At 40.8% G+C, this 121,896-nt stretch overlaps 3 protein-coding genes and 1 pseudogene across 5 annotated transcripts; 1 reads left to right on the top strand and 3 right to left on the bottom strand.

The window, feature by feature from the left end:
* Positions 1-33,341: 33,341 nt before the first annotated feature.
* VGLL1 (vestigial like family member 1) lies at positions 33,342-56,155 on the bottom strand. Of its 2 annotated transcripts, XM_036305205.1 has the most exons (5): positions 56,072-56,155; positions 48,897-49,097; positions 44,133-44,552; positions 42,193-42,249; positions 33,342-34,636 (listed from the first exon to the last, which is right to left on the bottom strand). In XM_036305205.1, the coding sequence occupies exons 2-5, from the start codon at positions 49,078-49,080 to the stop codon at positions 34,593-34,595; spliced, it is 705 nt and encodes a 234-aa protein (XP_036161098.1). In that variant the 5' UTR covers positions 49,081-49,097; positions 56,072-56,155; the 3' UTR covers positions 33,342-34,592. The 2 variants fall into 2 exon arrangements, with proteins under 2 accessions (XP_036161098.1, XP_036161097.1); XM_036305204.1 differs by lacking the exon at positions 33,342-34,636 and having other exon boundaries at positions 42,092-42,249.
* Positions 40,144-40,583, top strand: LOC118654054 (annotated as a pseudogene).
* Positions 56,156-71,239: 15,084 nt separating the features above from the next.
* Positions 71,240-87,530, bottom strand: HTATSF1 (HIV-1 Tat specific factor 1). Of its 2 annotated transcripts, none has more exons than XM_036305079.1 (10): positions 87,351-87,521; positions 86,958-87,183; positions 83,492-83,672; positions 82,078-82,125; positions 81,223-81,377; positions 79,712-79,875; positions 78,000-78,099; positions 75,170-75,259; positions 74,137-74,274; positions 71,240-73,350 (listed from the first exon to the last, which is right to left on the bottom strand). In XM_036305079.1, the coding sequence occupies exons 2-10, from the start codon at positions 87,126-87,128 to the stop codon at positions 72,256-72,258; spliced, it is 2,142 nt and encodes a 713-aa protein (XP_036160972.1). In that variant the 5' UTR covers positions 87,129-87,183; positions 87,351-87,521; the 3' UTR covers positions 71,240-72,255. The 2 variants fall into 2 exon arrangements, with proteins under 2 accessions (XP_036160972.1, XP_036160973.1); XM_036305080.1 differs by having other exon boundaries at positions 72,256-73,350; positions 87,411-87,530.
* A 6,852-nt stretch (positions 87,531-94,382) lies between these two features.
* Positions 94,383-98,876, bottom strand: BRS3 (bombesin receptor subtype 3). Its single transcript, XM_036303966.1, has 3 exons — positions 98,443-98,876; positions 96,540-96,891; positions 94,383-94,933 (listed from the first exon to the last, which is right to left on the bottom strand). Exons 1-3 carry the CDS (start codon positions 98,874-98,876, stop codon positions 94,520-94,522), a joined length of 1,200 nt encoding a protein of 399 aa, XP_036159859.1. The 3' UTR covers positions 94,383-94,519.
* Positions 98,877-121,896: the final 23,020 nt, after the last annotated feature.

Raw genomic sequence — 121,896 nt, forward strand, 5'->3', positions numbered from 1 at the left:
ATAGTATTTCCATTATACAGATACAGTAGCTGTAGGTAATCTCAAAAGCATTGATAGTAATACCAGTGAAAGTCAGAACAATAATTAGAAATCAATAAGCTTAGAGTTGGTATTACCTTTGTTTTAACTATATTTGTATTTAATTGCAAGTTTATATAATTTAACTTTTAATAACAGTGTGTTTAATAATTGTTTTGCAAAATTTCTGAAATTTATCAGTTCTCATGAGCCAGTAGGAGCTGACTCCAGCACATCACTGTCTCTCTGATTAGACTATGAGCTCCTTGTACACAAAATAATATATACTGATTTAAGAGTAACTCTCTGGCCCTAACTGGTTTGGCTCAGTGGATAGAGCGTTGGCCTGTGAACTGAAGGGTCCCAGGTTCGATTCCGGTCAAGGGCATGTACCTTGGTTGCGGGCACATCCCCAGTGGGGGGTGTGCAGGAGGCAGCTGATCGATGTTTCTAACTCTCTATCCCTCTCCCTTCCTCTCTGTAAAAAATCAATAAAATATATTTTTAAAAAAGAGTAACTCTGTTGTTACTCATTGTACCTCCAGCACCTAGCATAGAGAAGTCACTCACAAATGTTCACTAGTGGCAACCAGGCAAATCCATCCTTTTGTCTTCTCAATACCACTTGGACTTAGAAAAGGGCCATTTTACCATTTGCAACAGCATGGATGGACTGGACCTGGAGATTATTATACTAAGTGAAATAAGCCAGTGAGAAAAACATAAATACCATATAATCTCACTTATATATGTAATCTAATGAACAAAATAAACTGACAAACAAAATAGAAACAGAGTCATGGATACATGGAACAGACTGACAGCTGTCAGAGGGGAGGAGGGTTGGGGGACTGGATGAAAGAAGGTGTAGGGATTAACAAAAACATATATACATAACACATAGACACAGACAACCGTGTGGTGATAGCCAGAGGAAAAGAGGAATAGGGGTAGTTGGAGATGGGCAAAGTGGTGGGAAATGGGGATGGAAAGAGACTTTGTTTTGGGTTGTGGGCACACAATGCAGTGTGCAAATGATCTTTTGTTGAGTTGTGCCCTTGAAACCTGTATGATTTTCTAAACCAATGTCAGCGCAATAAATTCATCTTTAAAAGATAAGTTAAGAGAGAGCTCAGTGTGCTGTTTAACCACAAAGGCCACTTGGCAAACTCTCTAGAGGAAGCCAACCAACCTCAGCTAAGAACAAGGTCAGATCTTTGTTATATATAGCACCTTATGACCAACTTCCTATACACTAAACTAATGTGCCACTCCCTGCTGAGAAAATTGAACAAGGCTCTGCAAGTGTTTTATCCTTTCTTTGAAGGGGCTAGCTCCAGCTTTCTTACTAAGGAAGTAAGCAAGTACAGGTCTGCTCTTAATGCCAAATTCACACCAAATCCCAATGAACAAAAGAGAACTTTTGCCTATCCGAACCTCAGACACCAATTTAATTATTTCAAAACCCATTAGAGTTCACCAAATTTCAACCCAAAAGAAGAATTTAGACATTTTCCTAAGGTTTCTTTTAATGGTTTTGAGAGCACCAGGCTGGCCACCAGCAGGACAGAACCACAGCAATAGTCACAGTGTGTTTAAAGTCAAATCCTAATTGTAGTAAGTAAGCCTACATTTCAGCCACTAGAAGTGAACTTTTTGTAATTATAGCAATAGTTTACATGCAATGAGTGCTTTCTACCTCTGTGCCAAGCACCATGTGAGGCCGTTCTAATGGCTTAATTAATGACACCTCAACATAAAAGCCCTCAACTGGTTGTACTCTCAAATTGTCAGTACAGTGGGGTCTTGACTTACAAGTGTCCCGACTAACGAGTTTTTTGAGATACCAGCTGTCTCTCGGCCGATTTTTTGCATTGAGTTGACAGAGTAATTTGAGTTAATGAGCTCCTTAATGAGCTCGGTCTCAGAACAAATTACACTCGTAAATCAAGGCCCCACTGTATATTGAAGCTGTTGCTAATCCAGTAAGATCAGACTTTGATTGGGATCAAAAGGTTCTGCACTACAAATTGGTAGTTGCAGAAGCCACAGAGATGTAGATTACAGCATAGATTAATAATCTATATATATAAAAGCCTAAGCGACTGTTCGACCATTCAACTGGTAGCTATGATGCGCACTGACCACCAGGAGTCAGGCGCTCAATGCACAGGCATGGAAACATGGAACAGACTGATGAATCTCAGAGGGAAGAGGGGAGAGGGGTGGGCAGAAAGAGATTAACCAAAGATCTTATATGCATAGTAGAGGCCTGGTGCACAGATTCGTGCACTGGTGGGGTCCCTCAGCCTGGCCTGCGGGGATTGGGCTGAATCCGTGCATCGGGCCTCTAACATCCCTCAAGGGGTCCCGGATTGTGAGAGGGTGCAGGCCAGGCTGAGGGACCTCACCAGTGCACAAATCTGTGCACCAGGCCTCTAGTATCATGATAAATATCTATAGAGCCAGGTGGGTACTTGAAGCAGCAGGGGAACCACTCTATAAAGTATATAGCTTTCCTAACCACTTTGCTGTACATCTGAAACTAATACAGAATGATATTGAATCTAAACTGTAATTGAAAAATTAAAAAAATAATAAAAATTATGCTGTGAGTCTCTAATAAATCAGTTAGAGGAAAAGTCTTTCAGAGACTATTTACTTTGTTGCCAAGATGGTGCTATTCAAACTGGCAGGAGATATGGCTTCCTCAATAAGAGTGCTCAAGCAAATCACTCCATTGAGAAGCATAGCAGGAAGAGATCCCATGGGCTCAGCTTTGTGCCTCTCTAACATCCGTTCAGAGAGTTGAAATCCATTGCCTTTTCAGGGCAGTGGGTGACACTACCCACGTTCCCCTACAGATCTTCAACAGGTTGACATTTCAAGTCATTTGAATAAATCAAAGTGACAAAGGTGCATTAAGTTGCTGAGTTGGGAAGATGATCATAGAGAACTGAAAAAGACATTTTCATTTTCTTGCTGATAAGCAAAATAAGTAAATTTTGAAAAGGAAGTGGGATGCTTTGTGGGAGGAACCTTCTCAAGGAGAGAGCTGCAGTGGTACCTCTGTGTTGGCCAGTAATGAACCCTAAAAACCCAATATGTAGAATCCACACTTTCTCTTAAAACAAGGGAGCTCTGGTTTGGTAAACCCTGACTTTGGAATAAAAACTCAGTGTCACATTGAAAATTGGATCCAGTTTCCTTTAAGTGAATCTTGAGCCTTGGTCCACCATGGCTGTTGATCTTTATCTTTTCCTACAATGGGAAAAAGTCATTTTTCTACCACTGTTGGATAGTGGATGAAAAGGAGCCACATGCTAACCTGACTAGCTCAGGGAAGGCCTGCATGGTGGCCTTGCAAACTCAGAGACCTAAAGTAATCACAAAGGATGGTCTAAAATTAAACTTTTAAAACCAAAAGCAGTTTGTGGTGGATAGTCATGTCCTAGGCTGGTATCTTCCCTGACAAAGGTCAATCTTTACCTTAACTAAGCCTGTCAATTGTCTTTTTGCATCTACGATAACATATCGTTGGGCTTTCAAAGTAATTTTCCTTTTTCCAGACCCCTCAAAGAACATCCACCACTCTGCAGAGACCACAAGTCCCCCTCATTGTCATTGAGTTAATTGTTGACTGTTAACTATCCAATACCCACTTATATAAATGAAGTATATGTCTATCCAATCCCAGAGGTATCCCTGCTTTGCTTTCTCCTACCCCCCCCCAATCTATTGCCAATGGATTTCATGTAACTTACATATATCTCCTCTCTTGATTGTAAAGTATAAAATAAGGTGCAAAACTGCCATTCTCTGGAGCATTATCTCAATCCTTGGAGACTTTGCTTCCTGGCAATTGTCAAGTTTGGCTCAAATAAACTCACAAAAATTCTTCATAGGTTTGAATGTTTCTTACAGTGACAAGACACGGGCTTAGAGAGGTGCTCTTCTAGCTATTTGTATGCAGAAACAGCCTAACACTGTTTTCAAGCTACTTTGTTCAAAACGAGTTTGAGTAAAAACAAAAAGCAAGCAAGCAAACAAACCAAAACCCTAAATTGTTCTGCAATTTGGGTCAGAAGTTGAAAAACACAATTGCGAGGCCTCATTGGGAAGGAAGATCTTTTTTATGCTAATCAAGTACTAATTATAAAATCGGTGATAGCAGGCACTGTGAGGAACTAAAAAGGAGGGGGTGGGGTTGTGCTACTTCATAGTTTAGTCACCCTTGATTGGAAAGTGGGCGTTTAGAATTTGGCACCAAACCCCAGCAACTCACTCTGTAGTGTGGGTTTCTCTCACTTTGAGTTTTCAGTTTGGACACAGAAAGAGCAAGCCAAAAATTAAAGCCAGAAGGGGTGATTTTTAAAAGGCCAAGTTGCAAAGAAGAGTGGGCTTCAGGATCCTTTGCAAATACAGGTGGAATAATAGGAATAAACTCTCAAAGGCCTGGGGGAAGGAAACTCATAGAGGTGGTCAGCTATCATTCCAAAATAATGCCCTTAGAGTAGCCTCTAAGATCCTGGGCATAAATGGAAGTCCTGATTGGGGGGGACTAAAACCATTGTAAGACCATACCAAGTCATAGCATTGCCAATGTCAACTGCCCAGAATCAAGTCAGGGGAAGTGTATTTGGTGTCTAGGAAGTAAACCTAAGGTAAGTGGTCTCAATTGTACCTGCATATTAGAATCATCTGCAGAGATTTAAAAACTCTTAATGTCCAGGAGATGCTCCAAATGGATGAAATAAAAATCTCTGGGAAAGAAATCAGTATTTTATAATATGTTTATTTAAATAAGTAAATTTTCTGATTGATTGATTGATTTACTTACTTATAGGTATCAGTATTTTTAACTCCCTAGGTATTTTCAATGTACTAGTATAGCCAAGGTTGAGTGAAAATCATGAATTAAACAACAATAAAGCATTGCTAAAATAACAAAATATTCTAATGTTTATATAGTCTTGTGTTTTTCCAAATGGTGCATTCTTTTATAGCTGGCATGCAATATAGACAATTAGTGTTAGTGTTGGTATTTCATTTTATTTAATTAACTTTTTATTACATAAGTTTCACATGTACAACATTATTAATTTGACCTTTTATACACCCCCCAAAAGTCTAGTTATTATCCATTACTATAGAGTTGACTCCTTTTATCCATTTTGCCCACCCCTAATTCCCTTCTCCTCTGGTAACCACTGATTTGTTTGTTCTCTGTATCTATGAGTTAGTTTTGTTTTATTTTGTTTGTTTGTGTTATTTTTATTCCATATATGTTAGGATCATATGGTATTTGTCTTTTCAGTCTGATTTATTTCATTTGGCATTATATCTTCAACATCCATCCATATTGTCGCACATGGGAAGATTTTCTCTTTTTCATGGCTGAGTAGTATTCCATTTTATATGTGGTATCTCATTTTAGTACTGAAATAAATATATGCAAAGTGAATACCTAATCATGAAGCCAACTCTGTGACCTGACATTAAGCAGACAGTAGGCTGGCAAGGCTGACAACGTTCTCAGAGATATGGGCTCCTGAGAGCTTGTGGTCTTGGCACTTGGTGTGGTTGGCCAATCAGTTGCTCTCATATAATCAAGGTGGAGCCAAAGTATGAGAGCCAGGCAGGTATATAGAGATTGGTCAGAGCAGGCAGGGTTTATTTGATACTGAAGTTTGAGACAGTGTGGAGAGGCATGAAACATGGAAGCCCCAGAGATGGGATAGAGCATTGGAACGGGCTCAGAGAGAGCGAGAGTGCTTCACTTTTTGCCACACTAGTCTTTATTCAGGTGCAGACAGTGGCTTCCCTTCTCTTTGGCAGGTTTTTTGAAGTTTCAGGAGAGGGATCTGCTAAGGCCGTGGTCACAAACTGCAGCTCGCGAGCCACATGCGGCTCTTTGGACCCTTGAGTGTGGCTCTTCCTAAGCCTTACGAGTACCTTAATTAAGTTAATAACAATGTACCTACCTATATAGTTTAAGTTTAAAAAATTTGGCTCTCAAAAGAAATTTCAGTCGTTGTACTGTTGATATTTGGTTCTGTTGACTAATGAGTTTGCCGACCACTGTTGCTAAGGCATCTGCTTCATGGTCAGTCCTAGTTTTATGTTCAGTGTGTTCTAGTCAAGAGCCACTTGTCTGGTTGAGGACAGTTCTGAAGTTCCTGGGAGTTTCCTGGCTAGGGAAGCTGTTGCTGGTATGGTGAGACTGGTTATGCCAGGCCCTTTCTCCATGGTTGAAGTCATTATCTATTCTGGCCCAGTTGCCTTCATGGTCTGGCTGTTAAGATGTCAACCAATAAATATTGTATTGTTGAGGATATTCATTAATTTATTCACCCAACTACTCTTTATAGAGTGCATATAAGTTTCAGGTGCTGATGAGAGATGAATGAATCAGCTAAGCAGAGGGTGGGGGTGGGAGAGAAGATGATTCCAATAAGGTTCAAGGCGTACACAGAGCAAGAGAAACCTTGTATAAGAAGAGTTCCTAGAGGTGTTGAATCTTTTTATTAAATTTTATTCTATTTCCATCATTTATCCCCCTTATACCCTCTCCCACCTCTATCTATACCCCTCCCTACATAGTCACCACACTGTTGTCTGTGTCCATGAATTCTTTCTCTTAATTTTCCTTTATTGTTCAATCCCCTAACACCTCCAGCCTCTCTCCCCTCCTGGCAGAGAGCTGTTCTCTATGAGTCTGTCTCTATTTTGCTTGTTAGTTCGGTTTGTTCATTAGATTCCAGATATGAGTAAAATCATGTCTTTCTCTGACTGGCTTATTTCACTTAGCACAATGTTCACCCGAAACACTAATTTGAAAGAACATATGCACCCTATGTTCATTGCCGTGTTATTTACAATAGCCAAGATTTGGAAACAGCCCATCAGTTGATGAGTGGATAAAATAGCTATGGTACATTTACATGATGGATACTACTTTGCCATAAAAAGAAGAAAATTTTACCCTTTGTGACAACATGGATGGACCTGGGGATACTGAATCTTAAAGAATGAGTAGAAGCTCCCTAGGGGAAGAGACCTGGGAAGGATGATCCAGGCAGAAGAGACAGGGAAGAAAAAACATGTTTCTGCTGGATACCATGTGCAGATCAGTGTGGCTGGCTTATTTAGTGTGAAGAAGGGAGGGACAAGAGATGCAGATAAAGAGGTATAAGGGGGCTGATGATGGACCTCTGGGCCATTAAGAAGCTTAAACTGTATCCTAGGAGCAATAGGAAGCCACTAAAAAGCAGTGTTTCTCCATTTTGGCTCCATATTGAAATCACCTGGAAAGATTTAACACTATTGATTCCTGGATCCCACCCCAGAGATTCTGACCTTGGATGCAACCTGGGCATCAGGATATTTTAAATCTGTCTTGGTGATTCTACTGCGCAGCCACGGTTGAGAGCCATTGCATTAAAGCAGCGGTTCTCAACCTGTGGGTCGCAACCCCTTTGGTGGTCGAACGACCCTTTCACAGGGGTCGCCTAAGACCATCCTGCATATCAGATATTTACATTATGATTCTTAACAGTAGCAGCATTACAGTTATGAAGTAGCAACAAAAAATAATTTTATGGTTGGGTCACAACATGAGGAACTGTATTTAAAGGGCCAGAAGGTTGAGAACCACTGCATTAAAGGATTTCAAGCAGAACTATGATGTTGTCAGATGCCTGTTTTAGAAATCTCTTTCTGACAACAGATAGAGGAGCAGTTAGAGGCAAGAGCCAATTTAGAGATTATTGCAATATTCCAAATGAGAGATGACATAGGATTGACCGAAACAGTACTAGTAGGACTGGAGAGCAAGGGACAGTTTTGAGAGATGCTTAGTATGTTAAATTGGCAAGGCTTGGGTGATTGATTAAATGTGTAAACTAAGGAAAAGGGAGGAATCAAGAATGACTCCAAAAGAATTTGGACCATCATACATTACTGGTGGGGTTGTAAAATGGCATATTAATTTTGGAAAATAGTTTAGCAGTTCCTCAAAAGCTTAAGCATAGATCACCATATGACCCAGAAATTCTGCTTGTAGAGAACTGAAAACATATGCTGCACAAAAACTTACATACGGATGTTCATGGCAACTTAATTTATAAAAACCAAAATTGGAAACAACCAAAATGTCCCTCAACTTATAAATGGATAAATAAAATGATACATTTATACAATGGAATATTATTCAAACATAAAAAAAATGAAGTTCTAATATATGCTACAACATGGACAAACCTTGCAAACATTAGGCTAAGTGAAAGAAGCCAGTCACAAAAGACCACATATTGTATGATGCCATTTATATGAAATACCCAGAATAGGCAAAATCTACAGAGGGTGAAAATAGATTAGTTGTTTTCAGGGGTAGGAGGGGTAACTGCTAATGGATATGAGATATCTTTTCGGGGGTAATTGAATGCTCTAAAACTAGATTGTGGTGCTGGTTGCACAACTCTGTGAATTTACTAAAAAGCACTAGATTGTACACTTTAAAAGGATGAATATTGAATTATATCTCAATAAATAAAGAATGACTTTCAAGTTCTTACTTTGGCTGGCTGGGTTAATGATGGTGTCATTTAAACAGTGCAGAGAAGTCAGGTGGCAGAACACATTTAAGAGGTACTAGTGTCTGTGGGATCTTGGGTACCAATGTCAAATAGACATGTGGATAATGAGTCTCAAGCTCTTGAGAGAGGTCTTGGTGGAAGATGGAGATTTTGGAGCAATCAATTTGGTCATCAATGCTAATTGATGTTGTGAGAAAGAATGCAATCACTTAGGAAGAGAGTGTAGTATATAAAGGCTGTAGGCAAAGGAAGATCCCTGGAGAATACAAACATTTAGGAGATGGTAGAAAAGAAGAGTTCATGAAGGAGCCAAAAGAGGACACTGAGAAGAGTTGAGGAGATGCAGCAAAGTGGGAAAAGAAATTTCATGGGATCCCAGATAGATAGAAGATCCAGTTCAAATACTATTATATAATTCTTTGTCCACATTCTCAGTACCAGCTCATACTGACCTTGTTTTGCAGATATGGATAAGATGAATTTTGTCCAGTGATAAATTCTCTATAATTTTTAAATTCTCTTTAACAAGGTAACTTTTTCAATAAAAACATTTTAAACCATATTTTTATTGATTTCAGATAGGAAGTGAGAGGGAGAGAAAGAAAGAGATAGAAACATCAATGATGAAAGAACCGTTGATCTGCTGCCTCCTGCACTCCCCACACTGGGGATTGAGCCCGCAACCTAGGCATGTGCCCTGACTGGGAATTGCACCATGACTTCTTGGTTCATAGGTCGACACTCAACCACTGAGCCATGCTGGCTGGGCTCAATAAAAACACTTTTTAATTCTTTTGTTTTCCTTCTGCTACAAAATTCACTTATTTTCAGCCAGATAAAGTTTTCCAACTGCGTACATGGATAAGTATTGTAAGTTCCTTCTTTGATAAATGTCCTGTTAACAAGAATCATTTCTAATTGTTAAAATGCATACCAAACATCTCATCTCTTAAAATTCGACTTAATTAATTTGCCCTGGCCAGTTTGGCTCAGTGGATAGACCATCAGCCTGCGGACTGAAGGGTCCCAGGTTCGATTCAGGTCAAGGGCACATGCCTGGGTTGCAGGCTTGATCCCCAGTGTGGGACGTGCAGGAGGCAGCCGATCGATGATTCTCTCTCTTCATTGATGTTTTTATTTCTCTCTCTCTCTCCCTTCCTCTATGAAATCAATAAAAATATCTTTTAAAAAATACGGCTTAATTAAACTGCTAATGTATAAGCTATAATTCTGGTCATTGACATGAGTGGCATGTGATTTTTCACTGATGAGTCCAGAGCAATATTGACATATTACCTCTCAATGACTTTGTGTTTAACATGAACATTTTAAAATTCTATTTTACAAGTCCTGATCCCTCTGGCAGTTTCCCTCTCAGCCCTGTGCCGAAAGACAGAGGTCACCTCTCTAGGGCAGACTTTGTTCCTCTACACTTGGTAGCACCATTATTTTTACAGGTACTCTTAGAGACAAGAGGAAGAGGTATTGTCCCTGGAAGACTGAAAAATGAGCTATTAGAGTGGGCTTTTCACACATTGCCAAAGTTGTCTGCCTCATGTGTTGAGAGTGATATTAAGAGCTAATGTTTATTAAGTGTTTACTATTTTACTGACATAAGCATTTACTCATTTAGTCCTCATAATAACCTTATAAATTAAGTACTGTTATTATTCCCATTTAAAAGATGGGGAACATGAAGCAAAGAGAAATAATTTGCCAGCCACTGTCTATAGAGAGTGGTTGGACTCTAGGAGCACTTGGCCTTAACCATTACTCTACTTACATCTCAGTAAGCAGCACAGAGCCGTGTGGTACAACAGTCATGGGAATGGATTTGAAGTCAGACAGTCAAGTCCAAGCTCTGCAACCTAACAGCCAGCTCTATATCATATAGCAACTCATGCAACCCATCTGAGCCTCAGTTTCCTAATCTAAATAATGGGGAAATTAATATTTGTTTTGCATATCTCACAGGTTTGTTGTGATGACCAAATGAGATGTGTACTAACTGAATATTTAAAACACCAAGCTCTGTACAAATGCAAGTAGGTGGCATTATTGTTTTCCCAGAACCTCACTTGGAAGTTGACACAGAGTAAGAGCTCAGTACTGCTGATTGAAGGAACACACATATCCTGTTCCTTGCTCTATTGTGGACACTAACTGCACTTTATTATAATTCTCTGTCTGGGAATCTGTCTTCCCCATCATATTGCATTTGTCAAGAACACCGACCAGAACTTGTCCCCTCTGTCTCCACGCACCTCGTTCAGTACCTGACATTGGAAGGGCACTTGATATGTGCTACTAGTTTGTGGTAGTAATAATGGTAGTAGCAATAGGAGGAGGAACCCCAGCGGGAGCATTTTGAATGAGCCACTTTTTCAGTGACTATAGCACCAGCCTACGGCCAGCAGAGAGCGGCAGAGACTCCCCACCCCCTACCCCAAGCATAGACCTGTCTCCATGCACGCCCTTGTATCCGGACCAGGTTTCCTTTTATCTCTAATCTTGCACAGCATTTGGCCTCTCTCCAAAGAAGTGGAAATCATGCTCAGTTTGACTAAAATGTTTCCCCGAACCTAAGCAGTTTGCAAATTTTGGCCTGAAACTAGGGCAACAGGAGCAGTTTTAGTCACCAAGGCCATTCCCAATGTTAATTAAGCTGAAGCATCCATGAGGTTGAAACTCCCCAGGGAAGGACGGCACTTACCAGTTCCATCACACAAAGCTCAATGAATTTGACAAATGGTCCTATCAAATTTGGAAAGAATTCCTGGCTTTAGAAGATTGAGAACTGGAGGCTTCTTTATTTTTTAAGTAGTGCTTTTAAAGGTCCTTTAGAACTGCCTATCTACATATTATTCTGATGTTCTACAATTACGTAGAAAATCAAATGAAAGTCCCACAAGTCCAGGTTTGGAATCATTCAAGTGATTAAATAGATGGTAATTATTTTAGCTAGCAATGGGAAGAAGGGCCCAGTATATTGGTAGAGTGGCCTATCTGCTTGTACTGATGGACCAACCTTATTTTTTTCATTTGACACCAAATAGCTGCTGAAACTAATGGCCTCTTAAGAGAAGGCAAAGCTTTATATTTATATATATGGCTTTTACAAGGTTCCATTTTAATACCCCTTAATTACTCTACAGCAGTTGAGTATAGAGGTTAAGAGTATGGAGTCAGACAAAATCAGGCTTGAATCTTGGCTCTACAATTTACCAGCTGCAGGGGCTGAGCCACTGCTCCAAGCTTTAATTTTCTGATCTATAAAATAGCAACACAAATCCTTTCCTTGAAGGGTTATTGTGAAGATTCAATGAGTTGATGCATCTAAAGCACTAAGCCAAGAGCCTGCCACACGATGAGTACTCAGTAAATCATAGCCCTTATTACTCAAATATTGTAAGAATTCTAAAAACACAAGCAATTATGAATTCATCTTGAGCATAGTCAATGGCAATGATAAGATGTTCAAAACAAGCCCTGTTAAAGAAATAAGGCTTTAGAGAAAGCATGTCAAACTCGTGGCCGGCCATGAGTTTGACATGCTTGCTTTAGAAGGCTAAGGTAATTGCCCAGTTAGTCAGAAAATACTAGAGATTGACTTTAAGCCCTGTCTGAATCCAAAGGCCCTTCTTCTAGTCATAAGAACTAAGCCTCCCCTGTCAACTTTTTCTGGAGGGACAATCTATTCTTCCCTCCAGCCTTAGATCACTCAGAGTCCTAGTGTAAGAAAATGCCTTGTGCCCCCTTGAAGGTCTGTCACCAAGCCCACTGCTCTAACTGAGGCTGGTTCCCAGGAAGCCAAGTTATTTGTCTAAGTTCACAGATTTGGCTGAGCAAGGAAACCTGGAGAAAGAGTGGCAAATATAGTATTCCATAGCTTTGTATTTCTTGAACATAGAGTATAATTAATATTCTATACATTCAATCATTCATAAACATGGCACTGGGGTGCAGTGATGATCAGGGCAGACATAGCTCACAGTCTAGTGCAGGGGTGGGCAAACTTTTTGACTCGAGGGCCACAATGGGTTCTTAAACTGGACCGGAGGGCCGGAACAAAAGCATGGATGGAGTGTTTGTGTGAACTAATATAAATTCAAAGTAAACATCATTACATAAAAGGGTACGGTCTTTTTTTTCAATAGTTTTATTCATTTCAAACGGGCCAGATCCGGCCCGCGGGCCGTAGTTTGCCCACAGCTGTTGGGAAAGACAGACAAGGAAATAGTCCATTGGGATCAACACGTGTGACCAAGCACTATGATAGGGGAAGCCCAGGGAGCCATGGGAGTTCAGAAGAAGGCAGCTAACCCTGCCTTGGGTAGAGATCCAGGAATGAACTGTACAGTTTACTTGTTATATTTGTTGGCCAAAAGTAATATCAATTTAATGAATGAGATGTCCCTGTGCCAGGCACTGTAGTAGGCAGAGATGGGTATTGCCCTTCTGAAAGTTGGCTCTTTCCTTTAAGAAGTGGGTGGCAATGATGCTTTTTTTTTTGGTTTATTTAGAATTATCAACTTCAGGTAATAAGTAGCAATAACTAAGTCTGAAGAACTCATTGGTGGGATTTTTGCCTGGTTAAAACATCTGTTGATTGTTCTTTTTGTGTCACAAAATGGTGTTGGTTCATGAGCAAGAAACTGTACCCGAATTTCTGGAATCTTTTGGCATGGTTATATGTTATGATATTAGCTAATGGAGTCTTGAAAGACTTACCTTCAACTTTTTTTTTTTAAGAAGAATTTTTATTTATTTATTTTTTTAATATATATTTTATTGATTTTTGTACAGAGAGGAAGGGAAAGGGATAGAGAGTTAGAAACATCGATGAGAGAGAAATATTGATCAGCTGCCTCCTGCACACCCCCCACTGGAGATGTGCCCGCAACCAAGGTACATGCCCTTGACCAGAATCGAACCTGGGACCCTTCAGTCCGCAGGCCGATGCTCTATCCACTGAGCCAAACCGGTTAGGGCATACCTTCAACTTTTGAGGATGAAATCAATCTCAATGTCAGTGATATGAGCAGACATGTTAACTGCTGGGGTCCAACCCCAGCAGGTCCAGGGGTCCCCAAAGGTGTGGACGGAGTCGGCGAAGAAGGAATGACACGGAGACAGCGTTCAGTTGATCAGCAGCCTAGCCAGGATCTCTAGCCAGGATCTCCAGCCAAGTTCTGGTCTGGATCTCCAGCGAAGTTCTGCTTAGGATCTCCAGCCAGGTTCTGTGTCCATGTTCTCTTGCTAGGTTCTCCAGGTTCTCCAGCCAGGTTCTGTAGCCATGTTCCCTCGCTAGGTTCTTCAGCCAGGTTCTGTCCAGGTTCTCCAGCCAGGTTCAGTCACCAGGTTCTAGACAGGTTCTCTTGCCAATTTCTGTAGTCAGGTTCAGTCCAGGATCTTTTGCCATGTTTTCTCCAGCGAAGTTCTTCTGTCTCTAGGTTCTGTGTAGGTTCTGTCTTCTAAGTTCTGTGTGTAGGTTCTGTCTTCTAAGTTCTGTGTTCTGTTGTCTTGTTACAACTGTATTTATACCAGTTGATTCCAATCCTATCAATCTCTATTCCAAAGGTTAGGGCGTTTCTTATCTCCATTCCAGGGAGTAAAGATTATGTAGCTTAAGCATGATTGTTCATAGTTAAAGTGATTAATTACCCGCCTGGCACTTAGTTAAGAGGTTTTATTCCCTCCCTAACTTCAGGGGAAAATCCCTACCTGGGGAAACAACCTTTCTCAGAGACCTTGGTTAAAACACATAGTGCCAAGAAGGTGAGCAAACATATTAACAACAGTATGCCATATATGCCAGGTCCTTTGAAACAGCAAGGATGGACCGGCTTCCGGCAGTTAACACTGAAGTTTGTCCCACCTACCATGGTGTAGAGCACTTGGGTAGGATGTATTAAATTGCTTTGATAGGAAGTTGACACAAAATTCTACCTAAGCTTCTTGGGAAATGTTTAAATGGTGTGGTTATTATTAATTCCAGAATGTTCCTTCATGGTACCTCTTAAGTATACAGTTTCCTACACTCTTACAGTGGTATGGAAGGCATTGCTAGTTCTTTCTGATACATCCTCTGTTTACTTGTTTTCATGTACTTTTTTTGCTATTTCTGCCCATGTGCCTACTGAAAGTTCCATCCTGGAGCTTCCAACCTTGCATTTCCTCTTAAGACTTTGAGTCTATAGTAGGATCCTGGCCTTATGAACCTTAAAGATAAGAAAACAGTCATGATGTTGATTTCTCAATGAAAGACAACAGTGCTCCCTAGTAGGTCTTTGTGGATCATTTGGAAAAAACAACAATAATTAGCTCAAACTGTGACTGTGATTCTGAATTTCTACTCTGGGTGGAGTTCGGCCATACTACTTGGTAGGTTATCTAAAAAGTGTTGTCAGAGGAAATTCTTTCAACCTTCTGGGAATTTTGCCCTTTGCTAATGAATTTAAAATGTCCTGGAGTAACTCTGCAAAGCTTACCCCCTTTGGAAGGCTTTAATGGACACCTTGCCCAGAATGACTGTACTGAATCAGACTTTTCAGCTCTGGGCCATAAAAGTTATCCCAATTTGCACTTCTTCCAGTTGTCTTAAATTCTCTGTTGTTCTTTGAGCAAGTCAAAGAATATCCTTTGTAACAGGAGGACTTCAGTAATTCAGTCCTCATTGACTGAGATCACCTGTCTCTTTCAGCTCTCTACTAACTTTGGAGTCAGTCCAATTAGGACTAGAGTTGAGACTTCACTACTTCCTAGCTGTGTGACCCTAGACAAGTGACTTAACCCCTTTGAGCCTCCATTTATCATTGGTAAAATGAAAATAACAATAGTACCTCCTATATAGTGTTACTGTGAAGGTTAATGAGATAACACATGTAAAGTGATTTAGGGTGACTAACTATCCTGGTTTGCCTGGGAATGAGGGGTTTCATGGGACACTGGACTTCCAGTGCTAAAACCAGGGCAGTCCTGGTTGGTTAGTCACCCCATATGAGTATGAAGTAGGTGTTTTCTTTCCTTGTTTTATCACTAAATAGCCACCATCTCCAGGTTAAGGGACTCTTTCTCGACAAATATCTCATCTACAACCTCTGTCTGATCCAGGCAACCTGCTCTAAGTACATGAAAGTCAGGAATTGAGAGCCTCAAACTGTAAAGTGCTATAGTTGTTTAAATTATTATTATTACTCTTATTATGTATAACTAGAGGCCTGGTGCACAAAATTCGTGCGGGGGCGGGGGGAGGTCCCTCAGCCTGGCCTGCATTCTCTCCAATCTGGGATCCCTCTCACAATCCAGAACCACTGGCTCCTAAGCGCTCACCTGCCTGCCTGCCTGATGCCCCTCACTGCTCCCCTGCCAGCCTGATGGCCCTAACTGCTCTCCCCTCCTGGCCCGATCCCCCTAATTGCCTATCTGCACTCCCCTCCTGGCCTAAACTCCCTAACGGCCCATCTGCTCTCCCTTTCTCTCCCTGCCTTCAGACCCTGGTGAAGGAGTGCTGAGAGCTCTCTGCCAAGGCCCCACCCCCATCCTGACTCCCCACTCCAGGCTGGGCAGCACTGTGGACCTGTGCACACCTCTCCTGGGGAGGCTGCTGCAGTCCATCCTGACAACCCCCTCTGGGCCAGGCAGCATGGCATGCCTGCATGTGCCTCCTCCGGTGGAGGGGGGGCTGCTGTGGCCTGTCCTGATGCCCCCCTCTAAGCTGGGTGGCACGGCAGGCCTGTGCACACTTCCACCGGGGCAGGGGGCCACCCCTGGCAGCAGCCTCATGTCCGGGTGGTGCAAGTCCCTGCCCTCGTCCCCGCCTACCAGCTCCTGTGCACTGCAGCCTGTTGAAAGGTCATACCTGGGTCACCGTTAGGACCAATTAGCATATTACCTCTTTATATATATATACTAGAGGCCCGGTGCACAAAAATTTGTGCACTCGGGGGGAAAGGGGGGGTTCCTCAGCCTGGCCTGTGCCCCCTTGCAGTCTGGGACCCCTCGGGAGATAACGCCCTGCTGGCTTAGGCCCACTCCCGGGTGGCAGAGGGCAGGCCCAATCCCTAGGTGCAGCCCCTGGTCGGGTTCAGAGCAGGGCCGATTGGGGAGTTGGGGCACCGCCCCCTGTCATGCACAGAGCAGGGCGGATTGGGAGGTTGCGACGCCACCCCCTGTCACGCACAGAGCAGGGCCCATCGGGGGGGTTGGGAAGCTCCCCCCTCTCACACACAGAGCAGGGCCGATCAGGGGGTTGAGGAGCTCCCCCCTGTCACTCACAGAGTAGGGCCAATAGGGGAGTTGGGGCACCGCCCCCTGTCACACACAGAGCAGGGCGGATCAGGGGGTTGGGCACTGCCCTCTATCACCCACAGAGCAGGGCCGATCAGGGGGTTGGGGTGCCGCCACTCTCACACTCAGGGCAGGGCCGATGGGGAGGTTATGGCTCTACCCCGTCACACACAGAGCAGGGCCCGTGGGGGACGGGGGGGTTGGGCGCCACACCCTGTCACACACAGAGCAGGGCCAATCAGGGGGTTGGGGAGCTCCCCCATATCAGGCACAGAGCAGGGCTGATCAGGAGGTTGGGGCACCTTCCCCTGTCACAAACAGAGCAGGGCTGATCAGGAGGTTGGGGCACCTTCCCCTGTCACAAACAGAGCAGGGCGGATAGGGAGGTTGTGGCCCCGCCCACTGTCACACACAGAGCCACAGGACGATCAGGGGGTTTGGGCGCTGCCCCCTGTCATGCTGATCCCGGTGCCAGGAGGCCTCTCGGCTCCGCTGATCCTGGTGCTGGGAGGCATATTACCCTTTTACTATATAGGATAGAGGCGTGGTGCAGGGGTGGGGCTGGCTGGTTTGCCCTGAAGGGTGTCCTGGATCAGGGTGGGGGTCCCCACTGGGGTGCCTGGCCAGCCTGGGTGAGGGGCTGAGGGCTGTTTTCAGGCTCGCGGGTGACTGAAGCTCCCAACTGCTCCTTTTATTCTTGTTTTTTTTTTTTTTTTTTTAATTCTGGGCCAGCTTTAGCTCTGGCTCCAGCTCTGAGGCCTCTGCTGCTGAAAACAGGTATATGGTTTGTTTTGGTTCTATAATCGAAACAATGTATAACTCCAGCTCTGAGATCCCGGCTCGCTGAAAGCAGGTTTCTGGGGTTTTGTTTAGCTTCTATATTTATTACAATGTTTCAAACTGCAGGCTCAGAGGCCAGCAAGGCAGGCAGGGAACATTGGTTTCCTCCGTCACTGAAGCAAGTAAGCCTCATGTTCGCTCCAAGCTGCCTGGCTGCCGGCTACCATCTTGGCTGGCAGTTAATTTGCATATCGCCCTGATTAGCCAATGGGAAGGGTAGTGGACGTATGCTAATTACCATGTTTCTCTTTTATTAGATAGGACTAGAATCCCATTGCACAAAGATTCGTGCAATAGGCCTTCCTTCCCTTGGCTGCCGACACCAATTTTCCTCCAGCACCCGGGACCCAGGCCTTTGGTCTGGCCGCAGCGAAGAAGCCAAGCCTCTTCAGTCTTCAGTCTTCAGTCTTCACTCTGGCCGGAGCCTTCAGTCTTCATTTCATGCCTCCATATACAAATTAGCCGCTATCTTTGTTGGGTTAATTTGCATAGTCACTCTGATTGGCTGGTGGGCATAGCAGAGTGACACCAATTTGCATGTTTCTCTTTTATTAGTGTAGATAGATGTCTCATTCTAATAATGGTAGGTTCAATAATAGGATACACAAAGCCATTAAAAAAGATTCAACATTTATTGAGTCCTTACTCTATGAAAGATACTATGCTAAGCATCAGGGGAAGAATAATGTACTGGGGAAAATTGAATAATAAAATTATAACTTCTCTTTTGATAAACTTATTTTTAATATATTTTTATTGATTTCAGAGAGGAAGGGAGAGGGAAAGATAGAAATATCAATGATACAAATATCAATAGAGAATCATTGATTGGCTGCCTCCTGCATGCCCCCTACTGGGAATGAGCCTGAAACCCAGGCATGTGCCCTTGACCGGAATCGAACCCAGGACCTTCACTCCACAGGCTGATGCTTATCCACTGAGCCAAACCAGCTAGGGCTCTTTTGATAAACTTTTAAAATTAGTTTGACGTTTTTATTTTTTCCAGCTTGATTGAAGTATAATTGACAAAAATATATTTAAAGTGTACAACATGATGATTTGACATATGAATACATTGTAAAATCATTACCACAATCAAGTTCATTAATGTAACCATCACCTCACATAGTTACCATTTTTATATGTGTGTGTGGCAAGAACACTTAAGATCTCATCAATTTCAAGTATAAAATATGGTAATATTAACTATAGTCATTAAGCTGTATGTTGTATCCTCAGAACTTTATTCATCTTATTATTAACCAACCCCTCCACATTTCTCCCACATCCATACCCCTGGCAACCACCATTATACTCTATGGTTCTATGAGTTCAGCTTTTTTTAGATTCCACATATAAGTGAGATCATAGAGTATTTGTCTTACTTTGTCTGGGCTTATTTCCCTTAGCATAATGTTTACCAAGTTCATTTATGCTGTTGCAAAGGGCACGGTTTTCTTTTTTATGGCTGAATAATATTTCATTGAATGTGTGTGCATGTATCATATCTTCTTTATCTATTTATCAATTAGAGAACCAGTGCATGAAATTCATGTACTCAGGGGGGTCCCTCAGCCTGGCCTGCACCCTCTTTGGCATTGTTCTGTGCACAGAGGAGGCAGCGCTGAGAGACTGAGGCAGTCCGGGAGCCCTCGGGGGATGTCTGACTGCCAGCTTAGGCCCGCTCCCTGCCACTGACGCTGCGCTTGCCAGCCGTGAGCCTGGCTTCTGGCTGAGCAGTGTGCCCCTGGTGGGAACACACTGACCATCAGGGGGCAGCTCCTGCTGGGTGGGGGTCTGAGGCATTATGTACACTCTGTCTTAAAATTCTGCTGCTGAATATTCTGGTTTAAGAAGTATCCAGCAACCTTGTCCTGTCAGGCTTGGAGACTGAAGCCTCAGGCTCTCTTGCTCAGAGTAAAATGGCCCCCTTTTTTCTTTCTTCTTTCTTTCTTTCAACATTTCTCTTTTCTTTCTCATCACATACACAACCTTCACAAATTTCACACTTTCAAATCAGCCTTCAAACCTTCTTTCTGTGTCCTTCAAAAATCCATAACCATGCCCCAGACCTTCCATTAAGTATTTTTACTCTAATATTCTTTCTTTCTGTCATACCTTCAGCAACTTGTATAGCCCTTTTCTTTTTAAAAAAATTTATTGTCTAAAGTTATACATATGTGTCCTTTTCCCATGCTTTTTTTTTTCTTATCTGGTGGCCCAGGGTTATTTTTAGAGCCCTCTTAGCCTTGGTATCCCCACATATGTTTTGAAAATTGTGACCTATGCAGTTATTTTTCTGCATGAAGGAGCTAGTTGAGGTCGTAGATGGGTACCAGTTGGCTCCTGTGATATAAATTCTTCCTTGCCACTCACAGTAAGTGGCAATATCTTGGTAACAGGCAGGATTGTAGTCAGTGATATTCTGGGTCTGGCCCTCCTTAAAACATGAGCATTCTCTTCTGGGTTTGTCATTGGGACCCCACCTCTGACGGCCAGCTAAGATACCAGGCAAGAAGGGGAGGGCAATTAGTGACAGTAAAAGAACCAGTCTCATCTTGGTTAGGGACAGCAATAAATTCCTTTGCTGTGTACGAGGTAGTAATTTATAGTGTTTCTGTGTCCCAGCAGAGGCAGAAGAGTTCTCCTCCTGGTACTAGTCTAGAGTTCTGGCAACACTCATAAAAAGACAAAATAAGAATTATTAGAAAGATAAAAACAATGATTATCCAGAAATACCAGAGTATATCACTTTTAGGGGGGAGATAAGAAAGAAATATGAGTGTAAGGCAGAATTCAGCAGGATGTTATCTGAATTCCTTGGAACAAGTTGGTCAGCCAAGTCTGCCATTTTCTTGAGGGTGGTCTGCAGGGGGTGTTTCTGGTCGGAGGTCACCTTCCATTCAGGCTGGGTGTCACTCGGCTGGTGGACTGCTTTCACCTGGGAGTTGGGAATCCAGGTGTTCAATCCTGCAACCTTGAGAGCTGTGGGGGTGGTTAGTATGACTGGATAGGGTGCCTTCCAAGTTGGCTTAAGGGTCTCCTTTTTCCAATCCTTTACCCAAACCTGGTCTCCAGGCTTATGAGGGTGCACAGCCATTCCTAAAGAGATGGGCAATTGGTCAGTAATCCATCTGTGGACTTCAAAGGTAGTTTTCCCAAGTCCTTGTAATTGCTTCTGAATTTCTAAGTTTCCTATTTCCCCCAAATCTCCCTTTGGCTGAATTAAGGGAGGGGTTCTGCCATATAGAATTTCAAAGGGAGAGAAACCTACCCTGGCCTTCGGGGCACATTGTACCTACAGGAGTACAAGAGGCAAGATATCTGTCCAGGGTAAGGTTGTCTCTTGACATAGCTTAGCCATAGCCTGCTTGAGAGTCCGGTTCATGCACTCTACTTTCCCTGAGCTCTGGGGTCTGTAAGCTGTATATAACTTCTATTTAATTCCTAAGACCTTAGCTACTTGTTTACCACTTTGGCTACAAAGGCTGGGCCATTATCTGATCCTATGGTTAGAGGCATTCCATACCACGGAATTATGTCCTTCAGCAATGCCTTAGTGACTTCTCTTGCCTTATCTGTGCGAGTAGGATATGCCTCGACCCGGGCTGAAAAAGTACAGATAAAGACTGAAAGATATTTATTCCCTCTGCTATGACCTATTTCTGTAAGATCTACCTCTAGGTCCTCAAAGGGAGCTTGCCCACAGCGCTGTACTCTCATCAGTCCTACAGGACCCTGTTTGGCATTGTTCTGTGCACAGAGGAGGCAGCGCTTAGAGACTGAGGCACATGAGGAGGAAAGATGGGCAATTAGATAGTATCTGCCTGACAAAGCCTCTAGGGAAGTCTTCCCTAAATGAGTAAGTTCATGCTGCTGGAGGTCTACCTTATGGGCTAACTGTTCTGGAACATAGACCCTATGATCTGGAAGTGTCCACCAACCTTCCTTCGTCCTCTTACCCCCTTCTTGCTGGGCCCATTCCTCTTCCTGAAAAGTGTATTTCGGAGGTTCAGGTAATTCAGGGGCCAACATGACCTGCGACAGTGGTACTTGTTCTTTAGCAGCCAACTTGACTCCTGCGTCTTCACAACTGTTTCCTTCTGATACTGAGTCCTTCCCTTTTTGGTGACAAAATCCTGCTGCTCCCAAGAATTTCCAAATGTGCCACCAGGTGCTGGGGACTGGAATAGCACATACTGCCTGCTTCCTTTCAGTCCCTAGTCTTCGTTTACCTCAGGTGATTCAGAAATCTAGGTACTTGACCTCTCTCTGACAGATTTGAGTCTTTTCCTTGGACATCTGGTAACCTGTTTCAGTTAAGAGTCTCAGAAGGGCTTGCATTCCTTCCCAGCACTGAGCTTGCGTGGAGCTAGTCAGTAGGAGGTTGTCTACATATTGGAGTAGAATGCACCCCAAGTCCTGTCCTGGTAATTTGGACAGATCAGATGCTAGCGCTCTGCTAAAAAGAGTTGGGGAGTTCTTGAACCCTTGTGGCAGTCTGGTCCAAGTGAACTGCTCCTTGGCCCCCATAGTTGGGTTTTCCACTCAAAGGCAAACAGGGGCTGACTGGAGGGTGCCAACTGAAGGCAGAAAAAAGGCATCTTTCAGATCTAGACATGTAAACCATTCCACCTTTGATGGAATGAGTCCCAGAAGAGTGTAGGGGTTCGGCAGTGCCAATGCAGGGTTATAACAGCCTCATTAACAGCCCACAGGTCCTGTACTGGGTGGCAATGATTAGTCCCAGGCTTTCTGACGGGCAAGAGGGGGTGTTCCATGGAGACTGACACTGTTTAAGAAGTCCCCACTGAAGCAGCTGGTCTAAGTGGACCTGGATTCTTAGGCGTGCATCCCTTGGAATCTGATATTGGCAGATTTTGATAGGCTGTGCCCCAGGCTTCAAGTCAATTAGTACTGGGGCATGGTCCTTGGCCAGGCCAGGAGGATTTCCTTCTGCCCAGACCAGTGGGAATTCTTCCTCTAATTCAGGCTCTAATGGTGAGTCCTTTGACTGGGAGGTATAAAGTTTCCATTCCTCCTCCCTGGGCACTGCTAAGGACAGGATCATTGGCGAGGTCTCCTCACCTAGGCACAACTGTGCTGAGCCATCTGGGGCAAAGGTGATCTCTGCCCTCATCTTGGCTAAAAGGTCTCCACACATTAGAGGCACTGGACAATCTGGCAAGTACAGGAATTCATGAATAACTTGGTGGCCACCAATGAGGGTGGCAGAATGATCTACAGGTCTGGTTCCTGGTAGCTCCAATAATGGTGGCCTCCTTTCCTGAGAGAGGAGCGTCCTTCTGAGTAATTATTGAGTGCTCAGTCCCTGTATCAAACATAAAGTTCAGTCTGGCCCCCAATTTTCATTCTGACCATGGGCTGCGGGTGCCCAGTTGGAAAGAGACGAGTCTGTCCTAGTCAGAGTTGACTGCCGCCAGCCCAATGAGATCTGCGGCTGGGTGGGTTGGATGACCCTGACTTCCCTTTCTGGTGAATTGGACATTCATTTTTCCATTGTCCAGATTCCTTACAATAGGCGCACTGATCCTGCTTAAAGTTTGTCCTCCTTTCCCCTGGCCTGGGTCCTTGTTGTTTCCCTTTCTTATCTTTCTGGGAGCTTGATTCCTTAATCACTGCTGCTATCAAGGTTGCTTTCTTTTTCAGTCTCTCCTCTGCTTCTTCCTTAGCCACCCTGTCTCAGTTGATGAAAACCTTGTTTGCTATTTCTAGCAGCTTGGTTGCGTGCCCCCCCCCCCCCCCCCCCGCAAATCCTTCAAGCTTCTGTAGCTTTCTCCTTGTGTCAGGCTGAGCCTGACCTACAAAGGCTGCATTGACCATAGTTTGATTTTCTGGGGCTTCAGGATTAAAAGGAGTGCAGATCCTATACCCCTCACAGAGTCTCTCATAGAAGGCTGCTGGACTTTCATCAGGTTTCTAGAAGACTTCAGAAGTCTTAGCCATATTGGTGAGCTTCTTGGCCCTGGCCCTGAGCCCTTGGAGGAAAGCCAGTAGGTATCTCTCTAGCCTGGCCCTTCCGTCTTCTGAGTTAGGGTCCCATCTAATTTCCTCATCTTGGAGGGGTTCCCTGGCCCATCTGTCTGTGTCTAATATCCCTGCCAGGGCCTGAGTCTGGAGCCATTTCTGAGCTTCCGTTATTATTCCCATGCACTCCTCAGTGTTAAAAAGCATGAGAAGGAGTTGCTTGCAGTCAACCCAGGTGGGCTTATGGGTCTGGAAATTGACTCTAGGAGGTCTACCATGGCCTGAGGTTTTTCAGAATAGGAGTGTGATGTTTCCAATTCAGGAGATTAGTGGTGGTAAAAGGCTGATAGTAAAAGGCCAATCCCCCCTCTTATAGGGTCCCATCTTCTCCAAGCACTTGGGGACCCCAAGTCTCCCAGAGAGGCATCTGGAAAGCTGGGGGTGGCCTGGGTCTCCGATCAGCTGAACGCAAGTGCCATCCAACTGGCTCTGGAGAGTCCGGTTGCGGAGAGACGGAAGGAGGTGGTGTATCTAAGCTTCCTTAATGGGGCAAAGGAACACTGGGTGCCACTTGAGGCACATATGGAGGTGGTAAAACTGGCGGGTTTTCTCAGGGGGTTCCTGCAGAATAGGAGGCTTATTCTCCTTCTGAGGGGCCTGCTTATCTTCTCCTGACTGTCTCTTTTCTCCTGCCTGCCTCTTTTCTCCTGCCACTAAAACTTTACTCTGTCCCTTCTTACACACACATAGCCGGATCCAAGGTGGCTTGAGCTGAGCTATTTCCAGCTACTGATTGATGTAGAGGAGCTGGTCGGGATGACTTGGGTCTCCTGTTATAACTCTGTAAACATTCCTGATTGGGGGACATCCAATGTGCCCTCTGCTGGCCATCCTACCCCAAAAGATGGCCAGTCTATTTCACACATCTTTCTTAACTTCCAGGGAACTAACTTCACCCCATAGTCCCCAGTAAAACCTTTCTTAAAATTCTTTAACATGCATTCTAAAACAGTAGGTTTGGAGGAACTACTTTCCATATTTCCAGTTACACTGTGTAATCCCTTCCAGTTAATGAGACACAGGACAAACACAAGGTAGCTTTCGCTTTACACAGGCTCTTACATTCAAATTCACACACCAGTCAGTCTAAGTTTTGACTTCCACCCATGGAAAGTCCCTGAACTGAGGCAAATATTTTGCCTAAGTGGTGATCAGCCACTTTTTCTGTCCCGAAAGACAGGCCTGAACTTGAACTGGTTCCCCTGGGGGAAAACTCACTGGTCAGATGTCTGGTTCCAGTAAGGGCTTTTCTGTCCTCCTTGGAGTCCACTGGGGTGCAAGCGGGGGTCTGGTCATCTGGGCCCAGTGAATACTGGAATCCAGCAAATCACTGGAGGTGCACCTTTCCCGTCTTCAGGAGGGCCCAGGTGAATGGAACTGGCTGTCGGCCTTTACCAGCGGTGCCCTAAGTGGGCAGCACAACTGATATTTTCCCAGCCAATGCACCAAATTAATGTTGTAAATAAGCTGCCAGGCAACACGGGAGAATTAATCAGCCAGGCACTCAGAGGGTATTCAGAAAAGTAGCCTTTATTGCAGGTTGCACTAGCGCCGTGACTCAGGGGAGTCAGTCTCCAAATCCTGAGTGATGAATATGGACGAAGCTTTTCCTTTATACCCTTTAGTTCCTTTGTCCCCCAAATATGGATCAGGCTTCCAGACCCTTTGCGGGCTTTGCAGCCCCCCATGAGTTGGGATGGGGGAAGTGAGACCACACCCAGAGGCCTGCCAGCACTGGTGCCAGCCCCTCTGGGGATTGTATATGGTTCATGGTTCATGGCGTCTGTACAATGGGACTATTCCAGGAAACAGGTTCTGCAAGGCAGGACAGGCATCACAGATAATGGAGCTTGATAAGAATGGAGTTTATCGGCAAGCAAGAGTGTGCGTCAGAAGGCAGAAGGCAGGTTATTGGCACAGATTCAGGTAGCTATCTCTCCAAATGTCTTATTTTCCCCTTCAATAAGAAAGTGAAACAGCCTTATTGCTAATATCGAGGGTAAAATGGTATCAAACAGCATCACCTGCTACAGAGAAATAGTTTGTGAAAGGAAGAGTCCATCGAAATGCAAATTTCATTGTTCTCTTACTTTAAGAAATTGCCACAGCCACCACAACTTCAACAATCACCACCCTGATCAATCAGCAGCCATCAATATTGAGGCAAGACCCTCCACCATCAAAAATATTATAACTTGCTAAAGGCTCAGATGATGGTTAACATTTTTTAGAAATAAACTATTCTAAATTAAGGTATGTAAATGCTATTGCACACTTAATAGACTACAATATAGAGTAAACATAACATATGCATTGGGAAACCAAAAAATTGTCACTCTATTGCGATATTCACTTTTTTGTGGTAATCTGGAACCAGACCCACAATATCTCCGCGGTATGCCTGTATATGGTTTGCAAATATTTTCTCACATGCCACTGGTTGCCTTTTCATTTTGTTGATTGTTTCCTTTTCTATGTGGAAGCTTTTTAGTTTGATATAGTCCCACTTGTCTAATTTTGCTTTTGTTGACTACTTTCTTGGTGTCATATCCAAAAAATCATCACCAATATCAAAGTCAAGGAGCTTTCCCCCCATGTTTTCTGAAAAATAAAAATGTAAATGAAATTTAGCACACATATAGAAAATGGCACATATCTAAAGTGGCCACTCAATGAATTGTCAGAAAGGGAAAACACATGAGTAATCAGTACCCAGAACATTACTAGTACTCCCAAGGTACCTGTCCTCAGTGCCCCCTTTCAGCCACTTACTCTCCTCAGGAAATCTTGACTTTTGTTTTTATCTGTATTATGGTCTTTCCTATACTCTTTTTTAGTTTACCTTGTGTGTTTTTTTCAAGACTTTTTAGTCAAAAAAATAATTCTTGTATTTTTTTTAATATAGGCTTTAAGGGTTATGAATTTTCCTCTGAGTATTTAAATGTATCCCATAGATTCTGATATGGAGTGTTTTCATTACCATTATTTTTTCAGAAAATGTATAATTTCTGATTCTTCCCCCTATTAACCGACTTGTTTAATATAGGTGTGTGGTTTTTTTGTTCTGTTTTTATTTCCAGATGGTAGGTGTTTTTTGTTTGTTTGTTTCATTTTAAAATTCAAGCTTTATTCCATTTAGAACCCTGACATTTTATAACATAGACTTGTTCTGCCTATTTTTTTAACTTTATATAAATGGAATCCTGCTATTTCCCCTTTTGGAACTGCAAACCATTTCTCTTTTCAATAATAATTTAAAAAGACAATATACTCTTAAAATACCAAGCTCTTCTGACCTAGAATTGAAAATGCTTCTACCATAATTTCAATAATCCTAGTAGCTATTGAGGTTAAGCCTGTTAGAGTGCAAATATCACTATTTCTATTAGATTGGGGAGACACAAAACCCGAGCCAAAAGGTTGGGAAATTTTGAAAATGTGTCCCAATTGTCTTCCCAAAAGTACCCTTTCTGTCATTAGCAAGCTGGAAGGCAAACTAATAGAAAGTAAGAATGTAATGCTATTTTTTTCCAGATGTTATTTCAATGTATTTCACTTTCCAACTTCACAAAGGACATATTCAGAGTATTTCAAATTAAATACTCTTTCATAGCCTTCATAACAAGCAAATCATGACCAGAAAACTAGGTTTTTGTACCATCTAGTGGTGTATCCAAATATAGCTGGCATGTAAATATTTTTTAAGTTAATGGCTCTTTAAGAGGCTCTTTAAGGGCTCAGGTCATTGTTGATTGTTCTATATGTAGATTATAGGTGCAAGGAAATATTAAACTTCACTCAACTATTATTATGAGCTCCGTGCCTTGATTCCACATTTTGTCATGAATACAATAGATTCATGTCTGCAATCTGAAGATTCTAGGTCTGCATTGACAACAAGTGTAAGGGCAAACAACAAACTTACACTGTTGAAGCAAAGAACATAATATGTTCATCACCTCTCTCCCACTTTCTTTTTTTTTAATTTCTTGGACTTTGTTTAAAAGTTCCCAGAATTTTCCAAGAGTTGTTTTATTTATTTCAAATATGGAAAAAGCACATACTTTGAATTTACCATCTTAACCATTTTAAGTGTATAGTTCAGTAATATTGGTTATATTCACATTGTTGTACAGCAGATTTCTAGAGGAAGTGAGGAAAGGGCAGTGGGGGGGGGTTGCTTCTTTCTTTTTCTTTTTTATTAGTACAGAGGTCTTTTATTTTTTAATGCCATGAATTCATAGGGAGTGGGTTCCAGTAGCTCAGGCTTCGTTCCATTGGTTCTCATAGTGTGCTGCTCTGGGTGGAGCAGGCTAACTCTTCAATTGCACCCAGGTACCTTTCTCTTTGGCTTCCTTCTTTTTCTAATCATTTTTCTCCACACGTTTCAGGAAGCTATTTCAGCTCTTAGAATGCTTAATATGCTCAATACGTACATTAATTCTCTTGGCAAGAATCTTGCCCTTAACTTGCTTGTTCACAATGCCCACTGCATGCTGGATGACATTGTAGACTCTTCCAGTTTTGCCATGGTAACATTTGTGGAGCATTCCTTTTTGAACAGTGCCCATTCCCTTGATGTCCACAATATCACCTTTCTTGTATATTTGCATTTATGTGGCCAAAGGAACAAGTCCATGTTTTCTGAAAGACCTAGAGAACACGTAGTGGGTGCCTCTCCTCTTTCCCTTTGTGTTAGTTATTTTGGCGAATTACTGGAAAATGGTGGTTCCAGCCAAAGAAAAGTGGGAGATAGTGTTTCTTATCCTCAGAGACTCCCATTCAGTAAGCCTAAGGCAGAACTGAGGAGTATCCATTTTCACCAAGCTCCCCAGCTGTTAATGATGCATCCAGGGGGCCTTTTGGGAATCATTGATATAGGTACATCACATAGGCTACAGAAGTAGCCATCTTCTGTTTATGTAGACAGCCAATTGCTGGCCTGGTAAGTGATTTAAGATGTGGCTGGGATGACCTGGGGCTCCAATCTGGCACCAACCTTAACTATACGTCCGTGTGACATTGTCAATTAACCTCACTAATCTGACTCCTCAACCTATCTTTTCAGCTTGATTATCTTTTTTTTTCCCAGCTTGATTTTCAACTGCTTGTTGACCTGAATGCTCCACTCCAGCGGGACTAGTCTAATTACCATCTATTCCATGAGTCTTGAGATTTCCTTTTGTGTCTGCCCCTAAAATACTGCTATATGTTTGTCAGCTGGGTCCTCCAGGAAGCAAGTACTGAGAGTTAGGGATATGAGAGGTATGGAAGCTTGGTGGGTAACACCTATGAAAGATAAAATGGGGAGGAAGCAGAATTGAGCAGGGGGGAAAAACTCAAACCATGATGCAAATCTGACAAAGTCTCAAACAATTCAACATGAAATCTGGATCAAATATTGCCCAGTAGAGGAGTACCATGTTGGGCAGAAATGGCTAGGCCTTAGTACACTTATAATGCTGAATCACTGGCTGGAGCCTCTCCACATAGAGCATGGCCTAAGCAGATCCTAAGGTATTACTAATAGATGAAGGCACTTGACTAACTGCACTCCTTGCAGCTGATTGGCAGATCCTTGGCTGCCAGTTTGTTCTTCTATTCTTCAGTTGTCCAGACCCTGTCCTCTTCATTTAGCCCCAGTATGGCAACTGCTGATAGGTCTTGTCATAACTATTATATTTAATTCAAAATATAGGCTATTAGAGCTGGTAATGATGTTAGGGATCATCTCATATTACAGATAAAGTGTGTGTGTGTGTGTGTGTGTGTGTGTGTGTGTGTGTGTGTGTGTGTCTCATTCAAGATGACACAGCTAGCTAGTCAGAGCCAGGACTGGAACTCAGGTGTCCTAACTCTCAGTTCAGATTTGCAGTAGCAATAAGAAAACACTGCTCGGCCGTAACTGGTTTGGCTCAGTGGATAGAGCGTCAGCCTGCGGACTGAAAGGTCCCAGGTTCGATTCCGGTCAAGGGCATGTACCTTGGCTGCGGACACATCCCCAGTAGGGGGTGTGCAGGAGGCAGCTGATCGATATTTCTCTCATTGATGTTTCTAACTCTCTGTCCCTCTCCTTTCCTCTCTGTAAAAAATCAATAAAATATATTAAAAAAAAAAAAGAAAAGAAAACACTGCTCATTTTGAAAAATAAGTGGAGGGTCAGTTTTCACCTAAAAAGTAACTGTAACTACTCCAAATAGTCTCAACTTGACTCCAAGCATGCAGAATCATTAAAATGAAGGAAAAAAAATAACAAAACTTATCGTTGAGAGGATCTTTGAGGCTTAATTTGTCTTAAATTTGCGAAGAAATGGTGATAAAACTGCAATCCTTATGAAAATGCTATATTGCCCAGTTCATTTCTGTAATCACCACTAGTCTATAAAAATTCAACAGCATGCTATTTTAAAATCTTACACATTAAAGGAATTTAAATAGACCATTGCATTATTGCTTCACATTTTGAAAATACAAATGTTTGGGGAAAATTTTCAATTCTGGCCGAAACCGGTTTGGCTCAGTGGATAAAGCATCAGCCTGCGGACTGAAAGGTCCCAGGTTCGATTCCAGTCAAGGGCATGTGCCTGGGTTGCGGGCACATCCCCAGTAGGAGATGTGCAGGGGGCAGCTGATCGATGTTTCTCTCTCATCGATGTTTCTAACTCTCTCTCTCTCTCCCTTCCTCTCTGTAAAAATTCAATAAAATATATTTTAAAAAAAAATTTCAATTCTGTCAAGCCAGGGAAACAATGATGAAAAGGGCAGAGGTTCTTGTTTATATGGCAGAAAGATAACTATTATATTCTAGTTAGCATTTTTTGTGGAGGAATAATTTTATTTTCAGTGATACTAATTTTTAGAATGGAAATGCTTAAACACAGGTCTCAATTGGATCTGCAAACATTTTATTTGGAATGCTAAAGACAGTCTGCTACCAGAAAAGGAAAATTGTCACCTTTTTTTTTCTCTTTTTCAGGACAGGAATTCTTCAAGCATGTGAATCAGCCCATATAAAGCAATCTTCATTCTTCCAGACTGTAAAGTTCAGAAATGGTGGGCCTGGGGGGTTAGGAGGTGGTGGTAAGGAGTGTGGGGGAGGGGTCCTGCAGATGGTGACTCAGTCTATCAATCCACTTGTCAGTTTCTCAAAACTGTAGAGAAAGATGTAAATGAGGTTTACGTGCTCTACCCCGATTGGGCCCTAACCTTCCTGTTTCAAACCTTGATCATTTTCAATTTTAAAACCTTGATCAATCTGTAAATTCCACATCCCCCTTCAACTAGACTCTCACAGGATTATCAACTAGGTATGTGGATGAAGCCATGCAAGCACACAGGGGCCAGCCTTTGTGTGAAAGGTGGCACACATCTTGTATGCACTTTTCATTGAAGAGTAAAATGCCCAAGTGGCTCAAAGAAATGCTTTTCAGGTTAGCTTTTTGGAAGTGAGTTGGGAAAGGGAAATAAAGGATGGATATAAAGCCAGAAATCTAAATCTTGGATTTTATTTTTTATTTTTTAAATACATTTTTATTGATTTCAGAAAGGGAGAGGGAGAGAGATATAGAAACATCAATGGTGAGAGAGAATCATTGATCGGCTGCCTCCTGCATGCTTCCCACTGGGGATAGAGCCCACAACCTGGGCATGTCCCCTGTGACAGGAATCAAACCTGAGACACTTCAGTCTGCAGGCGGATGCTCTATCCACTGAGCCAAGCCGGCCAGGGCTAAATCTTGGATTTTAAGTTGGAGTTGATCTGGGCAGGGATTTACCTATGTATGTCAAGGATCTCTCAGAGACCAAAGACCTTTTCTTTCCTGCTTATTAAAGTGGAAAAATTGATTACTGCTTTCAGCTTTATGCAAGAGTTTCCAGACTGAGTGATCTGTAGGAAAGTGTTATCAGACTACCTGGGCTACATAAGGTGACAGTCTTTATGGAATCACTTCTTTTCCCTAAATAGCATATTAAGAGTTCAATACTGATGGTACATGCTGTCTTCTAATACAGATGAGTCTTTCTAGAGTGAGACAAGATAAGCACACATCTATATAAATTATGTGTAACAAGTGCTAGAATCAGCCTCCACCCTGAATTTTCCCAACCAGAGCATGAATTTTTAAAATATATGTTTTTTTTTAATTTATTTCACAGAGAAAGGGGGAGAGAGTGAGAGAGAGAGAGAGAGAGAGAGAGAGAGAGAGAGAGAGAGAGAAACATCAATGATGAGAATCATTGATTGGTTGTCTCATGCACGCCCCCTATGGGGATTGAGCCTGCAACCCAGGCATGTGCCCTGACCAGGAATAGAACCCTGACCTCCTGGTTCATAGGTCCATGCTAAACCACTGATACATGCCAGCTGGGCTTGAAGGTAAATAACTTTTGAGAGAAAATGTACTGGGTAATTTTTTTTATTTTTTAAACTAATCTAGGAAACATGTAACACACTGGAAAAACTGTTCTTGAGACAGAATTACTGTATTACTACCCAAGTCAATGATTCATGCACACAAGAGCTGTGGTCAATAAATATATAGCAGATGGGAGAAAAAATATCTTAGAGTCATTCTGATGTTGATAAGTATTATGTTAGACGCAGTGGTTCTCAACCTTGACTGCACATTAGAATCACCTGGGAATCTTTTTAAAATCCTGATTTCTGGGCCTCATCCTCCGGAAATTCTGTTTCTTTGTTATGGGTTGAGGCCACAACATTAGTAACAAAGAAACAGAATTTCCGGAGGATAAGGCCCAGAAATCAGGATTTTAAAAAGATTCCCAGGTGATTCTAATGTGCAGCTAAGGTTGAGAACCACTGTGTTAGAGAGAAAAGAGCTCTGAGGTCAGACATGTCTTCAGCACTGGCACTACTCCTGGCTATGAGATCTTGGCAAGCCATTTATCAACTCTGACTCTCAGTATCCACATGTACTATGTGAAGATAATAATGCCAATCCCAGGGTTATTGGAAACTTTGCATAAGATCATGGATGTGAAAGAATTTAGAATTAAGTGTAATCCAGCCCAGCTGGTGTTGCTCAGTGGTTGAGCATTGACCTATGAACCAAGAGGTCATGGTTTGATTCCCGGTCAGGGCACATACCCAGGTTTTGGGCTCAATCCCCAGTACAGGCCAAGCAGGAGGCAGCCAATCAATGATTTTCTCTAATCATTGATATTTGTGTTTTTAAAGATTTTTACATATTGAACTTTTTAATAAAGTGGGGCACATCTATGTTTTGTAAATGTATCTTTATTGTTGAAAATATTACAATGCCTCCCCTTTTTCCACTGATCCTCTTCACCCTGCACCCACCCCTCCCAGGCCTTCAACACACTATTGTCTGTGTCTATGGGCTAGGCATATATGCATATAAATTCCCCCATTAATCTCCCCACACACCCCCCACCCTGAGATTCATCAGTCTGTTCCATGCTTCTATGTCTCTGGGTCTATTTTGTTCATCATTTTCTATTTTTCTCTCCCTCTCTGAAATCAATAAAAATATATTTTTAAAAAAAGAACAGCACAATTCAGAAAACTGAAGTTTTATTATTTACCCTCTAAGCAGTACAAAGGAACAAGTGGAGTGTGAATGGGGAACATTGACTGCAGGGGCTTCCAGGGTTGTCATATGTTAAGTATCAAGCTCACAGTGGACGCAAGGTTGTCTACTACGTTAGAGAGATTAATGAGTTTAGAGAAATTTGTCATTTTACTAGGAACAATCTGCAGGGAGGTCTTGCTGCTATGTCTTGGACCAACCATTTCCTTTCACCTCTAATTCATCTAAGATACTGTGTGTTATTTACATGGGTGGCCCCAAAGGTTCTGTGCTGAAAAAAAGTTAATTTTCCCAGATGTCACTTACAGTGAAAGAGCTAAAGGAAATGTTACGTTGTTTATGTAAATTAGGTTGGCCCCTGTGGAAAGCTGCAAGGTGCCGCCAAGGTCCAAATAAATACCTGTGGAGTATCAGATGCCAGAGTCCTCACCCTCAGACTGAGGGCAGACAGGAACTCATGGAACTGAGGCTAAGAAATGCTTGGGATACAAAACTTACTCTAGGTCCAACTTGGAATGAGGCAGTTTGCTAACTAACTTCAATAAGTTAGTCCTCGGATTTCTCAGCAATTCCAGTAGGAATCACTTTTTTAGAAGTGAGGAATCCAAATTTCCAAGTGAAACTATTTCATTCATCAAGGTCAGCCTGAGACCTTTTCAGTTTTCGTCTAGACTTTGAGGATGCACGGAATGGACAGCCTCAACCCATTACCTTGCCCACCCCATTTTTTCATTTTGATTTTGGTAAAGGTAGGCGTGAAGCTGATCACAGTCTGGTTAAGGTTGGAAAGCTTAATACTGATCCTGGTATCTCTATTCAATTGGAAAAGTGGGACAACCTCGTAGAATACCCCATTGTCTGTCTTGGTTTGAAAGATCCTTCTGGTAGAGAGTAAGCATACTATGATTTCTAAGTAGGAGAGCAGTGGTGCAGTGGCAGGGTAGGATGAGCAAGCAGGTGGGCCTCCATGCTTCCCATCCCTGAATAGCTTTTCTAATGATTTTATGTGCTGGGGAATCACTTAACAAATTTTAAAACCCCTGCCATAGAGCATAGGTGCAAAGGAAGAGAAGTGTACAATTTTAGGGAGAAAGGAAACTTGCTCTAGACTCTGTGCTCTTTAGTGACAAAAAGAGAAAAGGACCGTGTTGTATTTAGATCCTCTGGTTTCACAGTAGAAAATCATGAGCAGGTTTGGAAAAAGGAATTCTTTTCTTTAAACTGAAGTTCAATAAAAGAACAAATCTTTTCTTCTCTCTGGAGACTGGCTTTCTGAAAAACAAGATAAGCATGATGAGAAAGAAGCTGGTTCTGGGGGTTAAATGAATACAGGTTTGAACCTTGACCTCACCACTGCCTAGCTGTGTGACGTTGGGCAAGTTAACCTAGGGGCTATCTGAACTCCACTTACCCCATTTGTTAAATGTGAGTACTAATGATACCTGCCTCTTAAGATTCTGGAAGGATTAAGTGAGTTAAACACATGTAAGGCCCTTAGAACAGTGCTTGGCATATATATATGCTCAGTAAATGTTAGCTATTATTTTGTTAAAGAGGCAATGTCTTTATTTGTAGTAAAGGAATTTGTGGTCACACTACAGCTTAAGCTTACTGGATAAGGCCAAGACTTTTGAAGTCAGAAAAAGTTGACTCTGGCATTTACTCACCTTGACTTTGGGCAAGTTACTTAACCTATGTAAACCTCAATTTTTCTATCTGTTAACTGCATAATAATAGCACTTCCATTATAGGTAGATATTGGTTCTTATTTTGCTTCACTTCTGTGATTCTTGTCATTCTCCTCATCCCTGATGACCTTTTACTTTACCTCAGTCAGACATTCCCATAGTCACATACTAGACTTTGTCATCATCTATACAGATGGTACCCTTGTCATCTCAATTTCAAACATCTACTCTCCAACCACCACTTCCCATTTCATTGGCTTAGTCTTATTACTGCATTTTTACATAATCTAATCCTCCATTCCATCAACCTCCACCACCCATTACCCTCCATCTGTCTGTTTCCTTCTTTGTGCAGCTTAGACACAATGGTCCCTTGTGATAATCACTCACTTGTAATACCCTAGACTCCTTTTCCTCTTTCTTGATCCATCATACTCACTTGCCAAAACCTTAACCCTGGCTGAGCCTCACAATTTGCCTTCTCTGTGCATTACACTAATGTAACAACACTGGTGAAAATCACACAACCCAGCTAACTGTTTCCACATGAAACTCATGATCTCAGACTTGAGATTAGCACTCAGAAATCCTGCTCATATCTGTCTACCAGAAGGCTTGCTTTCCCAGTGCCCAATATCACACATTCTCAGTCTTAGCTGATGATCTTGTCCCATAGTTGAAGGAGAAAATATAAATTATTTGATTAGTACCTTATAGATTCCCTACAAACAAGCCTATAAATATATTTGTACCTATATCTTTATTTATTTTTTTTTTTTGGTACACTTTCAACAGTAGAATGTTCTCTCTTCCTAGCAAATGGCAATGCTTCCTTATGTCCCTTAGATCTCCTCCATGACCTCACCCATGAAGTTATCCTCATTCGCCTCCGTCATCGAACTCCTCATCTTTGTTGGATCTTTCCCATTACCATACAAATAGGTTCTAATATTTGCCTTTAAAAAATCCCCCCCTACACCACTAGTCTCTTTAGCTACTACCTCATTTCTATTTACCCCCTCAATGCTAAACTTCTCTAAGAAGTTGCTGGCACTAGTGTCTCCCCTTTCTCATCTCCCATTCACTCTTCAACCCACTCCAATCTGGTTTCTGTACATATCACATAACAAAAATTGCCCTTAACAAGGTTATCAAAATCTCTGATGCCACATCCAATAGACATTTATCTACCCTTCTCTTATTTTATCTCTCAGAAGCCTTTGATACAGTTGATCAATCTCTGTTTTGAATTATCTTCTTTTAGTTTTTTTAATACCGCACTCTCCTGGTTCTCCTTCTCACACACTTACTGCTCCTTGTCATATCCTTTTTTTGTTTCTTGGGTTCCCAACCTCTAAATATTGGCACATTCCAGAACTGTCTTCTGCCCTTTTTTCTTCTGTATCTACACTCTCTTCCTAGGGGACCATTCAATGGATTTAAATGTCATTTATATACCAAACAATCTCAGAAATTTACTGAGTTCCCTTCTGAACTCCATACTTACATATACAACTATTTAAAAGATACATCCACTTGGTAGAGCCGACGCCTGCGGACTGAAAAGTCCCAGGTTTGATTCCGGTCAAGGGCATGTACCTGGGTTGCGGGCACATCCCCAGTAGGGAGTGTGCAGGAGGCGGCTGATCGATGTTTCTCTCCCATTGATGTTTCTAACTCTCTATCTCTCTCTCCCTTCCTCTCAGTAAAAAATCAATAAAATATATTAAAAAAAATAAAAATAAAAATAAAAGATACATCCACTTGGGTACTTTATAGGCACCTCAGACATTACAGGGTCACAACACAGTTGTGTCTCCTACAGTCTTCCTCATTTTGATATTATTTGATCCATTTTGTACCACTAATCTACCTACTTGCTCAAACAGTAAACCAAAGAGCTAATCTGGATTCTTCCCTTTTCCTTGCCACTCTCATCCAGAGCATTAGCAAATCCTAAGAGCTAAACCTCCCAAATAGATATCAAAGACATATACTTCTATCTCCACTCCTACAATCTAATCCAGGTTATCATCTTCTCATGCTTCTTGCCTCCAAACTGGTCTATTTTCATTCTTGCCTTTCTTCAATCTATCTTCTCTACCACAGCTTTTGTGACCTCATTAAATGGACATTGGATTTAATAAGCGTCTTTCAGGGCTCACCAAATCACTTAGAATATAAAATCCAAATTCTCAAAATGACCCATAAGACCCTCTGTCATCTGGTCCCTGTCTACCTCTCCAGCCTGCTTTTGTGTTACTCTGCTTCTCACTACACTGGCCACACTGATCTTTCACCCATTCCTCTCATACTTCTGGGTCTTTGCAAGGGGCAGCTTACTCAACCTTCCTCCATCTCTACCCCAACTCTTCCTAAAGCTGGCTCCTTCACTTCTTTCAGGCCTCTGTTCACATGTCACCTCCTCCAAGAAGTCTTCTTTGACCACTTTATCCAAAGTCGGCCCCCATCTTTCCCTATTTCAACATCTTGTATGTTCCTTCACTGCACTTAGTCATAACTTACAAATTTGTTATTTTTCCTTTTATTGGAGGAGGGGTTGCCTTTCCCACTAGACTCTATAAGGAGAGAGACCAAGACAGTTTTATTCATATATAGTCTGGCAAATAGCAATACCAATGCTATTATTATCTGTGGACATAGAAGCTATATACATCCAGTGTTATTTCTACAAATGAAAAAAATAAAATTCACTAAAAATTTTGGCACCAAAGTTTTTAAATCACCTTGAGAAAATCTGACTACCCTTCTGGCTGATTGCTCTTCTCTTCCACATGGTCACTGCTTCTGAGGTACCTGACAGCCCACATGTGGGGACTAGGCCATTTTGGAAGGACAGGAGGAGACTGCCTTCCTTCTTTTGACAAAAATTTATCTGGGGCCTCACATAGGAAATCTTTCAGAACGACCAAATTCCTCCTGAAAGGTTCATCCAGTTCACTTTGAAATCAAGTTAATATAAAATATATATAATCGCCCTAACCGGTTTGGCTCAGTGGATAGAGCGTTGGCCTGCAGACTGAAGGGTCCCAGGTTCGATTCCGGTCAAGGGCATGTACCTTGGTTGCGAGCACATCCCCAGTAGGGGGTGTGCAGGAGGCAGCTGATCGATGTTACTTTCTCATCGATGTTTCTAACTCTCTATCCCTCTCCCTTCCTCTCTGTAAAAAAATCAATAAAATATATTTAAATATATATATATATATATATATATATATATATATATATATATAATCAAACATACAGAGGCAACTGAGTTCCACGCCAAGTATATCAAACCAAAAAGTGAGGGTGCAGAGTCTGCATTTCACAAACTCCCTCCCTGTGGTTCTCACCATCAGGCAAGACTGGGAGACTGACTAAGCGCATGCATCATGGGCTTTCTGTGTTCCCTGATCCTTTTATTCAGAGCCCTAAGTTGCCCCCTTCACAGTTGTCATGCTCTTCTGCCTCCCTCTGCTCAGAGCCAAAGTGGCAGAATAGTCACCTCTCCTTAACCACTCTCCACATGAAAGCACATTCCCTGCCCCTTTCCTAAGGTAATATTGCTCCTTTGAATGCTTTCCAAGCCTTTTACATCCCTCTGCTTATTCTAGGATAGTGTCCTGGCCACAGATAGACAGTGAACCCATATACAGTAAAACAATCTTACCAGTTGCTAATTTTTACTGTTGACATACTTGATTTAAGTTGAAATTCTTTTTTATTATTTATTTATTGTAATTTATGATTTTGATCATATTTTGACACTGTGAAAGCAGAGATACCTCTGCTGCTTGCTGTGATATTAAAGCAAGTCTTTTCACCCGTTTGAAACTCAGTCTTTTCATTTATAAAATGGGAATATTTATTCATTTGTTCAATCCCTATTTACTGAAAACCTAATGTGTAAAGTGCCTAAGATACACTCATATGCCTATCATGAGGTTATTGTGAAGATTGAGCAGGATGGTGTGTGGGGTATCTGTCTCATAGTCACTACCCATACATGTTGTTATTATTTTTGGCCTAGAACAATTTAACATCTCAAGTTTTCAATAATTCTAAGGCTTACAATTTAATATAATTTAAAAATGTATAAATTATTAACAAGTATTTAGGAGACTTTATAATCCTGACTTCATTAATTAGAAGCCCAGCAGAGCTAACTCCCTTGGGCAGAGACTGATACAAAACCTGACTCAGCCATGCTAAGGCTCTTGAACTAGCCCTAAATCCATCTCCTCATTTGGGCATGTACAATTAATCACTCAGGGTGGTTTGTGGCTTGTTTATTTGTTACTCTCAAACAAGGGCTTCAAACAAAATAATTTGAACTACATTGGCAAATATATTTGTACCATTTCCCTTATCAATGTTTTTATTGTTTCCAGCATTCACTCATTCATAAAATATGCATTGACCTCTGTGCTAGACAATATTGCAGGTGCTGGCGATGTGGATATGGCGGCACACCCCTCAAAGTCTCTGCCCTCAAGGAACTGACATTCTAGTACGGCCTATATGTTGCCCCCCGCCTCCCCACCTACTTCACATTAGACTGTAAAGTGCCTGAGATCAGGTGCCATGGTGGTAGCTGTTCCTTTTGTTCCTCTCAAACACAGCATGAAGCACAGCTTTTGGCATACAAGATGCTGTGTGTTGTGTGTGTGTGTGTTTCGTGGCTTACTATGGCTAATTTACATTAGGATATAAATTCAAATCGTTTACATATATTATCATTTTATCTTCACAGGAACCCTGAGGTGGGCACTATTTTAATCCTCATTTTACAAAGAAGGCAACTGAGGTATGGAGAGGTTAAGAAATGGAACCAAGTTCCTGAAATAGTAAGTAATAAAGCCACATTTGTACCCAGGCCATGAAGATCCTCATGTTGAGGCATCGCGCAGAGGGAGGAGGCAAAGCCTCAGTCTCCAGGTCTGCTCTCAGTCCAGCCGCTGACGTCAATTGCACTGCTCACCCAACCCGCGCCTGCCACCACAGCCCGCCCGCTGCTATGGGAGTGCAGGTGGAGAGGGGCGCACCTTCCCAAAGCATGGTCAGATCTGCCTCGTGCACTACGTGGAAATGCTTGAAGATGGAAAGAAATTTGATTCCTCCCAGGACAGAAACAAGCCCTTTAAGTTTATGCTAGGCAGGCAGGAGGTTATCCAAGGCTGGGAAGAGGTTGCCCACATGAGTGTGGGTCAGAGAGCCAAACGATCTCCCCAGACTATGCCTATGGTGCCACTGGGCACCAAGGCATCATCCCACCCAATGCCACTCTCTTTGACGTAGAACTTCTAAAACTGGAATGACAGGAATGGCCTACTCCCTGAGCTCCCTGTGCTTGGATGTGCCATGGAGGGATCTGGCACCCCCAACGCGCACACGCGAATCTGTGCAGAGCTTTTCCTGATGTTCCACTACACTTTGTATAAACATCTGCTCCGACTGAATGTGTTCTGTCACCCAGCTTTGCTCTTCCCCTTTCTCTTCGTATGTGTGTTGACCTAAATTACTTGCCATAAACCTCAAGTTACTCTTTTTTGTTTTGGGGTGAAGATTCAGTTTCAGTCTTTTGGATCTAGGTTTCCAATTACATATTACTCAAGTATTAACTGCACAAGTAATGGGTTGACTTTAGACTAGGAATTGGTGTGGGGAGGATGCAAGAATCTTTATTTTATTTTTTTGGATGAAATTTTTATCTATTATATATTAAACATTCTTACTGCTGCCCTGCAAAGCCATAGCAGACTTGAGGCACTGTTGAGGGCCAAATTATCTCCAAGTTGAGAGATGTCTTTGGGTTGAATTAAGAGTCCTACCCAAGCCCTACTGGTTTGGCTCAGTGGATAGAGTGCCAGCCTGCGGAATGAAGGGTCCCAGGTTCGATTCCAGTCAAGGGCATGTACCTTGGTTGCGGGCACATACCCAGTAGGGGGTGTGCAGGAGGCAGCTGATCGATGTTTCTAACTCTCTATCCCTCTCCCATCCTCTCTGTAAAAAATCAATAAAATATTTTTTTAAAAGAGCCCTACCCAAAACTGAAGTGGGGAGGGGAGAACCCATGCCTCCACTGTCCCATCCCACTCTCCCCTAAACCCTCTGCCTTTTAAAAGCAAATTGTTTTCACTGCGATGTTGGACACCATAGGTATCCATATCTCAGGGCCATCAGAGACCTCTGAAGCCTTCTTCGTGTCCTGTCTCTCCCCCCACCCCCAATCCGGTGTTGTTGTTTTTTTCTAATATATATTCAGGATTTTTATGTCATAGCTATCCAGGCTCCACTCTCTAAATTTTAAGAACTTTAATCAAAAGTTTAAATTGAAGGTGCTGTTTATAGACACTTAAAACCCAATGAAAGCCTAGCCATTATGACAAATCTTTGAGTGTTGTCTTAAGAAAATGATGCTGGTCATCACAGCTTCAGCATCTCCTGTTTTTTGATGCTCACCTCCCCCTGCTGAGCTGAAAGTTTCCTGGCTTTTTTCCCCTCCTCTTATTCCTTTGTTGTCCTGTGTAGTGATTTGGTGAAAGAAATTATTGCTGCCTACTTCCCATCCACCTCCCCTGCATTACATATGAGTTTCAAGTTTTATTATTACAATGAAAGTTCTTTACACTGGCTTTTAAAAAAATCCTCATGTCATTCCACCCAGATTGTCCTTATTTGTAAGTTCCTACTGACACCACTTTCAAATTGAGTGTGAAGCCCATAGTCCTGGCCTTTGGTCTCCAGTGTCATTTCCCTGACTGTAGAGTTCTGGAGTAGCCCTATGTTCTTGACTGAAAACTGGACATCTGGGACAGAGCAAGCTAATATTATGAACTTGTTCATTTTTCTGGGTCACCTCAGTAAACTCAGTTAAATCCAGCTCAGATTTTTTAAAAAACTCAATAGAGTTGCATCTATGTCAAAATAAGAAAATGCTCAAGAATTTTATAAGATTCCGAGTGCATGGAATCTTTGAGATTCTGATGAAACAAGTTCTAACTATGAAAATACTAAATAATACAAATGAGGGTCTTTTCAGTTGTTAAAAATCTTGGTTTTTATACTACAAGCTTCTCCTCAAGTTTGTTCTCAGGACACAGAGACACACTATCAAAAGCAGAACCTCATACTTACTTCCACTTGCAAGGCTGGCACTGGCAGATCCACAATCTGGGCGGAAATATTTCTTACCTAGTAAAGAACAAATATGATTGAAAATGAAATTCCTAGGGCTGGGTTAGTAAGTGCTCAGTTGTACCCCAGGACCTCCAAATCACTTGCTCCTCGGTTTGTGGACACCTGGCATATTTTCTTAGATGCTACAAAAACAGAAAAGCTTCTGTTTTTAAGGTCCCCTGAGCCTTGTCCCCATCTTCTAGGCAGTGTTTTTGATTAAGTGTCACTAACTTCCTGAACAGATCTGGAAGCATCAGTCACCAATTAATATGACTAATGTCAACATTAGCAGAAAAGTGCTAAGACTTTGCAGCAGTTAAGACTGCAGTGACAAACATTTGAGAATATGCCTGCCTTTTAGTTTTGCCTATAGTAGAAGCTCACTAAGTATTTGCTGAATTGGATTTGAACTATAGAGTTATGTTTGGGAGGCGATAATTTAAGCCATCTGTGTTCTAACCAACTGTTGAAACAGGACTCTGCTGTGTATATACCCTGGCATATACACAAACACAGTTGGCCTAATCTTCCCTCTGAATATAGTAGAAACAGATTTTTGACAGAGTATCGGGTGGGAATTTTCATAGGTTTCCCAATCATGACATTTATAATTTACTCTTTTTAAATATGTACGTTTTTAATCAAACTCTGTAAGTGATGGACTGGTATCTTAATGGAAAATGTTTTCAACATTAGGATGGAATACAAGGTCTGACTTAGGAAGACTATGCTGAACAGACTCTTTGTGTACTATATACTTAGTTCAGAGTAAAGGCAGCTTTTAGCAATTTATTTCAGGCATGGGACACTAGAACCACAGATATGTATGGATTTGAGAACTATAAAAGAAAATTCACCCAGAGTGCAGATAACTAATACACACACACACACACACACACACACAACACACACACACACACACACACACACACACACACACACACACTGAGTGGCCAGATTATTATGACCACCTGATGTTTGTAGGCAAATTAGCTATAATTTCACGCTGAAGTTGCTAGAGGGCCAGACCATTATAAACAGGGAAGCAGGTTGTTTACCACGACAGTAGAAGTGATTTTTTTCTGAAGATATGGGTAAACAACGCTATTGAACAGCCTTTGAACGTGGTATATATTGAGCCACTCAGTGTATATCTTCAGTATTTCATGTGAAAGGCAAATCTTATAGCAGAGTGGGTTGCTCTTTTGGTGAAAATGTACCCCGGGGCCAATTCTTCCCCACATTTTTACAAAGAAAGGAATCTTTTTTATGGGACTTTTTCATCTAGTAGGCACTAATTAAATATTTTTTTGAATGAGTGGGTAAGTGAAGAAGTGTTTTAGTTCAGTAGGATGGGTGATGATCAGGGAACAAGGCTCCAAGGAAAACCAGGCACTGTGATGGTCTCCAGAAAGCAATAGGATGCCTCTACAGTTGCTTTGAATTTTAGTGTGTGGAGCAGATGGCTGGTATATATTGCCTTTTTTTTGACTGAGCCTGACATCATTGCAAGTTGCCAACCTGTTTGAAGAATAGAGTTTTAGCTTATAGGTATAGCGCCGAGTTCTGTTTTACAAATGGATTATTTGGTGGCTCACAGTGATGTGAATACAGACTCTACAATTTTAGGTAGCAACCCATCGTTTTTCTAGGATAAGTCCAAGTCAACAGACTGGATGAATATTCCAGGTCAAGTTCATCTGACTGGCTCTCTATGTAACCCTTATTCATTAAACTGTGAATGTCATTGAAGCCTAGTGAAGATATATGGAACATTTAAGCAGAGCATTCTGTCCCTCAGAAACTCCATGTCCAGAGTAGCAGCAATTAGTCTTGACAACCCACCTCATGCCAACTCACTGTCAACCCCAACCAATGAGAGGCAAGCATTTACTTACAGTGGGCTGAGCTGGAAGGCAGGTTGAAGGGCATTCCCGTGCTTCTGGCTGCCTGGGCGGAGTTGCAATTCTCCCACATGGCAGATTGCTGAGGATAGGCTACACATCTCTCTTGCTGGAAGAAATTTAGGAGGGACTCATATTTCCCATTAGGCTGGGCCTCTGGAACCAGGTGCCCAGCAGAGAAGGCATGAGGATATTCTGGCTCTGGAGATCCTGGGCTGGTTAAGGAGGAGAAATGCCACAGATCACCAGGCTGAACAGAGGGACTCCCAGTCAGGGGCACTGGGTACTGATCCATAGCCATGGGACCAAACCCATTGGTGATGCAGTTGACGGTGCCATTTGCAAAAGGTACTTCTGGTTGTGGCTTTGTCCACTGAGAAGAGAAACGCCACTGATTTGGAGGCATGTCACTATCTGGGAAGGAAAGATTTAGAAGACATGTTAGGTGTGTACTTATTGTTTTCAAAATGGAAGTAACTTAATTTTTCTGGTTAATACATAATATATTTTTTAATGTGAATAAATGTAGAAAAGATTAAAAAAAAACCTCATCATAATATCCAGAGATCTCCATTATCCACCTTTAGGTATATTTCTTACTAAGGTTTGTTTTTATTCATGTATGCATTGTATTATTTTTATTTTTATTTATTGATTTTAGAGAGAGGAGAGAGATTTTAGAAAGAGAAAGAGAGAGGAAGGGAGGAGAGAGGGAAACATCAATTTGTTGTCCCACCCATTCATGCATTCACTGGTTGATTCATATATGTGCCCTGACTGGGGATCAAACCACAACCTTGGCATATTGGGATGGCATTCTAACTAACTGAGCTACCTGGCCAAGGATGCATTGTTTTCACATCACATATTGTTTTTAAGGCTGCTTTCACATCATTAAAATACTACAAATATCCCTCATAGACATGAATGGAGACAACACCAGCTTTTTAAATGGCTGCACAGTATTCTATCATTAGGTAGTAACTTGACTAGCAAACATTGTATTTGTGAGAAACTCAGTTATCTGCAATTTTGTTTATTAACAACATTGTGATGAACACCTTTGTATATACATTTTTGCATCCTTGTCCAACTAGCCCCTCAGGGAAACTTTTGAAGGATTGCTTGATTAAAGGTGATTTGTGGGTGGTTGTTGCTGTTTTTTGGCTTTATTTTATAGCTGATCCTTTAAGTACACAGACTATGAAGACTCCACTGAACTTTATAAGGGGTGTAACACTTGCCTGTGCCCATCACTTATACAAATCTAGGGGTTGAAACCCCATTTTCAAGAGGAATTTGGGGCATGGGGATGTTAGGAGACTGGACCAAGTTAGCAAAGCAGATTAGCCATGTAGGGATCTAAGCTGGAGTGATAAGTGATGGGGTAGGGAAATGGTTGTTTGGACCTCTTCCTACATAAGCAAAGCATTCAAGATCAAGCAATAACTTAGTTTCTTCTTGCGGACTAACTAATGAGGATGGAGACTCCGTTGGTCTCAGAAACACTAATTCTAATTGTACCTATAAATAGCAGCAGAATTTGAGTTCTCAAGAAGTCCAGGATAGTTCATGACATGGATGTTTCATGATGGATGTTTTCTCTATTCTCAACACCCATTCAAGCAAAAGGGGAAGAAGAGAGAGTTTTAGCAGATACTTAAAGCTTGGAACCTCTCAACTATCCAAGATGATGAAGGGGGCATGGGTGTAGAGACAGAGGAAGATTGGAAGGCTGGAGAGGCTGTCTGGTCTCTTTTCCCTCCACATGTGCCTCTCAGTTCTTCTGAATGGTCAGTTTGCCTGGATTCTGTACAAGATAAAAACATCTGAGAGGTCTACCCAGTGATACTGGAGTGCTCCCACCCACCACCCTAGCTTTTCGATGTCATAGAGATGTAAGAGCAAAAAAGCCCTAACCTACAAGGCACAGACATTCTGCCTAACATTTCACATCAATGATGCATGTATAAATTTAGCTACAATGATTCAAAGTGACATTTATAATACAGTTAAAGATTGGCAATAACCTAAATGTCTAAAACTTTTAATAGATTTGGTATGTCTATAAGGAGGATATTCTCGATGTTGTAGTAGAACATATAATGGCATAGAGAGAGATATATGACTATTGTCGATTGAAAAAAGTTACAACCCATTTTGTGCAAAATAATGTTATGTTGTAAAACTTAGTATGTGTGCATAGATGCACACGTGGTTTTGTGCCCTAATTGCTTACCCGTGTTTTATAAATTCTTCAAAAATTAACACATTATTTTTGTGGTTAGAAAAAGTTATTTTAAAGTAAAAACCTCTTGACTCAGTGACTCTGGGTCATAATTATGATAAGACCAACACATAAATGCCGGATTCCCTTCCATCCATCCTTTCTTCTTTCTTTCTTTCTTTCCCTCTCTCTGTCTCTACCTTTAATACAAATCTTGCTTTGTGATTACATTGAAACTGAGATCCCTCAGAACACACACCCACATCTTATACCATGAAAGTCCAAACTTTGGCCTGCCCAATCTGCACACATTGACTCTCTCCTCTCTGCCTTCTTTGCATTATATTGTTTGTATTAGCTAAGATAAAAATGATACCAGAGACAGAGGGACAACTTATAGGAGACAGTCCTGTTCTTGGGCACTGGGAGTGGGGGTGGGGTACTGTTCAGTCCCTCACCATATTTCACAATCACTTCCCTGAGATACCTAGTGTTTTGGTGATTTACCCAGATTCCTTTTCCCAACTGAAAATGGAGATGAAATACAGAACATGTGAAATACAGAAAGTGGCTAAGAGCTCAAAATCTGCAATCAAACTGATTTGCTTGTGAATGGCTGCCCCTTTCTAGCTGTGGGATCCTGGACTCTTTGAGCCTCAGTTTCTTTACCATGAAATGGACACAGTGAGAGTTAACCAGTAAGTTGGTATGAGGATTCAATGAGATCATCCATGTGACACCCCTAACAAGAGGTCTCACTCACAGAAAGTATGTGCTCAGTAAATGTTAGCCATTATAAACAGTATTAGCTATAGTTCTTATGGGCATTATTAACTCTCTTGCCAGGGTGTTGTCAGAGTCTACAAAGGAAGGACAGTGAAGTAGTCAAGAGATTGGCTCTGGAGTCTGACTGACCTGGGTTTCAGTCTATCACTCATATGTGTGATGCACCATGTCATTTACCCTGCAGTTTCCTATTCTGTGAGGATATAGAAATCTACTGTAAAGTGGTTTTGTGAAGTAAAACACACATGCAGAAAAATTTACAAATAAAGTGTACAGCTTGGGAATTTTCACGAACTGAGTAATGAGCACCTAGATCAAGAAACAGAACGTGATCGCCATCCCAGAAGCCCTCCTCGTGCCCACATCCAGTCACTAGCCCCCATCCCCAAAAGCAACCCCCATCCCCAAAAGTAACCCATCTCCTATCTTCTAACAACATAGGTTCAGGAGCTCTTCCTATGTTTTATCTCGGGTTGTGCAAAGAGGACCTGCATGGCCACTTTGCACAAAGTGTCCAATTTGGAGGCATGTACATCTTCCAGTGGGAGCAAGGCATTCAATGTGCGCTCAGCAACTGCAATGAAGAGCTCTTAAATCAATCAGGCCTGCCCTGGCTGGCATAGCTCAGTTGGTTGAGCATCATCCCATGCACCAAAAGGTGACAGGTCAGGGCCAGATGTTTTTCTCTCTCTCCCTCTCCCTTCCTCTCTCTCTAAAAATCTATAAAAACATATTTTTAAAAAATCAATCAGACCCTGGTCTATTTGCACATTTCAAAAAGGTGATAAAGAGCCCTATCAAATCACATTCATCTAGCAGGGTGACTTCTCCATTAGGCACAGCTGGTACAGTGTCTAGGGCCCATGAATACTTTTAGGAGCCCATGAAAATATTTTAACTGCCTTTAAAATTGTAAGAAAAAATAAATATAATAATTATAATGAATATATGAAATGAATGCATCCTAGATTATATTTGCTTTTATGCCATTTTAGGAAAAAATGTCCTTTTTCATATCTTTACAGAGGAATGTGCCTATGAAGCAAAGTGTCCAGGGTCCATAAAAGCCATACTGCAGGGCTTGCCAGCTTATTTATGGCTTTCTCCAAACCTAGATATTTTGATGAGCACATTTTTTACACAGCTCTTGAAATAATTGTTTTGAGATATAAGAATGTATATTTAAAAATAATTACTAAATAGTTAATGCAATAGACACCCCTGATACTGTTAAGAGTGCAAAGAGGGATGTGGTAAGGTTCCATCTACCTCTCTCTGGCCCTTTCCCTGACCATCAGATCATCCACTATTACTAGAGAGGAGTCTGGGTGTACCTATATGGGACATGCTTTTTTATATTGTGAATATTTTGGTCATCCTGCCCCTGTGAGGCCAGCAGTAGTAGAAATAATAATAATAATAATAATAATAATAATAATAATAATAATAATACTGGTAAAGGTAATAATAGCAAACAGTTACGGTGCTCTTATTGTGTATCGAGTAGTTAATCCACCCAGCACTTGACACAATTGAGGAAACAGTGAAATAGGTGAACTAATTTGATTAAACAGTGTCCATTATCACATTAAACTTCTAAGAAGGGGGTGGCAGCATCCTTCTGACAATATGGCTTGCCTTCAGCAAATATATACATATGTATGTGCATTAAGAGAATCAGAGAACTATCTTTCAGTGATAGCCTCGATTGGAAGTTCCAGCCTATTCCCCCACAACATGCTTACCATTCTTCAGGATCACATCTCCACTCTGGCTGACGGGGCTCAATTCCTGGGGGCTCCTGATATTGCTCAGAGCTCTGGAGAAGTGTTCATCCACTACGCTGCCGATGTCCCCTTGAAAATAGGTGAAAATGACACACCGAGAATTCCACTCAGTCTTTATAGGCTTCTGTATCATCTCTTCCATTGTGATACAGGTAATAGCTGCAGATCAAATGAGAAATATTACTGGTACTATTTTCCAAGTGGCTTGGCTATAGTTTGGATGAGCAGTATCCTTGGGGGGCAAGAAGTTAGCTCCTACGAAGTACAAGTTCAACAACCACACTGTGCTGATCTGAGGACCAGCTGAGGAGCCTGATCTGATCAGTGTTTAGGAAACAACTGAAGGGGCCCTTTCTTACAAATAAGAAGAATTTTCTGGCAACATGACTAGAAGAGCATTAGGAAATGAAAGAAAATAATAATAATGAGGCCAAATCATGAGGTTACTTGCTTTCTGGGGAAGTGCCTTCCTCCTCCCAGAACTACATGATCCTCCTGGAAAAAGGGATGAGGTTCCCTGACTAAGCAATCCAGTGTGTATTGACAATTTCAATAGTCATAGTAAGCATTGCTTTCCATCTTGACTACTTCCATACGAGAGAATAAAACACATCAAATTCTCCCACTCCTCCTGATACCAAAATCTATGTATGATGGTGGCCTTCACCCACCCACCCCATCCCAATCTTAGAAACTAGCAATTACAAACCACTCCAGTCATAAGGCCTCCATAAAGCTATATTCTGAACCAAATGCAAATCTCAAAACACACCACACACACACACACACACACACACTTCTTGCAAATCTGAAAGATTGCCAGCTCTGCTCACCACCATATCTTCTGCACCTAGATCAGGGCCTGAAATAGAGCAGATGTTCAAGAACTGTTTACTGAATTGTCTTAAGCTTGGCCTCTATCATTGTATTCTACCTTGAACTTCTGGAGGGCAGAGGCTGTCCTTTTGCATTCAGGCCAGTAAATGGCACAGAACAGGCAATCAAGACATGCTGTGGCCTTTCTTTAACTGGGGAAGTAGCTCATCGGATTGCTTCTTTACCATTGGCCACTCTTGTGCTCAGGCTAAAGACACCTTTAATATATTCATTCTTGTGAATATACTGAAATGAGGATAGTTGAATAGTCCTGTTTATAAGATCTTTTAGGATGGTACTTTTTCTTATTCATTTCTTTAACCCTAACACCTAGCACAGTATAGGTATTCATTGAACAATGGCTGAATGCCATTTCATGCAGAGACAGCACAATGCAAGGAAATCATATCAATTAGAGGAGTCAGAGGATCTGGGGTTGACTTTTGGGAAATCACATGGCCTCTCTGGGCTTCAGGTTCCTCTTGGGTAAAATGAAGAGATTGTAGTATATGAATTCTGCAGATTATTCTTTTATGGTTTTGCTAGAAGTGTCAACAGATTATGATGGGGACATTAGGAAGGAATCTGGCAGTCAGCGGGGGACGCTTTATAAAGAATTCTCCTTTCAGAATCACTTTAGCCCCAGTCATAACCAGACTATATTGTCTACAGAAGCCTTTGATTGAGGACATCAATCTATTCCCCCTGGTTGACAGACACACTAAGTATAATCAGGAACTACTTGAAAAATGAATCCATTGTATCATTATTTCAAAAAACATGTGGACAACTGCTTTGAAAAAAAAATGTTTGGTAGTTTTTTATATAAAGTTAAACATACCCATACTACATGACCCAGCAATCCCACTTCTAGGTACATATAATCAAAAGTGCAGATATATGTCCGCACAAAGACTTGTATGTGAATGTTCATAGTGACTTTATTTAAATAGCCCCAAAGTGAAAACAACCCAATCTCTGTCAACAAGAGAACAAATAAACTAGCTGTGGCATTTTCACACAATGGAATGTTATTCAATAATAAAAGGAGCTGGCGTCTGACCAAGGGACTGAGTTCTGCGACCAGGGACTGACCAGGGACTGAGCTTGGCCGTAACAAGTAGCGCCAGAGCAGGCCCTTTGGCCGCAACATATGGTGCTCGACCAGGGACTGAGTTCGGGGGAGATAAAAAAAGGTGGTCAGGTGAAAGGAGGCTCCAAAGCGCGCAATGAGTAAGCTTAAAAAACAAAACTAAGAAAATAAGAAAGTAAGCTTAAAAAGCAAAAGTAAGAAGGCCAAAAAACAAAGTAAGGTAGGGAGCCGAAGTGTGGTAATATTAGCTCAGTGTAAAACTTGGGAAACTCAGGAAATAAGCTGTAAGAAATAAGCGGTAGAAATAGAGAGTAAGTTTAAAAAGCAAAAGTATGATAAGAAGGCCTAAAAACAAAAATAAGGTAGGGAGCCGAAGTGTGTCTTTTCTCAATCCTTTCATCCCCCTGCTCAGGATCACCAAGGCCTGAGTTTTGGCTGTAAGAAGTGGCTTCAGACCAGGGACTGAGTTCAGGGGAAATTTAAAAGAGGTCAGGTGAAAGGAGGCTCCAAGGCGCGCACAGAGAGTAAGCTTAAAGAAACAAAAATAAGAAAATAAGAAGTAAAGCTAAAAGCAGAAAGTTACGCTAAAAGCTGAAAGTTAAGCTAAAAGCAGAAAGTAAGGCTAAAAACAATGCTTATTGGAGCATTTTTAAATTTCTAAGGTAGAAATAAGAAATAAGCTGTAGAATGTAAGCAGTAGAAAATAAGCCGTAGAAATAGAGAGTAGGAAATAAGTTGTAGGAATATAGAAATAAGAAGTAGAAAATAAGTGGTAGCAGTAGAAAATAAGTAGAAATAAGCTGTAGAAATGTAGAAATAAGCAGGGGTTGCAACCCAGGAAAGGTTTGGGCAAAAGCAGCCAAGCCGACCTATAGTTCATAGTTAGAGGTAGAGAAATAAGCAAAAAATAAGTGGTAGGAAATAAGCTGGAGAAATAGAGAAATAAGTAGAAATAAGCGGTAGAAATAAGTGTTAGAAATAAGCTGTAGGAATGTAGAAATAAGTGGTAGAAATAGAGAAATAAGTAGAAAACAAGCGGTAAAAATAAGCTGTAGAAGAGAAATAAGTGGTAGAAATAAGCTGTAGGAATAGAGAAATAAGTAGAAATAAGTAGTAGAAAATAAGCGGTAGAAAATAAGTGAATAGGAAGATATAAAATAAGGTAGAAATCTCCTAGGTTTTGTTTAAGCCACTGTAAAGCAGCAGATGGCTGTGGTGGTTGATGTTTAAGGAAATAATTTTTGTTTTAGACCTAGATTGTAAGCTCTTGCAGCAGTTGCATTGTTTCTAGGCTTTGGTTATCTTTGCTTGTGCAACCTGATAGCTCCCTAGGACTTTGGGTCCATGTGAGACCCCAGACTCAGAGTTGGAAGTCTCCAGCTACCGAAGGTTACTCATTTCCATGCAGCAGCGGCTAAAGAAAGAAGCTGAGAAGGGACCAGACTTCCACCGGCGTGGACAGGGCTGATTTGACTGGGACTGGTGCAGACTCAGTGTCGAGGTCAACCATCCAAACAGCGTGATCCAGGGGTCTAGTTTTGCATCAAGACATCTTTGCATCAGCGGCATCTTACTACGCTAGTGACCGAGGTATCAACATGGAGTCAGCTGAAGAAGATGGCGACTGAGGCCAAGCAAATGTTAAGAAAGCAAGTGGAAGTTGTGCTAACATTGGTGAACTGTCAGTTTTCTGTAAAATCTTGCGGAGCTAAAATCTAAGGACTCTGGGTGGAATGTCCTGAGAATGTTGATATGTTTGTAGTTTGATTTTGCATTGGTATTGCTTTGTTATTAGCCAGAGTTTTGTTCTCTTGGTAACATTGCTGTTTATAGTTTTGCTAATAGCCAGAAGTTTGCTGTGATGTTTTGAATAATTTATTTAGAGTTTTTTTGATAATGTAAATAGGCGTGTTTAAAAACAAAAGTAAAGGGGGAGATATGGGGTGCAGCTACAGTGTTTTGGCCAGGTTCAAACCTCGGACAAATGAAAGGACAGGGTCCTCTCATTGCCACGTGCAAGTCCCAGCTGGAAGGCAGGGCCCTCCCAGCACAATTAAGCTTGAACCTATGGTCCGAACACGTAGCCCCACGTGCCTTGTGGTAGAGTTCAGGTGCATGTAGTTGAGTGAGGTTGGAACTCATAAGAATGCTGTAAACAACGTGATCACGCCCCTACTTTGCCTCGTGGCATCTGCTATAAAATAAAGACACGGCTTGTGGGTGCTGGCGCTGTCTCCTCATCAGGGAGCAGTGTCCCACCGAGACCCAGCTTTCATTCTCTTGTCTGTCTTTTCTCAATCCTTTCACCCCCCCACTCAGGATCACTGAACCAGGCTGAGCTGGCATGGCACATAAGGCGCCCTGGGGCTGAGTATGCCATGGCTGTGCCGGCTCACCACAAGGAGCAAACTACCAATCCACACAACATCATGGAATAATCACAAAAACGTGTTGAGTGAAATAAAGATGGACACAAAGGAACACCTTATATGAGTCCACTTACATGGAATAGGCACAAACTCTGGTTATAGAGGTCAGAAAAGTGGTTACCTGTAAGGTAGAGATTAGGAAAAGGCAGGAGGAAACTCTCAGGGGTGCTGGGAATGTCCTACATCTTGTCGAGGGTGAAGATTATACATGGATGTATACATTTGTCAAAAATCATCAGATTGAGCACTTAAGATTTGTGAATTTTGCTGTAGCTAAATTATTCCTCAGTGACAAAGCACATGATATATTCACATACCCAGAGTTGTAGAAAAAAAGCAAAGGTATTATCCTTGAGCACATTATGAGATAACCCAGAGTTGTAGAAAAAAAGCAAAGGTATTATCCTTGAGCACATTATGAGATAAGTTAGAGAAAGACAAGTACTGCATGTTATCACTTAGATGTGGAATTTTAAAAAGCCAAACTTGTAAAAACAGAAAATAAGATGGTGGTGACCAGAGAACAGGAACAGGTGTTGTTTAAGGGTACAAATCTACAACAAGTTGTGTATAAGTCCTTAAGATCTAGTGTACAGTACAGTTAATATAGACAATGCTACATTATCATCATCAAAACTGCTAGAGACTAGAGCTTAATTATTCCAACTACTAAAAAGGATAATTATAAAACATGAGTGGTGTTAATTGTGGAAACCATGGTAATCATATATAATATATAAATTTATCAAATTAACATGTTGTACATGTAACATGTAAAGTCACATAATATAATGTCAAATATATTTCAAAAAATTAAGTAAAGCAAAGGTGTTGTGAATTATAAATAATAAATGTGGAGGCAGCACTTTTTCTAAAGCTACAGTTTACAGAATACCTACTTTGTGACAGAAACATACATATTTTCTCCAATCTTTACAACCCTCATAGTCGCTATCATTATTCCCATTTTATAGGTGAGCAAATAGGGGCTTAGAGAATGTGAATAAACTGCCCCAGCCACACAGCTAGGTAGTAGCTGAATTGGGATTTAAACCCATGTCACTCTAGCTTCAATGTCTGTCCTTTTTCCATTGTCGCTTACTGTCTACCGCAGGGGTCCTCAAACTACGGCCCGCGGGCCACATGCAAATACAAATATTGTATTTGTTCCCGTTTTTGTTTTTTTTACTTCAAAATAAGATATGTGCAGTGTGCATAGGAATTTGTTCATAGTTTTTTTTTAAAACTATAGTCCGGCCCTCCAACGGTCTGAGGGACAGTGAACTGGCCCCCTGTTTAAAAAGTTTGAGGACCCCTGGTCTACCTGGTTGAACTAATAGTCCTTTTCCCTCTGTGGGCCTCAGTCTCCCCATCTACCAAAGGTGAGGGCTTGGACTTTAATATCTAGAGGACCTTGATCTAAGATCTTAACCCAGCCATCTGGTTTCTTTTACAGAATGCGGGCAGAACATTCACGTACTCCCTCCTCCCTCCGGGCTTCTCTTTGAAGCCTCCCTTCAAGAGCCGCTTAGCACCTTTGTAGGACTCTTAATCTCCGAACTGCCTGTGGCCACTGCTCCAGGCTAAGGCTTGATACAGCTTGCTTTCTATCTTTGCCAAGTCTCCCTGAAACCATGAGAGAAACTGCTGGCTTGACCCGTGGGACCTCAGGACCCTAAAGCACGTACTCTCCTTGGGAAGAGACCACAGGCCACCTGGCCACAGGCAGGAAAGGGTAGAGATAGAAAAAGTCAACATCTCAGCTTTATCATCTTGAAGGGCTCAGACCCTAGAACTGGGGATCCTGAATAAACCACAAGTACACCCTCTATCCCTCTGTTCCTCCCCAAAACACTGACATGCTTTCAAAGAAATGCCATGAGTGACTTTTCTCTATCCAGCTCACAAACAGTTCTCTGGGCTGCACTTGGATCGCAATGGACAGGATCTGTATTCGAGAGATGTTGAAATTCAGAGAACTGCTACATGACTTAATCTTTTTAAGAAGTGCATCTTTGGAGAAACTTGAGCAGTTTCATCCTCCAATGAGCCTTCTGTGAGGGGTCTCTATTAATGAGTGAATTGGTCAGGATGGGTCTTGCTTAGAAATGGATGCTGCAAAGCGGGAACTGAGGGGATATCAGTGAAGCAGGAGAAAGGATGGGGACTTTCCTAGAGAAGATTTTCTGTATAAGTACCTGGCTTGTAGTAAAATCCTCTTGCAAACAAAACCCCAAGGCCAAGCTTTGCCAGCTGTGCAGTGAGAACAGCAAAGTTACAAAAGTACACCTAGCTTACAATTTCCCCAATACACAAAATATACAGACACCAAGTGTTCAACTAGACCTCAAAATATTGCCCAATCCTCTGCACAAATGTTTTAACATGGAATCCCATACCAGCTGTTTGGCCTCAACTCTACCACAGTCTGCATGCACGGACACACTTACCATCCTTCTGCAAACCGGTACCCAGCACCAGAGGTGGAGTAGGGAGTCAGAGACTTTGGATCACTTGGAATAAAAGCCCCAAAAGGGCTAGATTGTATCTCGTTGAAAAAAGCTTATGATGCTCACAGCTCCCTACCCTCTTACTCCCGTGTCCCATTCCTTTCCATTTGAATTTCCATCCCTCCTCCACACACACACACACACACAAAAAAAAAAACACAAAAAAAAAAAAAAAACAAACAAACAAAACAACACACAACTAAAAAAGTCCCCAGCTTCTCCTACCTTAATTCCTGACCATCAGCTGAGCCAGAGCAAGATGCAGATGCCAAACTATGGCTGGTCAGAGGTGCGTTTTGATGCCTGGCCCTCTTTAGAGCAGCTTAGTGCTTGCGGAAGCAGGGGCTGGGGATTTTGTATCCACCCCTTGCTGCTCTCTGCCACTCTAGTGGGGCTATAAAAGGCATTTCCTGCTAGCTATCTATTAAGAATGCAGAAAATGCACTCCAACAAGTCAATCGGGTTGGGCACCTGCAGGAATGAGGAAAATAGGTAGCTCTTTTTTATTTCTTTCTTTTGCATGAAAAAAAAAGCACTTAGCGATATTGTCTCTTAAAGTAGGCAGCCAATTGTTTGCCAGGAAACCACACACAGAGTCAATAACATCTGAAGCATCAGTTGTGAGGCTTGGATCAAACTGATGTCATTTTGAGTCTCAGGAATTGAGAGAGTCAGTTTAATTTATCACTATTTTCTCCCTCTTTCCCTCTGGTAAGAGAAGAGCCCAGACCCCCAGGATTCTAGATTTGTCACAGGTTTCAGTGGGTCCGAGAGGAAGTCAGGACATTGCTGAACCTGCAATAGATGAAGCAGTTCAGGGACTCCAGCTGTAAGTTTGGAGCAGGGGGTCCCAATCCTCATTTTGAAAAATCTTCAATATTACTTCGGGAAGTGGCACCATCATTCAGGCTCCAAACCCTGAAGCCACTCTTTGCTCCCCTCATTCTCTGTTTTAACAATATTAATTTAACAATTATTTATTAAATACCTGTGTGCCAGGCACTATTCTGGGAGTTCTGTTCTAGAGTGAACAAAACAGACCACATCTCTGCCTTCGTGGAATAAATATAGACACGTTACATGTTTGTATGTACATATACGTATGTATATTACATGTATATATGGGGTGGCAATAAGTATTACAAAGAGAAATTAATCAGGAAAATTCAGAATGCAGGGGTGAGGTGATAAATTATATAGGGTGGTCAAGGGCTTTCTGATAAGAAGAAATTTGAGCAGAACCCTGGGCGGTGGTGGGAGGGCAGGGAAACCATGTTGATACCTGCTTTCTGACATTTGAGGGAACATCAAATGCAAAAGGTGGGATCATGCTTGGTCTCTTCACAGAAGAGCTAGAAGGCCCATGTTGCTGGAGAGAAGGTAGCTAAGGGGGAGACAGGGGGCAGCGGGGGCGGGGGGGGGCGGTGCAGATCATATAGGGTCTCATCAGCCAGGTTAAGCCTTTTGACTTTTCTAAACCCACTGAGAAACACATCGAAATCCTGAAAGCTCTACCTTCAAAACACACTCCAATCTGTTCTTTCTCACCATGCTTACCCTAGTCCAAGTCCCCATTATTTCTCCCCAGAACCACTGCCACAGCCTCAGCTGGATTTACTTCCACCCTTAGCTCTCTCCAATCCATTCACCTCCAAACAGTCACAGAGATAATTTTAGAACAGGCATAGAATTATGTCAATCACTCCTTGTTTTTCCCCTGTGTGATAGATATTGTAAAATGGAGATAAAATTGACATATAACATTATATTAGTTTCAGGTGTACAACATAATCATTCAGTATTTGTATATATTGCAAAATGATCACCACAGTAAGTCAATGTCTGTCACCATACGTAGTTATAATGTTTTTGTTGTGATGAGAAGAATTTTTAAGATCTACTCTCTTAGCAGCTTTCAAATATACAATACAATATTATTAAGTACAGCTCAGAGGTAGGGCATTTGACTTCAGGAATTCCTTGTTTAAAAGCTTCCAATGACATCTTTCCCTGTCTCATGGCTACACCACCCTGAGTGATCTGGCCCCTCACTCTCTGTCTAATCTCTTACCACTCTCCCCTTTGCTCCACTCCAGCCCCACTGAATTCCTGGCTGTTCCTCAAACAGGTTAAATACCCTCTTGTCTTTACCCTCTCTATTTTCTCTCCCTGAAATTCTCACCACCACCACCTCAGACATCCTCAGGACTTGCTCTCTCGCTTCATTCAAATCTTTTTACCTCTTTTTACTTCCTCATAGCACTTTTCACCTCTTGATGTCATATTGCTTATTTTTTACAGTTTGTCGAACTTTCTAAAATAATGCCTGGAATATAGTAAGGGGTTTGGTAAATATTTGTTGAGTGAATGAATGTGTAGTGGTGAAGAGAGAAATTACTGAAGTATTCATACAAATGTACAACTGCAATGGTAATAAATCAATATCTGGTAATAGTAGAGCTCTGATAAGGATACATGACTTCACCCAAAGTCTTCCCTGTGGAAATAATGCTTGGGCTGATATCTGAAAGGCCTAGAAGGAGTTAACCAAGCAAAGAAGAGAGGGATGAGTGTTCCCAGCTGAGGAAACCAACTGTGCAAAAGCCCTGTGGTAGGAGGTGTCTGATAATTATGTTCAAATAAGAAAAAATGAAGCCATATGCATTTAGAATGGCAACTGTGGGAGGGAATATGGTACAAGATGAGCTGAAGAAGTAGGCAGAGGCCAGAGGAAACAGGGCTTTGTAGGCCCTATGAAGGAATTTTGTCTTTTTCCTAAGAACAAGAAGCTTTTACAGTGTTTTAGAGATACGTTTGAGGAGTGTGGGGAAGGGGAGGGTGAGGAAAGTGACATAATCAGATGTACATTTTGAAAACATCAATCTGGCTGCAGTATAAACCAAGGATTGAGAGAGCAAGTAGATGTGAATAGACTAGTTAGAGGGGTATTCACTTAGTGGGGAGATGATGGTAGCAGCATATAGGGATTGGAGGAAGGAGGTGGAAGTAGAGGGAAGTGGATGGATTTAAGATGTAGTAAGAAAAAAAATCAATAGATTTGGTATGGAATTGATATAAGAAATGAGTAATATCAAAGTTAGTCCTAGGTTTGGGGGTTGTATAACCTGATTGATGAGTGTGACTTTCACTGAGCTATGAAACATTTCAAGAGTGTCATCTTTAGTAAATAAAGATTTCTGTTTGAATATGTTGATTTTGAGGAGTCTTTGAGTCATCTAAGAAGAGATGAGCCCTAGCCAGTTTGGTTCAGTGGATAAAGTGTTGGCCTGTGGACTGAAAGATCCTAGATTTGATTCTAGTCAAGGGCACAAACCTTGGTTGCAGGCTCTCCCACTCCCAGCCTGGGCCTTGGTCCTGGTTCATGCAGGAGGCAACCAATTGGTGTGTTTCTCTCACATTTATATTTCTCTCTGTCTTTCCTTCTTTCTTCTACTCTCTCTAAAAATCAATGGAAAAATATCCTCAGTTGAGGATTATTAAAAAAGAGAGAGAGATTACATTTTTCAGTGGAGAGATCTGAGTTGGATATATAAATCTGGGGGCTGATGGTACACAGATGGTTATTGAAGCCTTGTGCTGTAACTCACCCAGGAAGAGTAGAGAATGAGACAAAAAGAAGAACTAATACCAAGCCTTGTGTAACCACAGCATTTACTGCCTAGGTGGAAATGATGAGCCAGCAAACATTACTGAGAAAAAATGGGCAAAGAGGTGGGATAAAAATCAGGAGAGTGTTTGTAAACTAATGCCCAAAGAAGAACATGTTTCAAGATGGTGGAGCTCGTCACAAGGGTCAAATGCTGCTGAGAAGTAGGAGAACCTGATGCCTAAAAAATTTCTGTTGGGTTTAGTATCATGGAGGTCAAGTGCGATGAAAGAAGAGGAAAGCACTGACAGTATGGAGCAGTGATGGCGAACCTTTTGAGCTCGGCATGTCAGCATTTTGAAAAACCCTAACTTAACTCTGGTGCCGTGTCACATATAGAAATTTTTTTTATATTTGCAACCATAGTAAAACAAAGATTTATATTTTTGATATTTATTTTATATATTTAAATGCCATTTAACAAAGAAAAATAAACCAAAAAAATGAGTTCGCGTGTCACCTCTGACACGCGTGTCAGGTTCACCATCACTGGATGGAGAGTACTTTGCAAGGGTTTGGAGATGAAAGACTGTGAAAAGACAGAGCAGAATCTGGTAGTGGGAGTATGGAGGGTCAAATGAGTTTGCTCTTCCTTTTTCTTTTTTTAATATATATATTTTTACTGTTGATAGTATTACAGATATATCCCATTTTACCCCCCCTTTACCTCCCTCTTCCCAGCCCCTATACACCCACCCCCAAATTGTCACTATCCTTTTTCTTAAAGTAATAGTTTCAACATGATTAAAGGCCAATGGAAATAATCCAGTTAAGAACAATAGGTTGAATATACTACAAAAAAGAAGGAATTATTACTAATATAAAATTCTGGAGAAAGTAGAAGGAGAGGATGGGATCAACGTACAGGTGGAAGGATTGGCTTTAAATAGGAGGAAATGAGCATTGGATGGGCACAGACATATGAAATGTAAAACCTTGGCACCTATGGTAGATATTTATTTACTTATTGTTAGTGGTAGGAGAATTTGACTAGGAGGCAAGAGATCTCGATTCTTGTATAAGATCTTCCCCTAGAAAGATTTGCTACTTTAGGGAAGTTATTTCTCATTTCTTTGCTCAGTTTTAAAGTGAGAGAGCTCTATTAGATGATCTCTAAGGTTTCTTATATCTGTGCTACTCTAAGCAAATCAAAAGAATGTGAAATTCAAAATGGCAGAAAATTAACAACCTAGAATGTTCATTTTTATTATTTTCAAATGCAAGCGCTCATTTTCAGTTCAAGGTGATGAACTGAGTCAGTGTGTTTAATCTCATCTTCCTTCTAAAATCCCACTAGCCCTACCTGGTTTGGCTCAGTGGATTGAGTGTCAGCCTGAGGACTAAAGGGTCTCTGGTTTGATTCCAATGGCATATGCCCAAGTTGTGGGCTCAATCCCCAATAGGAGATGTCAGGGAGCAGCTGATCAGTGATTCTCTCTCTCATCGTTGATGTTTCTATCTCTCACTCTCTCTTCCTCTCTGAAATCAATAAAAACATATTAAAAAATAAAATCCTACTAAAATGCCAGAAGAAATATAAAAATAATAAGAAAAATCCAGAGCAATGCTACAAAGCCAGAAAAGATATTCAGACAAAGAAACAAAATGACTGATAGTTATTCAGTGCTTTCAATGGGCCAGCTACTGCACTAAACAGTTTACATGTATTAAACCACATAAATAACTCTACAAAATAGATACTATTATTATCAAAGTTTAAAAATTAGTAAACAGAACTACAGCGAAGTTAAGAGCTTATCCAAGCCAGGCAGTCTGATTCTGGAGTCTGCATGGTAAACCACTGTTTCGTAACCTTTCAGCAACAATAAGAAATTTATGCAATTATAATGTGGAATCTACACTCTGCTAACACAGGAATAAGAGAAAGCTATTGGAGAAATGATTATAAGTCTTCCAAATAGAGCCCTAGAAATAGCTCAGAATTAGTAGGGGCTAGCTAGTAACTAGAGTGAGTCATGGAGCAAAAAGCAGAGAAGTTAGTTAAAGATCTGCCAAGCAACTGGGCCACTCTCCAACTCTGTACACAGTGAGAACCTCTTTCTCAATAAAATACTTCTTGTTCACAGAGACAGAGCCCGGTGTGGACTTTGTCATTGGATAGAGAAGTTGGGATAGCCCAAGTAATTTGGGGATCACCATAAGGATATGAACACAAAAGGCATCTTGGCACAGCAGTTCAATCCTCTAAAGCACTTTATATCTAATAAGGCATTTTCCCAACCTCTGACTCAACCTGTACTCTATCCATGCTTCATAAATGGGAATCCTCCTATTGGCACACCCCTAGCCATTCACCTGCACAGCTATGTCATATTCAGAGAAAAAGCCTCTCAGATGAATAGTGACCTTCACAATGGCTGAGGGGTCCAAACCAGTCACCAAAATGTAGCAATCTAATCCTTCAAATGAATGGGCAATCACCAGACATTTAAGAAAAACCAAGAGCATGAAAGAGAAACACTAAGATGAACAAGCAAAACAACTGACTTCTGAGGGAAAAGTTAATGTGCAAAATTTTTTAAATTTCTAACTAGTATCTTGAGAGATGTCCAATAGAATATTGCATCCATATAACAAAATTAGTCCACTATGAAAAAGAAGTAATCAGAGAATAAGACAGAGTTATTACAAATTAAAAACAATTGCTGAAATTAATAAAGATAAATAGCAATAGACATAATTTGAAAACTGTTCTAGTACCTCCCAAGCCCAAGTCATGGAAAATTAGTGGGACAGACTATAAAGTACAAATAGAAATTTCATATTTTTAAATATTTTAAATTGGTAGAGAACAGATGGATTAATCAACTGATGGCATTGAGAAAATTGGCTATTTATTTGGAAATGAATCTAATTAGAGGCCTATCTTAACCCTGTTATCCCATTTCTCTCCCACTTTAATTTCTCCATCTCTACTGAATCATTTCTATCATCATTCACATATACCCATGTATTTCCCATTTTTAACCACCCAACTACCTTCATTTTCTTTCCTCTGTCCCCTTTCACAGCAACACTTTCTTGAACTTGTTGGCCATGGTTGGTCACCATCTCTACTTCTCACTTTTTCTTGTGATCTTAAACCTACTTTAGTGGGACTTCCATTTTTACCACTCCAATGTTCTGATCTTGTCAAAGTCACCAATCCCTTCAGTGTTACCAAACCCAATGGCATCTCTATGTGCTCATCCTACTCAACCTCTTAGAGGCATTTAGCAGGATTGATAACTCCTTTTATTCTTCATACATTCTCTTGGCTTCTTCCGTGGCACCACTCGCTCCTGTTTTTATCCTAACTTCATTGGCTTCTTTCTAATCTTCTTTGCTCAGTTTCGAAATATTGGATTGCCTCAAGGAGTAACTAGTTCTGAGCTCTCTCCTTTGATTCTGTAATCTCTCCTTTGATGATTTCAGCCCCAGAGGGATTTTACATATCTTCTATGTTACTATGACTAACAGATTCACATCTCTAGCCCTGACCTCTCCTCTACCTTTAGGCATCTCACATGTAATATGTCTAAAACTGGGTCTTAATTCCCCCACCCCAATTTGTTCTTCATGTTTTATGCAAAGGTAAATACCATAAGGGTTAAATATATAAACATACAAATTAAACTTTAAACTACAAAAAGAATAGATAGAAACACATATATGGGAAATATATTACAATAAGTATAATATTGAGCTGGGGAAGGTCTTTCTAAGCATGACACAAAACTCAGGAGTCATAAAGAGAAAGTTTTAACAATTAACACACAGTGAACATGTGTGTCTAAAACCAACATAAAATTTCAAGGGTAAGGACAGGCTGAAAGTAATTTCTTGCAGTACCTATAACAAATGTTTGCTATCTATAATACAAAAAGAACTTTTACAAATCATTAAAAGGCAAACAAGCCAATAGAAAACTTGACAAAGTCTATGAATAACCAAATGCAAGCTAAATAAGTACAAATAGTAAGCATTTGAAGAGCTGTTTAACTTCTCTAGTTATTGGGGAAATACAAATTGAAATAGGATGCCATTTTCAATGATAATATTGGCAAAAATTTTAAAGATTAATAATAGTATTAATAACAATATGAGAAACAAACAGTTTTACACACTTGGAGTGGTGGTGTGTGTGAGTTCAATATTTCTGGAGGGCAATTTGGCCTAATGGATCAAGACTTAAAATTCAAGATTTATGATGCATTAACCCTACTTTATGAAATCTTTTTTAATACTAAAAGATATTTTAAAATAAACTGGCTATTTGAAAAAACAAATTTCTGATTTATAACAAGATAACTGCAAGTCAGTTATTAAATTTTAGCATAAACACGGCTCATCTGTGCAAACCTTGAGAGAGACTGATAACACTGTTGGTATTTGCTTAATTCAAAAACAAAACTAAACCAAACTAAAGCATGTCAGTCTATAGAGAGGTAGAGTAAAAGTCTCTCTTTATTGGATGGGTAGAGCTTGTGGCAATTAAATAAAGCAAAGTTTTCCTGGGGAGGGTTACAGGGGAGAGGAGTTGCTGGGTAAAAGGAACTGCTGTGCATAGGCCTTCAGTATTGTGGTGGTGAGTTGGAATGGATGGAACGCATTTTAAAGTTCTGTGATTAGGTCTCAGTCTTTCAAGTGAGCCTGTGTTCCTGGAATGTGAACTTAACCAGTATTTCTCAGGGCTCTTCCCTCCCCGCTTAGATGCTTAGGTAGTACAGAGTAGTTAGAAACTCAGATCGACATAAGAAAAGGAGAACATTGGACAAGGAATAAGTATAGGTTTAGAAAAAATATTTCCCTTAACCTTATATTCTCCTCTATAATTTGCCCCATTCTCTGCAAAAATCCTCCAAATAATCACCTATAGTTGCTGTCTCCACATTCTTGCCTCCCATTCTCTTCTCACCCTCTCCCCAATTTGAGCATTCTGCTGAAATGGCTTGTATAAACTATCACTGACCACCTCCAATTTTCCAAATAAAATGGTCAATTCTCTGTCCTCATTTTTACCTCCCAGCATCCTTGGGCACAACTGATCACTTCTGCCTTCCTGAAATACTGTCTTTTCTTGGCCTCCAGAAACCCATAGCTCCTCTTTCTCATCCCATATCACTGGCCACTCATTCTCAATCTCTTTTTCTGTCCCCTCTTCCTTTGTCTCACCACCAAATGCTCACATACCTGAGGGGTTGATCTGGTCCTTCCAGTGTGACCTGGTGTTACTGGACAGAGGACAGGCCCTGAGTGAGTCTGCCTAAGGCAGATTGGTAGTGTGTGTGTTCTTGACTTAGTGGAGGAAAAATTTCACAATTTCACAACACGAGTCCAGGTGACTATGAGGGAGCATTTATTAAAGCTTGGGACACAGTAAAACAAGAAAGGGCTTAGTTTAGAAGAAGCAACAGAAGAGCCTAGGCTGGTCTGCCTTAGCAGTCTGGGAAGTCAGAGAAAAGGAGCTTTGGGAACAGGTTCAGGGGACTAGCCCGCAAAAAGCAGCCACTGACCACTGCTCCCCAAGTTGCAAGACTCCTGAGGTCCCTTGGAATTTAGGAGATGGATGCCTGTGGGGAAAAAGTGGAGGAAGAAGAGGGGAGAGGGAAGGGTGGGGGCTGTTCCTCAGAGAGAGAACACAAGGTGGGTCCTTTGTCTTGAGGCTTTATGTCTTTCTCACAGGCAGGAATCTTAGGGGAGGCCTCAGGGGAGTGTTTTAGCAGAATATTAATCAATTTTTTAGGTGTACTCTTCCAGGTCCATGGTCTTCACTGATTGGTCAGTGTCAGGGAAGGGGGTTGTCAGTCATCACAGCTGGTCTTGTGTCACCCACCCAGTGTTGCTGCTTTTCTGGGTCTAGAACTGGAATACAACTTCCTAAATGTTGTTTCTAGGAAGGTGGCCTTCTATACCTGCTCTGTCAGTTTGTTCAGCTATCTGTCTCAGTTTCCCTATTCCACTTGTCCACTTGTTACTGGCCTCTCATTGGGGACTCCTCACCCTGTCCCCTGCTTTAAATGTCATCTAGATGCTGATGTCAACAAATTTAACTTTCTAGCTCTAACTTTATCCCTGAGTTTCAGAGTTATATCTCAAATCGCCTATTTGATACATCCCCATAGATGTCATATACACATCTCAAACTTAATATGGCCCCAAGTAGAGATTAACTCTACCCGCAAGCCCTGTGCTTTTAAAATCTTATCTTATCAGTTTTATGTTACAGATAACTATTACTCCTCCTCCATTGCCATACTTGAAGTTCTGAACATTCTTCTAAGGACATGGAGCTCCTCACAAAGTACAATGCATTCATGATGATTATCCTCAAAACTGAAAAAAAATATATGGTGGTCTATTATATGCCAGTCACTGTTCCAGTGACTAGAGAGACAGCAGAGAACAGGAGAAAGCCCTGGCTATTACAGAGCTTGCATGCTGCTAGAGTGGTGGAAGGATGGGATTGGGGGACAAATAAGCAAATAAACAAGGTAATTTGGTGCTCAAAGGGTTCAACAGTAAGCATCAAGGGAGGGAGGTGGGGTGGTCAAATTCCCAAGAAAGGTGATACTTAAGCAGTCTGAAAGATGAGAGAGATTCATCCAGCTTAGCTGGGGAAAGAGCATCCCAGGCTGAGGCATATGCAAAAGTCCCGAGGTAGGAATGTGAACCCAAGATAATGTCAGTGTGACTGAAGAGTGGTGCACTAGGGAAAGTTCTGCAATGAGTCTGCACAAACAGGCAGGGCAAGATCACTCAGAGCTTTGTGAGCAGGCCATAGTAAGAAGTTTGGATTTTATTTAAGTGCTACTGGAGTGTTTTAATGGAAAGCCATCAGGGTGTTTTAAGTAGTGATTTTTTTATCACCCTGGTTGTCATGTAGTACTGTGGTGGGAGTGGACATGGGGAGAATTATTCAGATTTTGGGTTTTTTTGGAGTTAGAGCCAACAGGGCTTGGGGGTGACAAATAAAGGAGAGAGAGAAATCAAAGATGATTCCTAGATTTTTGGTTTGGAGAGTTGGGCTGCTGAGCTGGGAAGACTAGAGAAAGAACAGGATTATTTACTTTGATATTGAAATAATCAAGAATGGTGCCCTAACTGGTTTGGCTCAGTGGATAGAGCATCTGCCTGCGGACTGAGGGGTCCCAGGTTCGATTCCGGTCAAGGGCATGTACCTTGGTTGCGAGCACATCCCCAGTGGGGGGCTTGCAGGAGGCAGCTGATTGATCTCTCTCATCGATGTTTCTAACTCTCTATCCCTCTCCCTTCTTCTCTGTAAAAATTAATAAAATATATTTTTTTAAAAAAAGAATGGTGATGAGGAAGGAGATGGTTGCTAGATGGGATGTTGCTTAAAAAAGTCAATTGAATCTTCAAATTAACAAAAAGAATGGTGATGAGGTAGTGGTGAAGCTAATAATACCTCTGCAAATGAATGAATGGGACTTTGCCAGCATATCCATAGGATAAATTCATTCATTCAACAAGTATTTATTGAGCCTCTATTATGTGCCAGGCACAGTTCTAGGCTGTAGGTGTATTACTGAATCAATGCCACATTTTTTTGGCTGCCTTGTCTCAATATAGATTACAACTGCTATTTGAAAAGGGTCCATGTCTAATGCTGCCTTTATTCTCACTGCTCCACCTCATCTAGCATACTTGCTAATTAACTGAACAAAATTACATTGAAAAGATTTCATAGTGAGTAAAAATACACTAAATCAATAGTCTAATACTATTAGTATCTCAATATGGCAATCAATATATTCCTAGCAAAAGGTAATAGAAAACCATTAAATGACAAAATTTTAATATCCCAATCTATAATTTCTTAATCATCTAAAAACAAAAGCTTATATTGTTTATTTAAAAGGTAACATAGCTCAGCCCATGTACCAAGGGGTCGCTGGTTTGATTCCTGGTCAGAGCACATTCCTGGGTTTCAGGCTTGATTCCCAGTAGGGGACATGCAGAAGGCAGCCAATTGATATTGCTCTCATTGATCTCTCTCTCCCTGTCCCTTTCTCTCTAAAAAAAACAAAAACATATTTAAAACAAAACAAACAAAAAACACACTAGAAACCTAAAATAAATAGATAGATAAACAAACAAATAAATAAATGGTAGTACAAGTCCTGGCCAGGTAGCTCAGTTGGTTAGAGCATTGTCCCAATATTCCAAGGTTTCAGTTCTATTCCTGGTCAGGGCACATACAAGAATCAACCAATGAATGCACAAATAGGTGAAACAACAAAAATTGATGTTCCTCTCTCCCTTTCTCTAAAATCAATCAATAAAAAATTTAAAAATTAAATACCTGGCCAGGTGGCTCAGTTGATTAGAGAATCGTTCTATACACCAAAAGGTTGCAGGTTCGATTCCGGGTCAGGGCACATACCTAGGTTTCGGTTTGATCAGTTCTGGGTTCATATAGGAGGGAACTGATCAATATTTCTCGCTCACATCAATGTTTCTCTCTCTCTCTCTCTTCTCTCTCTCTCTCTCTCTCTCTCTCTCCCCCTCCCTCTCTCCCTTCCACTCTTTCTAAAATCAATAAACATATCCTCGGGTGAGGATAAAAATAAATTCATAAATAAAAATGAAATATTTTTTTAAAAAAGGAAAAACTCCCCTTTATAAAAATAAGGTAGGACGTAAAGATATCACTTTTTATTTTTTTATGTAGTGATTTGAGAGAGAAAGGGAGATGAGAGAGAGAGAGAAACAATGATTTGTTATTCCACTTATTTATGTATTCATTGGTTGAATCTTCTATGTGCCCTGACAGGGATGGAACCCATAACCTTGGTGTATTGGGATGATGGTCTAATCATCTGAGCTACCGGGCTAGGGCTAAGATATCACATTTTCAAACTTTAAAGTTAGACATACAGTTAAGCCTAGAAATTTTTACATTAAGGTATTGCAAGTTTATCACTAGAAATTAGACTTAAATAATTGTTAGAAAGTTGGAAATGGCAAATCAAAAAAATACTTATTCTTAGAGCTTTACTCTTCTAATGTTATCATGGTTATTTCAGTAGGAACATTAAGAAGTGGTACAAGCCCTGGCCGGTTTGGCTCAGTGAATAGAGCATCGGCCTGCGGACTCAAGGGTCCCGGGTTCGATTCCAGTCAAGGGCATGTACCTTGGTTTCGGGCACATACCCAGTGGGGAGTGTGCAGGAGGCAGCTGATTGGTGTTTCTCTTTCATTGATGTTTCTGGCTTTCTGTCCCTCTCCCTTCCTCTCTGTGAAAAATCAATAAAATATGTTGGGGGAAAAAAAAAGAAGTGGTACAAAAATAGAGTTCTGGCAGCACAAAAGCCACCACTGTGCTGCTGTAGCTGTCCTAGCTTTCTTTATTGGCCCAGAACTGCCAGTGCATTTTAATACCACAGCCTGTAAAGTCTACTGATAACTAAACGATAAACACAAGCCAACCTGCTTATGCTTTCTACTTGAGAATAATGCAGCTGACAAACCGTATCAGGATCCTCTTGGTTCCAAATGAAAAGTAAAACTTGTCTGTAGGTCTCTGAACACCTAAAACTAAACTTTAAACTATGAAATATTTTTCTCAATCTATTCCTGTGATAATTGTTCAAGAATTTCCGGCTATTTGCAATATCAATTTGTGATTTTAGGAAAATGTTTAACACTTAATTTTTCAATTACACTTGACATGCAAAATTATATTAGTTTCAGGTATACAACACAGTGATTAGACATTTATGTAATTTACAACATGATCCTCCCAATATTTCCAATATCCACCTGGCACCATAGTTATTACAATATTATTGACTACATTCCGTATGCTCTACATTTTTTTTTGTTTTTTTAAATATATTTTATTGATTTTTTACAGAGCGGAAGGGAGAGGGATAGAGGGTTAGAAACATTGATGAGAGAGAAACATCGATCAGCTGCCTCCTGCACACCCCCTACTGGGGATGTGCCCCCAACCAAGGTACATGCCCTTGACCGGAATCGAACCCGGGACCCTTGAGTCCGCAGGCCGACGCTCTATCCACTGAGCCAAACCGGTTAGGGCCTCAATGACTGTTTTTAATTTATTTGTTGATTTTTATTTTTTTTATTTGTTGATTTTTAGAGAGAGAGAAACATAGATTTGTTGTTCCATTTACTTATGCATTCATTGGTTGCTTCTTGTATGTGCTCTGACTGGGGATCAAACCTTGGCATATTGGGATGAAACTCTAACAATATCAACTACTCTACCAGGGCCTCTGTGACTGTTTTTATAAGGGGCAATTCGTACTTCTTAATCCCTTTACCTTTTTCACCCAGTAACTTTTTTTCTTACATCAGGTATTTTACATAGAGATGTAAAGCCAGTCATGTAAATGAGGTGTGATAAGAGGAAAAATAATTTGAGCAAACTGATTGTAAATGAGGTGACTGTCTGGAAAACAACCACCAAAAAGGCATGCAGTTTGTATTTGAAAGAGGCCCAATAAAGAAAAAACAATGTATGCACAAATATTCACAAAGGGCAAGTTGATAAGCCTTCTACTGTTCTCCAAGCCACAGGTTTTGTTCAAACAATTTAACAGCGCTTCTGGGCATTACACTGAAAGGTTGGTTTACTTTAAAAAATAAGATTCATGTTATTTCAGAAAGGCGTATGCAGAAAATTAGCTAAATCCTTCCTTTTCCAAGCCTCAGAAACAACAGGTAATTTACATAAGGCAAACAGGTTCCACTCCAAAAAGGAAGAGGCAGTGTGGCACAAATGGATCAGGGCTATCAGTACTTGAGAAGAAAAACAGAGATCCTTGGAATAAATTAGTCCAATTTTGCCATCAGGTTGTTTTGTAGAAAGCAGCAATGATTTCAAATATTTCATTAATACTGACAAGACCAGTAATATTTTTATCTTCTAAAATAAAGTTTCAAGTTTGTTTCTATGAAGGTACTTTTAGACTCAGAGAGCAGGACATAAAAGCTTTTCAAAGGCATCCCTGAAGACACTTCTGGTTCACACATTCAGGGCTGAATACATTATTTGATATTTATATAGTTTATATATATACCCTTAAGGAGCTTTACATTTAGAAAATGCTGGGTTAATTGTTGAGCATTGCTGTGTTTAATATCCAACCCTCTATTTTTCTTTTCTTTTGTTAAGAGGATGTATTGTTGCCTCACAATAAACTTTATTTTCAGGAGAAAAAAAAATAGATTACTTAGAAAACAGGTGACTCTGTGTGTGCTTCTTGACACTTAATTTATCAATAACACCTCATAAATTATTAACCAATTACAGGTGTTTGCAACTTTCATTTCCAGGTGTCTATGTGAAAAGAGCATGAATATTTTGATACCAACCAAATTAGTGAGCAGGGATGTCAGAATGAAAACAGCCTCTTTCTAATGGTCTTTTACAAGTTGTAGTTATGTGTCCCACCTATTGTACATGGAAGATAAAGCTTTATTTTCCTTTCACTTAGAAAACCAATTTTCCAAAAAATTGTGTTTTGGTGCTTCTGGCTTATCTTTAAAGGGAATCCTATTTTGGTTTGCAAACTTTCAATTTAACTCTTTACCTCTTTTACTGATTTATCCCTGGTGAAAATCCTGCAGATCTTAAGAAATCCCAGACATCAACTAAAATCTTCTCTGAAAGCTGGCTTCAAGCACAAGAATTCTTTTCGATTTGAATGGGGTAATGATTACACTTACAGCCGGTATAATGAAAAAACATCAATGCAGTTTATTTCAATACTTCTAATTTACGAGAACAAGTGCTTAATGCTACATCAGAAGTCAATGAGTCAATACCTAACTTTGAAAGCATAAGCAAGAAAGACCCAACATTTTATTGGGACTACACAATTTAGCACAGTACTAGGCACCATACTAGAACAAAAACACACACAAAATTTAAGTATGAACGATAACAGACATTCTTAAACTCCAGGGGATCAATGAACCTCCCAAAACTATATACAAAAAGTTGTGTAGTGCATGCACTTTTTTGGGGAGAGGTTCCACAACTCCAATCAACTTCTAAAGGGGCCAAACAGTACAGAGCAGAATTCTAATACCCTTCCCTATATTTTCAGTAAAGAAAGCTGTGGATGGACCTCAGGAAGTTTACTCTTGCACATATAAGAGTTAGTTTTCATGGAAAGAGGGTAGAAAGGAAAACAAATAAAAATAACTTGCTAGGACTGGGCAGGGGAAAACTCCAAAGTGCTGTTTACATTATTAGTTTAGTAACATGTTCTGGTTTAGAGAGGAGAAATGGGGACCTAAGTGGTAATATAAGATGGAAGCAAGGAAACTCTTATAGGATTTTTCAAATCCTTAAACTAAAACCTTAAGTATGAATAAAGCAATAGCAAGAACATAAAATGCAACTTAACGCAAGTCCAATTTTCAGTTTCTGCATATTGACAACTTATTTTTATTTTTGAATATCACAAACTTCAATCAGAATACTTTAAAAAATATTCTGCATGCATTTAACAAATCTGACAAAGGATGAGTAATCAGTTTACTTGTATTATACTATGAAGTTTTAACTGAACAGCCAATTAACATATATTTGAGATCATTAAGTACAGGTAACAATGCAAAAGTAAATGCATTAATCTGATGGCATCCTATCACTATGCAATGTTTATTAACACTACTAGTAATTACCCTGGAGCATAGGCAAAATGTAGATGGAGGAATTTCCCTCAAAAGCAAGTTTAAGGGATTAAATATCATCATCATCATCACCACCACCACTACTGAGGATAAAGCTGCTGCATGTGGACTGGGCCCTTTTTCCCCGAACATTCCTCATACAACACACAGTCCCTTTCTCATCAGAATCATCAGATTTCTCAGAGGAATCCTCATCATCTTCGAGCATGTTTTCATCCTCCTTTGCATCTTCTTCACCTTTTTTTTCATCTGAATATTCAAACATCTTCTCATCTGCATCATCATCTTCCTCCTTTTCATCAGCATCTTCAAGCCCCTTTTCATCTGCATCTTCTTTGGCCTCTTTTCCATCAGACTCATCATCAAAAACTTTTTCATAAGTATCTTCTTCTCCGTCTTCATCTGATTCTTCATCGTCAAACTCTCTCTCAGAGCCTTCCTCATCAATAACTTTTTCAGAGCTGTCATCATCAAATTGTGATCTTTCAGAGTCATTTTCTTCTAACTCTTTTTCGAGAAAGCTTCCATTAAACTCATCAGAGCCATTCTCATCAAATTCTTTTCTGAGGTCATTTTCTTCAAATTCTTTTTCAGAGCTGTCTTCAAAGAGCTTTCCAGAGTAGTCTTCTTCAGCTTCTCTTTCTGACTCAGCTTCTTCAGACTCCTTGTTGGGGCGATCTTCTCCAGACTCCTTTTTAAAGCCATTCTCTTCAAAATCACTTTTGAGTAGCTTCTTTTTGGATTCTCTTCCGGGGCCATTCACTTTGGACTCATTTTTAGGACCACCCTCTTCAAACTCCTTTTGGGGGCAGCCTTCTTCAGATTCTTTCTGGGGGTAGCGTTTCTCAGCCTCTTTTTTGAGGCCACTTTCTTCAATATCTTCTTCAAATTCTCCCCCATCTTCTGATTTTTCAAACTTCTTTTCATCTACAGGCTCTTCAAATTCCATTTGAGTTTCAGCTTCTTCATCATTCATTTTAGATGTGCTAGGGCACTCTGAAAAATGCCTTACTCTAGAAGGCCCTGCCCTTTCTGAAGCACAGATGGAATTTGAACGCCGAAGACCTTTACTGGCCTCGGGAGACTCAAGGAAAGCCTCCCATCCTTTCAGCCTTTCCTCTCTTTCTCTTGTGGTCTCCTCCACCTGTGCATAAATGGAAATTTCCATTAAAATAAGTTTTAGGCTAAAAGTATTAACATCTCTGAGCATTACTAATATTGACAAAAGTATCCTGATTTTATAAGTCATTGCTTCTTAGGAAATCAAAGCAATTCCCTATCTTCAGTTCTCAAAACTTTACATCTTGATTTATAGAGTTGACCTTAAGATCATTTAAATAAATGCCCACCACAGTACTGCAGAAATGTCTCATCAATTAAAAAGTTAATATTTGAACTCTGCCTTTACAGCACAGAAAGGAAGAGGAACATTTTGATTAATATGTTCTTTTCTTATCACTATTCTTAGCAAGCCTCAAATTTCAGACTTATAAACTGAAAAGTTGAACATTTTTCTTTCTATGCTCTGAATGCAAAATATTATTTAAAAGTACTACTATTAGACCTAGCGGGTTTGCCTCAGTGGATAGAGCATAAGCCTGGGGACCGAAGGGTTCTGGGTTCGATTCCCATCAAGGGCACATACTTTGGTTGCAGGCTCCTCCCCAGCCTGGGCCCTGGTCAGGGATTGTGCATGAGGCAACCAATCGATGTATCTCTCTCTCACATCGGTATTCCTCTCTGTCTTTCCCTCTCTCTAAAAATCAATGGAAAAATGTCCTTGGGTGAGGATTTAAAATAAATAGATAAATAATAAAAGTACTACTATTACAATACACAGATTAAACCAAATCCAAAACTTATCTGAAGGACTGCTAGTTCAGTGTTTGTTGGTAACAAATTATGTTCCCTTGATAGTTGCAGAATTTACCTGATAGTCTGTAGTTCCATCCCATACTTGGGCAGTGATTTGACGACCACCAAACCACCGTCCATCCAGAGTTTGAATACAATAATCAGCTTCCTCTGGTTCCCTGAAGGACACAGAGGCCACACCATCTGGGTGTCTCTAGAAAAAATAAGGAAGAAAACAAAAGAATAAATGAGAAAATTCAAAATAAAACATACACATTTGACAAAGTAGGTAAGTGGGAGTTGTTTTTTCTGATAAATTGAGTAAAATATACTATGTATGAAGCCTTTCTTCCCTTTTACCCTAGCCAGTAACACATAGCTAGCTGCCTCTTCAACTTAATCTTTTCTAGGAAGAACCAAGCATGATGTCCTTGGAAATGTTTCTGCTAACAACACTGTCTAGGACAGGCAAGGCAGCATAGTTGTTAAATGTGGACTCTGAAGTTGAATAGCCCTGGGATTCAATCCTGGCTCCGCCATTTAGCAGCTGAATGATCTTGGGAAAGGTGCTCAATCTCTAAACTTTCAGCATCCTCATCTGTAAAATGGGTATAATAGCACCTACCTACCTCAAAGGATTGAAGATTAAATGAGATAACACGTACAGTAACTTGAAGTACGCAATCAATAAATAGCGACTATTTTGTTATAAATGTGCCAATTAAGGAAGTAAAAAATGGGTGAGAAGAGGAAACATATAAGAGAATATTTTCCTTGATTGTTTTTCTCCAAATATAGAGGAGGAGAATCATTCAAGAGGGGAAAATATGGGCAAATAGGGAACCATATATTTTTCTTGTACTTTCTTTACCTGATCATATACTCTAGAGTGATGATAAAGGGAAATAATCACAGAGTACCAAATCTATCAAAGCATTGACTTACAATCCATGTTCATCTAATTATTGCTAACAGATGCCTACCATTAGATGGAAGACCTACTATATAAGAACATTAATGTAAAATTTAGGGCATACTGACAACTGGTAATAACTTTTAACTGGAAGAATGATTGTTCCAGAAATCATTTGTCCGAGCCATGAACTTACATCAAACAGAAGAAGCTTCCTAATTTGTCCAAACTTCGAACACTCTACTCGAAGATCTTCTCTGATCTCATTTAGCACCAATGGATCATCCTGAAAAAATACAAATTCCGATAATTAAATGTCCTGCTTTGACATACCAACAAATAAAAAAGGTTTTAAGTTATTTATGTTTGTCTGTAGTCTACGAAATTAAAAAAAAAACTTCATGAGCCTAGATTCTACTATATTGGACAGGTCTACACTAAATAATTTGAGGTTCAGGCCCACAGAGACACTGAATAAAAAACAAGATTGTCTGTAGTCCCGCTGACTGACAGGCTCTCATTAAGTTCAGCAGACCAAACCAGACCAAGGCAGGTGGGCAAACAAGGACAGCACCAAGGGTTTCTCTACCTGTAAACTCTGAAGTCCACTACTGCCCTTCCAGCTAGGTGGTATAAGCACATGAAAAGAAAAATTTCCTTTATGTGCAAAGATGCTAAAGAGAAAATGTTTTATCCATTCAGGAATGAAAAGATTCTGTCTTGTGATTAACTGGGGTTTCATTCAATCATTCCTGTACGTTTTCTTCATATAAATACCAAGGACCTATTAATATATTGAGAGCCTATTGTGGTGCCAGGCACAATTCTATACAGAGGGAATATTAACAGCAAACAAACAAGGTAGACAGTCCTGGCTCTCATGGAGCACACATTCAAGTAGAGGAGATTCAATTATTTCTGATAATATGAAATGTGATGAAGGAAACAAAGGGTATAATATAAAGCTCTATAACTCTAAAGTAAAATTTACACTAAACCAATAAGGGTGTTTTTTTTTAAACAATCAAAAATTTATAAGCATGAAACTTCTATCCTTAAAAATATCCAATGGAGGGAATTTCTAGGAGTCAAGGTAGAATAAATGTGGCTTTTGGAGGAAAGAATATTTGCTAAGGTAGGAAAAGCTAAATCTGGCCAGGGTGATAGCTAGACTCAAATAAGGTGTTTCAATGAGCAAGACAGGAGGCAGAAGCAGAAACAAAAACAATGTAATTACACAATAGACTCCTTACTTGCAGAGCTTCCAGATACTTTGAGTTAGGTTTCCATTTATATTCACGTTCAAGTGTTAGGAGTATGCAATATGTATGAATCAAGGACCTTAAGTCAGATACTAATAGGTATCCTAATTTTTTTTTAAAATATATTTTATTGATTTTTTACAGAGAGGAAGGGAGAGAGATAGAGTTAGAAACATCGATGAGAGAGAAACATCGATCAGCTGCCTCCTGCACATCTCCCATTGGGGATGTGCCCACAACCCAGGTACATGACCCCGACCGGAATCGAACCTGGGACCTTTCAGTCTGCAGGCCGACGCTCTATCCACTGAGCCAAACCGGTTTCTAGGTATCCTAATTTAAAAAATCAATTATTACCAGGGGGGGTAAAATGTGATTTATTGTAGTCAATTTTGGAGTTGTACCTAGCAGACTAGATATCATGATCCATCTATGCATTCCTTTTAAAGCCCTACCTGACAAGGACTACATTTCAAAAAGTATTTAGTGTGCATGTGTACACGTGTACTTTTTAAACATACTTCATTATCACTGCAAGTCTAAAGCAGCTCTGCTATATTTCAAGATTCTTCAGAATTTCAGTCAGAAGAGACATAAAAAAAACTTAAATAGGTCACATGTATCTCACCAACGATCTCAAAAGATACAGACTCCATAGGTGCATAGTAAACCCTATCATATCACGATTCACCCGGACAGAGCTCAAAGACCAATCTGGGGCCTTAGTATCTAAAGGGAAAACGATATTTCCATTCTGATTCTGTTTAAATGCACAAAAGGAACAAGAGTGGTCTTTGGTTGCAACTAGATCATTCGTAAACCTGGAATTTTACATTATGAACATTTTTTTCTTACGTGCAAGAATCTAGGAAAATAGTAAAGACTTGTTCTTCCACAAATAATTCCACTGGTCTATGCCAAAAGACAGAGATAAGAACAAGAGGCAGAATGCAATATGAAGGTACCCTGATGGCAATTAACATTCCTTAAAACTCCCTAGGCCCTAGCTGATTTGGCTCAGTGGATAGAGCATTGACCTGTGGACTGAAGGCTCCCAGTTTCAATTCAGGTCAAGGGCACATGCCTGGGTTGTGGGTTCGATACCTAGTAGAAGGTGTGCAGGGGGCAGGCAATTGATGATTCTCTCTTATCACTGATGTTTCTATTTCTCCATCTCCCTTCCTTTCTGAAATCAGTAAAAATGTATTTAAAAAAAAACCTCTCTAGTAGCTCTTCCTTTATTTGCTGTTCCTGGAATTTTACATGGACATTAATATTATAAAGTCCTCCTAATAGCCACCAAAGACTTGTGTAAAAACTAGGTCCTGAAAAACAACCTCCAATATTAAAACATCAGGGGCTTTATTTCATTAACTTCAGGAGTTCTAAGACCAAATTTTTAGTACTAAAATGAAGTTTTCACTTCAAGTGTGAAACTGGTCCTCCCCACCAAAATCAACCCATACTTGGAGCTCCCATAAATCTTTTAATTATTATATTTTTTGTAATTTCCCATACCAAGTAGCTGCCATTTGGGGCCACAGTATGGGCATTAAACAGTCTTAGCTATGATACAATTAAAGAAACACTGAGCTAACCATGAGAAAATCTGAAAAGTTTGACTGATGCTTGGCTACGTTTTTCTATCTTGAGGACTACATAAATGTGCAGGATGTAACATGAGAAAGATGGGGGGAGGCAAGCTTGGGCTCCCTTAAAAGAAGGCATATCAACGTTTTAATCAGTAAGAATATTGTACCCTACCTCAAAATCCATAGGATGAAACATATTTTTGATGATGACAACTCGTTCATGGCGCATTCGGATTGACCCATCCTTTCTCTCAGGTCTCCAATCCAATTGCCTAATGACACAAAGTAGAAATAATCCTTTATTGGTTATTTAAAAATGATGATTATTTGATTCCAGAACAACAATGTATATTTTAGTCACAGTTCTATTCAGAGAACTTTCTGGAATAAAAATAACAGGCAGGTGAAAGATGGACCCAATATCTGAAATCCCCAGAATATACAGGGTGGGGTAAAAGTAGGTTTGCAGCCGAAACCGGTTTGGCTCAGTGGATAGAGCCTCAGCCTGCGGACTGAAAGGTCCCAGGTTCAATTCCGGTCAAAGGCATGTACCTTGGTTGCGGGCACATCTCCAATAGGGGGTGTGCAGGAGGCAGCTGATCGATGCTTCTCTCTCATCGATGTTTCTAACTCTCTATCTCTCTCCCTTCCTCTCTGTAAAAAATCAATAAAATATATTTTAAAAAAAAGTAGGTTTGCAGTTGTTCATATGGAAAATAATACATTAATAAATAATAATACAAGAATAGCCGAAACCGGTTTGGCTCAGTGGATAGAGCGTCAGCCTGCGGACTGAAGGGTCCCAGGTTCGATTCCGGTCAAGGGCATGTACCTGGGTTGCAGGCATATCCCCAGTAGGAGATGTGCAGGAGGCAGCTGATCGATGTTTCTCTCTCATCGATGTTTCTAACTCTCTATCTCTCTCCCTTCCTCTCTGTAAAAAATCAATAAAATATATTTTAAAAAAAAAAGAATAAACTCTGTGTTTTGCATACTCATAACTGAAAACCTATTTTTTGCCCCACCCTGCTTTTTTTTCAGAACTGCTGTCTGGTTACAAATATTCCAATGACATTCCTGAAAAAGTTCGAATTATTCACTATGTATGATTATCTAAGAAGATATACTCAGGCCAAAAAATGTGTTCAAATTGTACTGGTTTTTAGGTACTTTTATGATTATGACAAACTGCACTGAAATATGTAAAACTACTCATTCTTTGTTATAATCTTAAATTTTACTGTTTATAAAAATTGTAGGTATCTGTTTTAACTATTCCTGTAAAAAACTGTAGAAAATCACCTAAATGCTTTCATAATCATTTATAAAAGTGTTATCAGAACTCACTGTGAAAAAGGTACTTATCACTTTGGCTAATTTCTTAAAACTAGTATATTTCAAAACACATATTAAACAAATGGGTTAACAGAAACTTGATGGCATTATGCATATGCTAGTATATGTAATACATTATAAATACAATGATAAAACCTATCATTTCAAATTTCTAATACAAGCCTGTATGTAAAAATTTAGCTCCTGTTGTAGCTGATTTCAATACACATTGAAAATGAACTAATGACTGATATACAGGCCTAAACTATCTTGTTTAATCTGATGTTCAACAACTTCCGAAGAGATAGCTTTGTTATCTCATTTAAGTTCTTGTTGTATTACCAATGAACACCCCAGAAAATGAAAAACACCACTGCTGCCAAATCATCCTGTGGTACAGATTACTGAAGGTTCCGGATGAAGGTTCTTTAAAAATAATTTGTAGGTATATTTAGGAGATGTTCTATATGAACAAAACTAGGTGGCTATTACCAAAAGAATACTCTAGGATATTTATAAAAATCTTTCAAAGAAGAAAAGAACACAAACTTTTGTTGCTGAGATAGCTTTTTCTTGTAATCCCTGCATTTCTTCTTCTTCTTAGAAGCATCATATTCTCCCTTCAGTTGAAACTTTGCCACCTCGACATGTAATCTGTAGCCTCTAATTTCATCTTCATCCAAAAGTTTTAATGCAAGATCCACAGATTCCCTCTTTATAAAGGGAAAAACAAGACACAGTCAGTAAGGTACACACTGAAATAAAACTTCAGTTGTTGTTTATTTTTAGATGAATGATGACTATATATGCAATAATAATTTAAGCATAACTACCCAGTTTGGGAACCTGCATTCAAGATATAGCTACCTCCAACCAGCCATGTGAACTTGGGCAAGTTATTCAAGATTCCTAACCTGTTTTTTCATCTGTAAAATGGGAATAGTAATGCCTTCATCATAGGTTCTTGACAAAATTAAATGGAATACACATAAAGGATGGTGATTGGCATATGGTACTTGCTCAATAAATTAATATCATTATTGAAGTAGTTTTGTTTCTTGGCATCTCGATTTTTCAACTAGAGAATAAGTCAAATGAACTTGTGTGATTTCTAAGGTGCATGCCAGTTTTAAAATTATAAGGGATTCCCAAAAAGATGTCAGCTTAATCCTACCACCTTCTAATTTCATTGATATGCTGTATACTCACAACATACCCATGGTGTTGGTACTGTTGTTTTTTATCACTTTGATTTTACTTTGTAATTATTTCCAAGTTCTTTGACATATGTGTATGTCATCATCATGCCCATTTCTTTTATATCCTGCAATAATGAGTAGCACTTGCTTCTAAGATGATAGGTGTTCTAGAAATGATGAATGCCTTTAACACGGAGTTTTCCCTATGCAATTTATGACACCATGGATAGAGTTCTACCAATAACACCATACTCTCCCAATAAAAAGATATTCTGTAGTAGTAAGCATAAGCTATCAGCTCCTTTGTTGTCTAACTCAGGGGTCAGAAAACTTATTTTGTAAAAAGCCAATTAATGAATATTTTAGACTTTGTGGGCCACATGGTTTGTGCTGCAACCATTCGACTCTGCTGTTCAAATATGTAAGTAGACACAAATTCGTAAATGAATGAATGCAGCCATTTTAATAATAAAAAATTTATTAACAACATCAGGCAGTGGGCTGGAGTTTGCTGATCCTTGGTCTAATTCATTCAAATAGGCAAATAAAAAATATTACTGGCTTTTTCTTCCTTGTGGACTTTGAAAATGTGTTCTGAATTGATTATATGCATACACTCTGAAAGAGCTCTTTGCAGTGAGAATTCTTTTTAAGACAAAAGCACTTTGGTCATATAACTTACTTTGACCTGATGAACAAGTGAATAATCTTACCAATTACACACAGGCACAATCTGAAATTTCAGTTTTCTTCATGTCCTGTTTTGAATAGTTCTCCATCTTAGTAATCATCGATATAAAATTATAGCCCTGGTTCCTGATTTAAAAATGGAAAAGAAACTTATCTGACCACATAACTAACCTTCAAATAACAGCAAAGCCCATCTCCTTTAAGATTTCCTTGATTATCTTTGTAGAGCTTGACCTTAAATTCTTCTGTTTGAGGATCTCTCATAATAATGCCAAACTTGGACATGAGCTGTATAAATTCATCCAGTGTAATGTCTGGAGGCAAACCTATCAACATTAGGGAAAAAAATTTTTAATTTATAAAGGCATCTAAATAAAGGTAAGGGTTATTTAGCATTCTACCAATTAGAAAGCTATAACTTAGATGAGCACAATTTTGAATTTCTAAACGTATGTAAAAATCTCACATATATAGAATTGAGGAAATTTCATGTTTCAATGAATCTGAAGGGACAAACTGCCACAAGTAACCTAAAGCAGACAAAAAGGATGGCATGCATGCAAAGTTACATACACTTAATTTTTCTTAGTTTTGTAATAAACAAACATATTCCTCACTAATGCAAACAACTGAACAAAAATGGCAAAATCATAAGAAACAGGCTTCAGAGAAACGGAAAACTAAACATGACTTTGTGAAAAACATAAAAATCAAATATTTTCTATTCTAAAGCTGTTTAAAAAGGTATACGGCCGAAACCGGTTTGGCTCAGTGGATAGAGCGTCAGCCTGCGGACTGAAAGGTCCCAGGTTCGATTCCGGTCAAGGGCATGTACCTGGGTTGCTCACATCCCCAGTAGGAGGTGTGCGGGAGGCAGCTGGTCGATGTTTCTCTCTCATTGATGTTTCTAACTCTCTCTCTCTCTCTCCCTTTCTCTCTGTAAGAAATCAATAAAATATAAAAAAAAATAAAATAAAATAAAATAAAAATAAATAAAAATAAATAAAAATAAAAAGGTATACATACCAGACACATATACATTTGTATTTCTGTCTTCTTCAACATGAAACCACCCTAAAAATAAAAATGAATAAATAAAACGCATGCAAGAAAAGGTAAAAGTCACATTATAAAATCTTGGCAGTGTGGCAGTTTCTCAAAACTTCCAGGAAGTTTTTTTTTTTTTTTTACCCCGAGAACAAGACAAATTCAAACTACTGTCCAGCTTTCAATGTATATGGCTCTTCTGACAGATAATCAGTTTCAGAACTCTGTCTAAAAAAAGAGAGTTATTTATATATTTTTAAAATTGTATTGTATTGGGGTGACATTGGTTAATAAAATTATGAGTTTCAGGTGTACAATTCTATAATGTATCATCTCTATATTGTATTGTGTGTTCACCACCCAAACTCAAGTCTCCTCAACAATTATCTCTTTTACCCTCTTCTCTCTCCTCCCATCCCCCGGGTTCCCTCTGGTAATCACCATACTGTTGTCTGTGTCTATGAGGTATTTTTTTAATTGATTTTAGAGAGGAAAGGAGAGAGAGAAAACACAGTAAGTTGCCTCCCATACGCACCCTGATGGGGACCAAACCCACAACCTGGGCGTGCCTGACTGGGAATTGAACCAGCGACCTTTTGGTGCAAGGGACAATACTCAATCAATTGAGCCACACCAGCCAGTGTTTTTCTTAATCCCTTCACTTTTTCACCCAGCCCCCAAATCCACCTCCCCTCTGGCAGCTGTCAATCTGCTCTCTGTGTCTATGAGTCTGTTTCTACTTTGCTTTGTTAGTTAATTTTGTTTCACATATAAGTGAAATCATATGGTATTTGTCTTTCTCTGACTGGTTTATTTCACTTAGCATAATACTTTCTAGGTCCATCCATGCTGTCTCAAAAGATAAGATTTCCTTTTATTTTTACAGTGAGAAGTATTTCACTGTGTAAATGTACCACAGCTTTTATATCCACTCACCTACTGAAGGGCACTTGGGCTGCTTCCAAATCTTTACTATGATTCTGATGCTTCCTTAAAAAAAACCACCCTTGCATTGACTTTAGACCTTCACATTAAATTGCTTCTGACTCCAATCTACTGTGTTAGACATGGCTAAGCTGAAGCAAAACTGGCTTAAGTTCAATTTAATTAAACTCAAAAACTGTAAAAAATAACCTTACAAACAGAACTTTTGATAATCCTGTAATAGTAGCTCTATTTTGCAAAGGAAGCAACTGAGGAATAGAATTGAAACAACTCATTCCATGCCCATAAATTAGTGTGAGAGCCAATATATGAACCCAAATAATAATTTTTAAAAACCCATCGCAATGATTCCTTCAGAGCCATTATAATTCTCCAAAAAGTAACTATATACACACACACTCACATTTTTAATTTTCACACTCATGTTTTGCAAGCTAAATCCACTTGCCTGATTCAGCCTTTCTCTTTTCTCCTCTCTTTTTGGGATCAGTGGGTTCAGGGTTTTTTCTTTGTGGAGGTTCTTCTGCAGGCCTAGCATTAACATCTTGTACATTTGCAGTAGAGCTAGATGCACCATCATTAGAAAAGCCATAATTGGCCTGATATGTAGCAATGAAATCTTCAGTGATCTGAACAAGAAATTCAACACAAACACACACACACACACAAATTAAAAAATTATTTTCTCCTGTAAAAAGTTTACACTGTGTTAAATTACAGCATATTCAGTTATACAACTTAACATAAAAGTGTTGTAGTAATAAAGTGTAAATGCAAGAACCGTCACCTTACGGGTGGGGCAAATGTAGGTTTACAATTGTTTGTATGGAAAATAATACATCAACTAAATATCATTTTTTAAATATGTTTTTATTGATTCCAGAGAGAGGAAGAGGGAGAGGGAGAGAGAAACATCAATGAGAGAGAAACATTAATTGGCTGCCTCCTACACGGATCGAACCCATAACCTGGGCATGTGCCCTGCTTAGGAATGGAACCAGCTACCTCCTGGTGCATGAGATGATGCTCAACCAACTGGGCCACGCCGGGTGATAATACATTAATTAATAAATAATAATATAAGAATAAACTCTGTTTCGCATGCTCACAACTGTACACCTGCTTTTGCCCCACCCTGTATATAGAAAACTGTGTATGATAAGAAATAAGACATGGGAACTTGGATTACCAACACAAAAGTCTGAGATATTACTGTTATTTTAAATGATGTTGACACCTTCCTTGTTGTTTCATTTATAAATTACTACCTCTCCACAGTCTACTTAAGCAAGGCTATGAGAACATATAACAAAGGAAGTACCAGATAATAAAATAGGATAAAAACCAATAGCAACAAATTCGTATTTTGTGTATTTATTTATTTCAGAGAGAAGGGAGAGGGAAAGTTAGAAACATCAATGATGAAAGAAACATCAATGATGAAAGAGAATCAATGATTGGCTGTCTCCTGCATGCCCAGTGGGGGATCGAGCCTGAAACCCGGGCATGTGCCCTGAGTGGGAATCTAACCAGCAACCTCCTGGTTCATGGTCCATGCTCAAACACTGAGCCACACTGGTCAGGCCAGAATTAATTTTTCTTTAACTATATAGATGTACAAAGTATATGTACACTAAATGTTTATATATCTGTAAGCAAAGAGAACAGAACAGAATTTTTATTTGGTGTTTAAAGAAAAGGGCTAACAACAGTAAATCTAAATGCTTGTTTTAATGTTATAATGAATTAAATCACTTTATCATTTACTGTAAAAAAAACTAAGAACTAATCCAACTTACATCTATCCTGGCTTTCAGGGGGGGGGGGAAAGCACAATTTCACAATGCAAGAAATGTAGTTATGTCTTTATACCACATAGGAATGGGAAACATTTTAACTCAAAGTTTGAATAGATATGGGCTTCCATGGCATAAAAGTTAATCTAATTGTCAGACTATTGTTAAAAGAACTGAGAAGGCTAAAGAAACCAAATCTGCGCTAGGTCTGGCACTGCCAGTACAAGAGTGAAATATAGTTGACCCTTGAACAACACAGGAGTTAGGGACATCAACACCTTACTCAGTAGAAAATTTACATATAACTTTTGACTCTCCAAGAACTCTACAACTTTTCAGGTTTAACTAATTTGAAATAATGGGTGAAGCCAGACTAAGCTTTGAATACAGAAAATTTATCCTAAAGTGCCACTAAACTTTTATTAATATAAAAGATAATGTTTATAGTACAAAATTGGCAATAGTCGACAAATTGAAGGCATACAAATACCAAACGAAATGATTCTTATTTGCAATTCCATTGCTTGGCATTATAAGCAGTGCCTGGGCCAGTTTGAAAACAGGCATTGATGAAAAAATTATTCCATTCTGTTGATTCTTTTAAAATTTAAAAATGAACTATATGTTAATAAACAATGACTTTATAATCATTCAAAGTGTATACATTTTTGGGACACCCTGTATATTGTATACTGCATTCTTTTTTTAAATTGATTTTTATTTTATTTTTTAATATATATTTTATTGATTTTTTACAGGGAGGAAGGATAGAGAGTTAGAAACATCAATGAGAGAGAAACATCGACCAGCTGCCTCCTGCACACCCCCTACTGGAAATGTGCCCGAAAACAAGGTACATGCCCTTGACCGGAATCGAACCTGGGACCCTTCAGTCCGCAGACCGAAGCTCTATCCACTAAGCCAAACCGGTTAGGGCTTAAACTGATTTTTAGAGAGAAAGGAAAGGAGAGGGAGAAAGAGAAACAGCAATTTGAGAGGGAGGTATCGATTGGCTGCCTACGGCACACCCCCTACCCAGGATTGAGCCCACAGCCTAGGCATGTGCCCTGACTGGGAATGGAAGTGGCAACCCTTCAGTGCACGGGATGATGCCCAACCATCTGAGCCACACTGGCCAGGGTGTATGCTGTATTCTTAAAGCTGCAGAAAAGGAATAAGAAAGAGAAAATACATTTACAGTACTGTACTACATTTACTGATACCGTAAGTTTATGTGAACTGTTTACAAGGTGATGAAAAATTTGTGTCTAAGTGGATTCAGTTCAAACCCTGGTTGTTCAAGAATCAACTAGTACATTTAACAATCTGAAGGGATTGGAACATACACAAACACAAAATGGGAAAGAAAGAAGTTGAATAATTTTTAAAGTTACACAATGGAGACATGGTTTGTTATTTCAGGCTTCCAAGTCAATTAGTGTGCTATTGGTATCCTTTTCCCCAACCATATGAGATTCTGGTTAACGGGATACTTTTACAGAGAAGTTTATAAGAACCAAGTCTAACACCAGTTACTTTACTGAAATTAAGCTGAAGTAAAATGCTTAATAATTTCCAAATACTCTAAATAAATATACACATATCTTTTCCATTTGTATTTTGTGCACCTCTAGTCATATTCCTGTGGTTATTTGGTTCAAGCATGTGTTTAGGGACAAAACTTAATAGGAAAGTAGAGGTGCAAAATTCAATCAGTAATGCTATATAAATGGCTAGGTTAAAAAAAAAATCAAGAAGCTGCATTTTGCACACAGTATATAAGCTAAACACCTGAATTCCCAGGATAAGTGAGGTTGGCTCCCTGAGAGTAACAGCTACCAAGTTTGTTCTTAGTGTTTTTCCTCTTTGCAATAAAAAGCAGTCACCAATGTAATACCCAACTACGACCTTCACAGATAAAATTATTAAGGCATAGAAAAAAAAGACAAGAATTAAATTACATTTACGACATCTCCCTAAAGATTTCCCTTCCTTTACACACTGGTTCCGCAACAACAGAACAAAAAGAAAGGCCACTACTAATGGGGGCTCTACCTCAAGACCTCGAAAAGAAAATGAGCGGCCTGCTCTGCAGAGGCACCGGCAACACACACTTACCTTGGGGAACCAAGCCTTCTTATCCAGGTCCCATTCGTAGGGAGTGTCATCCGGCTGCTGCCCGAAAGAATTGTTTTCTCTACCTGGACCTTTCTGGGTGTCTCCGTACAATTTTTGCAATCGCAACTGCTCGTCAAAGTCGTCTTTCCCATCCAAGTTGTTGCGGCTCATGTTGCCGACTTAGCCCAGGAGAACAGTCCAGAGGAGCTCAAAGGCCGAGATGAGACTAGGGGGGGAATAAAGAAAATGAGGTCTGCCAAGCTCGGCCCTCCCCTCCCGGCGCGCCTCCCCGCAGCGCCCCAGCAGCCCCCGGGAGGTCTCGCCACACAGCGGCCACACCGCTCCCCCGCCACCGCCCGGCCGCCGCGCGCGCCCGGCTGTGCCGCCGCCCACCTGGCTCGCTTCCCCGGGTCTCCGAGCAGCTACCACCCCCGGGCGCGCGCCACCGCCTACTGGGTCTGAAAAGACTGCAGTTCCTGAGGCAACGTCGGGAACGGACTTGAGAACTGAGGCCCGCTCACACTGACGCAGTCGCCATCGTTGGCACGTCGAGACGCTGCGGATCGCGCCGACACGCCCACGTTGACGTCAAGGAGCGTCGACGCAGGCCTGGGGGCGGGACCCAAAGGGCGGGACGCTAGGGGGCGCGCGCGGCTGCCACGCGCAGGTGCCCACGCGGACCGCCTTGGGCGGGCGAGGGGTGCGGGAATATTTAGTTTTTAGGTCCCGCGACAGGCAGGGCTGGGCCAGGCCGGGGCGGCAGCCCGAAAGCACGGGAATAGTTGCCCCCGGCGGACGGATGTCGGAGCGCCGCCATTTTGGGGGCGGTGCTTGGGACCTACTGAAATGGATTGTATTGCTGAGAAACTGCTGCGCCGCATTCGCCCAAAGGCCCCTCCTCCGCGTGGGAAACGTGTCTTTTACTAGTTTCTTTCTAATTCCCTAGGATAGGCATCGGTTCTGGTGCATCTTGGTAGCCTAAGCTCTTAGCATGGAGTCTGATATATAATGCGTGGTGAATGAGGGAGTGAACGAAGGAGCGATAGGTGGAAACATAAACCTTTTCCAAGCCTCAGCCCCCTGCTTTATTTTTTTGGTACTTTACTCAGGTTGACGATAGACTGGGGAAAGGGAGGGAGGGCAGCTTGCCTCTTTAAAAAAAATTTTTTTTTTCTTTGATTAAGGTATTACATGTATCTTTACCCCCCTCCCCCCCCATGGTCCCCCATCCCCCGCTCATGCCCCCCCCCCCCCCCCCCCCCGTCTGTGTCCATTGGTTAGGCTTATATGCATGCATACAAGTCCTTTGGTTGATCTCTCCTCCTTACCCCCACCCTCCCTTACCTTCCCTCTGAGGTTTGAGCATCTGATTGATGCTTCTCTGTCTCTGGATCTGTTTTTGTTCATCAGTTTATGTTGTTCATTATAATCCACAAATGAGTGAGATCATGTGGTATTTTTCCTTCATTGACTGGCTTATTTCACTTAGCATAATGCTCTCCAGTTCCATTCATGCTGTTGTAAATGGTAAGAATTCCTTCTTTTTTACAGCAGTGTAGTGTTCCATCGTGTAGATGTACCACAGTTTTCTAATCCACTCATCTGCTGATGGGCACCTAGGCTGTTTTCAAATCTTAGCTGTAGTGAATTGTGCTGCTATGAACATAGGGGTGCATATATCCTTTCTGATTGGTGTTTCTAGTTTCTTGGGATATATTCCTAGAAGTGGGATCACTGGGTCAAATGGGAGTTCCATTTTTAGTTTTTTGAGGAAACTCCATACTGTTCTCCACAGTGGCTGCACCAGTCTGCATTCCCACCAGCAGTGCAGAAGGGGTCCTTTTTATCCGCATCCTCTCCAGCACTTGTCCTTTGTTGATTGGTTGATGATAGCCATTCTGGCAGGTGTGAGATGGTACTGCATTGCAGTTTTGATTTGCATTTCTCGGATGATTAGTGACTTTGAGCATGTTTTCTTCATATATATATATATATATAATTGATTTTTTTACAGAGAGGAAGGGAGAGAGATAGAGAGTTAGAAACATCAATGAGAGAGAAACATCTATCACAGTGATGGCGAACCTTTTGAGCTCGGCGTGTCAGCATTTTGAAAAACCCTAACTTAACTCTGGTGCTGTGTCACATATAGAAATTTTTTGATATTTGCAACCTTAGTAAAACAAAGACTTATATATTTGATATTTATTTTATATATTTAAATGCCATTTAACAAAGAAAAATCAACCAAAAAAATGAGTTCGCGTGTCACCTCTGACACGTGTGTCAGAGTTTCGCCATCACTGATCTATCAGCTGCCTCCTGCACACCCCCTACTGGAGATGTGCCTGCAACCAAGGTACATGCCCTTGACTGGAATCAAACCTGGGACCCTCGAGTCCACAGGCCCATGCTCTATCCACTGAGCCAAACGAGTCAGGGCTGAGCATGTTTTCATATGTCTCCTGGCCTTCCTTATGTCCTCTTTCAAAAGGTGTCTATTTAGGTTCGTTGCTTATTTTTTGATTGGGTTGTTTATCTTCCTTTTGTTAAGTTGTATGAGTTCCCTGTAAATGCTGGAGATTAAACTCTTATTGTTGATAACATTGGCAAATATGTTCTCCCATGCAGTGGGCTTTCTTGATTCGGAGGTGCTCAAGCTCCAATCCTGAAACATAAACATCCAAGTATAAACCCCAGCTATACTGGCCAACTAACTTCATGGTTCTTGTCTTTCTTTGAGAAAGACACAGAATGTTTCTCACCAAAACAACTTGTTTTTTCTAGAAATTACACATGTCGCTGAAAATGAAGTGTATAACTTTTAGTTGGGTGGATATTTATTGAGTTTGTGCTAAGTGCCAGGCACTGTATTATGCTTTGGCGACTCAACCTTCAACAACACAGGTACAGCTCAGGGGATACACATTCATGGTGGTTGGGAAATGATAGGGTGGAAATACTGGAAGCTGGCCAACAGCAGTTCTCAAATTTTTAAATCTCAGAACCCCTTTACATGCAAAAATTATTGAAGATCTCTAAGAATTTTTGTTTATGTGGATCATACTTATCAATATTTGTCACACCAAAATTAAATCAGCCATTTAAAATTATTTATTAATTATTTTAGATATAATGAACCCATTATGTGTAAACATAAAGTTGAGGGTGGGGAAAAGTGTCCCAAAAGAAATAATTTCTATTTCTTTGCTTCTAAACGTCCTGACTCCCCAATTACTAGCTGTGTGAATATGGTTTCTACCATAACAATAATTTTTAAATCATATCTTGGGTTTTTGGTGTGTTGTTTCAATTACATTTTTTAATGAAGTTCTTGTGTTAGGAACTATTAGAGAACTGAACTTGCATGCAGTTTTATAATATAGATAACGTGAGTTGTGTTAGGCTCATTTAAGCATCGCTAAATATTTGTTCCTGGATCCAAAAATAGTATACAGCTGTTTTCAGCAATGTGTTATGGAATACTTTTCATTCCTGGGTGAGTTGATAGCATATCAGTGATGGCGAACCTATGACACGCGTGTCAGAGGTGACACGCAAACTAATTTTTCTGGTTGATTTTTCTTTGTTAAATGGCATTTAAATATATAAAATAAATATCAAAAATATAAGTCTTTGTTTTACTATGGTTGCAAATATCAAAAAATTTCTATATGTGACACGGCACCAGAGTTAAGTTAGGGTTTTTCAAAATGCTGACACGCCGAGCTCAAAAGGTTCGCCATCACTGGCATAGGTGATAATATGCTACATAGCCCTACTGCATGTATCCACAGGCTCCTCTGAGTAGGTGGTCACAAAGGTTCCTTATGCCTATGTCCCATGTGACCCAGCCACCCTAGCCCAAAGGCTATCCAGAGGCCTGTGAAGTGACTTGGCAGGGTAGCCCTGCATTCTAGACAATTTGATGAACTGAGCCAATAAAAGCCTCTCTCAGTGAGAGGAATGAGTCGGGAACAGACAGTGACATGGTCCAAGTAGCACAGAAGCAGGGAGGCTTATATAGGAATTGTAATAAGCAGAACAGAGGCCTGCTGTACAGTTTCCCAGAGATGAGAGGAGTAGCTGACACAGTGAGAGAGGGTCACTGAGTCACTGTAATAGTGGAGTTGGAAGCTAAGCACACTTGTACCTAAATGGTATTCTATTTGACCATGAGACCTGACAGTTATTTTTTAAACAATGCTATTGTCTGTATCAGGCCTGGTTTTTCTTTGTTCTTATTTCCCTATGTATTCGTAGAATTAACTCCCTAGTAACCAAGGTAATCTGGAAGCATCTCTGTCTTGGTAACCTGTCTTTTTAAAGATTTTTCACAAGTCACAGAAATGCTCAAGATAACAAGCAAAAAGGGGACTCATTATTATAAAGATAGAGGATAGCTCTTGAAACTCCAGGACCAGAATAGAGATGGGCCACATGAGTGGCTGCCGAACGCAGGAAACTGAACCTGTCTTGGAACCCAGACAACTGGCTTATTTCTGAATATCTTCATTCTCCTGTCTTTGACCTCTGTAAGTGGTGATCTGTGCTGTACTCCTGGTCTGACAGGCCACGACCTTCTTGGTAGGTAAAAAATACATTAACCTACAAAAGCAGAAAATGCTTGGCCAGAGAAGTCACCTACCTGGGCTAGAAACTTTTTCTGGAAAATTACTGAACTACACCAAATGAGATTTATTTTAATTGCCTTTTCAAGCTAACTCTATTTGGGTATTTTTCTGTCCCCGCTTCCTATAATCTCAAAACTTAGTGGAAATAAGTAACTCTTTTTGACAAGCGATTTTTGGATCCCTGATTTAAAGTGGTTATAACTATGGAAATTCTTAAACCCAAATTTGCTATTTTTAGTAGATATACCATCTTAAATGTCTTGTGACACTTTCAACTTCATTGATAAACAGTTACTCACTGAACATTTTGGTTATACCTAAGCCTGTGCCTTTGTTTTCCTGCATTAGAGCATATTATTATGGTCCATTATTCTTTTTTTTTCTTTATTGATTACATATGTGTCCTTATCTCCCCATTGCCCCCCCCCCCCCACTGGTCCATTATTCCTAGTCGTGGTCAGGGCAGACCCTGAGCAAAACTGAGAAGTATATAAAATTTGTTTTTCATGTGTCCCATCTCTCCCCCCATTTCGGACCCTCTCCAAAGAAATGAAATCTTCCATCATAACTTTCTGGCACCACAATAGGTAGTGTGAAAGACAATGTAGATATTGGAGCCTACTTGTAAGGTTAGCTCTGACAAGGATAATATGTTTTTTTAAAAAATCACCCCCTAAAAAGCAACAAAAAAAGCACCAAAAATTTTAATCCCAATTCTTTAACTCTGGAAGGGAGACTGATGCCCTATTAAACTAGGGAAGTATTTTATATCAGATCCCTAAGTCACATTGGGGTTACTTAAAATGAAGAAAACGAAAGTTCTTTGAGCTCTAGTTTTATCAACTGCTAAAAGGCGCTCTCTCGGCTTTTGTTATCTGGTACCTATATCAAGTTATTTCTAAAATGTTGTACTTAGGAGAGTAAAGATGTAATTTTTACCCAGAGTGAGGAAAACAGTAAAATATTTGGGAGTTTTGTGACTTGAAAATAACTTAAATTTTGGGATTAAAGTGTGTTCTCAGTTATATTCTGTCAGAAGTATTGTTTTTATTATTTTTAAAATATATTTTATTGATTTTTTACAGAGAGGAAGAGAGAGGGATAGAGAGTTAGAAACATCGATGAGAGAGAAACATCCATCAGCTGTTTCCTGCACACCTCCTACTGGGGATGTGCCTGCAACCAAGGTACAGGCCCTTGATCAGAATCAAACCTGGGACCTTTTAGTCCGCAGGCTGACGCTCTGTCCACTGACCCAAACCGATTAGAGTCAGAAGTATTGTTTTTAGAACAGAAAATTACACAAAGTTATTTGAAACTTTAATATTTATTTGTTTTTCCCCACTTATTACAATGTCCAACTTAAAGCAATACTAATACAATATTGGCACCCTCACTTAAGTAAACCAGTTTTACAGAAATGTAAAGTCTAGTGGTAATATATATCCCATTTTAAGCCACATTATCCAAAAGTTAACAATACACAAGCCATTTAAAGAAAGCTCAAAAGCACACCTGAAAATCAAAAACATATGCTTTAAATTACCCCCAGAAAACGTTCTCTGAAATCACAAACCTAAATCTGATGTCTACTGTCAACAGTTGTTTGAACTAAAAATGATTAACAAGTTTATAGCAAGTAGGAGCAGAGGGTAGGAAACCAGAACCTTACATCTGATTTCCAAGGGCAGAGATTAAGTAGGTCATACTCTTACAGTACTTAAGCACCCCATCAGCTTTAATGAAATCAAGCAGGAAGATGATCTGATAGATAACAACTGCACACCCAGGTGTTAGGGATTTCATGTGGTACTTCTGCGTGTTTTAGAAAGAGGGCACTGCTTACCAGAAAGAAATGAATTTCCTTAAAGGAAGCTTTCAGACACAGGCAGGCTGGCAGATTTTTCAACAGGGGTTTGTCCTTCTCTGGGGCTCTCAAATGACACCATAAACGTGTCCACTTATTCTGCTTGTAAAGACAAGTTCTTCAAAATATTTGTGAAAGAAAACGCTGCCCAATTATCAACCAATGGTAGTTTTAAATAGAACTACATTAGGTCTGTAAGTGTTGACCCAGTAAGGCAAGCTCCTTGTCCCAGATCCTTACTCATTACCTTATAGTCACTGACCCCCAAAACATTTTCATTTCAAGTGCTCAGGTTTAGTTATATTGGAATAGAGATTAACAGAAAAGGGCAGTCAAAAAACCTGTTAAGGTTTATTTTTTAGGACTTTAAAAAAAACGTATTTTTATTGATTTTAGAGATGAAGCGAGAAGGAGAGAGAGATACAAATATTAACGATGAGAGAAAATCATTGATTGGCTGCCTTCTGCACAACCCCCCCCCCCACCCCCACTGTGGATCGAGCCTACAACCCCTGCAAGTACCCTGAACAGGAATCAAACCATGACCTGGTTTATAGGTCAACACTCAACCACTGAGCCATGCCAGTCAGACAAGGACTTTCCTTTTTAAGAAAAGTGCAGAAGAGATGTTTTGTATCCCCTTTTCATATGCAAGACATAATGTCTAGATTTACAGCACATAATCAACACAAACACAGTTTATGAAAATCATGGGAATATATGAGAAATTAAAAGCATTATAGATGGGATGGGAACAAATTAGACTTTTAAATGTTATCTTGTTCGTTTTACCTTCCCTTCTATGCAAGCTCCCTTAGGACACACTGACATATATAAATGTATCTTTCTAACCTAGGGGGCTTAATCTTATTTAGAAAGCCCAATAACGTTAATATTTGTACATTTAAAAAATCATGGTTTGTCTTTTACTTATCAGGGTCCTTCACTCCTAAGATTTCAACACAATTTACAAACAACAAAATTCCTGACAACATACACCTACACAGCTCAGAATCGGATACACACGCTGGGAGGAAAAAAATACCAACTTAATTTAAAAGCTAGACTTTGTCATCTTCCTTCTTCACACTACACCCAGTGAACAAGGTCACACTAATTTCAGACACCTGCATGCTCCCAGCACAGGGGACCCTTCTCATCACAGACAGGTTGTCAAGAGGGGTATCTTCAGGAGGAGGTTCAGGCAGCTCTGCATTGCAACAGAATAACTGAGCTTTAAAATGCTTCTGGAAGGTTTTGCTCAGCCAGTAAAGAGCAAAGGGGTTTACACAAGAATTACTGAAAGCCAGAACCCGAGAGAAAATGGTGACTATAAAGTGAATGGCAGAGGGGTCCACATAGGTTTGATAAGTGAATGAGTGGTAAAGATACAAGAGGTGATTCGGCAACCAGCAGAGAGCAAACAGAGCCACCAGCACCAACACTATTTTGGCAATTCTCTTCCGGGATTCAATCTATAAGAGGGAAGAAAAATGGCAAAAGAAAAAAATCATTTAGCTGGCAGATTTTAAAAAGCCATTCTCTAGATTTACCTAGAAATGTATAGTCAACAAGCTGATGTCCCTTTAAACATGCGTTTGTAGAGATAACTGCCTGGGATGAGTGGGAAGGCAGCCTGTGGCTATAGAATACACATGGTAACCCATGATCTTGGTTTCATTAGCTCCAATTCAGGGACTCCCACCCCTGGTTTTGAGGCACTCTAGGATGTCTCCAATGATCTCAAGGAGTGTTATGAAATGTTGGAAATTTTAATTAAATTAACAATAGAGAGATACTATACAAGACTGCTTTCACCATATCAGCAGAGGCTGACTAGGTTGGAATATTATTCTGGGGTTTATGAAAGTTGTCAAGTTGGTACCAAAAATTGCTTTTAATCTGTAGGAATTCTAAATATATAGTCAAAGGAATAAATATCAATGTTCCTTCTTCATGTGTGAAAATAATCTTACACCTATTTAATTTATTGATTTTGAGGGGTGGGGTGGGAGAGAGAAACACATTGATTTGTTGTTCCACTTATTTGTTCATTCATTGATTGCTTCTTGTGTGTACCTTGACCAGGGATTGAATCCACACCTTGGCGTATGGGGACAATGCTCTCCAATTGAGTTAGCCAGTCAGGGCCAATCCTACACTTATTAATAAGAAAAACGAACCAGATGAAATGAAGACATTGTGTGTAGTCACAGGGCAAAGATAACTGTTCACATGGGCATTAAATATGCAACTTAGCCTAATGAGCACCACTGTTTAACCATCCAAATGAACCAGCTCCAAAAAAGGCGCTGAGCTCTGCAAACATGTCAAGAGATAAATGAAATCTTCCCTCTCCCCCAAGAAATCCTGTTGCATTTTAAAAAAGGGAACAATGTTTTGGCAACACTTTTTATTCTGTTAATATTTATGAGAGGAGAGCACACCTGGCTCTTGCAATAGTCTTTTTTCTTCTTTTAAACTTTCTTGCAATAGTCTTAAACAAGCTTCTGTGAGTCACTGTGTTCTCTTGCCACTGGCACTTCATACCTGCAGACCTCAGTTTACTCATCTGTGTGTAAGTGGTTTGCATTGAATAATGTTATGGCTTCTTGCCAGTTCTATCATCCTGTGTTTTTCTATCATTCTGTTACACTTTTTAAAACAAAATATACTTCTCTTTATAGAACCACCTTGTATAATGTTCCTCATTATTCCATTATGTAAATAATTTTGACTGCTCCCAAACTTCAGCTACCCCGTTTCTAATAGTAGTAGTTCTACTATTTTTTGAATTCTTACTATGCACCAAGAACTATGCTAAGCATTTCATATAGAACATCTAGTCCCCATGTTCATTTTACAGACCAGGAAACTGAGGCTCAGGGAGGTTAAGTAAGTTGCTCAAGATCACTCAGCTAGTATGTGATAGAGCTGGAATTAAATTCTGGGTCTGACAGACTCCAGAGCCCATGACCATAACAAAATTCCATACTGCTATTGTATTTATTGCTCACAGGTGCTAAACTAGGACCTTTCACTTATAAATAAATTCATGAATGAGTCCTGATTAATACATACCTGCTTGCGGACATGGCTTTGTTCTTCAGTAGGTATGTTCAAGGTGCTTTTGTAAAGAGTCTTAGCAATCAAAGAATAATAGACAGAGATAATAGAGAGTGGAATAATGTAGAACACTAAAAAGCACAGCAGAGAATGTATCTCTTGCAGGAGCCTCTCTGAAATAGGGTAAGAGGCACATGATTCAAATGTCATATTTTTGTTGGGATCTCGAAAAGTATATACATTTGAAAATATAGCCTCTGGTAGAGCAATTATCATAGACATAATCCAGATGCAGCCAGCTTTGGCACAGGTCTTCAGGATGGCATTGGAGGGCTGTCGCTCCAGAGGCTTCACGACTGCCTTGTATCTAGGAACACATAAGCATAGGCAAAGATCAAATAAATATCAAAATTACAGACTCAGGGTTAAAAGTGGTCATCCAGTTCTACTATCCGAATGTATATATCTAAGTCAACATTAACCACCTGGAATTAGTTGTGGTTTCAAATACACATAATACATCCCAGTATTTTTTATTTGTGTCAATCACCGCTTCCCTTATTCAGTATGAGATATTGCAGGTTTGCAGTTTTATAATTTTATGTGTAGATCTTCTATTTAGGACAAATACGTTTTTCCCCAGCATAATTTTATGTGTGATTGAGATTAATTCATTACCTGTGTATTACCTTAAGTATTCTAAAAATACTTTTTATATAAGTGACTGATGTTAAACCTAATTCTACTTTCTTCATGAGTGAGCAGTCATGAATTACTAGAAAAGAATTCTATGAATTTATGCAGTGAAGAGGAGAGGGTTAATTTCTTCCCTGTTGAAAAGTGCTAATTTGTTGCCCAAGCCTGTTGTAGGTAGATTTAGGGCAAAGCGAGGGTGAAATCAGAAACCTTGTGCCCATACAAAGATGCCTCTTTATTCTGACATATCCACCTTAAAAATCTACAGCCTTTCAATAAATCTGTCCTCAGATAGAATATAAAAAATCAAGACCAAAAAAAAAGGCACCAGGAAAGCTTTTCCTCCTTTCAGATTCCAGAATCTGAAGAAGCTATTCCTTCTGGTATTGCCAGGCATTGATTACTTATAGGCTTCTTGCAGACTTTCTTAAGCATCACTTTTAACATTTAGAGCCTCAATTTTGTTCATGTTTTCAGTTACCATTCTACAATAGGAATACAGAAAAACATAATACTTAGACTGAAAATATCCTAACAGAGCCTGAACACTCTAACTGCCAGAGGTTTTCACATGCTTTATACATAGAGATCTAAAAGTTAAACAAGATTAATTTATTTCTCTGGAAACAAAAATGTCATTGAATGCTTATAGAGAAAACAAATACAATTAAGTGGTGATATTACACTGAGTTATCAGGAAGCTGAAAACCTCCCTGTTTTTCTGCCACTAATTAATTTGATGAATTTAAAGTAAATTAGATACATGTATTTTTTATTTTTTTACTGGTCTTCCAGTAGTCAGTAATGCATATGTAGTCAATTTCACACTTAGGCTGATTTTTAAATGTTGACAATATTGCACCACTAGGCTGCACTAACGTATAAAGCATGAATTGTTTTTCTTTTACACCTGGAACAATTTTCCGTTATAAACTGGGGGGTGGGGGGGAACGGGGATCGTTCACATATTCTTTCAAGCAAACAAATTTCACTTCAAAGAGAAAACATTATCCCTAAAAGATACAATTTCAACCTCTCCTCTGATGCTAACACAGGAATTTAACATTCTTACACCAACTTTTATTTTAAATGCCAATTTATCAATATTACATCCAGCTTACAGTTTGAGAAAAGCAGAATAGCCAGTGAATGCTAAGTACAAGCTTTCCTTTTTTCATCTCATTTCACACTCTGGCAAATATAACTGAGAAAAGAAACCTACCTGTCAGCGCTGAGAATTGTTAAGGTGAACACTGATACACCAACAGAAGTGAGCCGAATGAAAGAGAGCACCTTACATCCAATTCTTCCGAACAGCCATCCTTCTGCAAGGTAGTGGGTTGCATCCACCGGCACACAAGTTAGCAGAAGTAAAAGATCTCCAAAAGCCAGACTAGTGATGAAAATATTTGGAACCGTTTGCATGGATTTAGTCTTGAAAAAGACTTTGATGAGAATAGCATTTCCAAGGATGCCCACTGAAATGATCACAGCATACGTTATATAGATGGCACACAATGCTTCTATTCCTGGAGAGTTGTCTCTGGTCCATCCTTTATTTTTGGTATCATTAGGAACAACAGAGCTGGATGATTCTGTGTCATTTGTGATTGAAATGAAAGTCTGATTAGGTGACTGAAGCTGTCTTTGAGGCATTTCTTCTGAAGACTGTGCTTTTAATATTTCTTCTGTTCAGTTCAAGTGTGGTTGACTGTCACGTCTAATGCCCACATCTAGTTATGAGATGGTAGAGGAACAGAGCAGAATGGCAAGCAAATTCAAGACATCCAGATACTGCTTTCCTTCAGTTGTTCTGTGTCTCCCAGCATGCTTGGCTAAGTGCTTACGAATCGCACTGAAGAGTCAGAGGTGGAGGAGTTTTATTGGCGTTTCTGTGACAGAAGGAGGGGGGGTTGGGAAATGCTCTGCAGTTGCTTGTTCTTCCCTGTTGGGGAATCTTATGAATAACGAGATAGTATAGAATAATACCTATTGTTTATTAGAATCACTCTGTTTCCATATCAAACCACAAAAATCTATATAGATCTTGTTACTTTTCTACTGGGGCTCATCATTCACTTTTTGCAATCAGAAGATGGTCTAATGTATTCTTTTGCATGATAAATAAGTATGTATGTCCCCTGAAGCACAAACTTGAATCCACTTCTCTAGATTTCATATCAGTGAGGTGCTGAAGCAAACATCACTCACATTTTGACAGGGCTGATGTCACCTCCAAGGAGGGATAATTCAGGTGACCTGGGCTTATCACCTTGTTCTGACACATGGTAATTCCCAACTTTGTGCATATTACTTGGGCTGCACTGAACAATTGCAAGGAAACTTTGATGAGATGAAAATGCAGGCAAACCACCAGTTTCTTTGCCCCTAAATGTCCTAATAAAACAGTTTTTACTGTTTGACTGTTTGTTTTAAAGATATTTATTTTTAAATGCTTTTTAGCGTTTTTTTTTCTTTAGAAATGGTTATAATGAATCTTCCTTGTTACAAAACAAAATAACACAGAACACAGCTTGAGGTTCTGACTGACACAGAAAGACTTATAAGAATGAAAATTATTCTTTTTAAGTGAAGGAATGTCATAGGTTACTCCAGAGGTGACGAGAATGTAGATGATATCAATGGAAGGAGGCAGAAAATAAGGACAATTTACCTTAGTACCTGCAAGAAAAGGCCCTTGTTACAGAAAATGTGACTATGCGATTTATGTGTGTGTAAATGGGGTGGGGGAGGGGGTATTTGGGACTGGGCAGCCAGCAGTTTGAAGGCATTTAATAATATAACCTGCTAAAAATATTTTCTGAAGTAATCAATTTCAAAGGATAATCTCTCAGCTAGGAGAAACTTTTTGTAGTAAGGTGCTTATAAATATACCCATATAAGAATTAGCCTGGGGAGTGAAATGAAAGCTAGCCAGTGAACAAGAGGGGCAAAGAAAGATGGCTCTTTATACTGACAGAATAGTTGTAATAAATTCTACAGGGAAAGCGAATTGCATGAATTGACTCAATTATCTCATTAATTTGAACCCCCTAAACCATACCTATCCTCTACCCTTTATGAAATTATCTCTAAAGCTTGAATTACTCAGCTAAATAACTGTTTTTGATAGGAATGGGGAAGGGAAAAGTTTGGGTAAAACCAAATCCCTTAGCTTTTAGTATATACACTTAAGTAATTTCATGGTTCATATCTTGTTCTCACAAAGCTAATGATAAAATCTCTCTGGGATTCCTACATATCATTTAGCAAAGAGCAAACAGTATCTCCCAATTCACACCTCAACTGATAGCCACACAGCAAGAAACAAAGCCTGCCAGTGATTTCCAAAATCATCTGGATTCCAAAAATCTCAGGCATGCTTTTCATCAGCCTGCAGCCACCAGCCTGCCTTTCCTCCTCCTTCTTCCTTTTAGTCAGGAGTGGTCAGGAGAGAGTAGTGATATTGGGGTGCTGTTCATGCAATGGAGTTCTTATCTCTAGAATTATAGAATCCCAGAATATCAGAGATTGAAATGACCTGAAAGATGATAATATCCAATCCTCTATTTTTTCAGAGGCAGAAATGAGGTTCAGAGGGGGAAAATATCTCATGCAAGGTCACACAAGTATTCTGTAGCTGAGATGAAATAGATTATCTCTCTATTCCAAAAGATTAAAAATCAGTGACAAGAGCTGAAAAACACAGTTCCTGACCATAAGTCATATTTCCTCATTTGGCATTGTGGACTTAGGTTTTCTGTATGTTTTATTAACCAAAGAACAAGAGATTTCCTGCCTAACAAGCAAATCATGATAGTTTAAATGCATCTGTTTTTATATCTACTTCTTTTACCTTATAATTGACCCATAAAACATAACCATGTCTTTTGTAGTTAAAGTTACAGGGCACTTAGCCTATACAAAATGATGACATATTTTTGTTTGTTTGTTTTTAGTGCGCAATTGGTCAATATCATCATCCAAGGTTTCAAAACCAACTACTTGGCTATAGATTAAGCAGCTGTAATACCATTTAATGTAGCCTTTTAATTTGAAGGAAGTAGTGGATATTGAAAAAAAATTAGCATTTTTCTGAAGTTGGGTTTCCTGATTCTGTCCAATTCACTTAGTGTTAGCAAAATCTTTTTTTAAATCTCCAAGGAGCTGGAGATCTAAGGATGCTGAAGAACTCTTCTCTGCCTCTAAAGAGTTAGAGAGAGGGATTAGAAAACAGTTGCTAGAGAGAGACTGCAAATTTGGCACAAGGGTTTCAGCCATCAGTTACACAGAAGTGTGGTTCTCTCAAATTTTGGTTTGCATCAGAATCACCAGGAATGCTCATCAAAACACAGATTGCTGGGTTTCACCTCCAGAGTTTCTAATTTGTTAGTTCTGGGTGAAGCCTGAGAATTTGTATTTCTAACAAGTTCCCAGGGGATACAGATGATGCTAATTGGGAACCACACTCTGAGAACTACTTATGTAGGATAAAAATAATCCAGTTGTTTAAGAGAAGCATGGCTTTTTTTTTTCTGTTCATCAGATTATTTATTCACTTGATTCTTAGATTCACTTGTTGATAGATGCATGTTTGTTGTTCATAATTTGTATCTTTACCTTTTTCTTCTTCTTCCTCTTCTTAATTGATACCTTTCAGCATTTCATATAATACTGGGTGGTGGTGATGAACTCCTTTAGCTTTTCCTTATCTGTGAAGCTCTTTATCTGACCTTCAATTCTGAATGATAGCTTTGCTGGATAAAGTAATCTTGGTTGTAGGTTCTTGGCATTCATCACTTTGAATGTTTCTTGCCACTCCCTTCTGGCCTGCAAAGTTTCTGTTGAGAAATCCGCTAACAGTCGTATGGGTATTCCCTTGTAGGTAACTGAGTTTCTTTCTCTTGCTGCTTTTAAGATTCTCTCTTTGTCTTTTGCCCTTGGCATTTTAATTATGATGTGTCTTGGTGTGGTCCTCTTTGGATTCCTTTTGTTTGGGGTTCTCTGCGCTTCCTGGACTTGTAAGTCTATTTCTTTCACCAGGTAGGGGAAGTTTTCTGTCATTATTTCTTCAAATAGGTTTTCAATATCTTGGTCTCTCTCATCTTCTGGCACCCCTATAATTCTGATGTTGGTACGCTTGAAGCTGTCCCAGAGGCTCCTTACACTATCTTCGTATTTTCGGATTCTTTTTTCATTTTGCTTTTCTGGTTGGGTGTTTTTTGCTTCTTCGCATTTCAAATCTTTGCCTTGATTCTTGCGCTCCTCTGGTCTGCTGTTGGGAGTCTGTATAATATTCGTTATTTCAGTCCGTGTATGCTTAATTTCTAGTTGGTTCTTTATCATAACATCAAGGGTCTCATTAGATTTCTTGAGGATCTCAGTAACTTTATCGGCGGCTTCTAGACAGTTCTTGAGAGACCTTAAAAGTGTGGTTCTGAACTCAATATCCTCCATTGACAGTTTTGTCCTGTTTCTTTGTCTCTGCATTTTTTTTATGCTTTCTTGGTGCACCCCCTAGTGGTCTTTGTGCGCAGTCTTGCTGTAGTTAAGCCTTGATTGTTGTAGTTAATACTAGGGGGATTTGACCTCCAGGCCAACTGGCTGTGAGAATCAGCTGTGTCTGCAGTGGGAAAACTTCTGTCGAGAAGCATGGCTTTTCCTGATATTGAGGTCGAAGAGATATTTCTGCTGTGTTTTTTAAAAAAATATATTTTTATTGATTTCAGAGAGGAAGGGAGAGGGAGAAAGACATCAATGATGAGAGAGAATCACCAATCAGCTGCCTCTTGCACACCCCCTACTGGGGATCAAGCTCACAACCCAGGCAAGTGCCCTTGACCGGAATCGAACCCGGGACCCTTCAGTGCACCGTCCAACACTCTATCCACTGAGCCAAACCAGCTAGGGCTTTGTTGGCCTTCATTAAAGAAAAAGGAATTCCCCCAGCTGACGTGGCTCAGTGGTTGAACATCAACCTATGAACCAAGAGGTCAGGATTTGATTCCTGGTCAGGGCACATGCCCAGGTTTCGGGCCTGATCCTCAGTGTGGGGCGTGCAGGCATGCAGGAGGCAGCTGATCAATTATTTTTTCTCTCTCTCTCTTTTCAAAATATATCTTTACTAGTGGCCTGGTGCACGAAATTCATGCACGAGGGGGGTGTCCCTCAGCCCGGCCTGCACCCTCTCCAATCTGGGACCCCTCGGGGGATGTCCCTGTGGGATCGGGCCTAAATTTACATATTTTTCTATTAGGCCCAATCCCACAGGGACATCCCTCTCACAATCTGGGACTGCTAGCTCCTAACTGCTCACCTGCCTGCCTGCCTGATTGCCCCTAACCACTCTGCTTGCCGGCCTGCTCGCCCCCACCTGCCCTCCCCACCAGCCTGCTCACCCCCAACTGCCCCCCTGCTGGCCTGCTCACCTCCAACTTCCCACCCCCCACTGGCCTGATCACCCACAACTGCCCTACCCTCTTGGCCCCTAACTGCCCCTACCTCAGCCCCACCACCATGGCTTTCTCCAGAAGAACATCCGGAAGGTCTTCTGGGAGGTCTCCCAGTCTAATTAGCATATTACCCTCTTATTAGTATAGATAGAGGCCTGGTACATGGGTGGGGGCCAGCTGGTTTGCCCTGAAGGGTGTCCTGGATCAGGGTGGGAGTCCCCACTGTGGACAGTGCTGGCCTGGATGAGGGGATGGGGCAGTTTGCAGGCCAGCCACACCCCCATGGGGTGAGGGTCCCCACTGGGGGGGGCATGGCCAGCCTGGGTGAGGGGCTGAGGGCTGTTTTCAGCCTGGCCACACCCCCTTCAGGGTGGGGGTCCCCGCTGGGGTGCCTGGCCAGCCTGGGTGAGGGGCTGATGGCTGCTTGCAGGCTGGCCAGGCCCCCCCAGCGGGAACCCTCACCTCATGGGGGTGTGGCCAGCCTGGGTAAGGGGCTGAGGGTGTTTTCAGGCTAGCCACAACCCCTTCAGGGTGGGGGTCCCCATTGGGGTGCGTGGCCAGCCTGGGTGAGGGGCTGAGGGCTGTTTGCAGGCCCCTCCCTCAGCGGCCAGCCTGGACGAACCAAGCCTCCCTCTCGCTCTGGCCTGCTCCGTGGCTGCTGCCCACAGGCCCCTCCTTTGGCAGCTGGCCCAGGTGGACAGGAAGCTTGGCTTCCTCCATCGCTGGGGGTGACCCCAGCCTCCTGCCCTCTCAGGCTGGCTCCATGGCCGTTGCCATCTTTGTCCCACTAATTTGCATATTCCCTCCTGATTGGCTGTGAGGCGTCATGGGGTACAGTCAATTTACATATTTGTCTATTATTAGTGTAGAGTGATTTCAGAGAGGAAGGGAAAGGGAAAGAGAGATAGAAACATCAATATGAGAGAGAGAGAAACTAAGATGGCGGCATAGATAAACACCGGGAAATTGCTGCCTCCCACAACAATTGAAAAATCTTCTAGGAACACAAAATGGACATCATCCAGAACTACAGGAAGGCTGGCTGAGTGTAAATTCTACAACTAGAAGGAAAGAAAAGCACACTGAGAGCCAGAGGAGCTGCAGAAGTAAAGTACAGAGGTACGGGGGCTCGCGCGCGGAAAGGGGCTGGCACCTGAGGACGCGGCTGTCTTTTTGAATTGGGAGGAAGTCACAAGCTCCTGACGGCTCTGAACTCCAGTTCTGGGAAGTCTCTGGGGACCCAGGACTCATACGGGGAGAAACTGGACTGTGGCAGCGGGCGAACTTGAGGGCAGCTTTCCCTCAGAGGTGCTTGCAGCCGTTACCGGGACACTGAGACACACGACTCCTTAGGGCAGGGCTAAGGATCCGCCATACCTGCTTGCTCCGCCCTTTGATTCCTTGAGACCCCGGCCCACCCAGGCTGAGGCAGAGGCTTTTGCATATGAATGCCCCGGCCCTTTGCAACCTGATAATTACCTAACTGCAGCTGGGCCAGACAGACCCAGAACTTCCAAGAGAAGGCCCAAGACCCCACAGCGGCTTGCATTGCTTCACCGCTGAGCCTCATCAGGGCACCTCCAAACTCCAAAAAAGGAAGGGGAATCTGCAGTTCTCTTCATAGCTCCTGCTGTGTAACCTCAGGCAGAGGCTAAATTAGCACCTCCTTAGATCCAAGAGCCACTGTACCCAGTGGTCAGAGGGGGACCATCCAGATCAGAACTCCTCAGATCCATAAGGGACACACTCAGGGTGCAGACTCAGTGAGCACCAAAACCCCACTGAAGCAAGTCTTGCCCCAGAAGGGTGTCTTCAGCACAGAAGTTCTCCCACTGCAGACACAGCTGATTCTCACTGCCAATTGGCCTGGAGGTCAATTCCTCCCAGTGATCCTACAACAACCAAGGCATAACTACAACAAGACTGTGCACAAAGCCCACAAGGGGGTGCACCAAGAGTGTCCACCTCAGGTAACTGGGGAGGCTGAGACACTGGGCCCTATAGGACACCTAGCACACAAAGCCACTCTATCAACACAGGGAAGCAGCCAAAATGCGGAGACAAAGAAACAGGTCACAAATGGCAGAAATGGAGGAAAGCAAACGACTGGATATAGAGTTCAAGGCCACGTTTATAAGGTTTTTCAAGAATTTTATGGAAACCGCCGATAAATTTAGTGAGTCCCTCAATAAGTATAGTGAGACCCTGGAGGACATGAAAAAGGACCAACTAGAAATTAAGCATACACTGACTGAAATAAAGAATAATTTACAGAGATCCAACAGCAGACAAGAGGATCCCAAGAATCAAGTCAAAGATTTGAAATACAAAGAAACAAAACATACCCAACCGAAAAAGAAAAAAGAAAAGAGATTCCAAAAATATGAAGATAGTGTAAGGAGCCTCTGGGACAACTTCAAGCATACCAGCATCAGAATTATAGGGATACCAGAAGAAGAGAGAGGGCAAGATATTGAAAACCTACTTGAAGAAATAATGACAGAAAACTTCCCCTACCTGGTGAAAGAAATAGACTTACAAGTCCAGGAAGCGCAGAGAACCCCAAACAAAAGGAATCCAAAGAGGACCACACCAAGACACATCATAATTAAAATGCCAAGAGCAAAAGACAAAGAGAGAATCTTAAAAGCAGCAAGAGAAAGAAACCCAGTTACCTACAAGGGAATACCCATACGACTGTCAGCTGATTTCTCAACAGAAACCATGCAGGCCAGAAGAGAGTGGCAAGAAATATTCAAAGTGATGAATAGCAAGAACCTGCAACCAAGATTATTTTATCCAGCAAAGCTATCATTCAGAATTGAAGGTCAGATAAAGAGCTTCACGGATAAGAAAAAGCTAAAAGAGTTCATCACCACCAAACCAGCATTATATGAAATGCTGAAAGGTATTCTTTAAGAAGAGGAAGAAGAAAAAGGAACTCTTACCATTTGCCACAGCATGGATGGAACTGGAGAGCGGATAAATACCACATGATCTCACTCATTTGTGGAATATAATGAACAACATAAACTGATGAACAAGGACTGATCCAGAGACGGAGAGGCATTGATTGGACTGTCGGGACTTGGAGGGAATGTAGGGGAGGGTGGGGGTAAGGGGGAAAGATCAACCAAAGGACTTACATGCAAGCATATAGGCCTAACCAATGGACACGGACAACGGGGGGGGGGGGAGGGCATGGGGGGGGTAGAGGGTAACGTGGGGACAAGGACACATATGTAATATCTTAATCAATAAAAAATATATTAAAAAAAATATGAGAGAGAAACATCAGGCATGTGCCCTTGACCAGAATTGAACCTGGGACCCTTCAGTCAGCAGGCTGATGCTCTATCCACTGACCCAAACCAGTTAGGGCCAATAATTCTCTCTCATCATTGATGTTTCTATTTCTCTCCCCCTTTCCCTTCCTCTTTGAAATCAATAAAAAATTATATTAAAAAAATGAATTCTGTATTGTGATGGATACTTCAAAAATGTTATCTATATTTTTCAGTCCCTGGTAAGCCAGATCTACTGAACTCTTGGGTACCTATGCTCAAATACCCAAGATGTTTGCGGTGATCTTTCCAATGGGAGAAAGGTAAAGTTGATAAACTTTTTGCCTATAACTCAAATGCTAATTCTGGTTGTATATTTGAGAACTGAAAAATAAATAACTGGATTTCTCAACCTGTAAGTCTCTAATTACAAAAGCTTCTTCTTTTTCTGTTAATCCTCACTTGAGGGTATTGCTTTATTGATTTTTATAGGGATAGGAAGAGAGAGAGAGAGAGAGAGAGAGAGAGAGAGAGAGAGAGAGAGAGAGATGAGAATGAGAGAGAAACATCCATCAGTTGCCTCCTATACATGCCTTGACCGGGAATTGAACTCACGACCTTTAGGTGTATGGGACTACACTCCAACCAACTGAGCCACCCACCCAAGGCAGATACACACACACACACACACACACACACACACACACACACACACACTCTTTTGCTGGGAAACAGGATGGATTTCTTTGTTATCTAATTAACTGGATTGGATCAATTTTAAGAGGACACAATTTGACTTGTGGTGTATTTTGATCTATTAATAGTGATTTCTGTTGTCAAAGAGTTCTCTGTTCTCCCTTATAATTCTAGTACAGTTTCATATTTCAAGGGGAGACTATTCAGAATGGCCTCTGCAGAGATCAGCTAGAATAAATACAAACTGTTTAATGGTAGGCTCTATAAATAGTAGAAATTCCAACTGAAATTTTTAAGTGCAGTTATTTGTTAAAGCAAATTCTTGTCGTGATTAAACTAATGGCTCCCTAAAAGTGGACAACCATGTAGGCTGTTCAGATTTAGATGCCTTTTTATGCCCAAATCACTGTACTTGTCCACCCACACATGCCTAATATTGTGTGCTGGGGTCAATGTGCAGTTCTATAATTATAATAGAGTGAGGCAGTTTTGCAGCAGTAAAATGTTTAGGCTTCCTGAATATTGAGGTACAAATCATGAAGTAGATGAATTTATCTCTTAGTGCATTTCTACTTCTCTTCTCAGTAATCTCCCTTAGAATTATCTCATGTCCCTGATCATGTGTTCCATTCCCACAGGGCTTACTTTCAGGCCCCTGCAGGTTAATTCATGTTAAGGCACTTTAAATCAATAAAGACTATACACTTACCATATGGCCCCACAATTCCACTCCTGTGTATCTACTGAAGATAAGTGAAAGCATATGTTCACACGAAGACTTGTATATGAATGTATATGGAAACATTATTCATAAAATAAACTGGAAACAACCTAAATACCCATCGGTTAGCAATTGGGTAAACAAAATGTGGCTTTTACAATGGAATATGATACAGGAATAAAAAAGAATAAACTAGTTTTTAATGCAGTTCATTGGTTATCAATTTTACTTTTTTTTTTAATTAAATCTTTATTGTTCAGATTATTACATTTGTTCCTCTTTTTTTTCCCCCCATAACTCCCCTCCTCCCAGTTCCCGCCCCACCCTCCGCCCTCACTCCCCACCCACTGTCCTCTTCCATAGGTGCACGATTTTTGTCCAGTCTCTTCCCGAATCTCCCACACCCCTTTCCCCCCCAAGAATAGTCAGTCCATTCCCTTTCTATGTCCCTGATTCTATTATGATCACCAGATTATTTATTCACTTGATTCTTAGATTCACTTGTTGATAGATGCATATTTGTTGTTCATAATTTGTATCTTTACCTTTTTTTTTCTTCTTCCTCTTCTTAAAGGATACCTTTCAGCATTTCATATAATACTGGTTTGGTGGTGATGAACTCCTTTAGCTTTTCCTTACCTGTGAAGCTCTTTATCTGACCTTCCGTTCTGAATGATAGCTTTGCTGGATAAAGTAATCTTGGTTGTAGGTTCTTGGTATTCATCACTTTGAATATTTCTTGCCATTCCCTTCTGGCCTGCAAAGTTTCTGTTGAGAAATCAGCTGACAGTCGTATGGGTATTCCCTTGTAGGTAACTGGGTTTCTTTCTCTTGCTGCTTTTAAGATTCTCTCTTTGTCTTTTGCTCTTGGCATTTTAATTATGATGTGTCTTGGTGTGGTCCTCTTTGGATTCCTTTTGTTTGGGGTTCTCTGCGCTTCCTGGACCTGTAGGTCTATTTCTTTCACCAGGTGGGGGAAGTTTTCTGTCATTATTTCTTTAAATAGGTTTTCAATATCTTGCTCTCTCTCATCCTCTGGCACCCCTATAATTCTGATGTTGGTGCGCTTGAAGCTGTCCCAGAGGCTCCTTACACTATCTTCATATTTTCGGATTCTTTTTTCATTTTGCTTTTCCAGTTGGGTGTTTTTTGCTTCTTCGCATTTCGAATCTTTGACTTGATTCTTGCGCTCCTCTGGTCTGCTGTTGGGTGTCTGTATAATATTCTTTATTTCAGTCAGTGTATGCTTAATTTCTAGTTGGTTCTTTATCACAACATCGAGGGTCTCATTAGATTTCTTGAGGATCTCACTACATTTATCGGCCGTCTCACCAGTCTTTTCGAGGGCCTTACTAAGTTTATCGGCAGCTTCTAGACAGTTCTTAAGAGACCTTAAAAGTGTGGTTCTGAACTCAATATCCTCCATTGACAGTTTTGTCCTGTTTCTTTGTCTCCGCATTTTTTATGCTTTCTTGGTGCACCCCCTAGTGGTCTTTGTCCGCAGTCTTGTTGCCTTTAAGCCTTGATTGATGTCGGCAATACCGGGGTGATTTGACCTCCAGGCTAACTGGCTATGAGAGTCTGCTGTGTCTGTAGTGGGAGGGCTTCTGTGCTGGATCTCTAGGGCGGTGCTAATCTAGCGTTTGCCTGAGGCTATCCGGCAAATGGTTCTGTGCAGGGCTTGGGCGGGGCGGGTCCCCAGGGATCTGAGTATTTCACTTCAGCACTGCGCCTCCTCTGAGTCTGGGTATGATATTTTCTTTCCTCCTAGTTGTAGAATTTCCACTCAGCCAGCCTTCCCGTGGTTCTGGGTGATGTCCGTTCTGTCCTTTAGTTATATCTCTGAAGTGGTTGTTTGAGGCAGCGATCTCCGGCGTTAACCTATGCCGCCATCTTGGTTTTCCCAATTTTACTTTTTATGAGACATAAATATTAACACTCTGTTGCTATTTAGTTAGTGACATGAAACCCTTTCATGATTTAGAATTTGTAGTGGGAATTGTCCCAAATCAAAATAGTAACACTTGCAAATTGAAAATTGCACATTATCAAAGACACAAATGATTAAGTGCATTTTTATTATTCTTTTCTCACCTTCACTGTAGGATGGGAATATCAAGAGATTTGGTTTCCTTACATATTAGCAGTAAACTCTTATGAGTTCAGACTTGTAACTAATCCCAAATAAGAACAAAATATTGGTACATGTTGCCAAAGGATGAATCTAAAACATACTCAATGAAAGACACTAAGTTCAACATATGATTCTTAAAATGAGAAAAGTCAAAACTAGGAAGGCACATCAGTGGTTGCCTGGGTCTGAAGGTTGGAGCAAGGATGACTGCTAAGGAACACAAAATTTGGGGATGTTCTAAAATGATGTGGTGTAATGATGGTTGCATAATTGCATAAATTTATTAAAGCTCAAACTGTACACGTAAAACAAGGTGAATTCATGGTATGCAAACTCAATAAAGATGAAAAATGAGGAAAAATAGTAAGCCCTGGGCTAGATGCCCTTAGGGGATAGAAATGAGTAACATATTTATACTACAGGGATGGTGGGGCAGGAGAATGTCACCTGTGCTCTGGAACAAGTCTGCTCTTCCTGGTACCACTGCTTCTCTACTAGGTATCAGACTCCACCCCATAGCATTTTACCCAGACTAGGGATCATACTTTTGGGAGATACTACAGACATGAGTAGAACTCAGAACCTTTCCTCAAAGAACTTAATGAGAGAGATAAGGTAAGGATACAAATAACCAGAAAACCTGAATTTCTCGGCTCCTACACACACTTGCTCACACAAGATCTTTAGCTTCTTGCAAAATCCTCCACCTCCAGCACCTCTGGCAGCCTCAAAGGGATGGGACTAAGGCTGTGAGAGAGATTGTGGCAATTGTTTAACCCTTTAAGGTCTTTCCTAGGGCCTTCCCAGTGCTTACAAACAAGTATATTCCCACCAGCACGGTTGCTGCTCCACTGGGTGCTCCACACTCTCCCCTCCAGTTCCATGTCACTCTGCTGGACTTTGTAGTCTTCTCCATTACACCAAGCACAGCAGTCTCTCTCTTGTGATCACAACTGGTCTCCTAGGAGCTGCTAATATAATAGGATATAATAAGCCTACAAATTAAAATAAGGTCTCCTTAAATCTTAAAAGTTCTCATCATAAGAAAAACATTTTTAAAATAATGTAACAATGATGTTAACTAGGCTAATTATGGTGATTATTTCACAATATCTACAAATATCAAGTCATTATGGTGTACACCTGAAGCTAACATAATGTTGTACGTCAATTATACCTCAATTTAAAAGTAAGGTCTCTTATTTTTCAGCATTCAAATTAAAATGGCATTGGCATTTAGGCCCCCATACACACCCATTTTATTTTCTTAAAAGAATTCTAATGGTCTCCACCTTAAATAGATCCAAAATTCTTTAAGGTTGCTTCCACCATGCACAAATCAGTCCTCTACTTTATTTGTTCAATCTAGTCCTCTAGGTTACTGACAATTTAAAGTTACCTCTTGACAATTTAAAGTGTACTTCAGCACTGCTAACATCAAAGTGGTCCCACTTGCTGCTCTGTTAACTGATTCAGTTATCCTCATTTACACATGAGGATATTATTGAACCCAGGTAGCTGGTTCCAGAGTACATGCTCCTAGCCACTACCCCTATCAAACAGAGGTGGCTCTAATCAAGCCACCAGTTTAACTGGTTCCAGCACAGAATGCTGACTAGATCCACTCTCATCAAGATGGTTTCTCAAGGTGTCATCTTTACTCTGTCAGAATCAGGTCAGAAGTGTCCTAAAGAAAGACTGCCCGGGCTCCTAAGGATTCTAACTCTTTAGTGGCTTAGATGCAGCTCTTTCCTTTGTGGAACATCCATGGGATGTTCAGAATGACTGCATTTCTTGAACAAGACCCCTCCAGTGACCTGTACTCTGATTCTCACTGTGGATCATCAACTTTCTCTTTCCATGGGAGGGCTCTCAGAGCACCTCCCTCTTGTTCCTTTTCTGCATTTTGACCTCATTCAGGACCATCCCAGGACATTAGACATCATTTATGCCTTTGAACCTCAATGGGCTGTGTTAGGAAGAGAGAGTCGGGATATCATTTCCTTTGTTGCCAAGAGAATCCTTCCTGGACGCCAATAAGTCCTTGGATAGGATGGAGGCATGCATCCAGATAGGCTGGGCTATGGCAAATTCAGTCATCATATTGTACTCCAATTCATTGCTTCCTACTGCAGACTTGAGATTTGTGCTTGAGTCAGCTCTGACATGCTTTGTTCTTTTATCCCTTAGGAGGATTTATCTCTTTAGAGGCCACCAGCTCCACTCCATTCCCCCACTTTACCAGACTGTCCAGTATGCCTGAACCCCAACAAGGGCCACAACCTAGACTCAAGCTAAAATCTATGCCACAAGCAAGGTCTAAAGTAAATTCTATCATGGTTCAGAGGGTTGAAGGATCAGGAAAGCATTCATGGGAGAGATTCCATTTTTTTTTCCAGAGAAACTCTAAAGAATTTCAGTAGGTAGAGTTGAGGGACAAGGAAGAAGTCATAAATAAAAATAAACAGCAAAGACATAGGGGTGGGAGTGTTTGGGGCCATGTTCAGGGAATAAACAGTGCAGTTTGGCTGAAGTGTTGGTGTAAATGGAGAAGCAAGGTGAAATGAGCCTGGAAAGATAGGTTTAGGTTAACTTGTGAAAAACATTTGAATGTTGTGGGCTGAGATTACACTTAATTCAATAGACAATAAGAAGTTATTTCAAATTTGAGCAGAAGAGTGATATGTGCAGACACCTTCTTACAATCTCAGACCAGAAACCCAGGGGGCTTTCTTATATATTTTGATTGACAATTTAGGGATACAGCAGCCACACTATACTTGTGGTTGGGCTGTGTACTTGAGTGAATTAAAGTCAGTGTCTGGATTAGCTTGGCTCCTTTAAAAACATACAAGGCACATTTTGTTTTTTCAAGAAGTGTACTGAACTGTACCTAAGAGGTATACTATGGGTGCTGACCTGTGTTCCTGGAATCATTTCCGAACATCACCTTGACCTGCCCATAATTCATATTATTTTTTTACTACATTGTCTCCAAGAAGTCTTATTTGACTTTAATATCCGGTCTTGTTTTGCTTTTCTAGTTCCCATTTTCTGAATCCAACCCGTACAAACACTGCTTGTTGAATTACAGTGAGGGGCTGGAAATGAGGAGGGGCTTAAAAAAGAGGTTTCTGGGACCACACCAATTTTTTTAAAACCTGTTTGCTAGAGCTTTGCTGGTGGAGAGAACTCACAAGGTTGTGGAGAGAAGTGCTCTGGCTAAAATAAAAATAGTCGCTGGGTTTAAATATTAATTGCAGAATGTGCATTTCGTTCGTCCTCTCATTTGACCACAACTAGGCTTGCATTAAGTGGAATAGGTGCTGCCTCAATAGTTTGATTTGAAGTGGAATAACAGCCAAGATTCACTGAGCACCTACTGTGCATTGGGTTCTGTAATGTATCTTCACAGGTGTTAATGGCATTTAATTCAAAGACAGGTCTGAAAGGTAGATGATATGCTTTTGCATTTTAGAAATGAATAAAGGCTTAGAAGGTAAATAAATTTACTTAAGGTTACAAGCATTTGCCAGTGGAAGACCTAGAATTCAAATCCAAATTCAAATACCAAGGTCTATTTCCTTTTTCTCCTTCTATTTACAAGGCCAGACAGAAAGGGAGAAAGCATAAAATAAGATGGAAGCAGAGCAAAATCAGATGCAAGGAATGCAGGCTCTTAACAGCTGAGTCTGTACTGGAGCACCCCTTTTCTGGGCAGTTCCCTGGTGCACAGAATAGGGGCCAGTGTGGCTACTTAAAAGATCTACTCTCTAGGAGCCTGGCCTTTCTGGTTAATGACCTGGATGATCTTCAGTGTATATTCCTTTGGCATTACCTTGGGACCCCTAGGCTCTTGTGAGCAGCTCTGACTAGCTGGATCTGGCCTGGTTTCTATAAGTTGGGCTCATATATGGGAGGGGGATGTGTGGACAATAAAGCAGCTAGACTCTAGGAGGAAGGTGAGGTATGTAAATCAGAGAAGATGGGATACTTGGAATGGGGAGGATAAGGATTGGTGATTCCGAGCTATTTCTAGGATTCTTCTAGAACCTCAGAGTAGCATTCAAAACTGTGATTCACCCACCTCCACCTCCTACCAAGAAACAAGAGAACTCCCCATCCAGGGAATAAAAATGAAGGGTACTTTGTAAATTATCAAGATAAGGACTTAAGCAGGTCCAAGTTTAGAAAGGTAGGAAAAAGGTAGGGTTGAAGTCATCTAAATTAAATGCAAAGGCAGAGCCACTAAAAATAAGAAAGGTAGCTTAAAGCTGAGTCCAGAATGCTGGTCTGGAGTTCTTTATATACCTCTTTGCCTCAAAGCCAAGATTGGTCGTATGGACAGGACACTGGGACTGAATGCACAAGTGGGAGTCCTACTGTCCCAGGAATGGGGACAGGAGGACGTCATAGTCTCAGAGTATGACAGGATCTGCACTCCCCCTCTCACAGGCCATATACAGTACTTCAGAGTCTGGTGCAAGAGAAGAGTGACTCTCCTGGCAGTGCTTCCTCCTGAACTTCCAGACTCAAGATACCATGCCTGTGGCATCTTTACTACCGAGTGTTATTTGGTTGTCTAAAACACATTTCTAGTAGATATGCAGAGGACCTGAATAATAAAACATCAGGTACCATGATACAATCTAAATATCAATGCTAGGAAAATAAACATGTAGATGAATTGAGATAATAGTTGTGAGTAATAAAGATAGTTTGAAACTCTGCACACAAATAATAAATGGACCACAGACTTCTGAAAAGCAAAACAAATTGCTGTGGCATTGTGAATTGATAAGCATGCTCCAAATAACATTTTCTCTCTTTCTCTGAGATGCTATTCCCTCAGATCTCACACTATGCACTTTCTTTCCAGTAAAGTGCTGAGGGAAATAGCAATCTGCATCACCTAACTGATAAAAAAGCAAGGGGCCCCCTTTTCCATCCCCAGGAGAGGGCACAGTGCCTCAGCACCACCAGGGGGCAGTTAAGAATGGCTTGGACTTAGCTGGGATTCCTCCTTACAACTGGCCTTTCCTTCAGCTTCCTAGGGCAGGCATTTGTTAAACCAGAAGTTTTCATTCTTTCTTCACATTAGGGATTTGAGCCTGACAGACCCTCAAAGGAACTGATCAGGCCTGCTCCGTGAACTGGTATGAGGCTGTGTTCCAGGTTACTTAATGGGATGGTTATGTGGGCTTAGATGCCAGTCTGAGTCTCACATCCCTTAGCTAACTAGGGGTCCATAGTGGACATAAGGTGGGGAATGGACAACCCCAGATTAACCTGAGGTTGGTTAACAGAAGCAGGATGAGAAAAAGGCTGCCAAAGCAAGACTCCCCACACCTCCAATTTTCCTGTGTTTTAGAGTAAATAACAAGCCTGCCTTAGCAATTTTTGTACAAGGGTAATGAACTGTTTTGTAGTTCTCTTTCACACACACTACATGTGAAGGAGATATCATCAGTTTTGCACATCAATATGCAAAGTTACTTACATAATCTCAAAAATGATCTTTTAGAAGACATTGAAAAGATTATATAATTACCACAATCATGAGTATGGAAGGGAGATAAATTGGTGAGCATGGAACAATTTGCTAACATAGCCGTTCTAGAATCCTTTAGAATTGAGATTCTACTTCTTACAGGTCTGGGCACTTGGAGCCATCTGCCTTGCTCCATTCTTTAGCTCCCTTGTAAATAAAAGCAACTGTGGCCCTGACCAGGTAGCTCAGTTGTTAGAGCATCCTTCCAATATGCCAGGGTTGTGGGTTTGATCCCTGGTTGGGACACATACAGGAAGTATCCAATGAATGCATGGATGAATAGAGCAATGGATCTCTCTCTCTCTCTCTCTCTCTCTCTCTCTCTCTCTCTCTCTCTCTCAAATCAATCAATCAAAAAATGTTTTAAAGAAACTGTGTTAGGGCCTTTACAGGGCTAGAGTAAGGAATTTAGGTAATGTTTTACTCTTTCTGCTGACAGAATCTACTATGGACAAGGGGTCACAAGCTCTTTTGGTTTCTAAAATGAATAAGTCAAGACTAATCTTTGAATCTTTGGAAATTCAAACTTTTCCTAAACTGAGTAAGCTTCTTTACTTAAGGATCAATACACTTTCTTTTTATACAATGGAGACTCCATTTTCTTCTCTCTATCCTGTGAAGTCTAGACTCTGGGCTCTCCAGATCTCACCCATCTCTTGGATAGACTGAGATTGGGCAATTACATTTGTGCCTTTACAGAATCTGGGGACAGAAAACACCATCAACTTTTCCATTTTACTAGAGCTTGATCTGTTTCCAGTAGAAATAGTTGGGGCAGTGATTATTACAGTGATGGATCGAGTGTTATTCTCCCCTTGCTTGGAGGGTGGGAAGGCAGTCCAAAGGGACAATTAGAGGGAGCTTTAGTCCAGAGAAAGTAAGTAGCAGTGGAGAAAATGTTGCTGTCCTGTGAGGTCCAGAACCACATCCTCAGGCCTCTGCAGACCTCTCCTGTAAGAGAGACTAAGATTAAACAGTTGTCTTAGGATCTCTACTGAGGCTGGGACTAGAGATATCATCAGCTTTTCTGTTTTTCCAGAGTCTGACTTATTTCCAATAGAAAAAAAATGGTGCACTAATAGAGTGGGATGGATCAAAAGACATCCTACCCTTGCTAGGTGGCCAAGAAGAAGCTCAAAGGGACACTCAGGTGGATTGTCCAGACAAAGAGATTTGGTATTAGTTAAGAAAATGTTGAGAACAGCAGAGACACATTTTTTGCCCTGTCCACATTAGCTCCTTCTTTATAGGTGTTACCCCAGGGGAGGGGGTTTAGTGTGAAGACTCAGACAGGGAACTCTGATATTGTTCCTCCAGAGTATGGTAGAAACAGTGGATAATACATTTTTGGCCTTGGACCATGGGGTGTGGAAGATCTCTTTTCTGGGATACAGCAGCTTTGTTCCTGCCTGTAAAAAAGCAGATGCCTGGAATTACCCATAGCATTTCTATCATCTTTGAGCTTTAACTATGTGGAGGAGATGTGTGGGTGGTGATTTGTGGTAGAACAATTTGCATCAATAGTGATCATTGTCTTGTGTGGTAGGTAGGCTAGAAGACAGCTCAAAGACTGGTTTACTAGAGGCCAACACTGTTTAGGGACCTCTGGAAGTATTTTGTGAAATGGTAGGAACAGGAATGGAAATGTTGTTGCCTTGTCCCCGCTAGTACCTTCTTTATGAGACTTTTCTAATGTGCCAATAGACCCACTCACTCCACACCTCCCTGCCTTTCTCCTTTCACAAGCATTTCTAGGTTTTTGCCTTACTGAGGCAGGGACCTAGAGTACCTAATGCCTTTTTCATTCCTCTGTGTATCTTTGTTGAAGGGGGAAATGTGCATTTGTTCATAAGGGAAATAGACCAATTAGTAGATTACTTCTTTTAGGGCTTTAACAAAGGCCTAAGGGAGAATAGAGCCCAGGGGTAATTGAGTATTCACCTTTGGACTGAATCAACAGTGGTGGAATTGAAGGCCTAACAGGTAAAGAAAGTTTAATTTGTGGTGCACAGAAGTCTTTTCAAAATGTACATCCAATTAGACAGCATAGACTATAACTATTTCTTTTTAAAAATATATATTTTATTGATTTTTTTACAGAGAGGAAGGGAGAGGGATAGAGAGTTAGGAACATCCATCAGCTGCCTCCTGCACACTCCCTACTGGGGATGTGCCTGCAACCAAGGTACATGCCCTTGACCAAAATCAAACCTGGGACCCTTCAGTCTGCAGGCTGACGCTCTATCCACTGAGCCAAACCGGTTAGGGCTGTAACTATTCCTGATGCTATCCATCAGATAGCATCTGGGGAAAGCCTCTGGCCTAGCCTCCACTCCCCTCCCACTGGCATCCCCTCCAATGCCCTACCTCTGTCCTTTCTGCCTGGTGGCTCCCACTGTTTTGCCTCTCCTAATGAAAGGAGGTGTGGCCTGGGGGATAAGGGCAAGGCCTCCCTTCCCTAACCCTACCTCATACCCACTCCTCCCTTCTTCCATGCTAAGGCATTCAGAAGCAGGAAAGGGAGCATTCGCTGGGGCACTAAAGGATTAGGCTTAGGGACTAGCCTTATGGAGGGGAAGGAGGGCCTCTTATGCCCAGGTTTGCTTCACAACCCCATTGTCTGTGAGAGGTATTTAGCTTCTTCTCAGGGGGCAGCTCCTTAGCCCCTATTGACTATACCCAATGGAAGAGTTGGCACCTCTCACCACACTAGCTGACCTGTCCCTCCCCCTGTCTCTAAGGCTCCCTCTTCCCTCCCTCCAGTAGTCTTTCCTTGCTTCCTCTTCCTCCCCCTTTTCTCTTCCTTTCCTGTCCCTCTAATTCCCTCTTTGCCTTCCTCCCCTTCTCTTCAGGTCTGTTAGCTTGACTTTTCTAAAACAAGCTTGTAGCTCAGGATTAGGTGTTCTGACACTTTGTCAGGGGGCTAACATAATGCCTCCAGGAGAGAAGCGCACTTTGAGTGGCATATGCAATCTACTTTAGCTCCTGTTAGCTGTGACTGGTGGTCTGGTCACATCACCCAGACCTGGACCTCCTGGGCTTAGGTGGGGCCTCTGTCCTTTAAAGGGTAACTTCCCTGACTGTATTCTTCTGGAAAATTCTCTGTTCCTAGACTTTGTACAAAAATGGGGGGGGGGGGTCTTGGCAAGCCTGGTATGTGCTGCCTTCATGGGTCTGCTTTAGCTGCCCTGAGCTATGAAATTCCAAGAAGAACCACGAGAGAGACACAGGGGGATCAGGTAGGGCCAGGGACAATCAAGTGTAGGTGATACTTGTGTTTGGTGCAAATACCTGTGCTTTTTCAACTTCAGGTCTGACACAAAGGCCAGACCAGAAGGCAAAGAATGACTATGACAGGCAAATGGCATAGGTGATGGAGTCAATATCTGTGCCAAAAGAAATGAGGGGGAGGTCTGACAGATAAGGAGGAGCGCACTACAGCAATGAAGAATCTAAGGAGATACATGAGAAATACAAATAGACTGAGAGGAAACTATTAGCAGGTATCAAAGTCTGGAAGTCAGATTATGGTTCCTAGAAGAGAATCCAGCAAGAGTAAGCCCAGTGTTGTGATATCACAAACAGGATATCCAGACCATGACACAAAGTTCAGGCTAGTCACAGTTTATTTCTTGCTTTTGGCTTACTAGTTAGATAAGCACAATTTCCTGAAAAGTTTAGAACAGCTCCCTTGACTGTTGGCGAATGCTTGCCCTTATTTGTACCACACTCTATGGCAGTGGTTCTCAACCTTCTGGCCCTTTATTTATTTTTTTTTAAAATATATTTTATTGATTTTTTACAGAGAGGAAGGGAGAGGGATAGAGAGTTAGAAACATCGATGAGAAAGAAACATCCATCAGCTGCCTCCTGCACACTCCCCACTGGGGATGTGCCCACAACCAAGGTACATGCCCTTGGCCGAAATCGAACCTGGAACCCTTGAGTCCGCAGGCCGAGGCTCTATCCACTGAGCCAAACCGATTCTGGCCCTTTAAACACAGTTCCTCATGTTGTGACCCAACCATAAAATTATTTTCGTTGCTACTTCATAACTGTAATGTTGCTACTGTTATGAATCATAATGTAAATATCTGATATGCAGGATGGTCTTAGGTGACCCCTGTGAAAGGGTCTTTCGACCACCAAAGGGGTTGCGACCCACAGGTTGAGAACCGCTGCTCTATGGCTTGCATAAGGTTTTACCTAGCCCTAATTGTAGAAGGATTGCAGAGCATGAAGGCATGATTAAACTGATAGACACCCTTGTTTAGATAGAGGTAGCATTGTTACACCTAAGTTGGTCCTCTCCTGATAGTCAGTCATTTCCACAGGCCCCCATCCCCATGCAAATCCCCCTTGGAAAAGGCTACTGGACTGTGGTATACTGAAGTCCATATTTCCTTATAGGGTTGGCGACAGAATTCATTTCAAAGCCTTTAGGCCTTATGCTGTAGTTGCTGTCTCTGCCTCTCTAATACAAAGAAGCAGAACCTCCAAGGTCTAGTGAGACCCATCCATGGTTCCCCATGGCAAAATTTTTGATGTCATCCAGCCCTGAATGCCTAAATCCCTGAGATCCTGTTAAGAGAGTGAAAAGACCAGGAAGAGATTAGGAAAAAACATTTACAAACAATTAGTTTCCTAAGGCTGCCATAACAAATTACCATTAACTTGGTGGTTTAAAACAATGGAAATTTATTATCTCCCAGTTCTGGAAGCCAGAAGTCAAATATCAAAGTATTAGTAGCTTTCTATGAAGGCTGTAAGCAAAGGATTCTTCTTTGCCTCTTCCTAGCTTCTGGTGGTTGCTAGCAATTCTTGGTGTTTCTTGGCTTATAGGTGCATAACTCTAAGTTTTGCCTCTCTTGTTACATGGCACTCTCCCTTGTGTGTGTCTGTGACTCTGTGTTTTCAATAAGGACACCAGTCATTGAATTAGGGCCCACCCTAATCCAGTATGACCTAATCTTAATGACATCTGCAAAGAATATGTCTATATATATAAAAGGCTAATATGCTAAGTGTCCCTCCGACCTTCTGACTGGTTGCTATGATGCGCAGACCACCAGAGCACAGACATTCAACGCAGAAGCTGCCATGACACACACTGGCCATTTACAAAGAAATGGCACCACGGACCTGGAGCTGACAAAGCAACACTCGGCTTCCCCCAATTGGGACACAGGCCCTGCCACCACCCTGAAGCCGACAGCCCACCAAATCACAGCCAACCCTTCTGAGATCCCATGATCAAAATGCGGCCCACAGCCCAGCCCAGCCCTGCCCAGAAATGGTTGCTGTGGGCACTGGGTAATGACACCACATAGCAACACCCGGCTTCCTCTCCCTAGTGACTAGCCTCCTTGGAGTTTCTTCAGCCCAGAAATACTACTTGCTTTATAGCCAGGTGCAAACATTTTACACTTTTTAAAAAATATATATTTTTATTGATTTTTTACAGAGAGGAAGGGAGAGGGATAGAGAGTCAGAAACATCGATGAGAGAGAAACATTAATCAGTCCCCTCCTGCACACCCCCCACTGGGGATGTGCTCGCAACCAAGGTACATGCCCTTGGCCGGAATCGAACCTAGGACCCTTCAGTCCACAGGCTGATGCTCTATCCACTGAGCCAAACTGGTTAGGGCAACATTTTACACTTTAACCAAATATCTTTGAAGTGTTTTCCCATGCCTCATCTCATTTCATCCTCACAGAAGTTCTGGAGTAGGTAGATAGGAGATTCGGTAGAATCCTATTGTCTTTTCATTAGCAGGAAAATGGAGATTTAGAAAGCTTAGAAACTTGACCTGACTGAAAAGAAGTAAGAAATGGT

Source organism: Myotis myotis, unplaced genomic scaffold, assembly GCF_014108235.1.
Source record: "Myotis myotis isolate mMyoMyo1 unplaced genomic scaffold, mMyoMyo1.p scaffold_m19_p_4, whole genome shotgun sequence".
NCBI lineage: Eukaryota > Metazoa > Chordata > Mammalia > Chiroptera > Vespertilionidae > Myotis > Myotis myotis.

Excerpts from the sequence above, each read along its gene's own strand:
- BRS3 (XM_036303966.1), bottom strand. The coding sequence starts at position 98,876 with ATGCCTCAAAGACAGCTTCAGTCACCTAATCAGACTTTCATTTCAATC. Across the intron at positions 96,892-98,442 it reads ACAATTCTCAGCGCTGACAG|ATACAAGGCAGTCGTGAAGC; the intron begins GTAGGTTTCTTT and ends ATGTGTTCCTAG. Across the intron at positions 94,934-96,539 it reads AAAGCCATGTCCGCAAGCAG|ATTGAATCCCGGAAGAGAAT; the intron begins GTATGTATTAAT and ends TCCCTCTTATAG.
- VGLL1 (XM_036305204.1), bottom strand. The coding sequence starts at position 49,080 with ATGGAAGAGATGATACAGAAGCCTATAAAGACTGAGTGGAATTCTCGG. Across the intron at positions 44,553-48,896 it reads AGATGTGATCCTGAAGAATG|ATAGTGACATGCCTCCAAAT; the intron begins GTAAGCATGTTG and ends TTTCCTTCCCAG. Across the intron at positions 42,250-44,132 it reads GCCTTCCAGCTCAGCCCACT|GTAAGAAATATTTCCGCCCA; the intron begins GTAAGTAAATGC and ends GTTCTTTACTAG.
- HTATSF1 (XM_036305079.1), bottom strand. The coding sequence starts at position 87,128 with ATGAGCCGCAACAACTTGGATGGGAAAGACGACTTTGACGAGCAGTTG. Across the intron at positions 79,876-81,222 it reads GGCTTTGCTGTTATTTGAAG|AGGGAATCTGTGGATCTTGC; the intron begins GTTAGTTATGTG and ends CCCTTTATAAAG. Across the intron at positions 75,260-77,999 it reads TTCATCCTATGGATTTTGAG|GATGATCCATTGGTGCTAAA; the intron begins GTAGGGTACAAT and ends GTATTTTTTCAG.